The sequence below is a fragment of the Barbus barbus genome, assembly GCF_936440315.1.
Source record: "Barbus barbus genome assembly, chromosome: 15".
In the NCBI taxonomy this organism is placed as follows: Eukaryota; Metazoa; Chordata; class Actinopteri; order Cypriniformes; family Cyprinidae; genus Barbus; species Barbus barbus.
The window spans coordinates 19,480,534-19,624,712 of record NC_136743.1 but is presented as its reverse complement, the minus strand read 5'-3'; the positions used below and the strand labels follow the sequence as shown (position 1 = coordinate 19,624,712).

At 37.5% G+C, this 144,179-nt stretch overlaps 8 protein-coding genes across 32 annotated transcripts; 5 read left to right on the top strand and 3 right to left on the bottom strand.

Annotated features, from left to right (window-relative positions):
- Positions 1-13,889: 13,889 nt before the first annotated feature.
- Positions 13,890-19,466, top strand: LOC306881027 (paired mesoderm homeobox protein 1-like). The gene is made up of 4 exons (XM_079434868.1): positions 13,890-14,541; positions 16,815-16,990; positions 17,148-17,329; positions 18,368-19,466. Exons 1-4 carry the CDS (start codon positions 14,295-14,297, stop codon positions 18,498-18,500), a joined length of 738 nt encoding a protein of 245 aa, XP_079290994.1. The 5' UTR covers positions 13,890-14,294; the 3' UTR covers positions 18,501-19,466.
- Positions 19,467-44,216: 24,750 nt separating this feature from the next.
- LOC306881935 (major facilitator superfamily domain-containing protein 12-like) lies at positions 44,217-53,251 on the bottom strand. Of its 4 annotated transcripts, XM_079436309.1 has the most exons (11): positions 51,537-53,251; positions 50,502-50,712; positions 50,244-50,376; positions 48,935-49,141; positions 48,645-48,737; positions 48,435-48,527; positions 47,115-47,285; positions 46,747-46,841; positions 46,453-46,583; positions 46,271-46,321; positions 44,217-45,443 (listed from the first exon to the last, which is right to left on the bottom strand). In XM_079436309.1, exons 1-11 carry the CDS (start codon positions 51,805-51,807, stop codon positions 45,367-45,369), a joined length of 1,533 nt encoding a protein of 510 aa, XP_079292435.1. In that variant the 5' UTR covers positions 51,808-53,251; the 3' UTR covers positions 44,217-45,366. The 4 variants fall into 4 exon arrangements, with proteins under 4 accessions (XP_079292435.1, XP_079292436.1, XP_079292437.1 ...); XM_079436310.1 differs by lacking the exon at positions 46,271-46,321; XM_079436308.1 differs by lacking the exon at positions 44,217-45,443 and having other exon boundaries at positions 46,001-46,321.
- LOC306881936 (casein kinase I-like) lies at positions 52,910-72,622 on the bottom strand. 15 transcript variants are annotated; one of them, XR_013785193.1, is made up of 13 exons: positions 72,303-72,594; positions 69,246-69,986; positions 66,949-67,018; positions 63,353-63,501; positions 63,026-63,260; positions 62,602-62,687; positions 60,335-60,419; positions 60,105-60,253; positions 59,933-60,016; positions 58,725-58,826; positions 57,972-58,078; positions 54,826-55,467; positions 53,556-54,211 (listed from the first exon to the last, which is right to left on the bottom strand). XR_013785193.1 is itself a non-coding variant. In XM_079436315.1 (12 exons), the coding sequence occupies exons 2-12, from the start codon at positions 69,486-69,488 to the stop codon at positions 55,413-55,415; spliced, it is 1,365 nt and encodes a 454-aa protein (XP_079292441.1). In that variant the 5' UTR covers positions 69,489-69,986; positions 72,303-72,619; the 3' UTR covers positions 53,556-55,412. The 15 variants fall into 15 exon arrangements, 7 of the variants coding, with proteins under 7 accessions (XP_079292443.1, XP_079292444.1, XP_079292441.1 ...); XR_013785195.1 differs by having other exon boundaries at positions 72,464-72,579; XR_013785197.1 differs by having other exon boundaries at positions 53,825-54,211; positions 60,105-60,250; positions 72,464-72,579.
- A 1,399-nt stretch (positions 72,623-74,021) lies between these two features.
- On the top strand, positions 74,022-77,728 carry LOC306881220 (uncharacterized protein). 3 transcript variants are annotated; one of them, XM_079435204.1, is made up of 6 exons: positions 74,022-74,068; positions 75,094-75,194; positions 75,277-75,537; positions 75,682-75,783; positions 76,368-76,418; positions 77,043-77,728. In XM_079435204.1, exons 2-6 carry the CDS (start codon positions 75,143-75,145, stop codon positions 77,144-77,146), a joined length of 570 nt encoding a protein of 189 aa, XP_079291330.1. In that variant the 5' UTR covers positions 74,022-74,068; positions 75,094-75,142; the 3' UTR covers positions 77,147-77,728. The 3 variants fall into 3 exon arrangements, 2 of the variants coding, with proteins under 2 accessions (XP_079291330.1, XP_079291329.1); XM_079435203.1 differs by having other exon boundaries at positions 74,039-74,673; positions 77,043-77,208; XR_013785134.1 differs by lacking the exon at positions 76,368-76,418 and having other exon boundaries at positions 74,032-74,673; positions 77,043-77,722.
- Positions 77,729-80,698: 2,970 nt separating this feature from the next.
- Positions 80,699-95,537, bottom strand: LOC306881554 (MAP kinase-interacting serine/threonine-protein kinase 2-like). Its single transcript, XM_079435738.1, has 14 exons — positions 95,448-95,537; positions 94,920-95,081; positions 94,747-94,834; positions 94,456-94,557; positions 94,264-94,361; positions 91,131-91,210; positions 90,611-90,684; positions 89,733-89,837; positions 89,588-89,643; positions 89,267-89,362; positions 84,410-84,604; positions 83,930-84,094; positions 83,770-83,810; positions 80,699-82,868 (listed from the first exon to the last, which is right to left on the bottom strand). Exons 2-14 carry the CDS (start codon positions 94,968-94,970, stop codon positions 82,583-82,585), a joined length of 1,437 nt encoding a protein of 478 aa, XP_079291864.1. The 5' UTR covers positions 94,971-95,081; positions 95,448-95,537; the 3' UTR covers positions 80,699-82,582.
- A 1,587-nt stretch (positions 95,538-97,124) lies between these two features.
- On the top strand, positions 97,125-103,195 carry LOC306881962 (zinc finger protein 414-like). Of its 2 annotated transcripts, XR_013785201.1 has the most exons (8): positions 97,125-97,252; positions 97,606-97,662; positions 97,764-97,874; positions 98,035-98,140; positions 98,645-99,186; positions 100,194-100,264; positions 100,876-101,028; positions 102,276-103,195. XR_013785201.1 is itself a non-coding variant. In XM_079436359.1 (7 exons), the coding sequence occupies exons 2-7, from the start codon at positions 97,656-97,658 to the stop codon at positions 102,350-102,352; spliced, it is 996 nt and encodes a 331-aa protein (XP_079292485.1). In that variant the 5' UTR covers positions 97,125-97,252; positions 97,606-97,655; the 3' UTR covers positions 102,353-103,195. The 2 variants fall into 2 exon arrangements, 1 of the variants encoding a protein (XP_079292485.1); XM_079436359.1 differs by lacking the exon at positions 100,194-100,264.
- A 1,167-nt stretch (positions 103,196-104,362) lies between these two features.
- Positions 104,363-114,927, top strand: LOC306881078 (protein ENL-like). 5 transcript variants are annotated; one of them, XM_079434981.1, is made up of 12 exons: positions 104,363-104,472; positions 105,970-106,150; positions 107,548-107,630; positions 108,230-108,373; positions 108,477-108,602; positions 109,912-110,511; positions 110,597-110,672; positions 110,753-110,861; positions 111,037-111,136; positions 111,928-111,993; positions 112,099-112,170; positions 112,882-114,927. In XM_079434981.1, exons 1-12 carry the CDS (start codon positions 104,461-104,463, stop codon positions 113,008-113,010), a joined length of 1,698 nt encoding a protein of 565 aa, XP_079291107.1. In that variant the 5' UTR covers positions 104,363-104,460; the 3' UTR covers positions 113,011-114,927. The 5 variants fall into 5 exon arrangements, with proteins under 5 accessions (XP_079291107.1, XP_079291105.1, XP_079291106.1 ...); XM_079434979.1 differs by having other exon boundaries at positions 111,928-112,002; positions 112,882-114,725; XM_079434980.1 differs by having other exon boundaries at positions 104,380-104,472; positions 110,594-110,672; positions 112,882-114,775.
- A 257-nt stretch (positions 114,928-115,184) lies between these two features.
- On the top strand, positions 115,185-143,599 carry LOC306881230 (histone deacetylase complex subunit SAP130-like). The gene is made up of 21 exons (XM_079435224.1): positions 115,185-115,256; positions 116,024-116,152; positions 116,850-117,115; positions 117,250-117,411; positions 118,484-118,607; positions 118,690-118,811; positions 118,899-119,023; positions 119,967-120,111; positions 120,190-120,280; positions 120,392-120,496; positions 122,198-122,339; positions 122,429-122,547; positions 122,860-123,132; positions 123,268-123,442; positions 127,189-127,293; positions 127,395-127,756; positions 127,987-128,208; positions 140,903-141,028; positions 141,124-141,227; positions 141,315-141,428; positions 142,218-143,599. The coding sequence occupies exons 2-21, from the start codon at positions 116,047-116,049 to the stop codon at positions 142,374-142,376; spliced, it is 3,147 nt and encodes a 1,048-aa protein (XP_079291350.1). The 5' UTR covers positions 115,185-115,256; positions 116,024-116,046; the 3' UTR covers positions 142,377-143,599.
- The last annotated feature ends 580 nt before the right edge of the window (positions 143,600-144,179 follow it).

Here is a 144,179-nt window from a genome sequence, read left to right as displayed (position 1 = left end):
CTTCTGGTCTTCCCTGCCACTCCAACTCTACGGCATGACTTCACGATTCAGTTCGGCTCATCAATGATTACCCCATCAACTTCGGTCAGAAATCTTGGTGTAATCTTTGATGACCAGCTGACCTTCAAAGAGCACATTGCAAAGACTGCTCGTTCCTGCAGGTTTGCACTACACAACATCAGAAAGATCAGGCCCTTTCTGACAGAGCATGCTGCGCAACTTCTTGTCCAGGCCCTTGTTGTTTCTAGACTGGACTACTGCAATGCTCTTCTGGCTGGTCTGCCATCAAACGCAATCAAACCTCTACAAATGATTCAGAATGCAGCGGCACGACTGATCTTCAACGAGCCCAAAAGAGCGCATGTTACACCTCTCTTCATCTCCTTGCACTGGTTACCAGTGGCAGCTCGCATCCAGTTCAAGTCACTGATGTTTGCGTACAGATCTACCACAGGCTCTGCAGCCTCCTACTTCCACTCACTATTACGAACCTACATCCCCTCCAGAAGTTTGAGATCTGCTAGTGAGCGACGCCTTGTGGTACCATCACAGAGAGGCTCAAAATCACTCTCCAGAACATTCTCGTTCACCATTCCTGGCTGGTGGAATAATCTTCCCACCCCTATCCGGAACGCCGGATCCCTGGCAACCTTCAAGCAACAACTGAAAACTCATCTCTTTCGGCAGTACTTGACTTCATCCTAAGCTCAAAAAAAAAAAAAAAAAATACTTTCCCTCTATCTTTCTCTCCACCTACTAGCTTGTGCTTATTTGAACAATGACTGAGACTTGGTGTTACGAACACTTCCTATGTCTGACTGTCTCTTCAAGATGAATCGCTTTTTGTATTCCCCAATTGTAAGTCGCTTTGGATAAAAGCGTCTGCCAAATGACTAAATGTAAATGTAAATGTAAATGTAAATAAATGAGTGTTTTACTGGCTCTGGGCGAAATGTTACTTAATATTTAATATGAAGGTTGAATTTTTAAAATAGCAAGTCATAATGTTGTTCACAATGGTTCTTAAAACCAAAAGCTGCATGGAATACGACTAAGAGGAATTAACAAAAATTAAAAGTATAATATACACATCAGAATAACTAACTTCTGTCTCTTCAATATGACAGATGCATCAGTCAGTAGTCTTAGCAGGTGTAAAGCACCTGATACCAAAGTGCACATCTTGTTGCACACTGTATCACTGCCCCTTGTGCCCTTCACTGAAGCCAATGATTAAAAAGAGAGTTCATTGCATTGTTGTCTCTTTTAGGTGCGTGTCTTGACAGATCTCAGACTGCCAGTCAGTGGTGCATAGAGAACTCTGGAGATCTTCTTGGATCAGTTCAGCTTCCTCGTATACTGTGCATGGAGAATGAAGAAGCTGCTGAGGCCTTGGAACGGTTCTTCTGTACAGAATCCATCAAGGACGATCTTGTAGAGCCACTGATATTTGTTTTTAAATTTATGCAAGACATGCATACATTTTTAGAGAATGTGGTGGATAACATGCATCTGAGAATCTTTTGTCGAACACTAAATTGAAAAATGTTGTAAAAAAATTTATTTTAGTTTTTATGTAATGATTTTATATTTTAATGGTATAGTCAGTAATATTTCATATATGTATTACAAGTGTTCAACAGCAACTGTACATAACCCACAGTTACAGCAACTGTAAATAACCCGGTCACAATGGCATGTTTTTGTTTTATTATATACTAAAGTCAACAATCACCAACTGCTGTGTGTTGAATTATTTTCTGGTTACTAGCAGGTTTTGACTTGGTAGATTATTTAATAATTCATTATGGAATGTTAAATACATTTATCATTCTACTATGAAGGAATATAAACAGGTGTTTGTTGATGTAATTCATTACTAAGTTGTACATTTATATGTGTGTGTATAATATATATGTACACACATACAGTCTTTTCTACATTGAAGAAACTTTTTTTCCGATTTAATTACTATATAACTGACTTGAGGTCACATATTTTTAGGCAGAAAGAATGTGTACAATTTTTAATGTATTAACATTATTTAGTAATGTACATATGCGAAGTAATCGGACATTGTGTAGATGTTCAACAATGTCTTTGAGCTGTAATTTTACTACTAGGCTTTATGGTACTATTAAAAAGCAGTACTCTCCACCCTTTGAAAATAGGATTTCACCTATGTTCATATGTATTTTCAGGCGGAGTTAACATAATTTCTTTCTTTATCTTTTATGTCGTGCCTTTAGTTTGTATTTTGACGTATTTCCTCCTTCGACCCACTGCAAAATACGTGCGGCTGAGAGTGCACGTCTGCAGCCAGACCCTATTGGCGTGCCCTGTTTAAAGCAAATGAGTTTGTAAATATGAGTGATCTTCGAAAGAAAAACTGCAGAAAAGACTCAATAATGATAATATTGTGCAATATTCTTTACTATTTTACTTTGTAAATATGAGCGATTATACTACCCCAAATTTTCACTGTTTATATCATTCCACTTATCTATGTCTGTGTCTTTCAGACAGATTGTCAGTCTGTGTATCAGTGGTGGGGATATTTCTGTGACTTTTTCTGCTGGATATGTTTATGCACCAGGGGGGGCTTATTGTATATTTATGAATACAGATTAAAATGTTAAGTGTGATTATTCACAAATAATAACAGAAACCTATGCATTTAATAAGTTACTTTTTCAATCACTTCATGGCCCTAATAAATATACAAAATACAAAAAATACTACTATTATTAGTACTGGTTAGTACTAATTATATAATTATTAGTACTATTATTAGTATTGGTTGTTTATTGATATTTATGCATGTTATTACAATTGTGTTCCATATGTTTTAACCCAGGAACTGATTAACAAATTTACATTGTACTAAAACATCCCAAAGCAAACTAACCACCATTGAACTAAACATTTATTTTACTTAAAAAAAAAAAAAAAAATTATTAAAATAATAATGCAACTCTGTACATTACAACCCGAATTCTGGAAATGTTGGGAGGTTTTTTAAATTTGAATAAAATGAAAACTAAAAGACTTTCAAATCACATGAGCCAATATTTTAGTCACAATAGAACAAAGATAACATAAATGTTTAAACTGAGAAATTTAAAAATTTTATGCACAAAATGAGCTCATTTCAAATTTGATGCCTGCTACAGGTCTCAAAATAGTTGGGACGGGGGCATGTTTACCATGGTGTAGCATCTCCTCTTCTTTTCAAAACAGTTTGAAGACGTCTGGGCATCGAGGTTATGAGGTTCTGGAGTATTGGTGTTGGAATTTGGTCCTATTCTTGCCCGATATAGGTTTTCAGCTGCTGAAGAGTTCGTGATTGTCTTTGACGTATTTTTTGTTTAATAATGCGTCAAATGTTCTCTATAGGTGAAAGATCTGGACTGCAGGCAGGCCAATTCAGCACCCGGACTCTTCTACTACGCAGCCATGCTGCTGTAATAGTTGCAGTATGTGGTTTTGCATTGTCCTGCTGAAAAACACGTCATCTGGAGGGGAGCATATGTTACTCTAAAACATTTATACCTTTCAGCATTCATAGTGCCATTCAAAACATGCACGCTGCCCATACCGTATGCACTTATGCACCCCCATACAATCAGAGATGCTGGCTTTTGAACTGAACGCTGATGACACGCTGGAAGGTCTCCCTCCTCTTTAGCCCGGAGGACACAACGTCCGTGATTTCAACAAGAATGTCAAATTTGGACTCGTCTGACCATAGAACACTTTTCCACTTTGAAACAGTCCATTTTAAATGAGCCTTGGCCCACAGGACATGACGGCGCTTCTGGACCATGTTCACATATGGCTTCCTTTTTGCATGATAGAGCTTTAGTTGGCATCTGTTGATGGCACGGCAGACTGTGTTTACTGACAGTGGTTTCTGGAAGTGTTCCTGGGCCAATTTAGTAATGTCAATGACAGAATCATGCCGATGAGTGATGCAATATCATCTGAGGGCCCGAAGACCACAGGCATCCTACAAAGGTCTTTGGCTTTATGCACAGAGATTTCTCCAGTTTCTCTGAAACTTTAGATGATGTTATGCACTGTAGATGATGAGATTTGCAAACGCCTTTGCAATTTGACGTTGAGGAACGTTGTTTTTAAAGTATTCCACAATCTTTTTATGCACTCTTTCACAGATTGGAAAGCCTCTGCCCATCTTTACTTCTGAGAGACTCTACCTCTCTAAGACATCCCTTTCATGTTACAGACCTGATGTCAATTAATTAGTTAAACTTAATTAGTTACTAGATGTTCTCCCAGCTGAATCTTTTCAAAATGTCTTGCTTTTTCAGCCCTTTGTTGCCCCCGTGCCAACTTTTTTGATACCTGTAGCAGGCATCAAATTTGACATGAGCTCATTTAGTGGATAAAAGTGTAAAATATATCTGTTTAAACATTTGTTATGTTATCTATGTTCTATTGTGATTAAAATATTGGCTCATGTGATTTGAAAGTCTTTGAAAAAATTGCTACTATAGTTATTAACATTGCCAACACTGATAACCAACAATATTGGGTCATTTTGAAGATCTCAGTTGACAAGCTTTGAGTTAAGGTTGGCCGACCCTTCTGCAAGTCCTCTGAGTGGCCTTCTTACATACAATGTACAGTATGTCTGGCTAATTTCATCACCTCCCTCAACCACCTGTCAAGCCTGTCTTCACCCTGGTCACTCTGATATATATAAAATACATATATTACTCAGATACACACTTTAGATTGGACAGGCTGAATATTATTATGCATTCTGTTGAGATCGCTACTGTTTGAAATGCAATATTTGGGTATTCTGGCTGAACTGTGCTTGAATGTTTTCTGTTGGGAAAGGGGTTTCTGTGACTTCAGGTCAGTGGCAACGAGATATTGATTGGGGCACTGGGGTTTTGACAATCCCTGAAGCTAAAGTCATGGGACTTTAGTTTGATTATGTATGAGTAAGTACATTTGGGGCAAGATCCTATTGCTCCTAATGGAAATGGAAAACATGAGGGAAGTCTCTGATGGTAACACACTCCCAGAAGAGTGTTCAACTTCCACTAACTAGTGTGCTCAATTCATTCTCGAATGACAGTTCTAATGCTAAACACTAAAAATCTCATGAAAACCTTGTGTTTAAATGAGTTTATACAACAGTTAGTTCTGGTCCTCAAATTTGATTAGTCGAGTGGCGTTCCAATAGCGCTGACATAGAGTGCTGGAGTGATGACTTATTTTTGTAGGCCAGCCCGGAAGTTAACACCACCCTGTTTCCCATGACAAAAACCTAATAGGGTTTTCCCAATGCTTTTGGGTTATTGCAGAAATTCAACTCAGTGACCAACAAAAGTTTAAAATCAGCAGAAGTAAAAAGCTAAATGTAGGCTATAAATGAACTACATCATGGTCGCATGACTTCAGAATCACAATACTAAGCTTCTGACAACATGCTTTACTTAAAATATATTGTGTATATATATATATATATATATATATATAGGTGTGTGTGTGTGTATATATTATTATTTTACTTTCTTTGAAATACAAGGTTGTATAAGCAGACTAGAGAGTAGATTTCAGTCCAGCATGATGACCTTTAATATCCCCAACAACCTCTGTGGTCCCATTTAGCCACTTGTCAGCAACCACCCTTTTAAGACATGTAAAAACTCAAATGAACCAAACACCCATTACACTGACTTCAGGACACTGGAACAAGGAGGAGTGTAATGCTAACTTGTTTCCAGGTTTAACCTTAAAAAATAATCACTGTCAGTCTGTGTATTAGTGGTGGGGATTTTTCTCGACAAGAGAAGTTTGAATTATTCAGTCAAACAGTTTATTCGAATTGATTCAGAAACAGATCTATTTTCAGAGAGTCATTGAATCATTCACTCAACCAATTTGTTCAAAAACACTGATTCATTCCGGAGCAAAACACCACTATGACAGTTCATAAAATGTATTGCAGATATCATTAAAGTTCAATCATTTAATGTAACATTTAAGAAATTAGTATGATTCAAAGGAAAATCAGAAGGCTGAATCTTGACTGACGGAGGAGGAGTTGGGATGGAGGAGGGTAATTAGCTATTGAGCAATGCGAAGCTGGTGATAATACTGATGGACCTTATATACGAGTCCTGTGATAGGTGTTGCATCTCTATAGGTAGATGTGGATCAGCTGAGAGTCAGCTGATGCAAGCTTGACTAACGTGACCTGCCAGAACAACGCTGACGCTAGATTGAACCATTATATAGCCATTATATCATGAAATTATAGAGCCCTGGACATTAAAAAAATAGATATTATGGATTAAGATAGTTCCCAAGATTAATTTGTTACCAACGTTTATATATTTTCATTGCTTTTTAGTTCAATCCATACCATGTTTTTTTAATTCATTCCTTCATTTTGATTTCATTAAATCGTATGCATTTTCATATCATGGTGTTGAGCTTATATATTCTTAGAAAGCTCTCTTGGGTGATATTGCTTAATTGTTTCTTTAATTTTTCATTACTTAAGTCTACAAAAATCACACATAATTCATAAAACCTTCTGTCTTTCATGCTCAGTGATCAAGCCCCAGCCAGGAGCTGGAAAGAGTGCCCTGCACCCTGCTCTGGGTCTCAGCATCCCAAACTCACTTCAGATGTGGAGAGCTGCAAGGTCACAACTGGAAATTAAAGAACAAATTCAGAACAGGAATAAGGGAGCCCATTGGTGGTTAAGAAGAGGGACACATCCTCCAAAGTAAGGTCAGGGTTGTCCAGAGAGCATGTGGCCTCTTTAAACACAGTGATTAGTGAAGCCTGCCAATCAGAGATTTGGAGTGTAACACATATGAGGGACATATGCAAGCACATCCATACACTTTGGCTTTGGCTTTTTGCCCTCCTTGAAGCCTTTGTTTATCTAACCTTTTCTCTTGACAGAGCAGTGCAAGATCTTTTTATATGTCAGCGCTGAAGGCTAAAAGGACCTCTGAACTTGGGCTGCTGTGTTCATAGAGCTGGCTTGATATTCTTTAACTTCTTGTCTCAGAGAATATCTGACTGGCAATTTCCTGTCCATAAATCATGTCGTTTTTTTCATGCTCAGGTTTAGATGAATTTTATAACTATAACTACTTAGGAGAAAAAGCATCAAAGAATGTGTGTGAAAGCATGATTTGTAATGCAATTCACAGTGCATATCATTTGTTTTTATACTACAGCATGTTGTTGATGCTGTAAAATTAATCTATTTCGCAATTTTTCAGTTTTAGAACTGAAAGTTACTCGGATCTCAATTATTGAATTATCAATTATTTCCTTTTACAGACAATTTGAAAATAATACAAAACAACGAAACAACATTTTTTATAATTATAGATAATATATTAATTATAGATTAAAAACAGTCATAATACTTGCGTTCGTCTGCAGGAGACTATTCCATTAATATTTTAGTGTCATCTGTAACAATCATTTTGTTATTTTCAATACTTTACTATCAACAGGTTTTCCCAAGGCTACTATGCAACACTGAGCTTCCAGTCTATGCTCTCCACTGTGAATGACTGCAAATCTAAAATATTTTGAAACCTAATTTCCTGTTTCCTGCTTGAATCCTTTATGCTGCCATGGCTACATTCGCCTCGGGCTCCCCAGGATTTACATCTCATCATATGGATGGAAAAGTTGGCTGCCAATTTGTGTGAGTTAATGTGTGATAGTTGATGAAAATGCTCTCTGAAGTTCTGCTAGCGCTGAAGGAGGAATGACAAGCTGCCTTGGTGTCTGAGAGTTTAGAAACTTCAGTGACACTCGCTGCATCCAGCGCATTGATTTATTTCTTATTTGTGTATTTTAGGTTTAGTTAACCCAGTATAAATAAACCTAAAGAGTGAAATGGTGGAATACACATATCCTGTTCATAAACAAAGCTTATTTTTGATTAAGTGATCTCAAATGTTCATTAGATGTGATTCAATGGTTCAGTCAGAGGGGTTATGGCGTTTTGAAATTAGGTGGCTCACTATATATCAATCTTAGCCCCAAACATGATGAACAAACTAAATTCTGTTTGTTGATAACAATGCATTTTTCTCTTTTTATGTACTGCTTAAAGACCAAAAACAAATAAGATCCGCATACGAAAAATAGGCCAAAGCGCTCATATGAATTTATTATCCAGAGGCCACAAATAAGTGCAAAGTACAAAGTGTGCAAACCGTTTTCGGCTTAACCCTTCATCGGTGCCAATGTTGTGATGCTGTGATGGCACTGATGAAGGGTTAAGCCTGAAAACATTTAGCACACTTTGCATTTTTGCAAATTATTTGTAGCCTATAGATAATAAATTCATATGTTTTGGCCTATTTTTTGTTTTTGATCTTATTTGTTTTTGATCTTTCAGCTATTTTTGGGTCTACGCACCTCCAGAAATGTATGCACTTTATTGGAGTTGGACTTGTGTCTGGTGCTACGCTTTTCCAGTCTCTTCATATGTACAATGTTTAGGATCAATAAGGTAACTTTTACTACTTTTACCACTTGAAAGATTTTATTCAACAAGGATTAATTAAACTGATCAAAAGCGACAGTAAAGACGTTTATCATGTAACAATTTATATTTCAAATAAATACTGTTCTTTTGAACTTTCTATTGATCAAAGAATGCTGAAAGAAATACTGTACATATTAAGGTTTGCCCAAAAATATTAAGCAGCACAACTGTTTTCAACATTGATAATAATACGAAAGTACTGTATAAGAAACTTAATGCCAACCACAAACTTTTGAAAGGCAGTGAGTCTTTTCCAGCCAGTATTATTAACACTTCTACAAAGCTGATGCTAAATAAAATCAAATAAAGTAGTTTTTCGCAGTTTTCAATTTTTCAATCTCGTCAATCCCAAATAATGAAATAATACAGTCTTTCTTCACTAATATCCTATATTTGCTTCTTCTCAATGTGCCGTTACAAATTGATTTGACATATGTCCTCAGGCATCGTTTTGGAAAGAAAAATGACTTTATGGATTTGGCCTGAATTTGTCTTTTGTCTTGAGATACTAGTAATGTATTCAGTCTTAGAAACACAATTATCATATTTTCATTGATGGGCCCCTCCATCATTTGCAGCCCATGTGTTTTCTATCAGAGCCCCTTTTTGTGCCAGCACAGTCTGGCACAGAGGAATTCCTTATATTGTGACTAATGGCCGTTTCGTTTTCAGGAAACTTTATTAGGTATTAATAGGCAGCTCTGTGAAGCTGGACCTTGGGTGTCAACGGACTGTTTTAAAGTTCCAACTCAAGCGTTCTCTTTCCCAAATACACACATCCACATCAATTGTCTCACATCTCTGCTTGTTTTAGAGGGAAGTCGTGGCCTAATGGTTAGAGAGTCGGCCTCGTAATCCAAAGGTTGTGGGTTCGAGTCTCGGGCCAGCAGGGATTGTAGGTGGGGGAAGTGAATGTCCAGCGCTCTCTCCACCCTCAATACCACGACTGAGGTGCCCTTGAGCACCCAACTGCTCCCCGGGCGCCGCAGCGTAAATGGCTGCCCACTGCTCCGGGTGTGTGTTCACGGTGTGTGTGTGCGTTCACTGCTGTGCGTGTGCACTTTGGATGGGTTAAATGCAGAGCACGAATTCCGAGTATGGGTCACCATACTTGGCAGTATGTCACTTCCCTTCACTTGTTTTACATGGTTTCCTCCTGAAACCATAACCATCCAAATGCCAAAAGAGGAAAGCAGGCCCTGATTTCAGAACTAGGCCTGCTGATAAAATCAGAATTTAATAGACAAATGAGTGAAAATTGGATTAGTGTTGCAATCTGCACAGTCAACTTACATTTGCGTTTTGGGAAAAGCTGAAGCAGACCAACACTACTGCTATCGCTGTATATGATAGCAGAGGACCTGCAATAAGAGCCTGCCATTGACTCATCACTCAATAACCGGGCTAATGGCCTAACACTTCCCATTAATAAATGACTACTTCTCCTGGCCTCTCACTCCTTCAGAGGTGGTATTCATCACTGCTCTTAATTTTGTTTATCTTTTCATGCTCTTTCCCCTCAGCGATGGCCATCAATTAGCCACTCTGGCCTTCCTCTTCACAGCCTCAGCCCGTCGGCCGGCAGGGTCAAAGTGTTAATATAAGAATGAGCCTAATTTCCAAACAGCTTTGAGTCCTTTGAGGTTTCTGGAATGTGAAGAGGTGGTGCTTAAATGCTGCTGTCCAGGCCAAGACGATCAATATATTATGAACTAAGACAACCGAGGGGATAATTTGAAGGAAATGACCATTGTTGTATGTGTTTCAGTCAGAGATGTTGGCCCAATCGCTCTGCATTGCAGTGAGGTCAGAGAACAGGAAAACACAAGTGAGACTGATCTCTTTATGGGATATGTTTTTTTTTTTTTTTGGTTTGTTTTTGGATTTGATCAGGCATTTTCTTGGTAAAATATATTTAAAAATATTTTGAGTGGTTACTGGCCAGTAGGAACATTTTAGACACAGCCCTCTATCATCAGTGTTCAGCTTTTTTTAATTGCTTTTTAACATTTATTATCTTTTAATATTTAAATTAAATATTTTTTTCAATTAAATATATATATATTTTTTTTTTTATCTATTTTTAGTCTCCTTAATCGAATTTTCCGGAAAAAGATTTGCTGTTTGCCAATGCAATATAGTAAATAAATTAGTCAGAAGATTATACATGAAATATATTCTATTTCTATCCTCATAAATTTGCTTTTTCAGTTAAAGACAAAATGATTCCAAGGCAGGTGCATTACTTGTTTCCCTGTATAATATACTTTTTAAAGGAGGATTAAGCAGAATCATTTCAGATATCATCCTCATAAAAAGGCGAGTTTTAGATGTGTAAATGAAACTACATGCCTGTTTATGCAGTAGTTCATCTTCATAGAGCAGCATTCCTCTGGATCTGCTTTTAATTTAGTGGGGTTCCTCTCCAGACAACTTGGAAAAGTAATATGAGACGTAAAAAGATTGTGAGATAAATACAGAGCACTAACGCCGCTGGCCACGCATTAGTTATAGATTGTAGCTTTTGACACAGTATGTAAACGAAATGGATTAAAATAATTGGATTACAATAAATCATTAATAACTACTGGACATGTTTTTTTCGCGCGGTATAAGGGAAGGTTAGACATATATCTTGTATATTAGGTTAAGATTTAAAGTCAGGACAGCTGCAGAATTTAAAATGCAAGTCATTTATGACATTTAATTGCGGTTTATAAAATGTGTATATTTTAACGGTAGGCCTATGTCTAAAAAAACGAAACAAAATAGTGTTAAAAGTTCATATTTAAGGGAGACTATAAAACTTTGAATTCCAAATTAAGTGATTTTATAGAGACGTAAAGTGTGTTTTTTTCTTCAATGTGAGGCACATTCCGATAATTTAATGTGCATCTGTCCTATGATAAACCTTAACTGTTCGTTCTCAGGCCCTTTCTTTCTTTGCTGTGCTCGTTAGACAAACATGTTATTATGAGTAACGTGATATGTTATGAGAAGATGTCCCGATGCTGAAAACAAATGTTGTGGAAGGTGTGCACATGTAACCTATGTTTGTAATGCACACTGAGGTCCACTGAGGCAGTATTATGAAGGGTTCGGCACGAGCCCCAATTACAAGAGGATCCTCCAGTCTGTTCATAATAATTATCCTAATGATCCGCCAATTGATGCCTTTAATGGACATGTGATTTGATCTATGTGAGAAATGATCCGTGCAAAGCTGCAACAAAAACATGCTGACACGAAACTTGCTCCGTGTTGTTCACAGTACACTGGGGGAAGAAAGAACAATTAAAAGTTACAAAACGATTTCTAAATACTGTGTTGATTTAGCCTACTTGCATACTTTACTTGCGCATTATAATTGATTAAATAACTATGTAGGATATATATATATATATATATATATATATATATATATATTTAAATATATATATATATATATATATATATATATATATATATATATATATATATATATATATATATATATATATATCCAAATGTTTAAGTAGGGTTATTCCTAATTGCTAACTTTATCTTAATTAGGCTATCATGTATTGGATGTAATTCTGGAATGCATGTTGCATGTTTTATTAATAGCCTATATTCTTGAGGCAATAATAATTTAGTTCCATTATTTACTTTACAACGTCTGTTATTGTCTATAAACCAAACTGCACTAATAGCTATATCACGTCTATTGATTTTTTATTTATTATTATCTTTATGTTTATCCTATTATAAAAATATATCGTTAATTGTGTTAATGGTGGTTGTTTGTAATATGCGATTTTCATTTAATTCAGCTGTAAATCCCCCCCCCCCCCCAGTTATTCTGGGTTATGACGACATACTCAAACATGGCAAATTACAGATATATTTGTTTTGCGTTGTTTTTCGTTTAATGCGGATGAAAAGAGATCGTCTCAGTTTATAGTCAAATCTTTTGTGTTGCTGTCAGTGCGGTCATCCCCGCATGACCTTTCCTGCACCTTCCCAATAATCAAAGCAAGGCAACTGATGTCCTCAAAATAAAACCAACATTTTATTACAGTTCATTTATGACTAACTAACCGTTGTCATTTTTTCCCCCAATGCAAACATTTAATGTTTTAATATCGTTCCAGGGTAGATTAGCCCATTATTTTTCCTTTATCCCGTTTTTAACAATTTTACATTTTACAATTTAACTTTTTTATTGCCTAGGCTACTTTTCAGGGAAAATATGGAGGTTGCTGTAGACTTTTTATTACTGTAATTTTGTTTTAGAGCATAAATGTATTTTTTTCTTATATTCAGATTAGCCTGCTCTTAAACCTTGCTCATAAAGAAAATTACGGAGGCTGATAAAAAAAATCATCCTGCTATAGGCTAGGGGCCTCGTTTTGCGTTCCTTAAAGAGGCAAGAACTTTCATTCTTCACAAAGATTCAAGGTTTCGATATGTGGCAGATTTATGGGTAGAGTAAAATAATAATAATAAAAGCAAAGCTGCGCGCTGGCACAGGGCAGCGAGCTGGGCTTCGAGTGAGAAATGCATGGGATCTTGGTGGAAAACTAATGATGATGAAAGATCTCCTCAATCCAGGCTCCTTAATTAAATGCACAGAAAGAACGAGAGAGGCACTGCACATCTGGATTCAATCTGCGCCCCTTTGATGGCATCAAGTGTTCTTTTCCCAGACCTAGGAGCAGCTTGGAGCCTGAACTCATGTCATTGCGACACATGCAGAGCTCGAGAGAGTCTTTAAAAGCGCACGCAATGCTTCGACATTGCTTCAATCTGTAAACCGATTCAAAAAGAACAACATTTTAGTGTCACATCATCAATATTATTCAATATTATATTCGATATTATATATATAAAAACCAATATTATTATTAATATTATTTAAAAAATCATGAGGTCTTTGTTTTTTTGTCACATGACAATATTAATATAATATAATAATAATAATAATAATCATGGCAAATATGCCAAATTTTCATTAGACGTAACCTATTTAAATTAAAGCCCCCCAAAAATGTTTTGTTAGGAAATTGCTACAAATTTGTTTTTGTTATTATTATTATTATTATTTCTGAATAATTGAATAGATCAGGACAAAAAAATAAAACTATCATCACCACGTTTACCCATTATTGAGTATTTCAGTGGGATGTTGGGGGGATGGAGACAGAGATATGACTTCCTTAAACGCTGAAACGCCGACAAAAAACATTGCCACGTAATTAGGGCTTCTTGTATGTCTATCATCCCTCCCCAGGGCTTCAAATGCTCGTGTATTTTGCTCTCAGGCTCCCCCCTCAGCGCCAGTGTGTGCCGTTTGAAGTACCGGAGAAAGAAGCGGAGAGAAGCTCGTCTGACCTCCTACTATTGGGCGTAATCGTTCATCTGTGCCATCAAACCTTTCACGCCAGCTTACTCATTCCCTCACTCTCGGAACGAGAGGGGAACGTCTCTGTTACAGAAACTAAGAGGGAGTCATCGTGTGAAAGGCGAAGACTTTGGAGTTCTTGGATGTTTCGGTGATGCCTTTTTTCCATAAAGTCCAGTAAAATAGCTGTAGGCTAATTGTTTGGATCCACATGAAACTGTCTGAACTACGGATGAAGAAATCAAAATCGATCTATTTGTCGAGCAAAGAGTGATTGTTTGTGGTCAAGACTTAACCCATGTTGGTTATAGGTAAAGGATATCTTGGGTTTCAGTTTGCGTCATGACTTCCAGTTATGCTCATGTAATGGACAGACAAGCCACGCTACCTAACCGACTGGAGAGTCCGATCACCGCAAATCAGGATCATTTACAGGCGAAGAAGAACTTTTCCGTGAGCCACCTGTTGGATCTGGAGGAGGCGCGGGAGATGGTGGGAGCTCAAGCGGAGGAGAGCGCAGGAGAGGCGGGCAGGAGTATGCTGGAGTCTCCGGGGCTGACCAGCGGCAGCGACACGACGCAGCAGGAGAGTAAGTCCATCAGCAAAACATGATCCTCATGCCCCATGGCGCAAAACATTCGTAGCATTTAAGTATCAGGATGATAATGATTTTTCCTAATTTAGTAAGAAACTAGGCTATTTCAACTCGTGGGGGTGTCTTCCTCTGTTTAGGGTCTTCCCAATTACAAAAAAATCAGTAGGCTAATTGATCTTTAATTGGCAGGCCTATATACATACTCTGGTATGAACACAAACACATGAATGTGTTTAGCACCTTACAATCCAGAAAGCTGTCATGTTAGCGGATGTGTGACAATGACAGACCCCAGTAAAGTGTTGAAGGCTGCGGATCATGCACACAGGCTATATAGGCGCTGTAAGAGGACACGATTGCGTTTTGCATCATTTACTCCATATGCGTTTAATTAGCGATTAATTAATTAGACTGTTTAGTCATGCCGAGCTCCATTTGTTTAAACAACACGTTTAGTTTTAATATTCTAGGTTTATTTAAAGCTTTAAAGACGTAGTCCAAAGTTGCATTGAATTAATTATTTTATAAATGAGTCACTAAAATGATTATTTGCCCATTTTAAGTCGTAAATTAAACAGATATAAATTTAGACCGTATTTCCAAGACTGAATGTAGCCTATAATTTATTAGAATGAACTTTGTATATTGTTAGGCATCATATCCGAAAATGACTGTAAACACAAGCCTCTTAATTACAGTCTTGTTTTGCGAAAACTAGGCTTTTTGTCTACATGATAGACTTTATTTTTTCACATGCATATTTTTTTCATTAACCTAGCCACTAAGATTAAAACAAAATTTATTTTAATAGGCTTAAGTAACTAAATAAAAAGTTAATAGGTTGTGGCGTGTTTTCCGTACCTCGGAAAAAAAATAAAATAGGCTAGGTCTAGCAACACGATTTAAGGCTCGTGTGAGGGCTTGTTGGCCAATGTAAACATTTTTATTATTATTTTGTGAACAATTTAGTCAACATTTCAGATGTGACTTCAAATGTATTATTTTAAGCTAAAAGACTTCTGAATAACCATAAGCGAAGTGAAGATGAATCGTGAAGTTAATAAAAGACGATAAAATTGAGATGATTTTCGCTGTCACTAAAGCACACTGTGACATGTAGAGCTGTTCGTGCTCACGGCTCGGCATTGATGGCCTCTTCTTTCAACTTTGTTTTGACTTTACGGCCTTGGAGGAATTGGGGCGAATCAATTCGCCACTGGGGTATTTTCTCCCTCTCTGGGAAGTTTTATGGAGCGATTTAAGAACTGATTGATGTATCCAAAGAGGAGTGAGTCTGCAACGATCTGCTTTCCCCCGGACCAAAACAGGCCCAGACATTATAATTGGCATTCTACTACTAGAAGAAGCCAGAATAATTTTAGAAAGAATGTAGAAGACATTTTTAAGTTGAAAACTGATAAATGTTGTATTATTTTACAGTACATTTTGGCTGATGAGCTATCATTAAAACCTAATGATTGCATATTATTTCATAGTTTTACTATGTATTCCATGTCGGTCTGTGTGATATAATTTAGATAATATTATGCTAAGACTGGCAGACATTAAAGTATTAGACTACAAGATGTATCAATAACTTTATTTGATAACATTTTCCTTTAACTTACATTGTCAAAAATGTTTCGTGGTGCTTATAAAAAGCATCAGAATCATCAACTTAAAAATTCTAAAAAGATTTTACATGATAATGAGGAAAAGTTGTGAAATATCAGTATAAAAAGTAATAAAAGTAATGAAAAATCACTTGTATTTATTTATTTTCTATATATTTACCCCCCCCCCCCCCCCCACACACACACACACACACACACAAAAACTGACCTCAAACTGAATATTATGGCAGGCTGGGTTATTCACCTAACACTTGTGTGTTGATGATGTCTAAAGCTGAAGATTTTTTAATAAATAAGGATCAGTTGTCCTGCTTACACACTCTTTAAGCTTTGATTAGGATCCTGTTTTAGGAAGGTTCATGACTGAAGTATAATCAAACTAGAAAATCTGTATTAACTCTCTGCATCTCTTTGAACCGATTGTCAATTAAACAGTTATACACATCCATCTCTTTCTAAAAATAAAAATATTTATTGAATTTCCATAACAAACACTATTTCACTAGTTTGACTTAACCGTAGCCATATGAATGTAATAGCCTATCCTTTTTCCAGGCTGAGTACAGACCTACTATAATGGGGATATTCATGTCATCCTTATGCCTGTGTGTGTGCTTGTGTTTGTCCCCCTAGATGAGCAACTGAACTCAGAGGAGAAGAAAAAGCGTAAACAGAGGCGGAATAGGACCACGTTCAACAGCAGCCAACTGCAGGCCTTAGAGAGAGTGTTTGAGAGGACACACTACCCCGACGCTTTTGTCAGGGAGGACTTAGCACGCCGGGTCAACCTCACTGAAGCTCGAGTGCAGGTTAGCTATTTTATCATTTTATCCTGAAATGGTCTATTCATGTGGATGGAGCAGTGGCACATAACTATACTTCACCTTCTCATAATGCTCCATTCTGATGGTAAGGCTGTTCTACACACTGTTTATGCCAAACTGAGCACCTTTCATGATTTTCTAGGTGTGGTTTCAAAATCGGCGGGCTAAGTTTCGGCGAAATGAACGTGCAATGCTGGCCAGCAAAAATGCTTCGTTGCTCAAGTCTTTCTCAGGAGAAGTAACAGCCATAGAACAGCCCATTGTCCCACGACCCGCTCCCAGACCCAATGACTACCTGTCCTGGGGCAGCTCACCATCATACAGGTTAGATCTCATCTCATTTTTATGCCTCTGCATGCATTACCATTACCAATGCTGTGGTTTCTGTTGGTGTGGACATTATTGTGCAGAAGTTATAAGAGTATTCTGGGTTACTGACAATGGATAGTGTGTGCGGCATGAATATAATGTTGTCATCCCTCATTTAACTAAAAATGTAAATGAAAGTATTTTACTTATGAATTAATGTTTAAAATATTCAACTATTGCACAATTTCAAAAGTATAATCATGTGATTTGAATATTAAACGTGTTGAGATCAAGGGTTCAGTTTCCAGGGAATGCATGTTTTAGATAAAATCTGTACAATAATCTATACAAAAACACTTTACAATAAAGTTCCATTTATTAACATTAGTTAACAAGAACAAGCAATGAAAAATACTTAGTGCATAATTAATGTTAGTTAATTTAATCTTTTAATAATATCAAAAGTTGTATCTGTTACTTTTATTTAATTAACATGCACAAACTAATGAACAGTTGAACTAACGTTAACAAAAATGTATAAATACTGTAACAAATGTATTGCATATTTTAGTTTATACATTAACAAATGTTAACTAATGGGACGTTATTGCAAAGTGCTGCCCAAATATTTGCAATGCAAGTAGCATTGGATAAAATTGTAGATATAAATCTAACTATCCATAAAACACTATTTAACTTAATTGTGCAAACTCCACCTGCAGAAATTATATCAGTGATACATAACAATAAATTTAAAAAGAGTTTGTATGATTTAGACAACTTTAGGTAAAATGCCTTCATACATTTTGATATTTTTGTTACTATAAACTTTTTTCAAAATTATTAAAAGGATTAAATAATTATTTTCTTGAAATCAGAAATTTGGTGCCACAAATGCTGTCCATCCGCATGAAGTTGTATTTTAGATTAGTATGCATTTTCATCACAAACATAAATAAAATGAATAGACACTGAGCATGCATTTCAATGAATTATATGTTATTAAGGAAAAGTGTGAAATCTCATTCTGACAAATTAACCCTTTCCCTACAGCGCCATGGCAACTTATTCTCCATCATGTGCTGCCAACAACACAGCCCAGGGCATGAATATGGCCAACAGTATCGCCAACCTGAGACTGAAGGCCAAAGAATACAGCCTGAACCAGGTACCCACCGTCAACTGAAGCGGACAGCAGGGCTGTCAGAGACTCATGCCAGAGAACAATCCCGATGTCCTAACAAAACCGGCCCCGTACTATTGACATAACTGTTGTTTTCTGTCCTCTTATATGTGTTTTACTCTTATCCATCAAGAAAAAGAAGCAAAGGAGAATTTCTTCAAGGTACAGAGCTTTCCTAAACCAATGATTTACATAAGGCTGTCATGTTCTTGGCATATGGGAAAATGACATGTGGGAAAATTCAGTTTTGGAAAGCACAAAATGGAAGCTTTCTCTGTTCACACTCACTGTGGCAGCATGAATGTGGTCATCCCATTTGAAGACCGTGGCTTACTATACATTGCTTTCTCGAGACCGTTGCTGACCACAGGGATTTGATGACCTCTGTGGAATCCATATACTACAATCTTGTGGACATCTGGGAAGTTTTTAGGATTTCCCCTTGATTTCTCCTTGGAACTCATAAATATGCACTGAGGCCACAAATTGGGATTTGGATATTTTGATTATTTGGAACCGGGTGAAATTTGGCTTCCTTGTTACCGTACTCTATAATCACTCCTCAGTTTTCAGTTTAAAACATGCCGGGGTTATTTCTTCATTTTGGCATATACAGAACTCTAGCCATGTATCTAAGCAATGCATTTGGAGTCTAGTTGATTTTACCCTTTTATATTGTCTAAATATATCTAAACATGTAATATTCCTTTGCAATAAAGATGTCCAAGCAGTGTAACAGCATTGCGTTTCAGGGTTAGAGTGTCCTCGAACGTCTTTATGGCCTGCCAGAGAGTATTGCAGCAATTTGACCATGTTTTTACCACAACTGTGCTCATTATTGAACACATAGTCTGCTCTTATTGTCTGGTTTGTTCTGTTGCTGGCAACAGTTCCGCATATCAGATATTACATCCCATTACATTATGTACTTATAGCCTTGGAGGAAGTGTTTTAGAATAAAACTAGATGAAAAAATGTACTCCCACTATTAACCCATTTAATTTACACCATTACGCAATAGAAAGCAGGTGAAATCATTCAGAAACCCGAGAGTAGTGAGAGTTAGAGATGCGAGCGCAAATGTTACATGTGCTTTTCCAAAGCTACACTTCTTAAAGTGTGTTTGTAGGCTCCCATAGATGGTTGTTACTCTTTCCTCCTCTCTGTGTGAACATTTACCTTTAAACTGTAAAATAACTCTTCGTCAGGGCTCCTGGGGGCTTCGTGAGAAACAGCAGATGCTTTGCAAAAATTATTTTCCTCTCCACCCGTTTTCCACTCCACTTCGGCCTTTTCTAAGGTATACAGGGCAAAGTAAGGAAATGACCAAATTAAGCTAATCAAACTGGTCATTTACAATGAGATCCAAACACTTCTAGTGCTGTTGTTCTTCCCCTGCCAGCTATCGTTCCATTAAAGTGCTTGTGTATTTGCTTTGGATTTGAAAAGGTTTTAAAGTTCGAAGAGAAAAATCAGCTGCCAGGAGCGTTTTGTGCGTTTTACTACCTGATGATGGAGTTTTTGGTGTCGCGTGGTGAACTTTGATTCCTTTAAGCAGTCTTCAGGCCTGGCGCTGTTAAATTTTTGTTGAACAGGAATGTTTACTTTCAAAACAGTCTGTTTATGGCACAGGAAGCGATCGTTTGAGTTTAAGTGGCCGCGGGCTGTTTTTGAACGGCTGACACTGGCTTGTTTATGTACCTGATGGCTCCCTTGGTCTGCTGATTACATGTGACCTCGAGTGACCCCAGAGACAGTCAATTGGAGGAAGGGGGTGAGCCGGTGAGTTGTTTTTCTTTTCATCTGTCTTTCAGCTCCGTGAAAGAAATCTGTCGGCTGTCATCACTTTAATGCAACTCTTTAAATATGGCCCAACAATGTGTTGACATCATGTTTCGTGGGATAAAACAAGATTCTCACACAGCATTGATGAAATTATTAGATATTATTGCACTGGGAAACTAGCTTTTGACATGATTAATATTTGTTTTTAAATTGTAAAAAAAATTAGGGAAGCACTGTATCAGTACCGTATTGGTCATGGACTAATATTACAGTTTTTGTATTTAACTCATTGGTCAATATTATTGTGCATGCTCATTTTTTACATTTAGACTATTACCTTTGCTGTCATCTAACGGTCATTTCGATTTAATCTGTACTACTGTTCAAAAGTTTAGGGTCAGTAAGATTTTATTTATTAAGAAATCAATACCTTTATTCAGCAAGGACACAATAAATTGACCAAAAGTGACAGTGAAGATATTTATAATGCTACAAAATATTTATATGTCTTCTTTTGAACTTTAGATTAATCAAAAAGTTATTTTAAAATGTAGTAATATTTCTCAGTATTAATGTTTTTTATTGTTTTTGATTAAATAAATGCAGCCTTGACGAGCAGAAGACAAAAGAAAATCTAACAGACCCTAAACCTTTGAAAGTATATAAGTATATAAATACACATAATAATTTGACAAACTGTAATCTTTAGTTAATCTTAATATAAATATTATATATATAATATACTGTATATAACATTTATATATAATAAATATTGTAATGTTGTGATGCCTAAATTCACTTGTAGTATTAAAACTATTTTTTTATTGTTTTTTTTATTATTATTTATTTAGACAATAAATAATTAAGGTCCCCAAATGAACCTCTGCAGGCAGTAGAACAGCTTCAGTCAGATGAGTTTTACTTAAATAAATTGTCACTTATTTGTTATTTAATGTTATGTTGCTTTCCAAAAACAGCTGACAGCAGCCTCTTTGCATTCAATAAGTCCAGATGAGGTCTGTGTATGTTCCTGATTGGTTGACCTCTCCCAAGTTGACAATGATGGACAAGAAGTGTGTTTCTCAATGATCCCAGTTTGAGCTTTTTCTTAAATGATGCATCTATATTAAAATTCCACTCATTATTACAATTGTGAGTCCTTTCATGTGGCTTCTCCCCACAATCTGGGCTCGTTCCATTCAATTTACAGTGGAATCTTCATGCTCCAAGCAGTTCATGAGTCAAACCCTTTCCAAATACAGCCATCCTCTGAGGGCCTGCAACATATGGGATGTTCACTTTGGAGAGAGAGCCATTTCCTATTATTTCGACAGTTTGACACAACCCTCTTTGAACAATTTATATCAAGTTCAATGGGCCTTGAAGGTTTCTTAACAAAGTGAGTCTCTGGTTGGAGGATTTTTAACGACACATGCAGAAAGCTGGACGGAATCTCTACTGTCCTTATGCCAACATCAACCAAACACCTCAGAATGAATTTACGACTCTAAAACGAGCGTAAGTTTTATCCCGTAATGTTCTCAGGTGGGCTACTATGCTTATATATGTTTGTTCACACGTTCGATTCTATAAATAATGAACAAGCTTTGCTCGTGTCCCTAGGAGAGTTGTTTGAGGAAGCCAGTAGAAGAGAAAGAAAAAAACAACTTTCATGTTGTCTCCTCTGTCCCCCCGCCTGGGCATCCATCTTACCTTTCACAGCCTGGGCTCGCTGACCCCAAGTGCTTCCAGATGTCGTCTAACTCTGACCTGAGCCCCAGCGGCCCTGATCATACGTCCACCCCACCCCCACATCCCACTGCACCCTGCAGCCCACTGACAGAGCCTCCCCACGGACGGACTGCTCACCCCCATCAACCTCCACATCTGGAGCCCATTAAGAAGGAGACAGTCAGGGAGAGAGAATTGGGTGGGGGTTCAGTTAAACTAGAGTTGACTGGAATTACGGTTTGATCTCTCCTCCAGCCGTTACCTTTGAAAAAGACACTTTTCTTATGTATAGCTGCTCCTTATAGTAATAATTATTTTGCTTTCTGAAGCTCTTGTGTTGTTAATCTCAGAGGGAAATGAATGCAGTTACCATGTAAAAATAAAAAGAGTTATTATAATGATGGCCACATGGGTTATGGTCTCATGTTTAGACTTGTACAGATAACATACCATTTTTAATGGAATAATAATTATAAAACATTTACGATGGATATGAAAAGGTATAGAGGTCTTGCCATAACAATGAATTGTAATCATGGGCTGTCAAACAAAAAAGATCATAGAGGCACCACAGTGCAAAAAAAAAAAAAAAAAAAGACTTCTAAATGACTTTTTTTTTAAACTTGTCCAAAAAAATGTCTAAAAATCGTTAAAAACAAAAAGACTAAATCTTTACTGTCCTCACGCCAACATCAAACAAACATCTAAGAATGAATTTATGACTCTAAAACTTAATATATTGTGCAATATTGCTTATCAATTAAATGTATATTGTTTCAAAGATTTTGATTAAAAATATATATATTTTTTAAATAATGAAATATTAAAATAAATTTCAGTTGTTTTTTAAACATTCAAATGAATAATGAAATATTAAAATACATTTCTGTTGTTTTTCTAATGGATTTTTAGATATTTTAAAAAGGAAAGGGAAAATAAAACATGCTCATAAATATTCATTAAAAAATGTTTGTAGTTCATGAAATTATCATTGTAGTCCTAATGTAATCTAGTCCAAGTCTTTCGATGCTAAGTTTCTTTATTAATGAAATCATTATTCACTCATAATTTTCACCCCCACCAAAGATTTCGTTGACATCAACGTCCAGATTTAAAATGTAAATATCACTGACTCAAAAACAGTAACAAACTGTAGTGTAGTCTTAGTTAACCCAAACACAATACTGAATTCTGGACATGAACACGGTTTAGATGCAATTTAAAATAACAACATGTGGATTTGGAATGACATCCAAAAGAAATAAAATAAATTTAAATAAAATTTAAAAACATAAAATATGCTTTTCAAATGAATTATATATCAGGATATAGAAAAACATAGCTTGTTCCTTGAAGATGGCTTTCCAGATTGTGGAAGTTATGAGTCTATGAACGTTGTTCTGAATTTTTAGAGATCATGAATGCTGGACATGAAACAGGCCGAAACACTAGTGATCTTTTTTCATACGAACATGCATCAGCCCTGAAAATGACCATGATGATCCTTAAGCATTGAAAAATATGCTCTGAGAGCCCCAAAAGAAGACACTCCTGACCTCATGAGATACACTCTGATCAATAAGTTGTAGTTTACAGAATATTAAAATTAATTTCAACTGTTTTTCTAATGGTCTGTCCTCAAATAACCTCTGCTTTCCTTGATGCCTTTTGGAGAGGTTGATAATGCCTACTGGAGCAGTTCAGACCCAGAAATCATCAAAGCAAACAATCCCAGCATTCTCTGGCCACTCAGTCTCTGTCCCGGAGGAGGAAACCACCCTGCACAGACCTGTCTGACTCTCATTTCCTCGCCATGAGTCAACAGTGATGTTGCTCTTTGTCACAGTTCATTACTGATCACTCTCAGGTACACAGACGCTCAGGGCCAGAGAAGGTTTGGAGGAAATGTATCAGTAATGATTTCATAGTTGTAAGGAGCACAAATTAACTAAAACATTTCAATCTCTCTCAATTTTTGATCTTGTATATCTGAAGTAGCTGGATTAAAGAGTAATTTTGAGAATAAACAGGTCGGTCAATTTTCTTTTTTTAGAATAACATTCAGAGGCATCAGACATGAGATTCCATTCCAGTGGATGTCATGGCACTCTATAATTTGGCGGGTCAAAGATTTTATTATAGATCTATATATTATAGACCATATTATTAGTAATAGTAGTATTGACCAAATGTATCATTATAATTTACATATTATTATCATATTATACATATTAAAATTTAGAGAACATGATATTATTATTAATAATAATACAAATTGTAATATTATAGATCTTATAGATCTTTTATAGCATTATTAGCTGTTGTTGTTGTGTTTATTATTGTTATTATTATAGCATAAATATTATACCATTTATGTATCATTATAATTTACATATTATTATTATTTACATGATACATGATATTATTATTAATAATAATAATGATAGATATAGATATACACTCTTAATAAATCTGTAAATATAGGGCACAAGATGCTTTATAAATGATGCTCTATAGGCCAGTAAAACATAAACCAAAAATACTGAGTGCACCAAACGAACTTCGCCTTTCCTTTTCTTCTCTGTTGCTTTAATGGCAACTCCCTCTTTCCCTGAGTGAAGGAAACAACACTACACTAAAACTCCAGGAGAAGGAAAACAGGTTGGGACGGAAGACGGCATGAGAGAGTTTTTCTAACAAAGTAGCCACACCATAAATCTGCAGCACAGGCTTATGGAAGGAAGTAGTGATATTATACATCTGTCCCAGAGGCTTTGCACCTTCCTCCCCAGGCTGATTAAGTGGACTCATTCATAAAGACCAGAAACAGGCCTGCTATTGTGCTGCCTTATCATAAATCATCTGTATATTCAATACAATCAGCCCCCTGCTGTAGGTAAAAAATTTCCACTGATTTACACGCTTAATTACGGACCCAATTGGACCAAAGAACCTCGCTGTTACTAAAGGGACTTTAAACTAGCATATTATCACTTTGTTGAGTTTCTTTTTAAAAAATGCATTGACAGCAAATGATCATATTATGGAAAGTTCTAATAGATTCAATTTAGTTTTCATTTTCATTGCTTTTAGTATTTTGTATATTACATGTTTGATCTTGTTTTGCACCAGATACAGTATCTCACAGAAGTGACACTGAAGAAATGACACTTTGCTACAATGTAAAGTAGTGAGTGTACAGCTTGTATAACAGTGTAAATTTGCTGTCCCCTCAAACTAACTCAACACACAGCCATTAATGTCTAAACTGCTGGCCACTAAAGCGAGTACACCCCTAAGTGAAAATGTCCAAATTCGGCCCAAAGTGTCAATATTTTTTGTGGCCACCATTATTTTCCAGCACTGCCTTAACCCTCTTGGGCATGGAGTTCACCAGAGCTTCACAGGTTGCCACTGGAGTTCTCTTCCACTCCTCCATGACGACATCACGGAGCTGGTGGATGCTAGAGACCTTGCACTCCTCCACCTTCCATTTGAGGATGCCCCACAGATGCTCAATAGTGTTTAGGTCTGGAGACATGCTTGGCCAGTCCATCACCTTTACCCTCAGCTTCTTTAGCAAGGCAGTGGTCGTCTTGAGCCCCTTTCACACTGCACGTTGGTCCCGGAAAATTGCCGGAGTGCCTTCTGTGTGAACGCAGCCGGGCGACTCTTTTACCGGGTGTTTTGAAGGCACATCAAAGTTCACACAACGAAAAATGTGTAAACTGGAATGAAGCAGTGATCGGAGCTCCTCACTATCCGCGCTGAAGCTGAAATCGTTCGCCAGTTTAGTGAAATGGTGCGCGGCGCATTATACACGTCACATGAAATGTCATGTGTCTTTATGGGATCTTTATGGGTTGTGTGTGAGCGCACGCACAGATTCCGGAAAATCACTGGCAGTGTGAATGAACCAAAATCTAACGATCCGAGAACAATTGCCGGAACACATTACCCGTGTATTTTCCGGAATCTCTGTGTGAAAGGGGCTTTGGAGGTGTGTTTGGGGTCGCTATCATGTTGGAATACTGCCCTGCGGCCCAGTCTCTGCTTCAGTATGTCACAGTACATGTCGGCATTCTTGGTTCCCTCAATGAACTGTAGCTCCCCGGTGCCGGCAGCACTCATGCTTTAATAAAGACTTTAATAATGATGCTGAAAATTTATTACATGACATTTAAAAAATATTCAAACAGAAAACAGTTATTTTAAACTGTAATAATATTTCACAATATTACTGATTTTACTGTATTTTTGATCAAATAAATGAAGCCCGTACCGTGTGCATATAAAAGACTTCTTTCAAAAACATTAAGAAAAAAATTGACAAACCGCAAGCTTTTAAACAATATAATTTGCCCCCTTAAGTTAATATTAAGAGCATTCTTTAACTGCAAGAGCAACTGTTGAGCAACTTTAATTCATCAGTACTTTGACAAACTACAATTTAAAAGTAGCTTCCTGGATATGAAATCCATTTTAGGTTTCAGTCATACTAATGAGATATTTAATTAAATAACATCTCGTGCATATGAGTGTTCTCTCCAAACAGGGTCTGGTCAGGAGGCCGTGGAAAATCTGCCTTCAATTTCATGTCTGGCAGCAAACTGACAGCACGTGGAAGTGAACCCTGGAGTTTAGTTTTCCAATTACCAATTATGACTAATTGACAGTGTGGCGAGAAGATCTCCACGATACTAAATGCTATTATCAAACACTTTAGATCTGATAGTAGTGAATGAGTCAGAGCTGATTTGCATCTTCTACTGTTTGGTTTGCAGCAGTTTCCCTTTATTCAGCAAGTTTGATATAGTGATTTTCCTATATTAAAATTACAGTTTTTTTATGTTAAAAAATCTTCTAAGAGACTTCCTGAAGATCAAAAGAATTTAAAAAAAAACAAAGGTTCCTAAATTAGTATTCATGCACACTTCATTATGTCATATGTTGACATACAGACTCAGTGTTGCATCATAGTAACAGTATCATTGATGACTTACAGTTTTCATTCACTTTTATCATAATCAGACAGGAAGCAGTTAGAAAGCCTGTGTAAACAAAAAAATAATGTGTAGAAATTAATCTGGTTGATCTGGTAAGACAAAAAACATGCTTAAGTCATCTGTTTTAAATCTGCTGGTAATTGCGTTGGATAGTATTTTAATGATGTTCACTTTTTCTTTCTCTTCTTGTTTTTTCTCACTTTCCATCTCTCTCTCTCTCTCTCATTTGGTTTTGATTAGGGTTGATCAGGATCTCTGGCAGAGTGTTTCACAAACACACTGGTGGGCAACCGCGGCAAGCCCTGCAACTGGATTCCAATGTGTGTTTTATTTACATGCTAGATTTACAAGATTCCCTAATTCATTTTCCAGTCCTCCCTAATTAGGGATAAAACTTTGGGTTCTCAAGCCCTTGATGGGGATATCAGTGTCAGATTGAATACTTTTTATGAAGGGTAGAATTATATAATGCTGCACAAAAAAAAAAAAATGTTCTGAAGTGTAACACTATTTTTGCATAGGTGTATCTGAAATACACTTAACCAGGGTTCTATTTGAGCGGACAGTCATTATTACTGGTGTCCGAAACCATAGTGGGCGTTTTTTAGAGCACTCATTCAAGATTTTCTCAGATTTCATCAAAATATCTTAATTTGTGTTCCAAAGATGAACAAAGATCTTACAGGTTTGGAATGACATGAGGGCGAGTAATTATTGACAGAATTTTCATTTTTGGTTGAACTATTCCTTTAAGTATTATACACGCTAGTTTCCATGACAGCATTCAATATAAATCTGTTAGTTATTACCGAAGCTGCCAGTTTCACGTGATTATTAACCAGCAAGCAATTCACTCACTAGTTTTCCTTCACTCCTTCAACTGCACTACTGTATATTAGTGGACTAATATAGGAAATAGTGAATGAGGGTATAAAGGGCGATTTTGAACACAGATATTGTTTCCCAACCCTGTTTCATTTTTGAATGCTTCCAGATTCAACTCATCAGCATTTTAGTAGAGAATCCAAGACCTGAAGTATATGGTCAGGTGAGGGAGACATCCAAAATGTGTAGGCCTACTATTGGTGCACCACCAGGAACAAGGTTGGGACTTGCATTATATGAACTCAAAGAGGTTCAATACTTGTTTGTATTCATCTAAACAAAGAAGGTCATATACATCTGGGACGACACAAGGGCTAATAAATTATAACATAATTTTCATTTTTGGGAATAGTTTCCCTTTAAGAAAACACACACTCTCCGCACAAACGCCGCCCCTTTCCAACTCCTACCTAAGGCAATTGTCAAAATAAATTGCTAAGAAACTTGTACTGACTCTTGACTCAGAGTGGAAAGAATTCCCTCCTTAAATCTGGAAACTCTGACTACAATATCAAGGGGAATAGCCGAAAGACCACTTCAAGGGTGGAGAGTGAAGGCGTGGGTTTTTGTTTTCCATCATTGTGCTAGTCCACAGAATGACTAAAGAGTGGGATCGGTTGTCTTCGCTGCCACTGCACAGAGGAGGTGGTGTGAGGGAACTATTTATCCCACACTACAAATGTTAACAAACACTCTTCTACGCCTTTAGTCTTTAACAAACCAACTTGATATGTGCCACATGGTTTCTGACACATTAAAACACAGCACACAAATGTGTACACATACAAAAGCAGGACACTTCAGATGTGTGGGCGCTTTGAACAGAACTGGGCTAAATATAATTTAGACAAAATCATTTGCTTAAACCATCATTCTGAAGCCCGTATTCCTACTTTGAAGTTCGTATAAATACAATTAACTCTGCATAGCAGTTTTAAAGCTAAACTGAAATTAAGAAAAATTATGTTAGTGCTAGAGAGTGATTCTGAATCGTTCTTTCGTGCCGTGCTGTTTGAATCTGGCCATTATAGCCGTGCCGTGCACTGTACATCAGTACTATCGGTTTTCATCCAGTCCTCAGTAGGGATCGTTGAGGAATGCTGTGCATTTCCTCTCTCCAAGCCCAGCCTGGCTTCAGCCTCGTGTCACATGATCAGCTTCTCATCAGCCTCACAAACTCCAGCCAATGACAAATTATCTAAAATGAGGCAAATATTAACACACCGGAGTGAGCTGCTGGGTGACTCCTGAGAATACATTGGTTTTCTGTGCTCTGCGGAATGATCAGAAAGTACACACACACACACACACACACACACAATTACTACTTATTATACTCTACTGTACAGCACCATCTAGAATGCACTACTACTATAATTGGGCAGCAAGTGACCGATGTTTTAAATATGCAGTAATGAATGCTAAATACTATTCGTTTGTCTGACAGGAATTGCATGTCATTTTAAAATAATTCATACTCCTCTTTTCACTTGATGCTCAAATATAATAAACATATTTGTTAGTGGAGGTCAAATATTTCAACATTGAAATGTGGTTTTAATTCCTTTCTCCAAAATAGCATTTTTACTATTAATAAACTTAATATTATGCTGTAAGTGCAGCCAGTAGGTTAAAGACCTTTTCCCCCAAAGTCCTGACTTTTGTTCACACGTAATTAAGTTGATTTTTATAATTACATAACTCAAATAAATTTATCTTTTTTTGTCTCTCGTCTCTTTTACAGTCCAGTTTGAGCACAGGAAAAACTTCAACATACACAGTATGTTCACATCCACTATGTTATCAACATCGTCCTTTTTTAATACAAAAATTAAGTTCTGGTCCTAAAATCTGATTAGCAGAGCTGTGTTTTGAGTCCAACAGCACTAAGACTTTTAATTATTTATATCGCTTGTCGCTTGTCTGTGTTTGCGTGTTCCATACAGACTGTGACTAAGTATTGTGAATTTTACAGTGAACATTTTGGATTCCACTGTGTTGTTTTTCCACAGTTCCTATCGAACGGTATCTCCTGTTGCGTCGCTACCGCTATGGGAAAACTCCTGTTTTACTCTGGTTCTGAAGCCTGATTTGTTCATGTTTATGTACATGCACAAACCAATGGCGCTTTTCAGAACGGCCGGCTCAGAGTGCCATTTCTTTAGAATCTTCTCCTTCAGCGATGAGACCATCTCTTCACTGACTCTGCGACGAAGCCGAAGCAAGCAAGCTAGAAAGAAGGAAGACGCTCACCTGCTCATCGCCGTTGAAGAGCTCCGGCAGCGAAAGTGATTCGCCTTTCCTCTGCGACCATCCGGCTTTCTCTATCAGAGCAAATCGAGCAATTTCCTAAAGAGCAATCCGTAACATTGTTTCAAATGTTACACCGCTAGTGCAACAAGTCTCGGATGGGCACAGTGAGTCCGTCGCTTGTCTGGGCAGTGCCCACGCAGAGACTGCGCTCTCTGTCAGCTCATGTTCTCATTGCGAGAACATGAGTCTCGCCTGTCTTCGCTTGCGGATCGCCTTTTTCCACAAAGGCAGTCCTCCCCGCCCTGCTCTCCCGTTTCCTTTCTCCCCTAAGAGAAACAGCAGAGCAGCGGTTCTCATCCATCGGGCTCGGGTGTACTCACGTCGTGCTTCGCTCTCCCCGCAATGCCTCGTCTCGCCATTGTGCTTCACACAGGAGGAACAGCGCCCCTTGTCAGCTGCGAGTGGCCTGATTTCTTTTGGCGTGGCTGAGAATGAGATTGCAGTCAATGGCGTCTGATTCTGAGGAGTTGGTGTGTTCCGGAGAGGAGCCTGAAGCCCTCTCTCCGTCTCCGTCTCAATTTGCACGTCCAAGTGTGGCCTCGGAGCTGATCCGGGTTCTGACAAGGGCTATGGAGGAACTCGGCCTGGAATGGATGGCCCTGGAAGAGCCCGCCCCCAGCCTCCTCAATGAGTGGTTCTTCCATCAGCCATTCTCTCGCCAGCGGCCAGCTCCTTTTATGCCTCCGATCCATGACAAGCTCACCAAGACATGGTGAGCCCTCTACTCAGCGTGTGTTAAGCCTTCCACTGCAGCTGCTCTTACCACTTGTTGACGCCGCTGAAGAGAAGGGGTACACCTAGCTCCCAGGCCGGCTCAGCCCTGCATACGATGTCGGTGCTTCAGGTGTTTCAGGCCAAACTTCTCCAGGACATGGACGAGTCTGGGCAGGATCCTAACACCTTCACTGAGCTGTGCACAGCAATGAACTTGGCCCTGCGTGCTACCAAGGCAACTGCTCAAGCAATCGGCAAGACCATGGCCAATCAGGTGGTGTTGAAGTGCCACCTATGGCTCAATTGGATGGAGATCAGGGACGCCGAGAAAATGGCTTTCCTCGACTCCCAGTCTCGCCCAAGGGACTGTTCAGGCCTGCCGTGGACAGATTCATGGAGCGTTTCACTGAGGCTCAAAAGATGTTGCAAGCACTGCATCATTTTCTGCCCAAGTGCCCCAGCTCTGCAGCTGTTGCAAATCGCCCCAAGACTGCGTCCACTCAGCAATCTACCAAGTCGGTGACGCCTCAGCCCCCACCAAAGCCAGAGCCTGGGCTTCAACAGCGCCCCTGGGCGGCCAGGAAGTATTCCTTCCCGAAGCGCCAAGGTCCTCGCCCTCGTATAGTGCTGGACCCAGAGCCTCAGAAGCCATCCTGATCAGAGAGTTCAAATGATTTGGTCTGTCTTCGGTGAGGCAGAGGTGGACCTCTTTGCCTCAGAAGACAACTATCACTGCCCAATTTATTTCTCAAAACAATATGCTCTGGCCCACGACTGGCCCAACACACGTTTATATGCTTTCCCTCCGATCGCCATGCTACTCCAGGTTATCAGGTGAGTCAGGGAGACAGAATGCGCTCTCCTCCTTGTGGCCCCACTCTGGAGAACTCGGACATGGTTTCCGGAGTTGATTTAGCTGCTGTCTGCTGCCCCATGGCCCATTCCACAGAGGAGAGACCTTCTCTCGCAAGTGAGGGGCACGATGGGGCACTGTGGAACCTTCATGTTTGGTCCCTCGATGGGAGTCTAGCCAACTAATGCAGTCACTAACAGGGGTGCCGCAATGGTTTCCAGGCGCCCTGAACATCATTGACTCGGGCCCCCCAGCGATTGCGTTCCCTCTCGGTAAAAAATGTGTCCTGCGTTCCCTCTCCCTCGCCGGGCCCTTGGAATCGTCCTAACCTTCTCCCACGTTATGGCGCCCCTGGTCACTAATACCATTTTAGAGGCTAGAGCTCTATCTAGGGGATATCTTTACTCTTTTAAATTGGCAGTCAAAGACTGGACCCGATTCCTTGTGAAATGTCCTACGTGCTAACCTTCCTTCAGAAGTGGTTGGATGTTCCCCCTCCACACTCAAAGTTTATATGGTAGCTATCACAGCAAATCATTCTTTCGAGGCTGGCCAATTGATTGGTAGAAATTACCTGGTCATTAAGTTCTTAAAGAGACTGTACCGACAAGGGACTTATCTATTGACTTATGTGCTCTAAAGGTCCCTCCTTTCGAGCCACTGCACAAACGGCTGACTTGGGGCCCATGTCACTAAAAACCTCTCTACAGTTGGCCCTGGCCTTGGTCAAGCGGGTTAGTGAATTGCAAGCAAGGGCGTAGGTTTGCTTTTTACTTTGGGGGGACATAAACCCAAGTACCCCCAAGCACCAGCATCATTTATGCATTTTTGATAGACCTTTGACCACAGTTTCATGTCACCTAAAGTCAGACAATAATTACACAATTTTTATTTTGTGAACCAACAACATCAGCTTCAGAGTGCTGGGTGTCTTTATCACGCATCACTTTATTTTAATATTAATCAAATTGGACCCAGGATGATTCTGAAAGAATACTCCGCTGTTGCAGTAGTAACGAACACAACTTTCATGCGCATCTGATTGACAGATAAACCGCATGCTATTTCAGAGTTGTTTTCTATTTTGTGGTGGATATTTCTAACAGCTAACAGTTTGATTTGTACATTCAGTTGAACAACATTAATTTAAAGTTAAAGACTGTCCGCGGCGACTCAGGATGCTGTTCCAAATCCTGCTGCACCACAGAGTGCCACTTACATATTTTTTTACCATAAAATCACTGATCATACCTACTGCTGTATCAGTGCCCTTGCGCATCTTTTATTTGAAGAAGACATGATATGGATGTGTGCGTATACACTGTTTCGGTTCATGTTTGGAGCACGGAAGAATATGAAATGTTCACATAAACTCGAAACACGCTTGCTCCAGTCGGGATATGAACTATGGTCCGCGCAGCGATTGTTGTTAAACTCATCAAGGTGTTCCACGCAGAAACCACTCTCTCATGCGTGCTCCACGTGTTGCTACATACTGTTACGGTCACGTTTACAGAGGTGAACTGACAGCACGAAAGCTCTTTCATGAGATTTTGAATTCTCTGCTGTAAGATGACCTCATGCATAATACAGCACAGTGATTAGCCTTTTTCCCACTTCCGCGTTTCTGGCTTCTGGATTGGCGCTTGCAGGGTAAAAGTTTTTCCTGTGACAACAGCGGTCGTACTGAACAAGAATGAAGGTCGTACTGAATTCGAGAATCACAGTCTTTTTTTACAAATTAGATCCTATGAAATTGCTTGAACTGCCGGTACTGTACTCTACAAAGCGCAAACATTTCACAATTAACTGTTTGGTCAGCTTGGATCATCACAAATACAAGTTTGTTTAATTCTAAACGGTGGCAGTTATAGCCTAATTCAGTTCACGTTTGCTTTGCCATTTTGTCCGTTTGGTGCTGGCTGTGCATTATGACTCTCCACGTGATTTTTCCCCCGCTATTATTATTATTATTATTAAAGTAATGTTGTATTTTCTACTTGCTCTCCTTTGCATTAATGTGATGGGGTAAATGTACGTTGTATAATGTGCTCTGGGAAATACATATTAAACAAGAGATGATTCATGGCTTTGTTCCTATTCTATCTGGATTACGTTGTTGTGTTGAGTTTAATGCTTCAACCGGACTGAGATTTGTTTAATTTTCTTGGAAAAATGTGCATCTGGTCATAAATGTTGTCATTTTGAAGTAATTTACCATGAAGTGGTGATTTGAGGGAAATGACTGAGTAAATTGAGATAATATGCTCAAATGTACCAGAGATCAAAGACTATTTAAAAAAGGGACTTTGCCGGAGATGGAGAAGACAAACCATCCAGGGCTATGTTAAGTGCATTATCTCACGAGTCAGCGGTCTGAGTGGCCATATAAGTTACAAACAAATAAAATGTTATTTCTTTATAGATTATATAACAACAACTTGGAAAACAGAAAAGGTAAGAAGCATTATTTGAGAAAAGGGCACAGTGATAATAATAGGCGCAGACCCGTAACGAAACTAATTATACCCTGCGCTGACGTAATTTCCGATTCTTGTGAAAAAGGCAAATTGAATACTGAGTAAAGCTCAGAAAACTGATGAGGTAGACGCGTACTCTCCAGCCACGGCAGCCAATCACTACTGCAAATTAATGTATGTATGTTACTTTTCGTGACGTTGGTTCAATTTTGCTTTTTGAACCGGAGGAACATAATTGCTCCAAAAAATGAAAAAATAACCACTTTTCGCTTAATAATAGACATAATGAGGTATATTATTGTTTTCACTTATGTGCAATCTGTATGTTAACATCTCAAAAAAGTGTTTTAGGGTTAAAAAAAAAAAGTGTTTTAGGGTTTTAAAGTTTCAGACAAGTGATTTTTATGAAATTGCGCTCTGAGCCAGCTGAGCTCATATAGCTCCTCCCATTCTGGCAGGCTAAAGCGCCATTGTGCAGCTACACAAATATGAGAAAATCAGGCTTAAGTACCTGAGTAAAACAGGAGTTTTCCCATAGCTTCAGCGACGCAACGCTCCTTCCCTTATCTCAGGATGTTACATTAGTAACCGGAGCATTTTTCTATGTAAAGATGCGTGACCTAGACAGATGTCTTTGACTTTTGCACACAAATCTTTTGCAGAACTTTCAAGTTCAAGTCCATCAAATCATCCTTTATTTTAAATGTAGCTGTTGTAATTTCATTTAAATGTTGTTGTTCGCTACAGGTGTGGATTTTAATCCAGTAAATTTGTGAAATGTATGCCTCGTATTGTTACAGATATTGATATTTTTGATGCAGTTTATTTTTAAACAGAATATAGATAATAATTTTACCTTCACTAGGATATGATTTGTACATTTATGGTAGTGCACAATGCTAATGAAAACAACAGTTAATAGCCTAAGCTGTCATTTTATGCAAAGAGACAAATCTACTTGTTTTTTATACACCCAGGCAAGGACAGGGGGGGGGGGGCGCGAGGGTCTGTGAAGATTTTACTAAGTATTTTGGGGAGGGGCCCTTACACTTTTGAATTTTGGGAAGCTCTGTGGGCAATTTTGAACATACTATGCTTTGAGACACTTATTCTAATCTCACATACAATTTACAATGGATAGTATGCACATAGGTGCATTGAATCATTTACTGTTTCATTCAGAAACACTTCATTCAGTAATAAAACACACCACCGTTGTGTGTTGCATGTGACCGCTGCTTCTGCTGCTGTTCCTTCGTTCGGAAATATTTTGGCAGAGAAAAAAATGACGTTTAAAACGTAAGCTACTTATCAGCTACATGTTTATCGAACTGTTGTGTAAAAGCAACTTCACACTTGAAAGAATGCTGACAGTTTGAACATCAGTACTAAAAAAACCTACACACCTAGAGAGGTGTCAAACCAATCCAGTGAGGTATGTTTACATGTCAGAGCATAATATAGTACTATACTTTGAAGAGACAATTATTATTCTGTAAGTGCTCTACAGAGATCTCTATAAGCTTCAACTCCATAATAGAAATGATTTACGGCTATATGGAGTGCATGTTTCTTGTCCACAGGCAGGTCATTTGAACAGCAGCTGTCTAAACACAACACACGTGGTGGGTGTGACGATACAGTGGAAGCATGCTCTCTTCCTCTCTCCTCCATCTCCTCTTTTCTCTGTCTCTCACTCATTTTTATTCACCCGCCACAGCAACAGTGAATAAAACATGTAGGTTCCAACCAGCACTGATACTAAATCACATCAACAGAGACGTCAGATGACACAGATATGCGTAACCAAATCCAAACCTCTCTTCTTCAAACTCTACAGAGTTAGATAAATATTCAAAACGTATTTCATGTCTAGTAATACATTTGTCTAGTTATTCATGGACAAAATCCAGTTAATTTCCCAGTGTTTTGGTTTGTAGCATATTTTAGCACTGAATGTTGAATTCTGGCTTCAGTTTGTAACATATGGCACCAACATGTTCCAAAGAGATTCTCCACAATCAGCCAATGGAAATATGACCATGTTAGTCATTGATAATCAGGCCTTGGGGCCTGAATCATGTTAAAGAAGGAGAATGAATACATGTCATTCTTGGAAAGCACTACTAAGTTCATGTTTTTCCCAGGCCCTGGTGGTTAGAGGTCCAGTATGCTGAGATATCTAGAGGAGAGAGCTGCCTCCTTCCATAACAACTGATGTGGCATTGACAGCTTGTTTTCTACAGGGGTCTGTTACTGCCAATCACTCTCTCATCCCATTTTGCCAAAAAAGTGCAAATTTACACACACACACGTTGGTTTTTGTGGTTTATGGGGACTCTCCATAGGCGTAATGGTTTTTATACTGAACAAACTGTGTGTGCTACACCAACCCTACACCTAAACTTAGCCCTCACAGGAGACTTTGTGCATTTTTAGGTTTTCCAAAAAAAAAAAAAAAAAAAAAAACATTTAGTATGTTTTTTAAGCCTTTTGAATTATGGGGACATAGGCAGTGTCCTCATAAACCACCTTCATATTGTAATACCTCTGTCATACCCATGTCATTATACAAATTTGTGTCCTCAAACCACATAAACATGCGCACACACACTGGCCACTTTATTAGTTACACCTGTTGAATTGCTTGGTAATGCAAATTGCTAATCAGCCAATCACATGGCAGCAACTCAATGCATTTATTGATCTAGATGTGGTGAAGACGATTTGCTGAAGTTCAAACCGAGCATCAGAATGGGGAAGAAAGGGGATTTAAGTGACTTTGAACGTGGAATGGTTGTTGGTGCCAGACGGGCTGGTCTGAGTATTTAAAAAACTGCTGATCTACTGGGATTTTCATGCACAACCATCTCTAGGGTTTTACAGAGAATGGTCCGAAAAAGAGAAAATATCCAGTGTTGAGGTCAGAGGAGAATGGGCAGACTGGTTAGAGATGATAGAAAGGCAACAGTAACTCAAAAAAAACACTCGTTACAACCAAGGTATGCAGAATACCATTTCTGAACGCACAACACGTCGAACCCTGAAGCAGATGGTCTACAGCAGCAGAAGACCACACCAGGGTGCTGCTCCTGTCAGCTAAGAACAGGAAACGGAGGCCACAATTCACACAGGCTCACCAAAATTGGACAATAGAAGATTGGAAAAACGTTGCCTGGTCTGATGAGTCTCGATTTCTGCTGCGACATTCACATGGTAGGGTCAGAATTTGACGAAAGAACATGAAAGCATGGATCCATCCTGCCTTGTCTCAACGGTTCAGCCTAATGGTGGTGGTGTAATGGTGTGGAGGATTTTTTCTTGGCACACTTTGGGCCCCTTAGTACCAATTGAGCATCGTTTAAACGCCTCAGCCTACCTGAGTATTGTTGCTGACCATGTCCATCCCTTTATGACTACTTTACTTTAGTCATTTAGCAGACACTTTTATCCAAAGCGACTTACAAATAAGAGAGTAACTAAAACTAAAAGTTAAAACTCTAAATACTATACACACACACACACACACACACACACACACTTAAGAAAATAAAGAAATTAAATAAAATTGACAAATGCATACAACATTTCAGTACTAAACATTTAAATGAAAAAAATTAAATAAGCTAAAATGTGTACTAAATGTGCAAAAGTGACTACAGTGTACCCATCTTCTGACGGCTACTTCCAGCAGGATAATGCACCATGTCACAAAGCTCAAATCATCTCAGACTGGTTTCTTGAACATGACAATGAGTTCACTTTACTCAAATGGCCTCCACAGTCACCAGATCTCAATCCAATAGAGCAACTTTGGGATGTGATGGAACGGGAGATTCGCATCATGGATGTGCAGCTGACAAATCTGCAGCAACTGCGTGATGCTATCATGTCAGTATGGACCAAAATCTCTGAGGAATGTTTCCAACACCTTGTTGAATCTATGCCACGAAGAATTAAGGCAGTTCTGAAGGCAAAAGGGGGTCCAACCCGGTACTAGCCAGGTGTACCTAATAAAGTGGCCAGCGAGAGTGAGAGAGAGAGTGTGTGTGAGTGTGTATAAATAAATATTATATATATATATATATATATATATATATATATATATATATATACGCATACATATACACACATATATATAATTTAATTACACTAATTTTAATTGTACATTTTTTTAAAAATCTATATAATTTACAAAAAGCTACTGGCATCCCAAATCGGTGCTGTTTTAACACACTGGGACACTGAAATGTGCACTTGCACAGTGAATTTTGGAAAATGACCCATGGTGTTCCTCCTGGATATGTACTTAATCCACTCTGATTATTTTTGGATGGAAAAATAAACATTTATAGCCCTGGACAAATTAGCTTGAGGGATAATAAACAGGCATATTTCTAAAGTGCCAGATGATGCAATATGATGAAAAATGAATATAGCCATATTTTAAATAGTAATAAAACATTGAAAGCACTGAGCAAATCAACCAATACACCAGAGAGAACAATAAATCAAGATGATTAAATTTATTGCTGATGATGTTTTATGACTCTACTCACCTCTCTAACTCATTACATGACTTTAAGTACACGGCAAAATGCGAAGCCAAAGTTGAGTCCTTCTATATTTGCAGAGCTGAATCTATGAAACATTCCGATTATTTCAACTTTGAAACATTCTATTTATTTGAACTCCAAACTATGAAGCATTCTATTTATGTAGTGACTAGTGAGTGACTGTAACTTTGTTTCTAAAAAGACAAACAAGTAATAAAGCAGAGGTGTTATGCACTAAATGCTTTATCAGAAGAAACTGCTGCATTATTTCAAAAATGAATAGAACAGAGAAAAGAAACTACAAAGTTTCCAGCTGTTTTAGGCTGATTATTTTAATTAATTTAGGCCTTTTGTTGTAAAACTCCCAGTCAACTTTATTCATTTCAATTTCATTGTCAGATTGATCATGTTTTGTTCTTTAACAGGTTTTTTTTTTTTTTTTACTGCACCAACAGTTTCTATTTCCTGTTGTTGTTTTCAATTAGGCTGTGAAGTCTTTAAATGTCCCTCACCATTTAAACCTGTCTGATCCGCTCTTCATGATGTTTTTAATCATCTTTAATGAGTGTGTGCAGTAAATGTTTAGGACCTGCTACATGTTTGATTGCTGCCAATATGGATGTGATTGTGTCCTCTGGGATTCCCCTAAATAAAAACCACACCAATGTTATTATCTCTCTGAGGTTTCACCTCCTGGATTTTTCCCTTCCCTTAACCAACAGGGCACTGCTTGCCATCTGACTAAAATGTTTTAAAGTGTTGTGTTTTAACAGGGGAGTGAAAAACAGGCCCTTTCTTGTCAGTTGTGAAAATATGCCGAAGGTTAAATGCTTGGATTCTAATAACATGAGATCAAGAAAATACCATTAACCAAGGTGTGTGAGCCTATATCACAAAGATTGAGAATATATACACCTCATGATCCAACCAACTCACTATAAAGACATCTTTGTAGACTTAAGATGCACGCAAACCTGTATTAATTTAGTATAATATTTAGTATAATTAGTAGACATATATGTTTTAGTAATTCGCAAATAAAGTTGATTTATTTCAAGTAATGTATGGTTTTAGTTGACTATAATCCCCCTGACGCAAACCCCATCTAATTTGGCTTTATAAATATAGTGTGTATTCAAAATATGGTCCAATTGTCCTGAATTCACTCATATTTGCAGTGCACCTGGACAATGCACTCATGTAACGGTATGAAAATTTCTTATCACGATTATAGTGACCAAAATTATCACGGTTATCAGTATTATCACGCTTTTTGTTTGCATAATCACTAAAACAATAACATGACCAATGATGTTCGGATTTTAAATGACAATTTGACTGACAACAGTTTAATAGCATGTTCAAATATCTAATGTAAATGTTCAAAAAAAAGCTTTGAAAAAGTTTCATGAAAATGAAAACCTCACATTTCAGCCTTTAAATAAAGAAAAGGATTAAGTCAAAATGATAATTGATTAATAAATGATTGTTATGTATTTTATCTGCTCCATAAATAATTCTATATAGCTTATCTGAATTGTTTAAATGTGTAGAATCCACATAAGCTTGTTTTTTATCAACCGGTCAATATTTACAGCAGGGCAAGCAGGTCCATTTTTGGCCAGACAGAAACTGAACACAGGCTGAATGTAAATGCAAGTCTCTGTAAATCCACATTCTGACACTAGGTGGCGCTTATGGACAAGCTGAATACAGCTGATCTCCGTGAACAAAGCAGTATCGTGTTTAAGAACACTTCCTTTAGGTATTACATGGAGCGAAGATGAAAAAATGCCATCGAATAGTTTCTGAAGACAGTCAGAACCTTCAGAGGCACATTCATATAATTAATTAATTCATAAATTCATTTGTATAATTCCCTTAGCATTACTTTGCTGCTGTGCGCACTTGAGGCTGTTACTAATGCTGGACAGCATTCATTTATCACGAGTTGTTCAAATCGTGGTAATTGAATACGGTTTTAATGATAATTCAAAAATGAAACGGTAAAACTAACCGTGGGGAATTTTATCATGATTTATCGTCAAACCGGTTATCGTTACATCCCTACATTTTAATCATGTTCTCATATTTGCACAGTTGAAATCACCATATGGCGACCTTCATAAACAAGCAGTTCTGACACCACCCGATGGCCATAAAGAGAAAATTCATCCATCCCTTTTACAGACACTGAGGGCAGAAGAAAATAAATGCTGGAGAAAGACAGAAAAACTACTTGACCGTATATCATACATCTGCAAGCTTAAGTGTAAACTCAAATCAGAGTATTGCTTCCACTTCCAAAATAATAATACATTAAATGTTCAATAAACTTGGCTAAATTTAATAAAACCTCTACATTTGCCATTAAATGACAGAATGTCTTGAAAAGCAGGCTGAAAGAAAGCAAGCAGTGATTAATAGCATCATTAGTAGTTTACTTTAGAGAGGGAGCAGTCTAGTATTATTTCACAAAGCATATTAGAAATATACTGGCTGACCTGCACGGTAATATGCGAATAAAGCAAATGAAACGAATGGCTTGCCTGTAGATTTTAGTCTTCATTGCAAACAGATTTGAGCCTAATTAGGAGCAGATTATGGCATGATTCTGGTCTAAATTAAACAGCAGGCGGTAAGGGCTGCAGGAGGCACAAACTACAACCCCAAATCAGAAAAAGTTGGGACAATATGAAAAACGCAAATAAAAAAAAAGTAGTGATTTCTAAATTTACTTTGACTTGTATTTCATTGCAGACAATATGAACACAAAATATTTCATGTTGTGTCTGGTCAACTTCATTTCATTTGTAAATATACATCCTTTCCTGTCATTCAGACCTGCAACACATTCCAAAAAAGGTTGGGACAGGAGCAATTTAGGGCTAGTAATCAGGTAAATTGGTTAAATTATGTGATTTGAAACAGGTGATGTCAACAGGTGATTGTAATTATGATTTGGTACAAAAGCAGCATCCAAGAAAGGTCTAGTCCTTTAGGAGCAAAGATGGGCCGAGGATCGCCAGTTTGCCAACAAATACGTGAGAAAATGATTGAAATGTTTAAAAACAATGTTCCTCAAAGAAAGATAGATTTGGATATTTCACCTTCAACAGTGCATAACATAATTAAAAGATTCACGGAATCTGGAGGAATTTCAGTGCGTAAAGGACAAGGGCGCAAGCCTAAGCTGAACAACCGTGATCTCCGATCCCTCAGGCGACACTGCATCAAGAATCGTCATTCATCTATAAGCGATATCACCACATGGGCTCAGGACTACTTTGGCAAACCTTTGACAAGTACCACAATACGTAGTTACATCCACAAATGCCAGTTAAAACTGTACTGTGCCAAAAGGAAGGCCTATGTTAACAGTGTCCAGAAGCGCCGTCGACTTCTCTGGGCTCGCAGGCATCTGGGATGGACCATCACACAGTGGAAACGTGTACTGTGGTCAGATGAATCAGTATTTCAGTTATTTTTTGGGAGAAATGGACGCCGTGTGATCCGGCTCACACAGCTCACAGAAAATAAAAAAACATGGCTGGAAATGTATTAATCCTCAAGCCATTCAAGATGTGGAGTCTTCATCTGAACAGATTTGGCATTACATCACTTGCTCACCAATGAATCCTCTGCAGTGAATGGGTGCCATCAAAATGAGTGTCTAAGCACCTGATAAAAACAATCCACAAGTAAACCAACTCCAGTCCATCATTTAACTTGTGAAGCAAAGTTGTAATAAACAAATCCATCATTAAGGCATTTTAACTTTAAACTGACGCTTCTGGCCACAAATACCAGTCCATAATAGCGATTTCTCCCCTGTTGTCCTCTCACATTAAAATCCACCAACATATTTGTTTAAAACTGTTTTAGCTTGTGAACGGTTTGATCTGTGCATATTTCTCTGCTGATTGAGATGAGATGACTTTTTCACTGAAGAAAGCGATATTATAAATAATAAAGGACTCGTTTTAAAAAAATTTTTAAAGCTCAAAGATTAATTTATTACATATGTAGCTTTTCAGTTACTGTATCAAGATGTTAATTGATGGACTGGAGTTATGTGAATTAAATTTTAAAAAGGAAATTGTGATGTTTTTATTAGCTGTTTGAACTCTCATTCTGACGGCACCCATTCACTGCAGAGGATCCACTGGTGAACAAGTGAAGTAATGCTAAATTTCTCCAAATCTGTTCTGATGAAGAAACAAACTTGTCTCGGAAAGCCCGAGGGTAAGTACATTTATTTTTGGGAGAACAACTTCATAATGCAATGGGAAAGCTATACGTTTTCACAAATGATCCACAGATCAGAGATCAGTCCAAAAATACAGACGGTTTCTTTGGAAGTACTAATAAAATGCTTGAAAAGGCAGAAAATAGGCTACATCTGTACTGACATGTAACTTCTACACAACACTGTTATTGTTTAAAGCTCAAAGAGAAGAAAAGTCATCGCTTGTGTGCTGTGCCGTACAGCGTCTCTGAAACAATCTATTGTTACATAATAACATAATGGATAATTCACAGTGGTTTCTATGAATGCTGTTCCAATTAGTGATAATTGCCCCCTTAATAGGATACAGCTGAACACATGGTTTTGATTTAATTCCTACGCTTCAAAACAAAGATGTTATTAATAAATATTTGGTGGGATTTTCCTGTGGGCAATTTTGAGTGGTGTTGTACATGACAGGAGAGGAATAGATCAGAGGTGTAACTGAAATGCTTTTCACATTAAATTAACTCCAGTTTTGGATAAATAACCAAAAAAAATAAAAACAATCACATGCCCATTACCTCTTGTTTTTTGAAACCATACACACTACCCACACTGTTTTATTAAGAGAAATGACATCATATTAAGCTAATGTATTTAAGCTAAATACTTGTGTAATACTCATTTAAGTAATAAATAAAATGTGATATGTGAAATTGTTTGCAGCATCCAGAAATGAATGCAGTCACATAGACAGCACACAACAGGTAAGCATTATTTAGCATTTAAACATCAGATCCTGTATCGACCTCTTGGACTCTTTTGCCACCTTGTGGACAAAAACTACATAACAGGTACATACAGGTTGTCTCGTTGTCTCACCTTATTTGATCAAAATGCATTAAAAACAGTAATATTGGGAAATATTACAATTTAAAATAACTATTTTCTATTTCAATATATTTTAAAATGTTTTTTTTTTTTCTGGTGATAGCAAAGCTGAATTTTCAGTATCATTACTCCAGTTTTCAGTGTCACATGACCCTTCAGAAATCATTCTAATATGTTGATTTTTTTTATTATTATTACTTATGTTGAAAACAGTTTTACTGTGTAAGGTTTGTGTGGAAACAGTATTTTTGAAGAATGAAAAGAACATTTATTTGAAAGAGAAACCTTTACTGTAATGTTTGATCAATTTAATGATTCCCTGCTGAATAAATAAATATGTTTATAACATATATAATATAAATGTTTAATTAAAACAGTGTGATAAAAAAAAACACTTGACAAAAACATATGTATTGAACAAGACATCAAATATAATAAAATACAATTGTCTGTTACAAACATTTTGTTGATTGATTCCACTACAATTTACTATATAATTGATTCCAGTTACATTTGAGCGTCAGTTTTACAATTTATTTTAAGTGTTAAGTCTTGAGCATCACGTTAGATCAGCTGATCAGATGTTAAAACTACTGACACTGCATTCCTGCTAATCAGTAACAAGTTACAGAAATGTCAGTTCATAAAGAACATTTACTCTGTTCAGTAAACTATACGAACAGAAAACTTGTCAGACAATTGTCTTGCATATGAAAACAATTATGCATATATAAAAATATGAAAAAACAAAAAGCTAGTGGTTACAGGGGGGGAAAGCTCATCATTGACTCTCTGGTCCCTAACAGTGATCTCACACCTGAAAATATGTCTTGAAATGACAACACATGGCTTCATGTCCCCTTATTTAAAATAGCAATTCTTCCCTTTTCTTGAATTCCCTTATGGAGCAGTTAGATGGATTTATTAATATAACCTGAAATGATGCATCAATCATAACATGTGCATCTTGCATTAACTTCATAATAACATCAATAGCTTTGCAGAGTCCATATATAAATAAATTCCCTTGTTTTTATAGATTTGATTGAAAGAACTGATCTGAATTTATAAAATCACAAATAACAACAAATTTTAAATTATAAACATGAAAAAATGTGCATATTAAAGCTAATTCACAGTCTGTCTGTTTATGGAGACTGCTGGATTAAGTGAGAACTGTGAAATGAAAAGCCACAATACAGGACACATGAGTAATATCAACTAATCACCTCTAAAAATTCACCACACATTTGGCTCTCAGTGAAATTCTCTCATGTGTCAAGATGTGGCCACCATATAGACTATATTAGCAAACACTGGCCTGTGTGAAAGATCATTCTAAACCAAAACCTGATTTCTAACCTTCACCACTGTGATGTAAGTGTCAACCAAAAGCTCTCTGCATCACAGCTGAAGATGCATGTTCAGTCGACTGATGGCTGTTCAGAGCTCTCCGAGTCCTCTTTATCACTCCCCATAAGGCCAGTCACCTCAGGCAGATCTACAAAAACAATACAAACATCAGATATTACATGTACAAATCCATGTGCAGTATACCACCGTTCAAAGGTTTGGGTCAGTATGATTTTTTTGAAAGAAACTGATCATTCAGGCACACTGAACTGATAGAAAAGATATTCATAATGTAACAAAAGATTTTAGTTTTTTTAAATGCTGTTGTTTTGAACTTTCTATTCATTAATGAATATTGTTGCAAAAAAAGTAGTAATAGTACAGTTGTTTGCAGCACTGACATAAGATGATTTCTGAAGGATCATTTGACACTGATGGCTGGAGTAATGATGCTGAAAATTCAGCTTTGCCATCACAGGAATAACTATCATCTTAAAATATTAAAATACAAAACAGTCATTTTAAAATTGTAATATTTCACAATAAATATGACCGACCCTAAACATTTGAATGGCAGTTTAAACCTATGGAATCATCCTTTTATTATCTGAAAAAAAATTCACTTATATTGTCATAATCCAGTTAATCATGAACATTTTCCACCTTCACCTTCAAAAGCACAAGGTTTGGCAAACTTTCCCACATTTTATCATTAGTTATTCTGGGCTTTTTTAATAGGTGTGCTTAGAATAACTGCAAAGTATTTAGTTGTCACAGAAAAAAAATCAATCAATAGATAAATATGATGCAGCCTGGTTTCTTAAAATCTATCAAGATATTGAGGAAAATTTGCCTCATGATTTGACCCCTTTAAATTAGAGGTGGATGATTGAGGTTTCTGATTGTTTTTTGAGGAGATAATCATTTTGTTCAGTTTCCTGATTGTTATTTCAGATGCTGACATGTTGCCCTCACCCTTAAAGTCTTTGCTGTTTATTGAGCCATTCATATGATCTTGCATAGATACTGTAATACAAAACATCATGTCAGCCATGAGGTGAAGAGGTTATCGAGTAACACTATTAAACAGAGTCAAAGAGGAAGTACATGTTTAAAAGCGAGAAAGACATTAATGATAGTTTTGTCAAGTGTCTTACAGTGCACAATCTTTATAGGCCAGATAAGGATCGTGCAGAGGCTCAGCACTGCTAAAACGGCCATTCCACCAGTGACAATGACCATGATATAGTGGTAATACCACACACAGGCTGGACAGCATATCATTGTGCTATATGAGAGAAATCACACACGTAAATATAAATATTAAAAATAATTCATGCTCAAAATATTGTTTTATTTATTTTACTCTAAACATAAAATGAAACCATTAAAACAGTCTCTCACTCACTTCAAATTCTAGCATGCATCTATGCAGGGATATACACACTTACCGGCAGGGATGCAGCGTCTGAATAATCATAACCCCCAGACCATTAGCCACCTTATCTGTGAAGCTCATAGCTCCATAAACAAAAGCACAGCTTTGCTGTCAGGAGGAAAAGAAAAAAAGTCTCATCAGAAACTTGAACACTTCTTTAATAGCACAATTTTTGTTCCTTGTATCCATTTTTACACTTTTGAAACCAGTCTGAAGCATATGCCTTTCACTTCTGTAAACATCTGCAGATCGTACTGGTTCAGTCATGCGTTACTGCTGAAGTTTGTTCAGTGCTGAAGCGCTGAATACGCTCAAAACATTTGCTTCAAGCGGTTCCTGTTCATTTTCAGTTCTCCATTACTGACTGATATCAGCACTTACTGTTTGGTCTCCTATGAGTTCGGCTGTCATGGCAAGTGACATCACCAGGATGGTAGCGGACCCCACTCCGAGAAAGACCGCAGCTCCATACACCTTTTCTCCCATGTGTGCGTCCAGCAGCACCCAACAGGAGAACGCAAGAATCAGCAACAGTCCCAGAAAATAGGTCATCTGTCGATAAGAAAAAAAAGGAGTAGATGTACAGCGCTCTCTTCCACCTTGAAGAGCCATTTAGCAACCCCAAATTGCTCCCCGGGCGCTGATGCAAAATGGCTGCCAACTGCTCCAGGTGTGTGTTCACGGTGTGTGTTTACTACTCACTGCTGTGTGTGTGCACTTGGATGGGTAAAATGCAGAGCACAAATTCTGAATATGGTTTGCCATACTTGGCAACATGTCACGGCTTTCACTTTCAAAATGATTTAAAACAAGACAAAACAAGCTTTAAATAAGCTAAAACTACTACACAAGAAATTTCTTATTTTAATTCACCCACTCAATGGCTCTTTTCTTTTCTCTTTTTTTGGAAGAATCAGGGCTCCAGCTCTCTTGAAATATTTTTTAAATCCTTATTCAGTAAATCAAAAACAACTGAAAAATTCATGTAAAATCATTGGTTAAAAAGACTAGAACCCCTGAAGAACATTCAGCTCTTAAAACTTCTGAAATCCTGAAATGTAATTATATTAATTTTAATTATAATTATTTAAGTTACTTATAACTGGTTTCTGTACATAAAAAAACAACAATAGTTTTAAAAACAATCCTATCATTAGAGCAAGTCAGGAGTCAAAAAGGTTTAGAACGACTTGACAAAGAAGCCATCATGTTTTTAATAATCTAAATATCAGGGATATTGGAATGCATTTGTAATGCTTTCATACCAAATCCTATTTGGTAATTACAACAGCCATTAATTAAGAATAGAAGGGAAGTTTTGCAACGTGATTTAACAGTTATTTTGTTAAGAATAAAATTGACTTGATGGGCAATTTCCTATTTTGTTTTCTTTTTTACTTCCTGATGAAGACAAGATGATTTTTAGCACTAATTTAACAAGAATGCACAACGGGTGTTTTTAAAATCTATAACTGACAAACCTCCAACTTATAAAGCTTGGGCTCAAAGGAAATCCCACATTTCTCCACTGGTAATTACAAATTTATGGTGGCATTCGTGTGCGATCAACTCATAAATTTGATCACATGTATATGACGCAGCAAAACTGACTGGTATCTCTGGATTGTTAATCACTTCCAACAAGGGGAAGAGGTATATGCTTTATAATTCAAAATCACACGAATGCAAACTCATACTCACACATTTGCCTATTAGCTTGCTTAGAGGCTTCATGATAAATGAGGAAGCGAAACCACTCAGGAACATGACCAGAGGAATGGTGGCTATGTACTTCTGCAAAAGAGGATCAAACAGTGATCACTGCATTTTTCCTTTAATGCTTTTGTTGATGAACTGGGTGTAGTATTACTATAATATATACAAAGTGTAGTATTACTATAGCTGTCTTACCTTTGGAAGCAGTAGTGTGTAGGTGAGATACATGGATATGTATGTTTGCGATAGGTTCACTATCAGTCTGGTGGACATATAAAGCAAAGCCACCTGAATAACAGAGCAGGGTTTAGAGATTATATTGACTTATTACAGACAGTTACTAAATACTGTTTCCTGAACATTTTCACACCACTGTGATTAAGTGATAACATTGTGTTTCAAGCCACTATTCACTATTATGAATCACAAAAGCTGAGAACTAACTTACATGCCACTGAAAAGTAACATGGGTATCGCCTGCTAACCTGGTAGAATGATGGCTGTCTCAGCCAGTGCTTCCACTGCAGCAGACTGGTGGGAGGAGGCACAGTGGTGTTGGTAAGAAGAGGCTGGCGCTCCCCAGGACTAGAGCCCTCCTCCTCCTGACGGGGACGTGTCCCGTTCTCCCTTGTGCCCAGGTGAAAGAGCAGCGAGAAAAGAGCTCCAATGCCCACTACAGTAAGACTTAGACCCTGAGTGTGAACAGATATTACTGCATGAAGCTTGTCAGGGCTGTTTTGCCAGGCCTGGTAGGTTAACATCAACAGAAGCAAAGACTGAAAAGACTAGTCTACAAAAAAAAAAAATAAATCAGCTGAAAAACAAACTTGATTATATGCATTTAACCTATTTAACTACCCTAGTGAAAAATAAACATACTAAAATGTATGTAGAAGTATACTACAAATACATTTACATATTTTATACACTTAATAAAAACACTAAACTGGTATACTTTAAGTCTGCTAAATTGGAACAAATAATTGTGTACTTAATGCACTTTAATTGTGTGGAAGTATTGCTGAGGTCCAACTAAAGATTTACTGAAGTATATGTGATTGTGCTGAAGTGGAGCTATTGCAAGTATACTTCAGGTACACTTTAAATATCTTGCATTTAAAGACTGATATTATTCAAAGATCAAACAATCCTCATCAATAGTGACATTAAAACACATTATAGGCTTAATATTAAGAAATGTGCATTGTGCACAAGTAGCACTCCAAATAAAGTTTAATTATAATTTTTATATCAGTAAGCAATATGCCAGTAAATATTTTAACAGATTTGAACTACAGTTAGTATGAAAAAACATTTTTTTTTACTAGGGTACTCATTTAAAGAAACATCTGAGAGAAATTTGCTGGAATATCAAAATGTATACTGAAAAGAAATTGAAACTGATCTAAAATAAATAAATGTTCCCGTCTTACTGTTCAGACAGATGTTAAACAGTTGTGCTGTTAAATATTTTTGTGGAAAAGGTGACATTTCTTTCAGGATTTTTTTAATGAACAAAAAGTTCAGAAGAACAGCATTTATTTTAATCATTTTGTATTAGTTCTATCAGAACTTTTCTTTCTTTAAATTTTTCTTTAAAAAAAACTCCTAGCAGTGTGTGTAATATAGAGCATAATTTTAAATATATTTATTTGATCAAAGATAATTTAGGAGTACACTAGAACACACGGTCACAATTTTTTTTTAAATCCTAGGGTCTTTAAATTAAGTTATTTTATAATGCAGGATGAAATGACCAAGGGTTCAGTTCAGCACAAGAACATCAGCACTCACTCTGAAAACAGGGATGTCAACCGGACCAAGGTTTTCCGTAATGGCGGGATCATCTCCTTCCTGAGTCTGAAAATGAAACATCAGCCAGGCCACTGCGTACACTGTGATGTTAGCCATCACCGTAAAGGCATACCTAACGGATACAACCAAAACACAATAAAAAGCTAATACATCATCCCGGTCACTACAGACAAAGTCCTCCAAACAAGAATCACGAGAATGGTTGATCATTACATGCTCAGATCTGCACGAGTTTACCTGTACGCAGTGAGCTCCACTTTTTCATGCTCACAAGTCACCAGCTCGGGAATGAGGGAGAGATGGGAAATCTGGGTGGCCGCCCATCCAAACTGGAAGATGACAATGAAGGGGGTGAAGTAAGTGAGACTGACCCACTGTGGAGTGTTCAGATCACAGCCCAGGCACTGGTTAAATATAAAGGTGAATGACAGCAGGACACTAATAGTTCCTAGGTGGAGTAAAAAGAGTGTAAAAAGAAATGTGCCCCTGGAGCACAAAACCAGTCTTAAGTAGCACAGGTATACTTGTAGCAATAGCCAACAATACATTGTATGGGTCAAAATTATCAATTTTTCTTTTATGCCAAAAATCATTAGGATATTAAGTAAAGACTAAGTTCCATGAAGATATTTAGTAAAATGTCCTACTTTAATATTTAAAAACTTAATATTTGATTAGTAATATGCATTGCTAAGAACTTCATTTGGACAACTTTAAAGGTTATATTTTCAGTATTTAGATTTTTTTTTTTTTTGGAACCCTCAGATTGCAGATTTTCAAATAGTTGTATCTCAGCCAAATATTGTCCTATCCCAGGGCTGTCCAAACTGTGTCCTGCAGAGTTTAGCTCCAACTTGCCTCAACACACCTGCATGGAAGCTTCTAGTATAGTAAGAGCTTAATTAACTGCTTCAGGTGTTTAATTAGGGTTGGAGCTAAACTCTGCAGGACACCGACCCTCCAGGACCGAGTTTGGACAGCCCTGTCCTATGCTAACAAACCATACATTAAATGGAAAGCTTATTTATTCAGCTTCCAGATGAAAAAAATAATCACAAATGAGAATAATATATCATACATTAATATCCAAGAGATAAAGAGACAGATTACCCAAAAACAATTGTGTCAATTTACTAAGAACATAATATAAAAAATGAAAGTGAATGTTCATCCATGAAGTCTTATTTTGAAAGTCATACAGGTCTAGAAAAACATACAGGTGATGACACGCAATTTTGGCTGAACTGTCCCTTTAAGACCCTCGTCACTCACCGACTAAATGCCATGTTTTTCTCTTCCCATATGATCCACAGCCGGGTGTCTTATCAGACTCATAACCGATGAGCGGTGTACACACTCCATCCGCTATCTGTCCCACTAGCAGCAACACACCAGCATATGTGTTCTGAAAGCCCAGCACTGAGTGATAAAACACCAGCAGGTATGTGAACCACATAGAGGCGCAGAGGTCGTTGAGAAAATGCCCCACTGAGTAACTCAAGCGCCTGAAAGCGGGTAACGAGGCTTCTGAGGAGTCCGACATGATTCACGCGATACAGTCAACCCACAGTCGGCTAAAAACGCGTATTCCCTTTTATCCACCTGAGCATATTGTCCAGTCCAGCGCCGGTTACCTGACTGCAGGGAGGATGAGTCTGGTGTGAAGCTCAAAACTCTCGGTCCATCACTATAGTGAGTCTCGGTTCCTAAGGATTTGGTCAGCTGACTTCGTAAATGAGTCACGATGGAGGAGGTGCGAATTTAAATTGTAACATTCTCTTTCATATATAGTTTTAAATATCATGTTAGTAAATATTAATGCAGCATGTTTAATGGTGAATTTGTCTAGTGCGAAAAACGCTTTATAGCGTAGCGCCTGGTTATTTTCGATTCATGTTGTCATGACGTGTTTATTAAGCCACACCCTCTTTCATCTGTGTTGCCATATCCTCTTTAACACTAGCAACTATGGTGGTGTTGTTTTCAAAATATGAGGACGCATGAGCAGTCGTGGTTTTAATATCCACACATGCAGTTTTAAACTTATTTCCGCAATACAGTCGCGTATTTCTTTTGTCTGATAGTACTTGAGCCACACTTGGTGTCCAAGCAGCACCCTGTGTACCTCTCCTTGTGTGCGCTCAAGTTTTACGCAGTTCGCTAATTTTAGATTTTTATTTAGGGAAATCTGGCAACACTGCATCTATTCCCTTACGAAAGTTAACCAGGGGTTTACTACAAATAAAAATAAAACCAAAAAAACACAAATTGACCACTGATTTGCCACATTAACCATAGTTTAACCATGATGACATTTGTAGTAAAACTGTGGTTATACAAATGGTAGTTGACACGAAATTTACTTCTTGTCACACAGCAACACTAAATTCAATGCGTATTTAGGTCGCTTAAATTAACTGTCACAATGAAGTTTAACCCAGAAATAAAAATGTCATTTACTCACCTTCACGTTATTGCAAATCTGTATGATCTTGGTTCCTGTTCACTTCAATGGGTGTGTTAACCAAAACTGTTTGGTTACCAACATTCTTCAAAATATCTATTTTGTTTTCCTCAGAAGATAAGTCATACATGTCTGGGACGACATGAGGATGAGCAAAAAAATGACAGAATTTTCATTTTTTGGGTGAACTATCCCTTTAATTCATCTCCTCAATGACTTTCTTAAAAAAAAAAAAATCGCTGTTTTGAAACTCCTGGATATATGAGGTAGCCTGATTTTAAAAACGTGAATTCTAGACCCTTCCAGTCATGTAAATTAATACAATCACATAACTTAACATTTTTTATAAAGAATACATTTTTCTAGTTATTTCAAGCTCTAAAATATTTTATCAGTAAGAAACTGAGCAGAAACAGTCCATTCATGTTTCTTGACTTTATAAAAATGTTAATCATTGGGGAGAAAAAAAGAAAAGAAAAAAATCACAGGATGTCATAATTGGTTGGCTCTGCTGTACCTAAGAAATTAGAAAAAAGAAAAAAAAAACATTTGAAAATGACTTCGTGTAAAAATGTCCTGCTGTAGCACTGTACAGTAAACTACATTGGTGTGACTACTTCCATGTGCAATAAACATTAAGGCCCTTGCCCTGTAGCTCCAGATGTGTTCTATGGCACCGCATCCTGGTGATTTACTGCAACTGCCTCTGTATGATGACGTGATATTGACTACTGAAATAAATGATGCACTGAAATAACCGCAATAATTAGCCACAACCATAAACTCAAAACAGTGATTGTGCAGAGACGCAACATGTAACATCTTATGAGGCATAGAAGAAAAGCAACATTTAATAGGTATGTAAATCAATACACATCCTCATTCTGATAGCAACCTATGTTACTGCGTATAAACCCACAGACTCACGTCTTCATGGAGCTTTGCTATGACAGTGACACTTTACAACAGTCAAAAAGAAATCTGAGAAATGCCAACAGGCTCCATTAGATTGGCATGGAGCGCACGGCAGAGAACAAACAATCTGAGAGGGCCATGGACACCTCACCTGGATAGGAATCATAGAGAGGGACACATTAGTGTTAAATGTTTTACTTGGAAAGGCACAAACTATGATTTCCCAGGTAACTTAATCTAATGCGAAATACAAAAAAAGCACAATTTTGACTGAGAGAATCACTTTTGTCCCTTTGGAAGAGACCAGCCTGCTGTATAAATGATCCCACGTCTGCCTTTATTTCCAGCTTCCTATTCATTTCAATGCCAGAAATGTCAAACGGTTTGCTTTTTCCCCCCAAAAGTGCAATTCACAGAGGAGAGATCCAATGCATTTCTCTCCGTCTCCCACAGTACCTGAGACCAGCCACTGTGCTACAACATCATCATCATCCACATCAACACTGACAGGAAAAAAATAGTAAAAAAGCAAGAGAGAAAATAAAGAAACACTAAGGCCGTGTTCACACTTGGCGTCTTTTTCGAAGCTGCCGGCGTCTGTTTTACATTATAATCCTATGGAGTAAACCGTGTTTTCAAAAAAGTCCTGAGCGCTTTTTAAAACGCCACCGCCGGCGTCTTTTTCTGCAGCTCAGAGCGTTTTTTCCTACGTCAAGCGCCTTTTTGACAGCTGACCAATGACAAGCGAGTAGCGAGATCTGTCGTTTCCATAACAACAAGAAGAAAAATGGAGAAGGTGCCGGTAGATAGACTGCTCGTACTAGTTTCGGAGCACAAGGAGCTGTATGATATGAGCACAAAACTCTATCATAATATTGGTTCCTTCCCCGTATAATGTCGTGCACCCACAAACGTCGTTGTGAATCGACATTTTCTTTCCCGTTAACTTCAAAAGCCAACGCAAGAGCCAACTTTTTACTCTTTCTTGACATTTCTGCGGTACACAGCGCTAGGCTACTGTTGCAGCTGTTGCTATGACAACAAAAGACGCTCTCAGCTGCTATTTGTAACAGACGCTGCCAGCTTTGTTTTTCATTAAAAAAACGCTCTTGTCAACTTTTTCTAGTCAAAAAAGACGCCAAGTGTGAACACGGCCTAAGAGCGGTTAAAAAAAATGTTCACACATTCTACAATGAGTAAAACTGGGAGAGCAGATCTTCAAAACAACATTTTAAATTACAAAAACAAAAAGGAACGACAGAATTTACATAGGTTGTCTGAATCCGGTGTACTTTTCTCCATACATTAGTCAGCAGTCTCTCCCCACTTACTTTGATCCTATAAAAAACACCATGGAGCACATCACTCACTCATCCAGCCAGTGTGTCAAAGTGAACGGATGCCTGTGTGTAAGTGTGAGTCTGGTTGCCTTTTAGTTCTCAAATAATGCTTTCGCATGTCATCTAAAATACAAGTTTAAACAGTCCATCTGGGTTTAAGTCACATAACATATATCATCTTATTTCTGACCACTGAGGTCTCTTCTGGTGTCCTGCATTGTACAAATATATTTATTTGTTCCACTGAATTGTTTCCTTACAAAGAGTGTCAGAGCCCAGAGTACTGAGGTGTGTCCTCTGAGCAGATGCCAAAAGTGAGGCAGTGAGTTTCTGTTCTGAGGTGGAGCTCCATGTTTCAGCTCAAGTCCTTTGCTTTTATTTTTTACTTTAAACGCACCAGTGAACTTAACGTTTCAAAGATGTTCCTCCTCACTTGTGCCGCTGTAGCGCTTTCCTCTTCCTCCTCTTGAAAAAACAACAGCACCTGAAAAGAGTGAAGGAGTTGAAGACGGTTTTGCAATCTCCTCCCTTCATTCTCAAACTAGTCAAACACAGTCTAAGTTAGGCAGTTGAAAGCAAATTTAAAAAGCCCAGCAGGACGAAGAAAGGCCCAAATGTCTCCTAGCATGGGATTAGACTGCACAATTGTGCACAACTATATGTAACTGGTGCTTATGTAACCATTTAAGCCCATGGCAGCTACAGTTTCCACATGCTCCAGCATTCTTTCCTTATTTACCAATATATATATATATATATATATATATATATATATATATATATATATATATCTATATATCTATATATATATCATACAAGTGGAAACTATAGCTGGCATTCATGTACAAAACCTTAGGAAGTGCTTTTAACAGCTTGATTAACTTGCCATGTGGTATTGCATATATTATTTGAAAATACTAAAAAAATATTTTATTAATTATATCGGACTATTACACTATTTATTAATATTTAAAATTATTTAAAATAAGTTACTTATTTTTAGTTTTAATTTTAGTAATTTTGTGTGCTTATTTCTTTAGGTTTTTTTGGTAGCACTTTACAATGTGTCATTTGTTAACATTAGTTAATGTATAAATCTAAGGCTGGGCGATTTTTTTTTACGATTTTATCGATTAATTCGAATTTAAAGTTTTGCCATGATTTTTTTTATAAATCGAGGAATCACGATTTTGTATAAAATATTACCAAATGTTTGAACTAGACACTTTGACACTATGCCGATGACAACAGTAAAGAAAAAAGAATGATTCAACCGCATGTCGACGCACGTGATTAACTGCTCACGGGTGTGAAGGACCAGTAATTAGAATACATGGCTAGGTGCCATTCACACAGAATGTGCGTTTGTGTTGACAAAGATGCGTCACAGGCAGTCAAATAGTTGAACTTCTTTTAACTTGTGTTTTAGAATGCCGTTTCATGCATGAGACGTGAGCGCAACAGTCAAACACGTCCATGTTTACATAGAAAAAACAATAGAAAAGCAGCGCAATCAAAAAAAAAAAAAAAAAAAAACAGTAAAGAACTACTACTGTATGTCTGATATTTAATGTTTGTATTGTGGTGACAGGATGAAAGCTGCTGTTCATTGTTTTTACAGAACATTTATAGTTAATAACAGTCTACTGTTGTTATACCTTCAGAAGTCAGAAAGAGCTTTATTACCAAGTATGTTTACACACACAAGGAATTTGACTTGGCGACAGGAACGTCCAGTGCAGAAGAAAGTACGGACATAGTGCAAACATAAATGATACTGCAGAAATACATAGGAATAACACAGTAGAGATTAAATATATCACTAATATAAGAAAAACAGAAAATTAAATAATGCACTACATACAGAACTAGAAATATATTGAAAAAAACACAACTGTTTAAATGAATGTACAGATGTGTTATTTACAAGTGTTCAGTTTACAAATGTACAATTTTCAGATTCTATGTATAAAAATCAGTCATTTTGAATTACCTTGACTTTTGAGAATTTAAAGCATTTTCCTCGTAGCCTATTATTTCTGAACATATAACGTATAAGACAAGTTTGTACAATATGTAGTTGTAGTTCATGCATCTTTTCTGCATAGATATTTAACAAGTGATTTTGTTTAATCATGTTGACGACTTCATGTGTGGTGCACTTGGAATAGAATTTTCTTTAACTAGAGGGTTAATAAAGAAAAAAGTTATTTGAATCATGTTGTAGATACATTTTCAAGTTGACTAGTTAAAAAAAAAAAAAAAAAAAGAATCGGTCAAACGTTCCAAGAAAAAAGAAAAAATTTTTTTTTTGCTATATCGCCCAGCTCTAGTATTAACTAACATAAGCGCACAATGAACAAGCAATGTATACACTATTTATTAATCTTTGTTAATGAAAATAGTCATTCATTGTTGTTAGTTCACACTGTTAACAAACACAATTTGTGATTTTAATAATGCATTAGTAAATGCATTAAGATTAATAAATGCTGCATAAGTATTGTTCATTATTAGCTCATATTAACTAATGTAGTTAACTATTGTTAACTAATGAACCTCATTGTAAAGTCTTATCGTTTTTTAAATATATATATATATATATATATATATATATATATATAGTAATTTTACTAACGCTTATTAAACTTATTATAGTTTAGTTAGTTGCCAAGGAAACATTTTAAATTATTTCAACTTTTTAAAGTTTTTTTTTTAATCTAATATTTATATTTCAATTACAAAAAAATAGTTGCAGTTAACAAAAACACTGATTTAATATAAGAATGAATAAACTGATAATTGATTCCTAGCAATGAAAGCAAAAGCTATATTTTTCTTTGACTGTACACTGCAACATTAGTGGCTGGTGGTCAAATCTTTGCTGTTTCTTTATCTTTATTGAATACACAAAAATAGGCAAAGAAAACTGCACAGTATAGAATACCGTGCAAATAATTAAAAAGAAAATTTTTAAATTGTACTTACTTTGTATTATCAGCCACCTCTACCTCAGCAGGGGCAGTTATGGGAGCGTTGGAGTGTCCCGCCGTGGGATCGTCTGTATTCACTTCTCCATTGGTTGAGCTCATAACCTGAACATTAATTTAAAAAAGCAGGCAATGAATATTTTATACAGATTGGCAAAGACGAACAACAACACAAAACCACTGTACACACTGGAATTTATTTAATCGAACTCGCACTTCATATTTAACAGTTTACGTAACTGGGGTTGGGGCTTAGTAACCCATTAAGGACACTTTTTTTAAATAATTTAAATGTTCAAAAATCAGGTTGCTTAGCACCAACCAGAGAAGGTTAAGAAGTATGTAGGGAAATGGAAAATGAAAGAACAGCGCTTAGTTAGATAATGGAAATATGCTAACACACAAAATGAGTTTAGTTGGAAATCTTGGGACTAAATATTTCAAATGAAAATTTACACCCTGCATAACTAGAAGTACACAAACAAACATCCATTTTTCTTGCATGGCTACTTGTATACAATACAAGCAGTATTTTCATACTGAAGTCACCAGATCCCCAGCCTAACCATCAAGAGCGTGCAAGTGATGTGTGATAGACAAAGGCAACAGAGGAAAAGACCATTTAAGTGTTTACAGCTGGAAAATGGATAGAGGTGTCTTGAGTGAGAGGATGAAAAGAACAGAAAGACAAGAACAGAGAAAGGAAGAGATCGATACCAACGGCATGCAGTACTGCGCAAACACCCAGTACCTGGACAGAGCCCCCCAGCCTATCGGCCGTGAGGTGCGACCCCAGAAGCTCCCTGTTGGTCATGGGAGTGGGCTGGGATTCACTTCCTTTAGGTTCTGGAGACTGGCATGACAGCGATGGGGGGTGGGGGGTGGCAAAGGGCATAAGAGATGTTTTTGAAAAGAGATGAGGGTGTAAAGAAAAAAAAAAAAAACAGAACAGAACGAGTTTAAAAAGGAACGCCTTCCATGCACAAGCAGACTACTCTAGCTAACAGGACAGAGGTGGAAATAAAAGTGTGAGTGAAAAAACAAGAGAGCACGCGACATGCAGAGATGGAGAGGGAAGCTAAGCTCTTGTCTTTCACAAACAGCTCTAGCCAATCATATCAAACTTAGAATGTGTCGGACTTCATTTATCTAAGGGACTGTGACCAAGACATGGAAAAAGCACCATCTAAAAGAATGACAGCTTTTTAAGAAATGGCAGATCTTCAGACTAGCAAAAACTACTCTGGCTACAGGAAGTTGTCTTGGGATTATTGATGAGTAAAACAAAAATATACTGTTGGACATGGTACATGGTTTAGAGAATCATAAAACATTGAGATAACATTTAAAAAATTACATTGCATAAAGCAATGTTTCTCCAAAAATAACCAAAAGAAAAAAAAAGGGAAGCTGGTACTTAAAAGTAATAACTGTGGCCCATTCATCCTCTTTTACATCAACAAGGATTTGAATGTAAAACTGAAAGTGAAATGTCAAATATAATAAATATTATCATATAAAATAATCAATGATAAAATGTAAACAAAATATTTTGTCAAATTAACGAATAAATACATTATAGTTAATGTTTAAAAAAGTGAAATTAACAATACATAAATCATTTTTAAATGACTGAAGTAACGGAGTTTAAAAAATGCCAATGTGCAGTTCACACGTGATTAAATCATAAAATATAATTTATTCATTACAAAATGTAAATAATAGTTAAATTAACAGTTTTAAATATGGATAATAGTCAGTTTGAACAATGTTGTTTCATTCATTTAAAAAATAATAAATAATTATTAATTATTAAATAATTCCTTCATTTTATTTTCAAGTGGCACTCGTAAGCAATTGAACTACAACTTAACACTTGACCATATACTATGAACTTGCACAAAAAAGGAATGTGTGTAAATTTATAAAAGCATTAGAGTATAGTGTCTTCTATCCCACCTGGTTTTTGGTCTGTGGTTGTGCTTTATCTCTGCTGCTGGGCTGCAGAGGTGTGTCACTAGGCATGGGTCCTATTGGAGTCGGCTGTGTAGACACATAGGAAACTCAACATCCATGTACTTGGTTATAGCATATATAAGTGGTTTATGATATGACATCCAATTAGACTAACCAGCGGCTTGCCGACCCAGTCATATTCATAGTCAAAGACATAGCCATTTCTGTCAAAGAGGTCTGTAAAGAGTTTTCTCAAGTAGTCGTAATCCGGTTTTTCAAAGAAATCCAGTCTCCGCACATAGCGCAGGTAGGTGGCCATTTCTTCTGTGAAAGGATGTCAAAGTTAAGGCAATGCACTGGAGATGAGAACAAGATATGTGGCCATTTGAAAAAGATCGGGCTTACCAGGGAAACTCTCACAGAGCACTTCTATAGGGGTTGCCCTTTTGGTATCTCCAATTTTCTGATAGCGCTCCTTCAGCGTGTCAGCCTTAATGAATAACACAGGTCATTTGTTCAGTAAATTGCTCTCTTTTATACTATTAGCAATTTATTTCACAGTCCTTTTCGGTATGTACATACTATGTACTTACTATAGTTATTGCAATAACTGGATAATAAATAGGTACTACCCCTGAACCTAACATTAAACCCATGTAGTTACCATGTAGTACACTGAAAGTAGGGCTGCGCGATAAAACCAAAATTGCGACTTAATTTTCCTTGATGAAACGAAAACGAGTTCAATAAATGTTCGATATAATGTTTATGAGCCAAAAGTAGAATGAAACAGCGGTACTCATTTAAACCGCACCACACGGACCATTTATCTGCTCGGCTAAAAGTTCAAACGGCAGCGCAGCACAAGCTCACTAGAGCAGATGCGTTTACTCGCTGATACTGTAACTCTCAGTCACGTGACCTCTAAACAGCGCTGTGAGATCCAATGTGAAGTGCTTTAATTCAGCAAAGAACACAAATGACTCATTTATGATTTAATCCAGTTTAAAGCCGGATAAAACAACGCTGACAAACAGGAGAAACACTGTGCGCAACGATACAGTCAGAAGGGTTTTTAATCACCATTTACCATAGATTTACTGTTGTAACACTAACTGCACTACGGTATTGTTGCAGAAATGTGGGATATTCATATAAAATTGTATTATATTATTAATGTAAACATGTTTTAAAGGAGTAATAGAATATAATTACAGAATAAGCTACAGCGTTTGTGCATTTACTGTATACTAAATGTATTTAGATTACTGTTTTTCATACAAATATTTAGAAACCATATGTGACCCTGGACCACAAAACCAGTCTTAAGTCGCTGGGTAAATTTGTAGCAATAGCCAAAAATACATTGTATGGTTCAAAATTATCGATTTTACTTTTATGCCAAAAATCATTATGATATTAAGATATTTTGTAAATTTCTTACCATAAATATCAAAACTTAATTTGATTAGTAATATGCATTGCTAAGAACTTAATTTGGACAAATTTAAAGGCGATTTTCTCAATATTTAGATTTTTTTGCACCCTCAGATTCCAGGTTTACAAATTGTTGTATCTCGGCCAAATATTGTCCTATCCTTACAAACCATACAATGGAAAGCTTATTTATTCAGCTTTCAGATTATGTATAAATCTCAATTTTGAAAAATTGACACTTAAGACTGGTTTTGTGGTCCAGGGTCACATTTAGTTACATTTTTACCATGGTACTGAGGTGCTATGTGTGTGGTTTTAACTGGTTATCATGATCTGAACGTATGCTACTATGGAAGACCAATGGCTAATTTTAATAAAACTCAAACAGAATAATTACACAAGTTTGACACATGCGCAGAACTACCTAATAGTCTGTACTGTTGTACTGTGACACTTTTGATGATGAAAATTGCATAATGAAGAAAGCTTTCTTTGTGACGCAATTTTCGTCATCAAAAGTATACTTTGGGATTTAAATGGAACTCTTGGAACACTTCATTTAAAGTCCTTATCCTATTAAGACTGAGCTCAGAATTTCTAGCCAACAATATTGTAGAGCCGACACTCTCAATTTACTTTAGAATTAAAAAGATTACTTTTTCATTCATGATTCTTCCTTGATATTTCCATATTTTCCATTATAGTGGGAACCCTGTAATAAGCTGGATTATGATTAGTATGTGTCATTCAACAGGAAAGAAACAAGGATTTCAGTCTTTTTTCCTCCTATAAACCAGAAAAAGCTGATGTTTTTTAGTTTTCTAAATAGGTCAGCTTATCAAGGCTGTATAGCTATTTGGTTATTCTGCTGACTTTCCATAATATTGACAGATAGTGAGGCTCATCACGGTTTCAGACCTTAGCTGAGTGAGAGAAGACTCTAAAACCTGAAAGATAGCATCAAAACACAGCTAAGAGAATGAGATAATTGAATGGAGGGGAAACTCTAGCCATTGATTTTTATTTTACCTTATTTGGAGTCTCAATGATTATTTGTAGAACTGATACTCTCCCATATATACCATAAACTATGCTTTAAGATATTCAAAGAAATGTAACAGAATAAAACAAACAGCATTTTTCTAAAATGGTATCATTGTCACAGTTAATATTTGCTTTCGAAACAGACTCCTAAATCAAATTGCATGAAGGCAGCAAATCACCAACAATAATACCTTTAAACCTTGCCAGGGCAGACTGCCTCGTAGAAAGTACATAAACATATGACCCAGCGCCTCCAAGTCGTCCCGTCTGCTTTGCTCTGCAAGATAAAAAGACATGCAAAATTATGAAACCACTAGCTACACTAGAATCTGTCTTCAGTCAGTCACGAGTCTTATTTCACTGCACAAAATTATTTTATGCATTTAGCATAAAAACCAAAACCAGTGCAAAATCCTGAGCCAAAAAGAGCACCTGCATCTAACCAATGCATGATTAAATCTAAGTTCTGTGGCTGAGCATGTAGAGATCTGTGTCACTAACAGCTAAGCTAGGTTTTAAGGCGTACTTTAGTCTTTATCCCCCATGAAATTCTAATAAACCTTCCTAAGCCCTAACAGAGCGAATCTTTCCACACTTTCTGTGTGTGGCTCTTACCCTTCCCCAGGTGTGTGTTGATGCTCATGTAGCGAGCAGTCCCTGTTAAGCTCTTGTGCTCCCTGTAAGGGATGTGTTTTTTGGTCTCAGGGTCGATGTATTCTTTGGCAAGCCCAAAGTCGATGATGTGGATCGTATGTTGCCTCTTGGTCCCTGGCCGACCCACCAAAAAATTCTCGGGCTTAACGTCCCTGTAGATCAGACTTCTTGTGTGCACATACTCCATCCGTGTGATCTATGATAGATGTAGGCTATATGTTGGAACCAATATATATATATATTTTTTTTTTACGTCTTTTTCTCATATGAATGAGAGATCACACTGACCAGCTGAATTGCGATCATCAGGACGGTCTTGAGGGAAAAGGTCCTGTCGCAGAGGTCAAACAGGTCCTCCAGACTGGGGCCCAGCAGCTCCAGCACCATGGCATTGTATTTCCCACAAGGCCCAAAGTAATACACCTGAGGAACACCCTCTGAACACACGAATATATGCAGTTAGAAAACAGATCCACAGACTTCTGAAATTTAAGTACAAACTGGCAATTTAGCACAACATTAACTAAAATCAATTACATAATAAGATTACATAAAGACAAGGAACAATCATCTTGTGTTATGTGGTGTTCGGCATTCTTAGATGTTTTAGGAGTAATTATCAGGTCATATGAGGTAGACATGAATCTATTTTTAGACATCTTGATACACGCTACATTTTTGTGTATGATAGGTAATGGGCTGGGAAATCTATTAGGCACATATGAACATTGTGAATACTTTGTGTTTCTTGCACACTAGTTTCACGCACACTTTTTGTGCTTCATGACTACAGCATGACAGTGTTAAACAAAAGCTATTTAAATTAGAGGTTGAGCGGATCGCAGTTGATACGTGATCATTACGGACCAAGCCCCACAGTTCAGCACGCATGTGATCCGCAGATTAATTGCAAAATTTAACCATAATAGAATGAAAGTTTATCATTTGTACTTGTTTACACACACACACACAAGCGATTTTAAATCATTCTAGCGAAAGAAAAGGCAAAAGGGAACTTGTTTCGCTGCTTTCCATGCACACAGCATCGCACATGCAGAGAGGCGCGTTTTGGAGAAACTGAATTCTCTTTCAGATCTCCTTGCATTTGAACAGACACATAAGCCACGTTTACATGTACACTTGTTTGTCGTTCCAATTAAAATCAGTCCGATTGAAAGATTCGGTGGACTGTTTACTTGAGACGTTATCTAATCCGATTGACAACAAATAGCCTACAAATCACCAGAGGTAAAAAAAAAAAAAAAAAAATTAAAAAAAAAAACGCCCCCGTTTTTTGCATTCATTTTTTTAATAGCTGCTTGCGGTTGTTGAGAATAAACAGGCTAATATTTAAAACCCTTGCATTCATTTGGGCGCTCAGTCATGTGGCCAGAACACACAGGCCTAACGTAAGCATTCATATAAATTATGCGGCCATCTTCGATCGTACCACACACAGAACAAAATTGATTTCTCATTTGCAGTTTCTAATAACTAAGTTGCACATATATATCTATCAGATAAAATACTAAACAATATAGCCAGTTGATCAACACTCACCATATCGCCATAATTTCTTAAAGCATTGAGGGATATGAAATAACAGACCCTCTGTAATGCAGCTCTGAAATGAATTGTATTTTCATACTAAGAAGTTTTACTGTACTTAAATAGAACAAATAAACTATTTCTTACCAAGAGTTGCTGAACCTAAAGGAAAGTTGCTTTATGAACACGGAGAGCGATCGCAACGAGCTGTATCACAAATAACATTTCAAGCGTTTAATCGTACATTATTTATGGCATGAGCACTTATAAACTCAAGCAGATTGGAAATTATGAATCTGTAATAAATAAATAAATGACAAAAGCAAATTTTGGTCAAGTTGTTTATTTTCTTTGGGCTATACTGTCACCATTGTGTCGTTTCCAAGCTGAAAAGCTAAAAATTGCGCTTCATTTCAGATCCGTTTTCCACTCTGGTCATGAGAGCAGATATAGCAGTTCATTACACAGCAAGCGTTCTCCATTCAAATGTGTTTTTATCTGTATAATTAATTTTCCCTTCTACCACTATTTCCCAGTCTCTACTGTAGTGGCGGTGTCCCCAAATTCCAGAATGCCGCAAAGTAATTAGTTTAACGCGTTTACATGGCAGAATTTATTTTGTTCAGTTTATAGAAAGGTTTATCCCACCCCTCTCAAACCGATTATAATTTAATTCGCTTTAGCCATTTTTATTCCGATTGAGATGTTTACATGGAGCATTTTCATTCGGATTGGACTTTTAAACAGATTACAATTCTCCAGGTAAACACACCTACTGTTATACACATAAAATTGACAAAATACTGATCTCGACAATCATTCTGGTAAATGCAGTCAGTTACGTCTAAAGTGAACGAGAACAGCTGAGAAAGAAATCGGATGTGTATCATTAAATTGGATCCGTGTATCAAGTCTCAATGGGACAACAGCCTATAAATACCTGCTACTGTCATTAATGCTCATAAAACAACAAAACACAGATTTGACAAAGATTAATCTATATTTAATTTATACAGTGAACACTATGCAGTGTTATTTTACACTTTTTTAATTTCTTTACCTGAATGCAGACTTTATTTTATATGTAACATTGCTCTGTTGTATTTATCAATGCTTGTAATTTGTGTATTTGTTCTCATTTTTACTGGCTGTTCTCGTCTCTTCAATCACGTTTGAATTTTCTTAGTTAGGCTATTAGTTTTTGCTGTGGTATTGAAGAAATACTACTTAGCTTAATAATAAATGGAAAGCAACATTGAAATAATTTTTTTTTGCTGATCTGAAAAATGATCCAATCTGTGGCTCAAAACCCGTAATATGATCCAACCCATGAGATTTGTGATCCACTGAACCACTCATTTAAATATCTCTCATTTACCTCAGGAGCAAAAACAGAGTTGGGAAGTTGAAATTGTTTGGGCTAACCAGTTCTTCCAAACTGTCCATTTCAATTAATCAGTTGAACGCACAATTTGCATCAACAATCAATAATGATAGTAAATTCTATAGCATTAAACATTAAAAATTCATCTACTTTAAAATGAAATCTAGCTTACAATAATGGCTGTTTGGTAAAAACTATTGCTTCTTAAAAAAAAAAAAAAAAATAGAACTATATGTAAATGCTGAAAAATATCAAGACATGATTTTTATCAATATCTCCAAGCCCTAGTCTGTTTTAAGACTCCAGTCAATCTCACAGTACCTTCGACAACCACAAAAACACTACCTGAGAAACCACGAACACACACATTAATGGATTCACAATTCAACTTCAGCTCAGAAGAAAGAGTGAATATGACAGTGTACAGCGTCATGTTTTTCTAAAGCTCTCCTCATGAAAACTGCATAACAGAATAAAAAGGGTCTGAGGCCTTAATGCTGGGAACAGAGATGTCTGGCTCAACAGCAGTGAGCGATGAATGCTTCAACCAGCAACTGTAGACTTTATTTCATCTGAGCCTTAAAAGGCATTCTTTGATTGTTGAAATAAGCTTAACATTTCACATTTTTTTATACAAGTTAGCTTCTTCCTATCCTGCAAGTCTTATCAAAATGTGTCTGAAAAGAACAGAGCAAATAGAGCAATCGATGCACAGGAACCACAGCTTGTGCTGATTAAACTCGTCGTTTATGCTGAAAAGAGGATGTGGACAGGATGGGCTAAAAGCAACTCACAATTGTAAATAGGATGTGGACAGCATAAGCGCTACAACAAAGAAAATAGCCCCAAACTGTGACATGAATATGGGTGCAAAACAAAAAGTTTTAAAGTAATGTGTGGTAGATATTAGATAACATAAGAAAAATAGACAGAGGTACAGCATATTGCTTACCTGAGTTCCCCAACTGTTTATAAAACCTGTACTCGAGATGGAGCTGGGGTGCTCTGGATTTTATTGGCTCCTATGAAAAAGCAAAATTAACAATTAGTATTTGTAACCATCTTAAGTAGCAATAAAAAGCCAGTTATTAACGTTGCTTCAGCATTAAAGCAGTAAATTATAGATGGATACCTGACGTGGTACTAATTCTTTGTACATATATTGTTGTGAATCATTATATTAAGCAAATATTATTTTAAGAGAGTGGCAAAGACAACTAATATGTGATTTCTATCATTAGGATATTGCTAGGCATGGAAGACTCAGGTTATGCCATCACTAAGCGATCAATATGAGGTGGTCCATTTAGCTGAATTACATAAATAATGTAAGTGAGAGAATGTGTGCTTGTGTTCTGTTAAGTGCAGGATCCAGGGTTGAGTCATTTGTGGTACCAGCAACTCTGAACACGCGGAGGAAAGCGCTACTAAGCAGGAGGCAGAATGGAAGAGCCAAAAATATATAAATAAATAAAAACAAACAGATTGCATAAAGGCCACAGGATGTATTAAATACCCAGCAGTGGAGAGTGAGGAGTACAACAGGTTTACTCTTTTATACGGTGTGTTTCCAGCATGGGTTTTCACTAATAAATAGTCAAATCAGAGCAACATCAAGACACCCACTATTTAGTACCAGTAATTGGGTAATGCAGCCTTAATGCAGCTTCTTCAGAGAGGAAGGACATTTGTCTTGTTTAATAATCAACACCACTAGGCAGAAATGTACCTCGATCTTCACAACATAGCAGAATGAAGAGCTGAAATCAGTGTTGTAGCATCCCTATGAAGCTGTTTTCGACAGACCCATACATCACTTGCTTCACTCTTATCACCAAATGTAAGTGTGATTAAGGATCTTATTTAAGAATTAAATTAAGGATTTGTAAAGGTGAGAGCAAGGAGCTAAACAACATAAAAGTGACAAATTTCTTTCAAAGCAGAACAGCTGGTAACATGGTAAAAGTAATAATGAGAAAAGTGAATTTGAGACTTCTGTAATGTGGTGAGACTCTAGAGAATTCTTACACACTGAAAATTGATGCCGGCGTTGCTCACGAACAATGTGGGTGGCTACTAAAATGTCCCTAGATAATATTCTAATCACCAACTCATCTTTCCCTGTGTATTTTGGATATGCAGGCTTGAAACCAAATCCAATTAAAATATTGATATGGAGGAAGAGTTTTTTTAATTGTTTTTGCATGGCCTGCACAGCAACTAACCATAAAAAAAACTGGACATTTTTCCAACCGAGAGGGTAAGACACCATTTCCACACTACGACATTGACCAATCAAAAAACACATATATGTACACTAGCATTCAAAAGGTTGGGATCTGTAAGATTTTGTAAGGTTTAAAAAAAAAAAAATCTCATACACTTGCCAAGGCTACATTTATTTGATCTAAAAAAAGTTAAAACCTAATATTGTGAAATGACAACTTAAAATAATTTTTATTTTAACAATTTATATATTTTTTTATAAAGTATTCATAACCCCAACGTTTTAAATGGTTGTTTTATATGTAAAATATATATTTCTATAAATTAAAAAAACAAATCTATTTTTAGCGTTTATTAAATCTAATTTGGTATAGAATTTAATCTACCAATAGGAATGTAGTACTCATTCATGGCATACAGTACACATTTTACTACATTTAAGTTCATTCCACAAATTTTCCCCAAAAATAACTGCAGAAAATATATTTGGGCCTACAAATCACTGATCAGACATGTGATTATGCAAGGAGAAATACATCTTGCAGCATAAAAGTATGTTATAAAAGTAAATGTAGGTAAAGTCATAGGATTCCTGTTCAGCACATTGTTTTTACATGCATATTGCATGTTCATACACTTGTAAGATAAACTGCTTTAGCATGGAAATATGCATATTATCTCAAAAAGTCAATATTTGGTTCATTAAGAGTACATTCCTCACCACAGGTTAGGAAAGAATTGTGTGTTGTGAAGAAAATATATTTTCAGCATATAGGTTTTACAGGTTATATCTGTGGTAGGATAAAAAGTAAAGTACAGCAATTACATGGAGATATGCAGTGTAAAAAGGAACTGGATGAACAAAAGAGAACACCAGCACTGCATATTAGTTTAGATGTTATGAATTACTGTGTGTTTATGTTCTTATGCAACTGTTTAACAGCACACACACACACTATAAGTAGCAGCTGAAGTTCAGTGACCATTAACTGCTAATATCAACTGGTTTTGTGAGGAACTTACCAGTTTGATGGCCACATATTCATTGGTGTAAAGATTTTTCCCGAGTCGAAGCTCGCCGAAGTTCCCGCAGCCAATCTTCTTTCCCACTCGGAAGTTAGGGCCAACCATAAGCACCCCAGAGGTGGTCCCAGAGCCTCGGCCACCCCCATGCCCTGTCCTGCTCCCACCAGTCTTAGACATTCTCTTTCCTTCCTCCGCCTCTCCTTTTCCTCCTCCTCCTCCTCCTCTCTTATCAAAATCCATAAGCTTGTGATACCCCGGCCTCTCCACGATTACTCCACTGCCATAAAATCACAGAGCCACCAAAACAACTAACAACAGGGGCACGGGGAATGGGACGGAGGAGAGGAATTTAGAGAGAAAGAGAGTGGAGGGAATGGCTTATCCACAACACAGCTCTACACATGTAGATTAAACTAGACATTAACTGCTTTTATAGATGGGGAAGGTATAGCAGACAATCCAAGGGCGATATGATTCAGTGCAAAGACATCATATGGAATATTCCTTAAATCCAACCATAGAGAAGAACGTTCCTTGGGAGAAGGACAGATGCACACGACCCTAGCTGGTAAAAGTGAGGCGGTGTCTGGCATTGGTTTCCATCCTTTGCATCCCCTCCAGGTGGTTTTGCAGAGATGTGTAAGGCATTCCTTGAGTCCAAGTATGAACGCAGAGCACATCAAAGTTTTTGTCGAGAAGAAACTGGTGGAACATCAGCAGCTTAACACTTTTGAATATCTGGGGCAAAGAAAAGGCACAATTAGCACTAAACAGGCTGCTTACAAGTACACACAGGACTGAACCTGGCACATGTTCCACTATGGGGGAAAGAAATACACATTGCACTACTGATTTAAAGGGATTTTTCAGTCAAAAATTAAAATTCTCTCATTATTTAGTCACCCTCATGTTGTTCCAAACCTGTATGACCTTAGTTCTTCTGCAGAACATAAATAAAGATATTCTGATTATTTTGCTGGTTGACTTTCATTTAATGGACAAAAATAGATCATTTCTCAAAGTATCTAATTTTATGTTGCACAGAAAAAGGTCAGTCATACAGGTAGGGTTGCAAAGGGATGGAAAATGTCCAGAAAAATTTCGGCAACTTTCCTAAAGTTTCTGAAATATTCCAAAAAATCCCGGAAAGGTTCAGATATTTTCCGCCTTTTTGCAACCCTACATACAGGTTTGGAAAACATATTATTCCCAGGTGAACTATTCCATGAATATATTAATGATTTAAAAGACAGTTTAACAATTCTTAAACAAAAATATATTGAAAGAAACCCCCAAAATAACCTAAAATGATTGTTGTTGTTTTTTTTTTCTCTCAGGGCTAAAGAATAAAACTTTCTTGTGTTACCAATTACAACTTTATAAATCTATTACAGTTACTAGCACATCAGCTTTTAACACTTTGTGGTAAGACAATGGATTACAACTTTTACACATAAAAGACTTACATAAACACAACTTGCTTTGATTTAAAGCCTCAATCTCTTGTAAGACCTTAAATAACACAGAACACATACAATAAAAATTGTTGCAAGAAAAGATCAGCATTGCACCATCACCGTCTCTATGAAACACACAATTAAGAGTCTAACCGTTTGAGGGACACAAAACCAGAGACCATCTACCTACAGGAAATGTTATCTAGCGTTTCTGACTTCCAGCTCTAAAAATACATCCCTCAGGAGCTCGAGCAGGAGGCCTGAGGTCGTGTGAAGATGATCAGGAGTCATCTTGGATCGAGTGTCTCGGTTATGTTGTTAGCAGAGAGAGGCACCTCGCCAGATGTTACAGATGACGCCATGCATGGTTTTATTTTTCCTAGCAACACAAAACTAGCCACATAACCTGCATTATCTTATAACTATATACTACTGCCATATGACTATTACGCTGACACACTCATCTCTGACCAATACCAGATTATATCCTGATTGTACCACTGAAAACCATTAACACGCATTAACACGCTTTCAGCGAAGCTGCTTTGAAAGAATGTGCATTGTGAAATGCACTATACAAATAAAATTGAATTGAATTTAACAACAGAGAATGTCCCTTAAAATCAAACTTGAAAGAATTCATGCCAAGTAAGCTTATTCTTAATATTAAAATAGAACAATCGATAGATAGATAGATAGATAGATAGATAGATAGATAGATAGATAGATAGATAGATAGATAATTGACATGTTACAACTTGTGACAAAAAAAAGAAGAAAACTGGTGTCTTTACATCAAGCCATTTTGTTATGATGGACAAATTTTGATATCAGTCTATAAAAAAACAATGTCTTTATTTTCTGCCTGTGGATTTGTAGCATTCATTGCCTTTTCAATAACAAGGTATCAGTATCAGAAACTATGATTAAATGCCATCAGATCTATAAAGTTAACCATGCAGCTAAAACTATAATCCATCGTTTCATATTGGATCAGGCCTGATCTACATGCATCGACTACAAAACTGTTTTACAATGCCAACAATTGTGATATCAGGCCTGCACACTGGCCCTCCCTCTAGATTCAGCAGCCTGTCTTATGAAAATAAATGAAAAATTGCTCGACACATGAAAACGCGCTACACTGTCAAATATTTATTTCGAAAAGACATCTAAAGGGCTAACTTTCGGGAAATAAACTAGACGAATGTGCCTGCTTGCCTAATTCAGCTCGCCACCAAAGTATGAGGAAGAAACTTGAGTTAACAGTTAAGTTACCAAGATAAACTCCGAACATATTTTGGTACATCATGTTCTCTTTGTAAAAGTACATTATATGAACGTAAAGACAGCAAAAAAGGGACGTTCTTGTGAATCCTCGAGTGCTGAAGAGCTAATGTTGTCAGTTAGCCACTGAGTTGCCAACTAAGCAGCAGAAATGAGTGAACACAGGCTAACATGCTAACTAGCCCAAACAAGCTAACGATATGTGGCCTGCGCTTCAGCGAGCTCACGAGAGTTACTAAAATCAACAACACCAGCGGGTTATGGAAAAACAAAGACAGCTTGTTATTGTCTACAAACATATTATACATACGTCAAAGCAATATTTGTTGACAAGCACACAGATTTCGTTGCCAGCCATTAACCGGGCAACTCCTTAATCCCGAGCAGTCGAAATTGGTCTAAATTACGCAGACGGCATATTCCGTCCATCGTTCGAGGAGGAAGACGTATCAACAGACTAGACACTTTTACCTAGATCTCTGTATTATAAATCGATGATAGTTCCCATTTTGTCGGTTTTAATGCTCATTCCCTGAAGCCATTATCATTTTTTCTCCCTCTTCGCTGATGTCTCTTTAAGCCTCTCCGTACAGCTGGCGCGTTTCCTCCGCTGTCGTCCATCACATTACTAGCGCTAAGTTACAAATCTTGCGTAGTTGTGTTTGGAGAATACCAGGTCATACAATTCCGCGCTCTTCGGAAAAAATAATGCTCAGCTTCATTCAACGAAAAACTACGTGAGAAACTGAACCGGATGACCTAAAAACTGGTGTCGACCGCTTTTACAAAACTGATAATGTATTGTCTATTATTCATCACATTTTCATGTCCCCAACATTTTGTCTTAGTATACTAGATAAAATACTGAACACACTTAAATTATGTAAGTTTGGAGAAGGGTTTTAATATTATTTATTTGTGACTTTACTACCTTTAGGTGTAATCATTTATTCAGAATACATCAAATTTATTAAAAGTGACAGTAAAGTCCTTAATTAATTAAACAAAGGTGTTTAATTTTAATATTTTTGGTTGTTATTTAATATACTAAACATGAAATCTGGCTATACCTTTTTAGAAATACTTCCTTACAACACAAGGATATTAATTTAAAAAAATTAGAAAGCATAAAATGTAATGTATAACAGGGATGACCCAAGGCTATATAAGCCGAGATTCTATGATAAATAAAAAGTTAAAAAAGAACAGTCAGTGGTTCTTTGAAGAACCTTTAAAAGGGTTCTTTGTAGTAGGGGTGGGCGATATGGGAAAAATATCATATCACGATTTTTTATAGAAATATCACGATTCACGATTTTTATCACGATTCTTTGTTAGTTTTACTATTTTGGTTTTACAAGTTGTCTGAGCATTACAGCCAAACTAGAAAGACAAAGATGCATGGCAGATATTTAGGCCAAAGTGGGCGAAGATAAAAAAAATCTTTGTCATTATTTTATTTTTCTTATTAAAAAATAAGAACAAAGATACACATTACAAATACACATAATATACAAATAAAACAAACAGTGCTTTATTTCCAGGTACAATAGGTGTATTTAGCAGAGCATTCAATGAAATTGAATGAACAAATATAAAAATAAAACACTAGATAGACTGATTCCTAAAGCAACTGTATTAAAGTTTTTCAGTCAAGAATAATGAGTGATTTTTCTATTTTGCGTTTTGTTGTTTTGTTAATGTTAAATGAATAGTTCCCCCAAAAATAAATATTCTGTCATCTGTCTGTCAATTCTGTCATAATGTTGTATTTTTATATCATCATTTACTCAAAAGTTGTTTTAAACCGGAATGAGTTTCTTTCTTGTGCTGAACATTTATAAATGCTATTTTGAAGAAGGTGGAAAACCAAACAGTTGCTGGTCCTCAGTGACTTCCATAGGATTTTTCTTTCCTACTATCAAAGTCAATGTGGACCAGCAACTGTTTGGTTTTCCACTGAGTAAATAATGACAGAAATTAAATTTTAGGGTGAACTATCCCTTTAATGACAGTCGACAGCACGTTTAGTGTCCTGTCCCTTTAAGAGCTGCACGCATCTAATATACAGTACAGGCACGCATCCGTTTCTCTCTTAACTATTTACTTTCATTTTAGAGATAACCAACTCAGTCTGTATGTAAACCTTGTGTGTTTTGACAGTATTAGCGCAAAATATAACTTAGTTGAGTAATCAGGCGCTGTTAGACAGGCGTTTTAGTGCGCGTGCTTCAGGTGTATGTGCTCAGAACAAGCGCACGTCAGACCAGCGCGCGAATTAAACATTTAACCAGCAAGGCTTGTATGCAAATAATGTACTTTTGCGATCGCGAATAAGTGCAGTGTCCTGTCAGAGTAACTCTACTGCTGTATGTCGTGTTGTACAGTATATAGAGACGGCGGCGCCAGAACTGTATTTGACAATGTGCGCGGTAGCGCGATACTACGATATTTCTTAAAAAGCAGATCGTGGAGACATTTTTATCGTCCACGATCAAAAATCGTCATATCGCACACCCCTACTTTGTAGTACAGAAAAAGTTCTTTAGGGCACCAAGAAGAACACCGGTTCTTTAAAGAACCTTTCTCAAAATGGTTCTTCAGGGAACCAAAAATGGTTCCTCTATGGCATCGCCACGAAACCCCCTTTTTGGTTCTTCCTGGCACCTTTTTTTAAGAGTGTAAGAACTTCTTAAAAATCATTAAAAAATGTAACTGATCCCAAACTTTTGAAAGGCATGCGTAAGCATGGCGTATATTGTATGTCTGCATAACAATAATTAGTCATTAGTAGACTAAATTTTGTCCTCGCAGTTGGTAGGTGACAAGATGTTTTGATTTAATTGTGTGAATTGAAGTCTGTTCGAATTCTTATACCTGCTGTAATAATAATAAAAAAATAAAAATAAAAAAGCAAACTACACAAAAATCATTTAAATGCTTGTTTGATGTGTGAGATAGATGACCTTTTCATTAATACCTGCAAAATATTTTTGATTGGAGGGATTTTTATTGCATAGCCTTATCTTATTGCTCATCAACTGAAAAAGCCACAGCTTGGGTATTTTGTTCATGACTTGTGAGTTCCTGTCTGTCTGCAGAGTCTATTCCTACTCAAACCTCAATGGTTGGTCACATTTCAGTTCAAACATGCGCTTTCTGAAATTCGTTTTGCTGCTGCTCATTTCATCACATATAAGTGGTAAGTTTCAAAAAAGGTACGTAGTAACTTTTTTACTCAGACATATTTCAAGAGCTATTATGTTTATTATTATTTCTTTTAGGTGGCTGTCAGCCCAGTATCAGTGTGACAGGAGGACCAAGTGTTTGCTCCGGTCAGGACTTTACCATCACATGTCAGTTAGATTGTGATGGACCATCAAGCCATGTAAAACTGGTGAAAGAAGAACAAATTCAGCATAGTCTTGAGTCTTCGAATAACAATCTCTCCATACACGTTCACAGTGCAAATGAGAATCATTCAGGAATATATAGCTGCCAAACAGAGAATGGTTCAAAAAGCATGGTTTATGTAACCGTGAAAGGTAAGTGTGAAATCCTCTTGGCTCTTTAAATATATTCCATTTTGAAAACTTCATAACTTAATAACGTGTGTGTGTGTGTGTGTGTGTGTGTGTGTGTGCATGTGTGTGTGTGTGTGTGTGTGTGTGTGTGTGTGTGTGATTCAGACTGTAGTTTTTCTTCAACTTACAAATCAGAATACTTACCCACTGTAAATACAACATCATCCTCTCTGACTAATACCACATACCAAGGTCACACACCATCAAGTAAGTTTCTCCATTAACTTTTTAATTTCTGAGACTTAATCCATCAGTATTCAGAACCTAGATTATTGAAATAAATAAAGTAGCATTTATGTTAAAGGAAAAGTTCACACAAAAATTAAAATTAGCTGAAAATTGACTCACTCTCAGGCCATCTAAAATATAGATGAGTTTGTTTCTTCATCAGAACAGAGATTTGGAGAAATTTAGCATTACGTCACTTGCTCGCCAGTTGATCCTCTGCAGTGAATGGGTGCCGTCAGAATGAGAGTCCAAACAGTTGATAAAAACATCACAAATAATCCACAAGGAATCCACGTGACTCCAGTGAAAAGCTTGTTTGTAAGAAACAAATCCATCATTAAGGCATTTTAACTTTAAACTGTTGCTTCTGGGCAAAATATGATAAGTTTTCACTGAAGAAAGCAATATTATAGAAAGAGAGCTCGTTTGAATGGATCGTTTGTCTTAATGACGGATTTGTGTTTTACAAACACACAGCTTTTCACTTCGCAAGATGTTAACTGGACTGGAGTTGTGTGGATAATTTGTGGATTATTATGATTTTTGTGATTATTGTGTTTCAGCTGTTTGGACTTTCATTCTGACGGCACCCATTCACTGCAGAAGATCCATTGGTGAGCAAGTGATGTAATGCAAAATGTATCCAATTCTGATCCGGTAAAGCTGGTTTGTCAATAAACACACTCATCTACATCTTGAATGGCCTGAGGGTGAATAATTTTTCTACAGATTTTAATTTTTGGGTGAACTATTCCTTTAAAGTTGGTTGATTGGCTTCGTCCAGGAATGCAATGGTACAACATTTACAGGACGAGTAAAATATAACTTTTGTTGATAATTGTAATGCAATATCATTTAACTCTTCTGTTGTCCTGTTAAGAAATTGCTCTGACCTATGAAACATAACAAGCATCAGAATAATATTGTGAATTACACTACAACATATTAAACGTTTTTATATGGTCCTAAAGTGAATTACAATTGAAAAAATACATTTAATTGAATATTGATAGCACAATTTACACAAAGAAAAGTTAAAAGGTTCTGCAACAGTTGTCCCTTTTCCTTGATAACTTCAATCTCAATTTCATAATTTCAATTTCATAATATTTCACGTAGTTTATAAAAACTTTTGTATTATTTTGCTAGTAAATGAATGAATCTTAGAGCTACAAATTTAGTTCTAGTGCATTTCATGTAACTGAATGTGTGTGTGTGTGTTTCTCTGTCTCCGTAAGGGGTCTTGGAGCCATTGCTGATATGGTACATGCTGTTCAAGACAGGGGTTTTACTCATCATATCAATAACTGCAGCACTAATAATTGTGTGCCAGAAGCACTGAAAAATGACTTGAATTGTTGTCATGTAAATGAAAAACTATGCTTCTAATAAATCATGTTCTCCATATCTTCTCTTGCATGATGTTATACGGAATTCAATATTCTTCTTAGGCTGAATCTGTAAATGTCATATGCTCTGTATTGTTCATAAGTCTAATGTCCGATGCTCTTGTGGATCCTGACCTTCTTTCTGCACTAGTTCTTGATTTCTGAACAGTTACAGAAGATGATTGTGATGTAAATGAACACTTTTTTCACAGATAAAGCTTTGTATTTGATAATGTCCTCTCAGCATTTTTACTAACAAATAACTAACTAGCTAAATGAAGCCGTTTATAAATTTTCACAAGTCTCATCTCAAGGAAAGTCTTTCAAATTGATCAATTAGCCTCTATGCTCTCCATGATTCTTTTCAACAACTTAAAAAGAGTTTGTATAAGAAAATATTTATCTCCTTTGCTATTTGTGTCTTAAATAAGAAGATGTGTTATACATGTAAAATATATTTGTTTTGTATAAGGATCTGTCAAAGACAATTGTCCAGCAGTTTAAAAGACAATAAAGCTTTTTTAAATTTGAATTTTGAATTGAACATAAATGACCGCATCTCATTTTCAGGGGGAAAAAAACTGTAAAATGATGTTGTTTATGATGCTGTAAATTAGCAGTGAAATTAGCTGTGTTGACAAAATAATGACGGGATTTCAACACTTGGGGGAGCTCGTGTTTATTTTCAACCCTGCCGTTTCCCAATACAGATAAACTTCACCTAGAGCTGTTTATTCCTGCTCAAGAGTCAAAACCTCCCGGTTTGACAGATAAGTTTTAGTCCTAGACTAAAATCTATAAATTTCAACTGAAATTAACTTGCACTGATTGATCTTAAAATATATCAGTGCCTTTGTTTTGTCCCAAGATGTTCACCAGTAGACTGTTTTTCTAAGCACGTTTATAAAAATTGCTTAAATGTCCTAATTGAACTATCTAATCCTGGCTTAGTCTAAACCCAGTCTGTGAAACCGGGCCAAAGGCTTTTTTGGTAACACTTTACAATAAGGTTCATTAACAGTTAACAACATTAGTAAACATGAAATAAGAATGAACAATACTTCTACAGCATTTGTTAATCTTAGTTCATGTTAATTTCAGCATTTAAGAATGCATTATTATCGCAAGTTGTGTTCGTTAACGTTAATGCACTGTGAACTAACATGAATAAATAACAACTGTATTTTCATTAACAAAGATTAATAGTGTAATAAATGCATTTTTCATTGTTCATGTTAATGCATTAACTAATAACAAATGACACCTTATTGTAAAGGGTTACCGCTTTTTTTATTTTTTTTATTGTCAGCCATATTTATCATATTATCCCTTTTTTAGATCTCCGATCAGCAGGAGGACATAATACAGGTCCTTTTAAAAAAATTAGCATATTGTGATAAAGTTCATTATTTTCTGTAATGTACTGATAAACATTAGACTTTCATATATTTTAGATTCATTACAACACAACTGAAGTAGTTCAAGCCTTTTATTGTTTTAATATTGATGATTTTGGCATACAGCTCATGAAAACCCAAAATTCCTATCTCAAAAAATTAGCATATTTCATCCGACCAATAAAAGAAAAGTGTTTTTAATACAAAAAAAAAAAGTCAACCTTCAAATAATTATGTTCAGTTATGCACTCAATACTTGGTCGGGAATCCTTTTGCAGAAATGACTGCTTCAATGCGGCGTGGCATGGAGGCAATCAGCCTGTGGCACTGCTGAGGTGTTATGGAGGTCCAGGATGCTTCGATAGCGGCCTTAAGCTCATCCAGAGTGTTGGGTCTTGCGTCTCTCAACTTTCTCTTCACAATATCCCACAGATTCTCTATGGGGTTCAGGTCAGGAGAGTTGGCAGGCCAATTGAGCACAGTAATACCATGGTCAGTAAACCATTTACCAGTGGTTTTGGCACTGTGAGCAGGTGCCAGGTCGTGCTGAAAAATGAAATCTTCATCTCCATAAAGCTTTTCAGCAGATGGAAGCATGAAGTGCTCCAAAATCTCCTGATAGCTAGCTGCATTGACCCTGCCCTTGATAAAACACAGTGGACCAACACCAGCAGCTGACATGGCACCCCAGACCATCACTGACTGTGGGTACTTGACACTGGACTTCAGGCATTTTGGCATTTCCCTCTCCCCAGTCTTCCTCCAGACTCTGGCACCTTGATTTCCGAATGACATGCAAAATTTGCTTTCATCCGAAAAAAGTACTTTGGACCACTGAGCAACAGTCCAGTGCTGCTTCTCTGTAGCCCAGGTCAGGCACTTCTGCCGCTGTTTCTGGTTCAAAAGTGGCTTGACCTGGGGAATGCGGCACCTGTAGCCCATTTCCTGCACACGCCTGTACACGGTGGCTCTGGATGTTTCTACTCCAGACTCAGTCCACTGCTTCCGCAGGTCCCCCAAGGTCTGGAATCGGTCCTTCTCCACAATCTTCCTCAGGGTCCGGTCACCTCTTCTCGTTGTGCTGCGTTTTCTGCCACGCTTTTTCCTTCCCACAGACTTCCCACTGAGGTGCCTTGATACAGCACTCTGGGAACAGCCTATTCGTTCAGAAATTTCTTTCTGTGTCTTACCCTCTTGCTTGAGGGTGTCAATGATGGCCTTCTGGACAGCAGTCAGGTCGGCAGTCTTACCCATGATTGCGGTTTTGAGTAACGAACCAGGCTGGGAGTTTTTAAAAGCCTCAGGAATCTTTTGCAGGTGTTTAGAGTTAATTAGTTGATTCAGATGATTAGGTTAATAGCTCGTTTAGAGAACCTTTTCATGATATGCTAATTTTTTGAGATTTTGGTTTTTTTTGGGTTTTCATGAGCTGTATGCCAAAATCATCAATATTAAAACAATAAAAGGCTTGAACTACTTCAGTTGTGTTGTAATGAATCTAAAATATATGAAAGTCTAATGTTTATCAGTACATTACAGAAAATAATGAACTTTATCACAATATGCTAATTTTTTGAAAAGGACCTGTATTAGCTATTCTGACACACAAGTTGCTCTTCCTGACGAAATGTGCCTACATGTGAAAGTATGTGACCTGCATGTTCTTAATGCATGTGAACTACATGTTATGGGATAATGAAACGTTTACCAAATCTGTGACATGAGTATCTTATCCACACAGACACATCCGAGAGCGTTTATGAAGGACAGAAGTTCAGTGATCGAGACAAATGAGCACAAGCAATTTGTGTTTTTTTTTTTTTGTTTTTTTACATTTGAGGGAAAATAATTAAATGCATTAAAAAAAAAAAAAAAAAAAAAAGAGGTAAAAGAAAAATAAGCACCTTTCTCTAAATCTCTCTCTATTTATGTTTATATGAAACGTGGAAAAAGCTGATCATTAAAGCATCTTTAAAGATGCAGATGTTCTCTTTTAATACAAATTAACTGAACTTTGGTGACCGGCTGTTTGTCATAATATTAATAATAATCCCCTGATTTAAGGTATATAGTCAATTATGAGAGTTTTTACAAGAAAACTATAACCATTGTAGTTGAACAATTCTCCATGTTCTTTATTTTGGCCCCCCTGGGTCAGATAAGAAAAAAAAAAAAAAAAAATTTGTACAACCACATGAAAATACACGATAAACATGAATGCTACACCACTGGTCCCTAAAATAAGTGTAGACTAGTAATTTTCATGTACAGGGGAGGGGGGTTCAAAAATTCATTGAAAATGCAATGGCAAGTAAAAAATTAAAACAAAAACAATGAGGCCGTTCTCAGAAAGAAAGACTTAACTCAGCATATTCCAAGGTGGTTTCCATCAGAAAAAGGAAATCAACCGTGTATGCATTTCAAGAACAAAATGCTTACAAAAAAAAAATAAAGATAAATAAATAAAAGTTTTGCTTCACTCAGAGAGAGTAGGAGCACTTGGTTTTGTTCCTGGTTGATCTACATATTTGCTGATGACACCGTTCAAGCAAAACTTTGATCAAATATTAAAGTGATCAAACCGTAAAGTTGCAGAACAGTAACAAGTAGCATTTAAGAACTTGAGCTGGTCCATGCTTCACTGAGGGCAAAAAAAGGGGGGGGGGGGATCCACACACTTTCTCTTGTACAAGTTCAACATCCTTATTTTTAAAAACAAAACTGACACAAAAAATAAAAATCTCCCTTTCCAACACAAACAATAAAGGTCAAAGTAATATTGCAGCATGGCACATTGGTATGTCTGTGGGTTTCTTGCATATCTGAGCTTCACCTTTTCTTTAGATATCAGTCTACAAGTACAAAATGAAGGCTAACAGAGGACTTAAGGTCTTTTCATGGAATAATCACCTTTATTCAAACAGTGAATTGAGTCATTGACAGAGCCTGTGTGTTCATGAAATGTTCAATGACTAACTGAATGAATGGTGAAAATGGGAGTTGGAAATGAAAATGGTAGATAATTTCTCCAAATTCGCTACAGAACCTTGAAATGGACCTCTGGCAGTTCCTTATATTGCAGGTCAAAAGGGGATGAAACATGAGGAAATGAAAAGGGGGAGGAAATGATTATGCAACTAATTCCTGTTTTCCTGAGAGGCCCAGTCCAAAAGTTGCGCTGCACTGCTCAGTCTCCCTGAAAAAGGCTAAACTTTCCAGTGCGAGGACAAAACAGAAGTGTAAAACACCAATGAACTGACATAGAATGAGTCTTTCTGCTTTAAAATATGCTTTGGTTTCTCATTCGGAGAGAGATCCTGAGGTTTCTGCTGAAAACACTGCTGAGATTTGCGTTTGGCAGAAAATAAGTGTTACACAGTGGAGTGAAATTGGTAAACGAGGTCCTTGATAAATAAATTCAGACCAGAGAAACCCCACACAACATGGCTGCCATTTCTGCCCTGGATAACTTTAATAAATCATTTGCCACCTGAGTCCCAGCAACACTTACATAGTCTCAGTCTGCCATCAATATCAATTTGGGAGTGAGAACTAAGTCTCAAATATGGCATAAGCACAAATCGAATGATTAGGTCGCTGTGGGTCCCATGTGAGCTCAAAGGCAAAGAGCACAATGTTTTTCCTGATGCTTAGAAATTTAATGGCTTAGGTGGGGTACAGCTTTAGATGAATGAAAGCAACTTGAGTCCTTTGGTTCCCAAGGTTTTTCGTAAACATTGTTATATTGACAGATTCCTGGGACTCAGACGTCAACAAGTTTTTTTTCCTGGCCACAACAAGCTTTTTACCCAATCAAAACTGTGCAGGGGCATTTGAGGTGCTTTAAGTGCTACAAACATGAGAGTCCTTCTCACAAGAGCTTAGAGCCCACAAAGTAAGTGGGCAGAGAGGTAAAGATGTCAACGCACTGCCTAGTTGAAGATTCCAATAGGGTCGTCAGTCGAGAGTGGAGGCTGGAAAACACGGTAGAGATCAGGCACAGTCACCGACGATCACAAGCGGGATGAGGAGCTGGCGTAGTTCAGCAGCACACACCGGCCCTCGGTGCTGGCTACCTGCGGTCTTCCTGCGGAGGGCCAGCTTGGACCTGGAGGAAGGAGACAGCAGCATGGAGCCAGAGCAGGAGGAGAGGATAAGCGGGGAGGAAAGCTCCTTCCCTAACTGCTGCTGTTCCTCGCTCTCTTCCTTCTCAGCCAGTTGCCGGTTCATGGCTACGGCCTGCCCCGCAAAGAATGTCAGGTCCTGAGCGCTACCACCCCTGGAAAAAGAACACAATGTAATAATGGCATGATTAAAGGTCTGCTATTCTCAGTCAAAACTATTGCTGCTGGAATTTATAAATGCATCACTAAGCCCCCAATATACTTCAAGCAAAATTGAAAAACAAACTGGCATGACGTCATTTCCAACAACATTAAGGTAAAACAAGCAAACTTTCTGAAAAGTTTGTTCTGGCTGGTAAACAACTTTAAACTGCAGTTCCATTACTCTGTGGCAATTACTTAAAGGGACAGTTCACCCAAAACATGAAATCTGTCATTAATTACTCACCCTCATGTCTTCACAAACCCATAAGACCGTCGCTCATCTTTAGAACACAAATGAAGTTATTTTTGATGAAATCCAAGAGTTTTCTGACCCTGCATAGACAGCAATGTAACTGAAATTTTCCCAGGCCCAGAAACGTTGTAAGGACATCTTTAAAATAGTCCATGATATCAGCGTTGTGGTACTCTTGTGAATGGCAGTGGACAGTGATGCAGAGGAGAAGAATTGTTGAATAAAGTTGCTATTTTTGTTTTCTTTGCACACAAAAAAAAAACACTTTTTTTACAGTTGAACCACTGATGTCACATGGACTATTTTAACGATGTCCTTGCTACCTTTCTGGGCCTTGAATGTGGTAGTTGCGTTGCGGCCTATGCAGGGTCAGAAAACTCTTGGATTTCATCAAAAATAACTTAATTTGTGTTCCAAAGATGAATGAAGGTCTTACAGGTTTTGAAGGACATGAGTGCAAGTAATTAAATGACAGAATTTTCATTTTTTGGGTGAAATAACCCTTTAATCGGTAGGTGTGCTCAGGTATTCTCCAAGTGAAGAATGAAAAATAACTTTGCTGCGAGTATATCAGGACATTTAGTATGCAATATACTCACCTCTGATGTAATATGGAGGCAGACACAGTGTTGGGTGCACACTAAGGTGAAGAACAAAAGAAATGGGTCACAAAACATGATTTCCGGCCCAAGAAGCAAATAATTAATTTGTGTTAAATAGAGTCCCCGGAATCCTAGAGATGGAAGGGAATGGACATACCCCCTTGACCCAAGGGTGCTGCAGAACCTGGGCAGCACTTAGACGGTCTTTAGCGTCCTGCACCAACAGCTTGGTGATGAGGTCTTTGGCTGCAGGAGAAATGTGTGCCCAGTCCTTCTCTGGAAACTCATACTTGCCTTCCTGAATACTCTCAAACAGCATGCTCTGTGGACGTATTGTGAGGAAAGGTATTAAACATCTATTTGCAGAAGCACTATCACTATTCAGACTCAACCCTAAGGTTTTTTTTCCACTTTTTTTTTTTTTTTTTTAAATGGGCAAATGCATGTAAATAAACTTGTGACAACACAGCCCAATAGGGCTAATGACGATTTAGTCGGGCAGTCATTGTCAAACGCTGACTATGAAACCAGGTGGCTAGACCTGCTACGATTCCATGGAAAGTTTTGAACTTTCACTGCTTTCGATACTGAACGCTTTCCCAGAAAACCATGTATCTTGCCCAAGTATGAGGTGTACCTGGCAGGCTTGGCAGGGCTCTCCCCAGTCCCAACCACAGTCTGTTCCACAGCGACCCACAAAGGGCGGGTATCCACTCAGCATGATGTAGAGGATGACGCCAAGGCTCCACAGGTCACAGCGCTTGTCGTAGATGCTAGCTTCCTCATTAAAGGCCTCCACCACCTCAGGGGCCATGTATTCAGCTGAGCCACACTGTAGTAATAAAATAAACTTTTTAGTACGTACTATAAAAAAAGTCCTCATACACAAGGAAAAGTCCACAAATTTCCCACGTGGGTTTTAAAGGCCACAAGAACTCAGTGAGTAGAGCAGAGAGGAACAATCCTGGTTTCACATCATGTTGTCCAACCAAGTGACATACTGATGGGACAATAATAGTAAACAAGTTCAAAAGTACGATAAATTACAATGTGCGCTATCTAGAGCTACAACATTTATCAGATCTACCAGCACTCCCTCGGCTTGGCCTCTCCTGTTTGTTTTCACCTGCAGGGCATTATCAAGTTCATTGTTCCGAGTTAAGCTGGGGTGGCCTGATCCGATTCAAACCTGGACGCGTCAGCGGACAACTGTTCCAGCAGGGCCCACAGGCTGCTGCTGCTGTCTGAGTCATGTGGAAACTAGGCCAAAAGGTTGCTGCTCGGGGAAAAAAATAAATAAATAAATAAATAAATAAATAGGATTTAAGCCGCTCTACACCGGCTGGGGATAAACAAGTCCCAACCCTGCTCGAGTGTTACATAACACACATAAAAATGGACATTCTGAATGGTGCACTAATACAGAATGCAACGAACAGAGACACACAGGGGGAGCGATCTGAGGAGGTTAGCAGTTTAGCGGTACATGAGCAAATTTGTTTATTTTTATGTAAGTGCAGCTGTCTGGTAAAAGATTGTTACACAACTACTGTATGAGTCACTGATGCAAACAGAGGAAGCTGAAGACGTTATGCTGATGTTCCTGTGCAGGCCGAGGGGGAGGAAACTACATGTCCTCAGAGGACACTCCAAAAAAATAAAAAGATAAATTTTTTTTTAAAAAAGCCAGGACTGCCATCTCTCTGACCCTGACAAATCTATACCTAAGCCTCAGCAACCTCACATGCACACGCCACGTTCCTTCAAACCATCTGAGCTCAGTAAACGTGTCTGGGGCATCACTTTCAAGGAAACCCGATAGCCGACAAAAATAAAGTGCGCCACGATAAAATGCGACTTACAGAAAGAGGCCCTTGTAATCTGAAGTAAGAGCTCTTAGCTAACCAATCTAAGTTAATAAAAGATCACCTAATTGTGGGAGAACAATCAGAACGAAGTACTTGTCCCACATCAGGAATAGAAGTACAGGTGCTGGTCATAAAATTAGAATATCATGAAAAAGTTCATTTATTTTAGTAATACCATTCAAAAAGTGAAACTTGTATATTAGATTCATTCATTACACACAGACTGATAGATTTCAAATGTTTATTTACTTTAATTTTGATGATTATAACTGACAACTAATTAAAGTCCCAAATTCAGTATCTCAGAAAATTAGAATATCAATTAAGACCAATGCAAAAGAATAAAAAAAAAAAAAAAAAAGATTTTTAGAAATGTTGGCCAACTGAAAAGTATGAACATGAAAAGTATGAGAATGTACAGCACTCAATATTTAGTTGGGGCTCCTTTGATCTGGATTACTGCAGCAATGCGGCGTGGCATGGAGTCGATCAGTCTGTGGCACTGCTCAGGTGTTATGAGAGCCCATGTTGCTCTGATAGTGGCCTTCAGCTCTTCTGAATTGTTGGGTCTGGCGTATTGCATCTTCCTCTTCACAATACCCCATAGGTTTTCTATGGGGTTAAGGTCAGGCGAGTTTGCTGGCCAATCAAGAACAGGGATACCATGGTCCTTAAACCAGGTACTGGTAGCTTTGGCAGTGTGTGCAGGTACCAAGTCCTGTTGGAAAATTAAATCTGCATCTCCATAAAGTTGGTCAGCAGCAGGAAGCATGAAGTGCTCTAAAACTTCCTGGTAGACAGTTGCGTTGACCTTGGACCTCAGAAAACACAATGGACCAACACCAGCAGATGACATGGCACCCCAAACCATCAATGACCGTGGAAACTTTACACTGGACCTCAAGCAACGTGGATTATGTGCCTCTCCTCTCTTCCTCCAGACTCTGGGACCTTGATTTCCAAAGGAAATGCAAAATGTACTTTCATCAGAGAACATAACTTTGGACCAGTCAGCAGCAGTCCAGTCCTTTTTGTCTTTAGCCCAGTCAAGACGCTTCTGACGCGGTCTCTTGTTCAAGAGTGGCTTGACACAAGGAATGCGACAGCTGAAACCCATGTCTTGCATACGCCTGTGCGTGGTGGTTCTTGAAGCACTGACTCCAGCTGCAGTCCACTCTTTGTGAATCTCCCCCACATTTTTGAATGGGTTTTGTTTCACAATCCTCTCCAGGGTGCAGTTATCCCTATTGCTTGTACACTTTTTCTACCACATCTTGTCCTTCCCTTCGCCTCTCTATTAATGCGCTTGGACACAGCTCTGTGAACAGCCAGCCTCTTTAGCAATGACCTTTTGTGTGTTGCTCTCCTTGTGCAAGGTGTCAATGGTCGTCTTTTGGACAACTGTCAAGTCAGCAGTCTTCCCCATGATTGTGTAGCCTACAGAACTAGACTGAGAGACCATTTAAAGGCTTTTGCAGGTGTTTTGAGTTCATTAGCTGATTAGAGTGTGGCACGAGGTGTCTTCAATATTGAACGTTTTTACAATATTCTAATTTGAGATACTGAATTTGGGACTTTCATTAGTTGTCAGTTATAATCATCAAAATTAAAGGAAATAAACGTTTGAAATATATCAGTCTGTGTGTAATGAATGAATCTAATATACAAGTTTCACTTTTTGAATGGTATTACTGAAATAAAATCAACTTTTTCATGATATTCTAATTTTATGACCAGCACCTGTATATTGGGATTTAACAAAATCACAGATGGTCCAGCAATGATCCCCAATTGGCAGTGTATTGCCCGGCTGGTTTTGCTTTCAGCATTACTGGGCTCTTACATAACGCTCCTCTGTGCACAAGGAATCTTAGGATTTGCTGTCGCTTAGGAGCAGCCCCACCCGCTTTCTCTCAATATAAAAAAAAAAACAAAAAAAACAAACTTTTTTTCCATGTACATTACAGAGTAAGGATTTGCATATAGTTTGCTGGGTACAAGAGTATAACGGTGCACAGAGCAAAAGAGAGCAAGCCTGAATGTACACCGAGATGATAAGTCATCTTATGTCGGTGACCTCAGCCACTGAAAGTTACCAGTGGCATTGCGTCAGTCTCAGCAACTGTATGTTCTCGGATGTTTATGAAGAGAATGTTATCATGGCAAGACAGGACCTTAGCTCTGGCAAAACCAGGGAGTTTCCCCGTTCACTATTCTAGCAAGCAAAACCACAGTTGTGGGTGAAAAATGCAACTGTGTTTAAAGTGATCGCTCACCAAATGAAAACTGTATCATCTGTTATTCAATGTTCAAAACCCACAAGATTTATCAAGCACTTTTGAGCTTCCATTTACCATATTTGATGTGTTGATAAATTTTTAAATAGGAATAAACGGCTAAATTAAATAAATTCAAAGTGAGTGCACGTCTTCCCAAGGCTTGGATTAAACTTCTCAGTTCATTTAGATTACTTTAAAGATGTCTTCATAAACTTCGGTTTTAGTGGTAATAGCTTAAATGAAAACAGAGATTGTTTCTCCATTTAAAAAAAAAAAAAACCTTTGCATGTTTTGAAGATGACTGTTTTTGTTTTTTGGGTGAACTAAACCCATTATGCTACAGAGAGAAAAGTCAATGTTTGAAATGAGATGAAAATTAAAAGGTAAAACGCCATGTTGGACTGTGCCATGGATTTGTTCTTGAACATCCTGATGCCGTTATGCTCAAAACAAAAAGGTAAATGGAGAGGGTTCACCATCCAAGTTCTGACTCTCCTTCTGGGTGCAGAGGAAACTCTTCAAAAAGGAAAAACTTGGAAAGAACAGACCATACAAAACCACAAGCCACTATTAACCCAGTCTGAACACTTCAAAAGCATCTGAAAACCCCAGGGTGTGGTGAGAAGATTGAGGTATGGGTGAAAGGAATTCCATGAGGAATTTTGTTTATGCTCTCTGTACATGAAGACATTCACATTAAGACTTTGCCTGTTCCCTTCAGTCTCAGAGAGCTAATAAACCTCTGTTAGTCTACGGTGTTCCTTGATCTGTAACCTTGACAATTCTGTGACCCAAGGTAACGCACCACATCAAAACAGATGTTCAACCCTCACAAAACTCGATTACTGGAGGTGATCACTTGGAGGTTTATTGGCTGTGGCTTTATATCAATAACCTTTATCTCTGCTCTTCTTATTTTGATATCTAGAAGACCAATGCAGTGAAGCGGCAATAAAAATGGCATTTAAAACACTGACGAGATTTAGTGGCTTGATTTATGTAACCCCAAATTAAGTGTAAGTGACAATGTCAAAGTTAACATACTTGTGAATAAATCTTAAAAAAATCTTTAATCAAAATGCAAAAAAACTTCCCCTCACTTTTTCCTTCTCCTACAATCACCTATCCTACAGGTCTGCTATTCATGTTTTTTTAATTTTTATTAATGAAAAAAAAAAAAACTATCATTTCATAGATGTTTAAATAAATACAATTTCATTGCAGCATGTGTTCTTTACCATTTATTCTAATTTAATGTGATATCATTTATGTCATTGGCCACCCTACTGTCTAAGATATCAGCAATCAAAAAGTCCAGTCAACCATTAATATACGTGTTAAACTCACCGGAGTCAAGAGCTCAGGGGTGGAGATGGGTGAGCGGTCACTATTCAGTTTGATCCCACTACCCAAATCAAAATCGCAGATCTTCACAGGAGAGATCTACAGAAAAGAAAAAGTCCATAAATTCCACTGTGAAATTAGTTACGAGTGGCCACTGAATATTCCTAAACAAATAACCGGGTCAATTCATGTTTTCGTTCAAGAGCACAAACACATAAAATGTTACTGTACCCAACAGATTTGTCAAAAATCTGGTCAGAAATGCAGTGCATGTGTGTTCTCCTCAGATGTCTCATGTCTCCTCATGTACAGAGAGAGACTCACCCTGTCACTATGTTCACAGAGGATGTTCTCTGGTTTTAGGTCTCGATGTGCCATCCCTATAAGACATAACATGAATAATTATCTATATTGATAATACATGGAATGCATGATAACAACATGTTGCATCAACACTAAAGATCCCAACCTTTGTTGTGTAGGAAGTCCAGAGCACTGGCGATGTCCTGCACCACTATGCTGGCTTCCTGCTCATTGAAGTGTTGTCTTCTGTGTATGTGAGTCAAGATAGAACCTGGGAATATAAACGAATGGATGAAGATTTAGGACTATAGATTCTTTACAAAAAGGTTTAAAGGCAGGCAAGTGGTTTTTTTAATGTTTCTCTGGTGCCTTATGCTCACTAAGGCTGCATTTATTTTATGAAAAATACACAAAAAAAAAAAAGCTATATTGAGAATTACTAAAACTACTATTTAAAATAAAGGAACAGTTCACCCCAAAAAAGGAAAATGTCATTTACTCACCCTCATGTCTTTCCAAACCTGTAAAAGTTTCTCTTCTATTGAACACAAATGAACATAATTGATGTTGAAAAAGAAAGAACTGAAGAATTTTGAACCAAACACAGTTGTTGGTACCCATTGACTTCCATAGTGGTGATGGCGCAGTGGATAAGACACATGCCTTTGGTGTGAGAGACCCGGGTTCGAATCCACTGTGAGACACCAATGTGTCCCAGCAAGACACTTAACCCCTAGTTGCTCCAGAGGCGTGCGACCTCTGACATATAGCAATTGTAAGTCGCTTTGGATAAAAGCGTCAGCTAAATGAATAAATGTAAATGTAAAAATGTATATAGTAGGGAAAGCTATATGGAAGTCAATGGGGACCATCAACTGTTTATTTACCAGAATTCGCCAAAATCTCTTTTTTTTTTTCGTTCAACATAAGCTCATACAGGTTTGTCACAACATGAGGGTGAGAAAGAAGATGACAATTTTCATTTTTGGGTGAACTACACCTATGACGTAAATACAATATCAGTAGTAGTCACACACAACTTACCGCCTCTCAGTTTCTCAAAGACTAAATAAAATTTGTCCTCTTCCTCAAAGTATTCAACCAGTTCCAAAATGTTTCTGTGGTGAGAAAAGACAATAACATTAGCCATTAATTATACACACGGTAAGGAAGCTTAAAGGAATCTTTTTTCAATTAGTCTTCATGAGCTTCTCAAGCCTTGTTCCAAAACTTTGTCTTGCAGTCTCTGTAGGCAGCAGTCTAAGGCTGCATCCTGACAATCATTAGACTCAACCACAATTGATTTCGATACAGCTTTCATTTAGCTAAACTATACATGATACTTCAAACAAAAGATGCATAAATAATCACTAATTACACCAGTAATCAGCATTACATCATTACTAAGTACATAAGCAATTTTTAAATCAGTACTTTAGTTTGGAGTATTAAATAAAATTTCTCCCCACTTAACCATCATATTGGATTTATCTCCCCCCCCCCCCCCCATCATCTTCCCTTAGAGGTTTCGAACAAATCAGTAGTGTCACACAGCGTCCCGTACCTGTGGCCCTGGCACTGGTAGAGCATTTCCACCTCCCTGAAAACACGGCTCCGACTGTGGCCTGGCCTCTTCTCAATTATCTGTATAACAGAGACATCATTAGTGACCTAATACACACCCTAGGAAGGACACATTGTGTTCCGACCTTGAATTACAGAACTCAGAGTCCGTTTTGACGGGCTCTTCTGCTACCTGGACACAGAACATAAAGCACACATTTGTTTTTAAGTTGAAAACCCCTCAGACATGTCCACGTCACCTCAGTATCGAGCTTGAGTCGACAGATCTGCGTGTCCCTTTGTGGATCACCCTCACTCGGCGTGTGTGGGAGATTAGCAAGCACACAGATGACACGCCACAGCCTGCCTTCAAAAGAACATCTCAGACCACTGATTCAGCAGGTCACCACATGGTCATCAGGCTTTACAAGCTGGCGGACTAGACAGATGATCAGGTTTCACAACATACAGGGCATCCAGACCATGTGTGCAGTACAGACGTTAAAGTGAACTCACACCAAAAGAACTGTTGACTAAATGACAATTAAAATCTCCAATAGAACCAACAATGCCACTAATTTTCTAGCTTCATTTACTGGGTGCACAGCCATTGAAAGGCCATCAACAGCTGGGAATGTTGTAATAAGTAGTGTATAGCAGTGAACTTAATGGAATACAAAAAGCAGAACTGGTCTACTGAATTTTACACTGCTGTTTTGCGTTTGCCTGTTTTTGAAAGTAATCTCTTATGCTCACTGTGCCTGCATTTATTTGATCAACAGTATAAACAGTAATATTTTACAATATTATAATAAATGTTTTCCCTTTTATCATTTTAAAATGTGATTTATTTCTGTGATTGCAAAGCTGAAACTGCAGTAGCCATTACCCCATTCTCACGATCCTTCAGAAATCTTTTTAATAGGCTGAATTGCTGCCAAGAAATATTTTTCATCAATGTTGAAAATAGTTGTGCTCCTTAATATTTGGGAGGAAACCAAATTTAATTAATAGAAATAACAGCATGTTTAACGTCTAAAGTCTTTTGTTAACAATATAAAAGGGTTTTAAAATCACTTTTAATCAATTTAATGCAACCTTGCTTAGTAAAAGTATTACTTTTTCAAAACAAAAATCCTTACAGTCCCCAAACTTTTGAACAGTAATGCATGTTTCTAAAGGACTCGGGCTTAAAAAAAAAAAAAAAGTTGCCCCTCTTAATTCGATCCATGAGCTGGTTTATCTGCCATCTGTCCCTTTGACTGTACCTAATAAAATTCATTTACATAGGCGTAAGACTATTATTCCATGTAATTCATTCAGTGTCTATTCATTTTAATGTGTAGATGAGCATTGCTACAGTATCCCAAAAGGTTGAGCATTAGCTAAACATTTCGCCCTAATTATACAGTTCAAAGCAAATGGGATGCAAATTACAAAATTCATCTTTCTCCAGTTTCCATAAGAGCACCAGCTCATAAGACTCTTGGAATCTGACAATATTCCATGACATCAGCAATGTGGAGAACCTGCTGTTTTCAATTTTGTATTCCCTTTGGCAAGTTACAGAACATTTGCAATGAAATGCCACATGAACATCCCGCACACGCTTCCTTTATAGATTACCATTCCATCTACTAGGTCAAACCAACATAGCGAGAGACACAACACTGCTTTTTCAAAGATTACATGTCCTGCTACACAACAGAAGAGAGGAAGTTTCTCTGCTGAGCAGGCACTGTGGTCATTTATATTTTTGTTCCACAGCTGCAGCAGCAGCACAGTAGCTGGAAGGCCATTGTTCCAGAGAGTAGTACACAACACCACATAACAGATAAAATGGACACAGCTCAAATGACCATGAATGAAAGCTAGAGTCCTGTATTCCCTGAAGAGGGCTGAAACACTGATACAGAGCCATCTGTCCCAGCATAACCCCCCTTTTATTCTTATGTAACTCTACATTGAAGGCAGGTCACATAACTAAGAGCCAAAGTTTGCTTCCCTCAATTCATATTCCTAGTGTCAAACACTTGAAGTGTTCACTAATAAACATTATTGAAGCTCTGAAATGAAGTAGTTTAAGAGAACATACTAACAATGTCCTCCTGCTACTCAAAGTTAGATTTAGAGTTTTGCAGAAGAATCCACTCTTTAAGTTTGTTCCCCTTCTGCTGTTCAGATTGCACAATTATTTATATTAATCAGTCACATTTTTGTTGTAGCAGAAATAGCTACTATTATTTCCATTAAAGGGATAGTTCATCCAAAAATTAAAACTGTCATCACTGACTCACTCTCATGTCATTACAAACCTGTATGAGGTTCTCTCTTATGTTGAACATAAAAAAAAGGATGATATTATGAAGAATGCAGTAATCAAACAGTTGATGGTCCCCAATGACTTCCAAAGTATTTATTTCCCTGCTATGAAAGTCAACTGGGACCAATAACTGCTTGGTTCTTCAAAATATCTTCTTTTGTGGTCAACATAAGAAAGAAACTTGTACAGATTTGGAACAACATGATGGTGAGTTAACGACAATTTTCATTTAATGGGGAACTCTATAAATAAAAATATTATAATAATATTAAAAATACATAATTTTGCATGACATTTCAGTATATTTTCTAATATACTCAATTTTCCCTATATTGCAGAATGTTTGTTTTTGTTTTTTTACCCCGCTTCCAAGGTTTCAACACATTCGTAACTTTTTGTAATAAAAATCAAACAATTTTAAATACTTCTTAATTTGCTACCTCCTTTAAGCCTTTTATTTTCTCATTGGTTGAAGCACATTATCCATGTATCACTCATTTTACAAAATGCTATAATATAGAACTTGCTTGAAAACTGTGTAATGAGTGACATCACAAGATCAGCTCAAATCACACTACTAACCGCTTATGAGCACACAATTACAGCAAGCTCCAATTACAGTCTGGGACTCCGTGACAGCAAAATCAGAGCAAGCATAAGGAGAGTATGGCCTAAGAGGGTAGTTTGCTATTGCAACTGGAGTTTAACCTGAACATAGATTAGACACTGATTATTTGATAGTTGAATGAGCACAGACAACAGTTTGTTTGGCAATATGCTGCTTTAAATAAAAGAGGGTGCGGACACTTGCCTTTACTGCATATTCTTTATTGGTGATCAGATTGATGCAGGTCTGAACAACAGCATAAGCCCCTTCCCCAAGAATCTCATTTTGTAGTTTGTAAACATCTGCAAAGGAAAAAAACTGAATATTTACCCTCTACAGAGAGCAAAGCTCTCCTCCAGGTCGAGCATTTACAAAAGACAAAGAAAAAGGGCTTGCCTTCAAAACGTCCGGAGAAACTGTCAGTGGCTCTGCATCGTTTTTTCTTTTTATTTCTCTTCTTGGCATCAGGGATATCGATGGGCTGGCTGGATGGCATGTCTTTAAAAAAAAATACACAGTTAAGATGAACAATGTGTGCCAAGTCCATCACTCAAATCTGTTATGAACTTTTCCTAACATAGCATGAGAGATAAGCAATATCTCCTCAATAAGTATCTCACCAGGGTTTACGTCAAAGACTGATAATGATAATCAATATTAATGAAAATGTAGGCAAAATAGCTGTACCAGGCCTTGGCAAGCGGTCTAACTTTAAGGATGAGTCAACATGGGGTTCAGAATCTATGAATTCATCAGTGTTGAAAGGGTTTTGCCCCTGGGAACAGGAGAAAAAGCGTCACAAATTAAAGTCTACCATTTCACATAAAACACTTTCTGGTAAATCACAAGTCGTTACCAACCTTGAAGGAGCGATGGAATCCTGTGACCTCCATGATTTTGTTTTGCACCATGTTTTCAAATGGACAGATAATGGTATGCAGCTTGGTGTCTTAAATCACAGTGCAGTGGCTCCTTTCAATCAAATACTGATCACCTCAAGGTGGTCGTGCAACAGATGACTCCTGCTTACATAGACAGACAGAAATAGCATCAATATGGCCCTGAACAGATGCTCTTGCTCGACTAAGGGGAAAGCTCATATACAGACTTCATTTTTTTTTACATTGCAAGAGGCAAAAAACAAACAAATGAATTAACTTGCTATTAAAATTGAGAAATATATCAACTGGCAAGTCTTATGTAAGGAGTTAACAATCTATTAAACCTTAGTTTACAAGCTGTCAGTAGCTATTAATCATGATGACCGAGCAACCTATCTCTGGGCTGCATGCGGTTGCAGCAGAAAGACTGGAGCTTGTTTTTTTTCTTAAAAAGAGTTCCAAGAATCACTTTTATAGGTAAGTATTGTAAAGAGAGTCATCTCTTACCCCGTTACTAGCCGTGAGACGCCAGCGTTCACGCCGTTGCTCAACCCACCGTGTAAATGGTTACTACTCCGTGTTTGTCAATTGTAAATTAAAGTTGAGAGCTTTACGCATATATAAGGTCGTATCTTGGACTCCGCCCACACTGCATTCCATATCCAATCAAAATGATTGCTTTGAGAGTCAGAATTAAAACTCAGAACACTATTGGACATTTCAGCTACAGGGGCGGACCATCCCGATCCTAACGTCATCTATTTAGTTACACTGGACTTGTTTATTGCCCCATCTACTGGGCAGTGGAAAAATTAGTACAGTTTTAAAATGAACACAAGTCAGGAAACATGTATTTTTTTTTTCACACTTATTTACAAAACACAATTTACTAAATCTCTCGTTGGGAGACTTATAAGCAGAATATAAGTAAACACAATTAAATGGAACAAATTTCAATAAAGAAAATAAATACAAATAAATGTAAAATAAAACAAATTAAGCAAAGGCACTTCAGTCCATACGGTATGTCAAAGTTATTCACATATATATATTGACCACAGTCTTCATATATTCTTAAAATAAAGTTACATGGAAGCTTTACAAGTTACAATGACAAATATTTTTAGACATCTTCACATAGAGAGTAATAGAGAGTGTTGTCACTGGAGGAAACATCTTCACATAGAGAGTGTTGTCACTGGAGGAAACATGCATTTAATATATACAAATATTATATATACATATATATTAATTATTGTTTACTGTCATATAAATATATGCATAAGTTGATTGTTGGGAACAGCCAGGGGTTTCAAACCTCATAAGTCATAAGTTAAACATCTAAGTATCTAAACGTAATCGTTCAGTTTTTAGTTTTTTCTTTGTAGCATTTTTTTATTGTTAGATTATTTTAAAATAACTCAATTTAAGTTAAATTCATGTTTAGAACAGGTCTGTAGTGAGCATGCAGGATGTGTGGTCTTCTGGTCTTTATCTTCTCTATGAAATTCCAAACGAAATGCATATGCATTATTAATTAGTTAGTGTAATACCCATATTGTGTACAGTATCCATTTCTGCTACCTGGTGGCACACTCTCACGCATTCTCTCTTTCTAGACTACATATAATCCATTTAGATTCTGCATCCTGTTCATGCAGCAAAGGTTTGGGAGAGACATTTAAATCCCTCATAATCACTCATATACATGCGGGATAACAGCAGCAATGAACAGGAGAAAATATAACTGATCAAACCAGATGTGCAATAAGCATGTAAATGAAGACTAGACCACTAATAGAAACGTTTGTTCATATTCTTATCAAGACATTTTTAAACATAAGTTTATTATAATAACAGTGTCATGACGTTACTGTCCAAACATGTAGGTATAGCTGAGATAAATTTCAGTTTTTAAAATTAATTTCAGTAATTAATTTGATCACAAGCACAAGGTTAAACAACATAAAAACTTAAAAGATGTACAGCAATCGTCGTGTACTTGTCTCATTTATGTGCCTTGTCTACATGCCGTGTGGATAACAAATGACCAAAAATAAAATCAAAAGATTTCCTAATCAGCAACTGTGTGCTGCGTGGAATATTGATTAATGCAAATGCAATCATCGTCTATGTTGTCATCAGTGAACAAGACGAACTGAAAACGGGAACTTAAGTTCTCGCGATATTTAATGATGAACGTAACGCACGTAGACAGGGTGGAAATACGGTGTAGCTAGATAACCGCTTTCATTTGAATTAATGTCTGGTTTTAAAAAGAAGCTTTGAAAACGTTGAGAAATCCATTCAAAGTAAGTGTCATAGTAAGTGCACTATAAATAATTGCTCATGAACACAAGTATTCTAAACAGATAGTGCGATGTTTTGTTGTCTGCTAACGTCACTGATTGTTTACGCTTGGTGAGATGATCTGTTAGTTTTATCAGTAAAGTCGATGGATTGCTTATTGTTTAAACAAACTCTATTGATCATGTGCATATTATTCTACTAATTGTTTACGTCTTGCATGTTCCTTTTTACACACGCACGTTAGAATTTACTAGGTGCCATTCACCCTGAAGTGTGTAAGAGCAATACTGAACTATATCATATTTTATCACATTTATTTAGTCTAAATCAGGGCAATTTTTATCCTTGGGTGCAGGTCTGGTTGGGAGAGGAACCACTCCATTACCTCAACTACAAGCAATCACCATGGAGGGTAACATATGCCTTTATCAGTACTATGCTTTAATTTCTGTTTCAATGTTCATGCATATTAAAGCCCAGTATAAGTAGAACTAGTATGCAATGTTCCACCAGGCTGTCAAATGTCCTGCTCGTTTTTTGGGTGCAAGAGGACCTACAATAGCCCAGAAGCACTGAATAGTCATCTTCAGGACCATCAAAAGAACACAGCCCAGTCTCTTCCAGGTATAACATCAACATGCTGGGTTATTTTTTTTTTATTTTTGTTTGTTAGTTGTGCACTTGGTGAATGAAATGATGTTTGCAAACATTTAATCGATTAATTTATCATCAGAAATGGTGTCATGTCAGAAATTTCGTATCTAATGCTCTGTCCTTTATTTAGGGAAAACCTTCCTATGCTCTCATATAGGATGTGATGGTTCATTCAACAACATGCAGCAGCTAATGGAACATATGAGGCACCACCATAAACCAAATTTTTTCTTCCTGTGAGTTCTTATAGATTTGCTTTTAGGTTTCTTTCTTAATAAGGTTATTTCATTTTTTTTTTTTTTTTTTTTTGCCAGTCCATAATTTCTCATAGAGGCTCTCTGATTTGGAAACATATTCATTGAATATCTCAATGAAAAGATGGGGGGCATACGCCACCAAAGAAAAGTCTGTTGTCACAGGACGATCAAGTTCTGATGTTTTTTGTGGGGGGTTTTTTATATACAAAAATTGAGATAAACAAAAAACTAAAAAAAAGATGCAATGACATAGTTAAAACATTCTGTAGTGTGAGTTTTTGTAAATACTACCATGTATTGTGCACGTTTTTTGACAGACAAAATGTTACATTCAGTTGTTGCTGAATAATTTTTTTCTTTAATTTGAAGGTAAAGTTTTTTATTTTTTTTTTTTTTTTTATAACTTTTCTAGCACTTATGTTCTGGTCTAATGTTTGTTTCAGCTTTATGATTCTTCATTATCATAATTTTTATGTCCTTCAGGTGCGAGAGCTGTAGGGCCAAACTGCGTTCTTACGGCTCTCTTCTCAAACACCTGCAGACCTGTGCTAAAGTTGCTAAGAACAAGGCTGCAAAAATAGAGGCTGGAACGGCACCTGATGCAGATCCCACCAATGTTCCACCCACTTCCACTGACATGGAATCATCTGGACCCCTCTTAGCCCCAAATGCACCTGAGGAGATGGAGTCTATGCCCTCTTTGCCCTCAAATCCAACACTGGCAAGCATGCCAGTAACCCAGCGGCCCCCAGAAAACAACGCATTCACTAACCCCATACCTGCAGGGCCTGTAACTGTGCCCCTTGCCACTCTAAATCCTGCTTCGATCCAAAATCTTCCTTGCCAACCAGAATCTCCCTACAGCTCCTTTCCACCTACTCTGTCTCCTGTTAACCCAGCCTTCCAGGCAGATCTGGGCCTACAGCAGCAGCAGAGGTCTCCCAGGTCTGGTCCTCCCAGTCTGCCCACTTCACCGCCCCTGCCGTCACCACCAGGATCAAACGCAGTCTGGAGGAAGAACCAAGGTGAATGGATCTCATAAAGCTTTCCTCTGTGAGTGAGGAAAGCCAACTTAAAACAAGTGTCAATGCTCACAATGGGCCTCATTCACTAACTGTGTGTACTCATGAATTTGTGCATGAAATCTGATCATGATTCATACAATAAAGTATTAAAACATTCTAAATTAATGGAAAAATGTCAGTATAAAAATTCTGAACATGTTAATATGACATAGATGCACTATTGGTCAAACGTTTGGAATAATAAAAAAGAAAAATAAGAACTTTGGATTTTTTTAATGTTCTCCAAGGCTGCTTTTATTTGATCTAAAATACAGTATCATAAAATACAATAAAACTTTGAACTATTTTTTTTATAATTTTTTTACGTTCATAATAATAAATGTTGCAAATCAGCATATTAGAAGGATTTCTGAAGTATCACATGACTCTAAAGACTGGAGTAATGGCTGCTGAAAATTCAGCTTTACCATCATAGGAATAAATTACATTTTAAAATATATTCAAATAGAAAATATGTATTTTAAATTGTAATTATATTTCAAAATATTACTGTTTTTACTCTATTTTTGATTTCAAAATGCAGTCTTGGTGAGCATTTTTAATAAACAATTATTATTCCAAACTTAATTTTGCCTAATGACTTCAGGCATGTTTTCAGTCATTTAGAATAATCCAAATTCACTCAACAAGATTAAGAACAAATTCATGTGCGTATGCACTTGTTGTGAACTAGGCAGACATTTTTCATGAGAAGTTCTCCTGTCTGCATAAATACAAATCCACACAATTATTATTGAATGAGACCCACTGTTTCTTAAATCATCCTACATTTTAGACCCTGTTCACCTGTGTATTTTCCAGTTTGCTCAACTGATCTCACCTGCTTATCAACAGGTGTGAGTCCTAATGAAAGGGAATTTGTAAGTCACTTGGGGGGGAAATGCTTAAGCCTTGGCCATGGCCGCTTTGAGTGAACTGTGTTTTGTCATGTTGCACTGTCCTGCCAGACCCGCCCGGGCCCCTTTTGCACAGATGGAACTCTCCGAGCAGTCAGAGTTTAAATAGAGATGAAGTCCAGGTGAGGCACAGAGACTCCACACACACATTGCTTGAGGGAACAATCAGATCTTCCCTCAAATGATGCTTTAGATGCTAATCCTCCTCCCCTTCCCCTGCTCTAACCGGGCTCAGTGTTTCCCTGGGTGTGCCATCTAGCTGTACGACTCAGTCCACTCCCATCCGATCCTAAACGCATATGTCCAGGTGCTTCACTAACATGCAATAAAACATCAGAGAGTGTGCTTTCAGGGCCGGTGTTCCTTTACTTCACTTCTTCCCCTTCCCATTAGCATTTTGTAAAAATCAGGTAGTAATTTCTGGCAAGAGATGGTGCTTTATCATAATAATTAACCATGTGTGGAGAAGTTGACAGTGCTTGCTAATTCCAACACCTTTGTGCCCATGTTCATCTGTCTAAACTGGGCTTAATGATGGTTTTAATTGTGTTGCTCTTGTATATATGAGCCAATGCCATTGATCACTGGGTTCTTTTTCCAGCTCAATCTGATACTTGTACTGGTGAAGGTTTTTCTGTCTGTCTACAAACATTCTCAGCGCACGTATAACCATGAGTATAATAGTCTGAGTTAATTTTGACTTTAATGATTCCCCATTGATTAAATCTGTCAGGTCAGTCCTTCAACTGCCGCATCCTGTGGGAACACACAAGAGGTCGGTACAGTTGCCTACAGTGCGGCCACTGCACCCCAGACCGGGGGGAGATGACCGCTCACATTGAGGGCCAACACAAGAACCCGGGGGGCAAAGTGAACACTGATCATGGTATGACTTCCGTACTTCATTGTTTAATTGAATAAAGTGCACTTTTTATTTTATTTCATTGGGTTACAGGGATAGCCCAAAAATGAACATTCTCTCATCATTTACTCAAAACCTGCTGTGATTGCTCCAAACCTGTATGAATTTCAGTCGATGGGTACCGTCAACTGTTTGGTTGAATTTTCATTTTTGGGTGAACTATCCATTTTAAGACTGGAATACACTACATGACTTTTGCATAGATTTTTGCCCCATTTTCCAGTCTATATGAGTCAGTGTTAGTTGCCAGAAGTCAAGAGCTCATCTGCAGGTTTTGGTTTGTCAGAGTTCACAGAAAACACCTAGTGTATGATGACTGTTTTTTTTAGTTTCAGATTATGAACCTATCCAGCCAGTGGATATCAAATGTATTTTCAACCAAGTTTAGAACACATATGGTTTTCATTTGTCATGGGTCTAGGGTTAGGGGCAAATGATACTACATGGGTTTGAATATTGAATATCCTCAGTTGTTTAGTGTAAAATGTCCTGTTTTTCGCTGTAACCATTTACAAAGTTTGCCTAGTGTTTTAAAATATGTTCCAATATTAGAAATTGTGTAGTGCATTTCAGTCTTGAAGGAATGGGGATTGTGCACATGACAAAATTCTAAAGGCTGGAATACATTGTAAAAAAAAATTTGGTCTGATATTTTGAGCCAACTTTAGAACAAATCGTATTCATATTGTGTCTCCTAATAACAAGGCGCATGTTCCTGTGTGAGTTTGTTGTATTTGGAGCAGCTTTTATGTCTAGAGGTGTGTGTGTGGTCTTTAGTCGTTTAGTGTATGGTGCTCAGTTTTTCTCTGTAACCATTTACAAATTCAGCAAGTGTATGATGCGTAGTGTTTTAAAAGCTCTTTAGATTAGAAAAGTCCTGTAGTGCACTGTATTCTACGGAAGCGTATTGCATTCACTTGAGGAAAAAAAATCTACTCTGTTTTTCTGAATTAACGAGTTAATTATCTCAGAATTACGAGAATGTTTAATGAAAAAAAAAGTTTTTGCTCTGTTTTTCTGAATTAATGACTTAATTATCTCGTAATTCTGAGATAATTAACTCGTTAATTCAGAAAAACAGAGTAGATTTTTTTTTTTCCTCAAGTGAATGCAATACGCTTCCGTAGTATTCCAGCCTTTAGCCTTTTGAAATGAAGTACACAATATAGGGATGTTATCTCACCTGACTGAACCTTCTGTGTATTTTACAGATACAGAGATTGGCACCGCATCTTTACTGGCTAAGACTTCACTAAACTCTGAGAACTCCACTTATACACAGCTCTAACATGAGATGCTAAACCTGCTGATTGACAAATAATTTTTGTGGTAGCATTTTATACCGAGGGAAATACTCAGTTTTCATTTCACCGACAGTGTGGACATCAAGCATCTGTGATCTGGATCTGTCAATAGGCTTGTTTGAGATGAGCAAAATCTGCGCAGAACCGATCACCGGTGATCAGCGCGAGATGCATGCCGGTTAGAAATGTGTCCGAGTGCGGTCCGCCTTGCTCTGATGTCATGCTGACGTATGTCAAAAATCTCTCGCGAGCGCAAGGCGCACGTGTCGGATTCTGCAGTCGAGCGCAGTTGCTCTCCACCAACTGCGCTGATCAAAAGCATCATGGGAAACGACTTGCTGACGACACAGCTTAATGCTCATTGGCTGCGAATGTCATCTGATATTTTTCCCCTTAATCCTAAATCCATTAGCTATAGCCTAATACTATTTACTTTTTCTATAGTGCTTTATTTATTTACCCTTTTTTATTTTCTTGGTTTGAAGTCCTGTTTGTTGTAATTTTCTCTTTATGTATTGTATGCTGGTGTTAATTTTGTACATTTACATTTTTGTACAACATTATTCCATTAAATAAATTAGTCAATCCATCAATACATGCATGCATAGGCTACATCTAATGTGACGGTTTTGCAATTAGGCCTCATGTTTGTGTGTTTTTATCTGAGATCTTTATCTGGGTATGTCTTATTTCAGGAGTGCAGTAAACAAAGCCCACACATGCATGCTAATTTCTTAATTTAAAATGTGTTTTTGTTTCATATTAATTTTGAATAATAATTTGCTGTACGCACTTTTCCTAATCATTAAACATGAAATTCAAATTTACATTAAGGTGACAAACAATTGTGTAATATATTTATATGGAATATGTTTCATGTAAAAAAGGGATAGTAGAGACTCGAACCCGCAACCTTCGGATTACAAGTCCGACTCTCTAACCATTTGCCTTCTCTCACAAAACTTTTGCGTTCCATCGCAAAACCAGTTGAGTTTATTTTACAGCTTGCAGTGGTTACAGCTCCTTATGTTCACAATGGAGCGGTTCATACAGTTTTATTTTGAACTTGGACTCAAGTATAAAGAAATACTGTAAGTGCTTAGTTCAAGGCACGGTTTTGGGTCATTCTATACGCTTAATGCATTAAAACAGTGACATTAGAGGACAAAATTTCATAAAACCTGATGATTTTTTTTTTGGCTAATATTAATAACCTTATTAGTATTATTACTAAGCAGAATAGCCCAGAGGTAGGTAGGCTAATGAATGAAAACGGTGATTTAAAAACAGCAAATCCGTTGCATTCATATTCTGGGCTATTCTACTTTATTAATAGTATTATTAATAAGGTTATTAATATTAGCCTAATAATTTTATTAGTATTTATTATTATCGAATTTGGTCCTCCAATGTCACTGTTTTAATGCATTAAGCGTAGAATGACCCAAACCGTGCCTTGAACTAAGCACTTACTGTATTTCTTTATACTTGAGTCCAAGTTCAAAATAAAACTCTATGAACCGCTCCATTGTGAACATAAGGAGCTGTATGAACCACTGCAAGCTGTAAAGTAAACAGGAAGAGTTTCTCGGGGGAATGCAAAAGTTTGAAAAATATTTTTTCCTCCCACCATCATGTCCCATAAAGGGCTCCGTAGAAAATCTACATGAATTTCCGTGGAGGAATTTGTGTTTTTAAGTATTTAATAATAGTCTATGTAATGTTAATAAATAGTATAGTTGCATTTCATTATATATATATATATAGTAATTAATAGATATAAATTGAAAGAAATACTTTAAGAAATGCACGAAAGAAAGTGACTGAAAAACTTCCGTAAAATACAGTAATAGGTGGAGTAACTTTAAGTATTTGCATAGTGTATAAACAAATAAAAACAGTGTCTGAAAGATGTGAAAGAGACACACTGGGAGATAAGAGCCATTCTGCTTTTATTTTAAAAACTGTCAGTGTCGCGGCCATTTGTTCAAGCTGTTCAGTTTCTCGCTTCACACTCCATCAGATGTGTAACAGCGAGGATGTACATTCAACGCTTTTGTAAATAGACTAAACAACCGGAACATAGGCAACAATGGAGAACATGGTAATAAGACTTTACTGACAATGCCAGACAGCCAATAGTGAGGAAAATACATGGTTTTATCACTAAACATTTATACTGAAAGACGAGGCCAACGTTTCTGTGAAGATGGTTAGGATGCTAATTTAGCCAGCTGATTCTTCTTACGAGGCTTAAAGCAGGAAACCCGCGGAATTACATTAGTGTTTTATGTAAATTTATGTCGCGACGAAGATATTCTTGTAGAAACCAATATGTCCTTTTCTAAACCTCAGCATTTGGCTTATAGGACAGATGGACTCTTGAGTTCCAGCACTCACTAGCTGTCCAGCTAGCCCGGACCTGTCTCAAAACCTACTGAATTGCCTACTTAGACAGCATTTGGGGCGCCCTAGGAGCGCGCGAACATTCGAACGCTTCCTCGATCAAACATGCTGTCTAGATAGGGTGCTCACTTAGGATTTGAGACAGTCATCAGGAGAAAATTCTTCCATTTCAAGGTTGGACGCATGAGTAATGTTGGCTTGTATATTAAAAGCAAAGCTTAGATTATAAATATTGAGTGATGGAATATTACATCTGCTGTGTGCATCTTTAAATGATTAAACAACAAAAAAAAAGACCTCTTTTTTTCACATGGAACTAGAAGTGTGAAATGAAATTCTGCCATGTCTTTGAAGTTTAAGTAACTACATGGGTATAAATAATCACAATTAATTAATTAAACAACATCTGACAAATTTCAATAGAAATACAAACCTGAGAGGTCTGGTCAGTACTGAATAACAGTTCATTATCTTTGCAAAATTCCAGAGCTCTTATTGACTTGATTTAGCTAATCAAGTGTTATACCCTGTAGACTGTTTGAATTCAATCCAATTTCATTAGACATTATTGTTCGATTTAAAAAATAGAAATAATCAAAATATAGTATATGTGACATATAATAATATACTAGGATGCTGATATCTATCAATATGTCAGTCTGTCTGATAGACTTTGAAACATCAAGCTTTTAAATCTACTTGCCAGGCTTTCTCAAGCCAACATCAATTATGAATTGACAAACTTTTTATCTAGTTATTTTTGACTGCTTGTGTAGTTTTGTGTTATGCAGTAAAAATGTTTTAGGCACAGATATGATGCAAACTCAGTCAACTCTGGCAAGGAATTTATTAACCATTGAGCTAAAGCATACAAGCCTATCAGTCATTTTGTTTCCATACCAAGAAAAGCTGTAAACAGTAAACCATCACGTGCATGTAGAATGTCACAGAACTGTGAATTTCCGTCTCTAGATGTCAGAGAGCAAAAGCTGGTTGATTTCTCACAGATATAAACAGTAGATATAACAGTGGTGTCGAGAAGTTGGCCAAGAGCTTATTTTAGTCTCACTCTGAGTTATACATGTCTCTCATTGATGAAGTATTGCAGTATTTTTTTGCATTTCAACAGTACTACTGTTGTAGGACTCAGAATAGAGAAGACTTACAGATGACTACTGCTTTCCTCTTATTTCAGTGCACTGTGCAGGTGAAACTGGAGCTGGGACACAGAGCCCAGTTAAGGAAGAAAGTCACAACCGAGGGCTTCACACATGACTGGATGGTGTTTGTTCGAGGCCCAGAGGCATGTGACATCCAGCACTTTGTGGAGAGAGTTGTCTTCCACCTTCATGACAGCTTCCCAAAACCCAAGAGAGGCAGGTTTTAATTTGAGTCAACGTCGTTACACTGTAGCTTTATACAGTACTCGCAGCCATGTAGGTTAAAGTCCCTTTCAATCAGGATTAATTCAAGAATCCATTTGTGTGTATGCCCATTTTCTTCTGTTGAGTTATCATGATTAATCCTGCCCCTTTAGCCCATGCTGTTGCCCAAACTAATATACTTTGTGTAGTTCCAGCATATGACTAAATTACAGTTTTAACATAGGTTTCATACTTAAATTAAACAGGTACGATTTCTATTCGTTTTTAATTAACTATTTGCATATATTTTATTTAAATAATCATATTTAAAAAATATATATATTCAAATTGCTTAGAATTAGAATAAATCTGTGAATTGTGAAAACAATTACTATTATTGAGTTAAAAAGTATGAATGTGGTTCAAATGTGGCTGGCTGTGGAACAATCAATATTTAGCTAAACTGTATGAGATTTGGATTGATTGATGATATTGTTCTGGGTATTGTGTTTTTAATACACATTCAGTTTAATAGTATTATATATTAGATCTCATACCTGTTTCATTTTTGTAAGACAGACAACTATATCTCAAAAAATTCTGTCATCATTTATTCAACCTCATGTGATTTTAAACCCAGAGTTTGGTTAATAATTAAGATATTTTTAATGCAACCTGAGAGGTTTCTGTCCCTCTATTGAAAGTCCAGGTAACCAAAATTAAAAGATCAAAAAAGGTTATAAAGGTATAATAAAATGAATACAAATTAATTGAGTCATTTAATTCAAGTCTTGTAAAGAGATATGATTGTTTTATATGATAAACAGAATGAATGTAGGCTTTTATTTACATCTAAACAATGTTGAACTATCCCTTCAATTTCTTTTAGGAATGTTTCACAAATAAATGTTCAGCTTTTTGTGATTTGTTTATTTTCCACAAAGTAAAAAAGCTGGACAAACATCTTTTAAGTATGATTTCGTGATTTTTTCCAGGTGTTGTATTTGAAGGTGAAGTGTGTCATTTTTTAATGTTACTTTCTCCTATCCCAGTTAAATGTGCAGAGACAACCATAAGTAAGCCATTTGTAGTTTGACTTCCCAAAACGTGTAAACACTGTGTCTCTGGAGTGCTTTCAGAGTATCTCCCTGTTTGTTTGAGTGGTCTGATATGTTCAACTCTGGCTAAACCAATGGTGTGATTTGGGGGAGTGTTGCGGAAACCTGTTTGGAAAAAATGGTTATTTTTGCAATTCCATTGTGTCAGTAGTGGCAAAGAAATAGCACACTTCACCATATTGTAATATGTGTGAACATGTACATAGTGCATTCTAGTTTCATATTTCTGTTTCATTTTGAACTGTTAATGTTTAGCAATACATTTTTCACAATATTTTTCTTATTTCACAGTTTGTAAAGAACCCCCGTATAAAGTGGAAGAGTCAGGCTATGCTGGTTTTCTCATGCCTATAGAGGTCTATTTCAAAAACAAGGTGAGCACATCCCATATCTACAGCAATATCTGCATTTCTTTTGTCTTCTTTATGAATAATCGTTATGTAAGAAAAGTTCAGCACAGTGTTACGCTCAGTCTTTTTAGATGCGTGTTATTTTGCCAGTATTGGAAAAATGTTGTGATGAGGAGTTTTGCAATTCAGTAAAGGTAAAGGTCACACAACTAGATAAACTCACACTAGTATTTGCACTGGGAGCTTACAGACACGCTAACAGAGAATTGACATGAAGCTATTGAACTACAGAGAACTTGGAGGAGTGTAAATGGTAAGAATATGTGAATTTGTATTTCGCTTTAAGACTTACTTCCGTTTCATATCATTAGCATTTTGCATATTTACTTTTCCAGAATACGTAGTGGAATATTTATGGGGTTTTTCCATTTTCTCTGTTGTTCCTTGAAATGTTATCTACCAAAGATTTTACTTTGACCTTACTTAACTGTAAATGTTTCACACACTGCTAGTCTGAGGTTCAAGGTTTGATACGGACGTTTATACTTTTATCAACTCATTTTCTTTATTAAATATTTGTTTTTATCTATAAAGCCTGAACATGCTTGCCTCTTCTGTCACAGGAGGAGCCTAAAAAGGTGTGCTTTAATTATGACCTTTTCTTGAACCTTGAGGGCAACCCACCTGTCAACCACCTGCGCTGTGAGAAGCTCACATTTAACAACCCCACACACGAGTTCCGACGCAAGCTGGTCAAGGCCGGTGGGGTGAGTGGGACTGTTTGTCTTTGCTTTTTCTCTACCTCTATAGTCAGCTCTTTTCAACGGATTCTCACTCTCTCTTACTGTTGGGATGTTATTCGTGTCCCAGGCTGTAGTTATTCCTGAGGGAGCGGAGATGATGCCAAGGCCCAGTCCAGATTATCCAATGCTGCCTACTATTCCACTCTCTGCCTTCTCAGACCCCAAGAAGATCAAGTCCTCTCATGCAGTAAAGGTTAGTAATAAAGTCCTTCTTTGGTCAGTAAGTTATTTAAATTATTCAAAATATTTATTTAAATTATTTTCTAAATATATTTAAAGTGTTTAAGATATTCAATATCTTATATCTGTTTGCTTAAACGGGAAAAAAATGAAAATTCTATCATTTACTTGTTTATGTTGTTCCAAAGCTATATGAATTTCCCTTTATATTTGAAACGCAAATGAAGATATTTTTTAAGAGATATATGACCTTCCATTGAAAGGCCATTCCAAAGAAACTTTCAAAAACGTTAATGAAGAGATCATTAAACTAATGATCAGTTTAATGATAGTCTTCTGTAGAGATACAATCGCTTTATATGATGATCAGATTTAATTAGGCTTTTAATTGCATAAACATTGATCAGCGCATGTATATAGAGCACATCAAATATGCTTGCTTGACATGTAAAACCAAAGAGGTTAATCGGAGTGTAACGCAAACACATTTGAACTAGAGATTTCAATTTTTCAGTCCTGCTCCTGCAACATTCTGACTCGCTTCTGCTAAAAATATGTAATATTTCTTCCCACTTCCTCTTTTATGTTTAGTCCCACTCGTGCCTTCAAAATCCCGTAATTAGATTTTACGTTATGCAGATTTTTCAGCCCTGTTCCAATATGATTCTGTTCCACTCCCGTGTCGTAGGCTATATTTTCAAATTTCCACACATGACACAGAAGAAAAAAAGAAAGGTGCTTTCCCTGGCTGTCACATACAAATGAAAAACAGAGAGAATATCCAAGCCTGTGGCAGAATACAGTTTTTTTTTTAGCACAGTAGACGAATAACATTCTGTACCTTAAAACATGAAATAAATTTGAGTAACCTTTCATTTCTTTTTTGGATAGTTATATTTTGCGGGAGTCCTAAGAGTCATTTTCTGTCTCCTACTTCCCGCACACAAATACACAAATCGATATCTTCCCTCCTGCACCCATACTCGGCAATCGGATCAGACTTCTAATTTGAGCATCAGTCAACCATATCTTATAATTGAACCGTTAAATTCATATGTATTACTTTTTGAAGCGTCAAAGTTTTGGTGGGACTTTCAATGGAGGGACATAAATCACTCACATTTTGTTAAAAATATCTTCATTTGTGTTTCGGAAATGAACAAAAGTTTAATGGGATTGGAAAGATATGAAAGTGAGTAAATGGTGACAGAAATTTCATTTTTGGGTGAACTATCACATTAAGTTTAATTTTTTCTGGGTGGATATGTGGTTGCTTCTGAGTATGTACTGAATGATTAGTCATTTCAAAATTTTTATTGTAGGAGTCAAGTAAAGATGGAGGAAGTGGGAGCAGCAAAGCCCATAAGGCAACCAAAGAGCACCGAGAGCGCACACGAAAGGATTCAGAGAGCAAGGCCACATCCAGAGAGAGCGACCGCGAGAGTAGCAAGTCCTCACGAGACCAATTGTCATCCTCTTTTTCAAAGAAAGCCCCAGACGGCAGAGGAAAAGATGAGGGGAAAACTGTGCCCAAACAAGCCTTCAAAGAGCCCAAACTCACAGTTAGAGAGTCCAAGATGGATGGCATGTCTCCAAAAGGTGGAGGAGCGGTGACGGGCGGAGGGGGACAGCTGGATGCTCGTGCTCCGAGCAAGAGGCCCTCGTCCGCCTCCGAGTCTCCAAAGCTGAGTACCAAGAAACAGAAGAGGATGGGCTCTGAGGGCATGAAGGGGCCTGTGAGCGGAAGCTACAGCAGCAACTCTCCCCGCATTACCTCAACAACACCCTCCTCATTCCCCGAGAAGAAAACCCCTAAAGATAAAGGCCACTGGGCAAAGATGAAACCAGAGGTGCAGGAAGTGAAAAGGCAGCCAGAATCCGACGAATCCAACTCTGAGGATGAAGCCTCTTCCAAATCAGAGGTATGTTTTGCTTTTCCCATCAGCAGAACATGGATTTGAATGTATTTGAATTTAGTGAAGCTCAAGGATGTTGTTTATTTAGCAGTCGGCTCCATCCAGTCCATCTAGTTCCAGCTCCAGCTCTGATTCTGACTTTGAGCCGTCGCAGAAGCAAGGCCAAGGTACGGAGTTTAATCATGAATTCTACGATCAGGAGTGTGTCACCTCATTGAGTTTGGTTGAACGTGATGATTGTGTGCAGGGCCGCTCCGTTCTATGGTAGAGGATATGCGCTCTGAAGGCTCTGATGATGACAGCAGCTCTGAGGTCGAGACGCCCATGAAGACGACTCCACCTAACCAGGACTCTCGGTCTGTGCCAAGGACTTTGTATTTGATCTAATTTGGTCTTTTGATTTTCAGTTCAATTTTATTTAAAAAGGAAACATAAATGAAAGCAAATGCCCACACATTAATGTTACCATAGTCATGTTGCACACTGAATTTAATTTATATTCCTTTCACAAGTTCATTTTTCTGTTTTCAGTTTAAGCATGGACAGTGAGAGTGATGGTAATGAGGAGTCCCGTCCTCCCAGCCAGGAAGCCCCCTCACCTCTACCCAAACTCAGCTCAGCAAACCTGAAGGTAAGATTGGCATTGCATTGCAAGGAAACTTTGGACTGGTTTATGCACTGAACATTAATTGGTGCAGGATTTCACTCAGAAATTGCTAGTAAATTTCACAAATAATTACAAAGAATTGCCAAGTAATGTACCTAATTGAACATGAAATGTAAAGACTGAAATAGTATTTTTGTGTAAAATATGCTCTAATAATCTGTTTTATTTACAACCTTTTTACAGTGAATCAGGTTTACAGTCAAACCAAAATTTATTCAGACACCTTCAACATTTCTTACATTATCTCAGTTTATTTGCTATAGTTTAGAAAATGGTAATAAAATATGGCAAGAACTCAGAATTAAACTGTGTCAGAACAAATCTTGATAATGTCAGATAACTTTGATAGAAAGGTATGTAATGAATTAGGTTGAATAGCTGTCAGCTGACTTAAATTTAAGTACACAATTAGATAATACCAATTTAGGTCAACCTTTAGGTCAACCAACTACCAAGTAATGCTTAATTTTGTTCAGTCTGTGGTGTAAAAAGGGTCGCATTAGTAATTAAAGAAAAACACTTGGTCAGGTTTTGTCCTGAGTTTTTATCCATTTTACTAGTAGTCCACTGTATGAAGTAGTTTTGGGTATAATATGTAACGGTTTACTTAATTTGCTATCCTCACTTACATAAATGAAATATAGTGTCCTGCACCCACTAGTAAAAAGATATCAAAAACTATATCTGGTGTCTGAATAATTTTTGGTTTGACTGTATATTTGAATTTGATTTTAAATCGTTTTGTCCTTTGTCAGATGTTAGGAAAAAAGAGCCCAGATTCTTGCACCCGCGAGAAAGTGCTCAAGAGGGGATACGACAAGGTAGGAAGGGTAAATAACTCATCATCATACTCATCAGTGACTGAAATACAGATTTTTATTGCACATAAAACTACAATGAAACTTAAATGATTGATCTGATTACAGGCTTATACAGAGGAGCTTGTGGACCTCCATCGTAGGCTGATGGCTTTGAGAGAGAGGAACATTTTACAGCAGGTAACAATAACGTTTTTCTTTATTTGGGTGTATTTTATGTGATCCTTGAGTTAGGGGAAGTGTCTAGCATGTTTTTTTTAAATGTTCAAACGTTACTCATTTAATAAGTTTGTCAAAAGTATTCTTTAATTAATAAATTTAATAAATAAAGTGTCCTTTAATAAATTTGTATAAAAACAAAAATGCCAATATCATCATGCATTATACCAAAATTCCCTTTGAATATTGATTAATGCATTAAAAAGTGTTGCCATACACTACAGTTCAAAGGTTTTTTATGTTTTTGAAAGGATTATCTTATGTTCACCAAGGCTGCATTTATGTTTTCTATTTTAATATATTTTATTTTCTCAGTTTCTATTTTAATATATTTTCTTTCAATGGCAAAGCAAAAGGATCACATGATCCTTCTGAAATCATTATTTGTGTAATATTTGAATGGAAACTGTAATTTATATTTTTTTTCAGGATTCACTAATGAATTAGAAAGTTTAAAATAAAAGCAATTATTTGAAATAGAAATCGTTTGAAACAATGTAAATGTCTTTACTGTTACTTTCAATTGAATGCATCCTTGATTAACATTTCTGGTAGTGTCTCTCGTTGTAGAACAGCTGATTTATGTGTGGTTCATGACACTTTTGTCACCTTTCAGGAGTGATGTTTGCTGCTTTTTGGTTGCCTTATGACGTATGCATTTGTGTCTTTTAGATTGTGAACCTCATAGAAAAGACTGGCCATTTCAACATCACCAATACAACCTTTGACTTTGACCTGTTCTCCTTGGATGAGTCGACTGTGCGTAAACTCCAGAGCTACCTGGAAGCCACATCCACATGACACAAGGAAGCTGCTCGGCCGTGATTTTTATGTGAGAGAGGCCTCTTAACTGACTTGGGGCAGAGGGAAAGGTATTGAAAGCAACATATAAATGCACAGGAACAAACAAAAACTAAATGAGCAAACAAAAAAAACTTTATACTGTAATAGAAATAAGCAAACAAAAGGACCAGGGGCATAAAGGGGCGGTATTCAGGGTTTATCTAATAACAGCACTGCGCATTGCACTAAGAATCAAACTGTTGGCACAATACTGTCCAAAATGGACAAGATCTCGCATAGGCACCGCGGATGAGATACCGTATTACAAGTAGGTACATTTCAAGACTGGTTTTGCACCAAAGCTATAACACTGGTGGAAAGGATCCTTTGCTCGGGCCTTGATGCAGGGGCGATGACTGAAAGACTGTGTCCCCTCTCTACCCCTTCACTCTGCTGCTCCGCGTACGTCAACCACTCAGCACAGCGTGGTGGCGTGGAAAGAGCCCAACTAGATCAAACCTTATCGGCATACTGTTTGTGTCTGCATAGCTTTGTAGCCCCATGTGTTGGATAAAGTACATACTCTCAAGTTTTGGTGATAGATGCTCCCTAGGATCAGCTAAAGGGGAAAAACTATCTGCCTTTGTAGTGCCTTTTTAAAAATATCATGTTTTTAATTATAATTGTTTGTGAGTCTCTCATTGGTCTTTGGATGACCAAAAATGATCTGTCAACATTAAAATGCCTGAAATTGACATTCAAAGCCCTTTTAAACACGGTTTAATACCTGTCTGGAGAGAACACGTTATGAGAGAAGCGTTCTGCATGTGTGATCTGAGAAGATCTTGTGCGTTATTCTATGTTTCTTGATGGTCAGCGACATGAAGTCAATTTGTTACGCATTTGAGGTTCTTTTGTAGTTTATTTAAGTAACTGTGCACTTTTTCTGGTCACTTCAGTGCTTTGTAATTATCTGATAACTATATTTATGATTATTTTCGTTTTTTTTTTACACATAATATTGACTTGCAAAAATGTACAGATTTTTGTCAATGTTTTTAAATGCATCTATTGAAGTCATATTATTGGTTATTCAATCACTTGAGAATATGCACACAGATTGAAAGGGGGACGTTTTGTCTGTATTCCAATGTTGCGATTGGAAAAAGAGTCTTCTGTTCACCTGAAGTATTATACAACTGAAAATGTATTTGTGTCAGATACGTATTGTCTGATGACATTGCTTTTTAAAAAGCATACCTGCTTGACATGTTATTCTTCATTGTCGATTGCCAGTTACCCTTTTTGATTCTCAATAATGTATGGTTATAAAGTAAACAATGTTTTCAGTGAAACGTTTGTGGCAGATGTATGTTACATCATGGGAAAGTTGCAGTGATCTGTGTCTGTGCATGATTGACACGTGAATAATCACTTGCAGGAATATGCATACAACATTCACAACCCTATACATGTATCAGCTATCCTCAGGACTATTGCAAATACAATAGATGCTCATAATAAATCCAAAAACATATAAGCGTTTGCTTCTCTACCATAAGAAGTAGCATATCAAGGGGAATGGGATCATTTACAGTATTTATGTAAATATGTAACAATGTGCATTAAAAAAGCTATCATATATTGAAAGCTGAAATTGTGGAACCATTAAAGCTCATTGTCCACGTTTAGTTTATATCAGTATGTGTGTTTATAAATTTACATTTTATATGATCTTTTTGTGTTGTGCCTACAAAATGAATACACCTCATAGCAATATTTTAAACATGACTGACTCATTGTCCAGCCTGTTATGAACTTATAATGGCCAAAGAGACTTTAAGTATTAGAAACGTGAATTTGTACTTTGTAATTAATAGATAGTGTGCCCCTTTGATTGTGTCCAGCCAATTAAAATTGCAATGGTTCAAATTTAACAATATAAATGTCATAACTTTTACTTCTGATTTGAAAGGCACCAAATTTGATATTTGAAGGACCTACATGTATACTTATACAAACCAATAACATCTAAACTTATGCCGTAAACTGGAGAAGTGTGATGCGATGAAGGTCGTGTGGATTGTTCTCAGAACATGAGAACTCTGTCAGGTTCGCGGACGCCAATAAAGTGGAATCCGAATTCGACTTTTATTTTGAAATTCAAGACCGGAAGTGGCTTACTGCAGCTTGATTCCCATTGATGCCAATGGTCGATTTGCCGGGATACGAAACGGATGGAGAGTGCAGGCGTCGTGTTTACGGTAAATCTGCGATTTTTCATTTGTAAACACAACAGTGCTGCTAGGGTAATGTTTTCGTGGCGTTCACATTCACACAGTTGCAGAATTACGACCATTAATGTGTATCTGAGAGAAATGATAATGTTTGTTGAAATGACTCATAAGATCTTTGGGCGACTGTTTTGATTTCTAAAACCCATTCTTTGTTATTTAAAAGGCGGAGTATATGGATATGAACTGATCTGTATTTTAAATTAGACGACATATGTGTTTTAAAACACGAGATGAATGGTAACCTCACGAGCCCATCCAGGAACAAAAGCTGCCCGTTTTGGTGTCCTGACATTCACCAGCGTTCAGAAATAATAATACAGCCAGATTAAATGCGTTTACTTTGCTATCAGGTGCTGTTGATTTCACATTTGTCGTGAAATTGAAGGTTGTCTAACCCTAGTAAGCGTATTTCACTGACATGACACTTGCGAAAAGGCCATTGCTACTTGATATTGGAGAAATATACCTTCACTTGGGGATGTTTTGTCTTTTATTCAACTTAATAGTTCTTGTTTTTGTGGTTATAACATACTACATAAAAGAGAACCATCTGAACACAAGATATTAACTGGTTTGGTTCAGCATATGGGTATGGTATACCAGGTCTCTAATGTGAGCTTCCCAGATATCTAGTAATAACCTGCAGACAGTGTGATGATGTCCTTTGTTTGAATTAAACACATATTTTTCTATTGCATGCTGCATTGTGTCCTTTGTATCCTCTGATTCTTTAGGAAGAACGTGAGAGGTCGTGAAGATGAGTTCTCAGCAGTATCCACGTCCAGGACTGCCATCTGGCCTGGGACAAGGACAAACACCAGGCAGTAACACTACAGGACATCCAGGAAGTCAGAAGAACACAGGTTTAAGACACATTGACTATTACAGACTAAAATAAAGAATTAGACCTTTACTATTACGCCTCTGTAATGTTAGTGGATGCTTAATAGATCAAAAGTAAATGTTTAGTTATATACACTATTATTCAAAAGTTTGGAGTCGGTAGGATTAAAAAAAAAAAAAGAGTTTTTTTTTAAGAAGTCTCTTATGTTCACCAATGCTGCATTTATTTGTTCAAAAATACAGTTACAAAATTGAAAAATTATTCATTTATAACCATGGTTGTCTATATTTTAAAATGTAATTTATTCGTGCTCTGGCAAAGCTGTCTTCATTGTCACACGATGCTTCAGAAATCATTCTAATATGCTGATTTGGTGCTCAAGAAACACTTCTTATTACTATCAAATGCCGAAAACAGTTGAGCTGCTTCATGTTTTTGTGGAATCTAGAATACTTTGATGAATAGAAATCTTTTGTAGCGTTATAAATGTTTTAGCTGTCACTTTTGATCATTTTAATCCATTATTGCTGAATAAAAGTATTAATAAAAAAAAACATACAGACCCAAACTTTTGAACGGTGGTGTAGTTGGAAATAGACAACTGGTTGAAAACCCTGCATATCAAATGCGAATGACAACAAACTTGGAAGATGTTGTACTCATTGTGATCAGTCTTGAATGTACACCATCAATTGACTTAATGTGGTTTCTTTAAGGAGGACATGAAGACTCTAATCATGCTCCACGTGAGCTGATGTCCAGCGGGGCTACAGTGTTCAGAGATGACAAGCAGGAGACGGTAGTGGTGCGACCCTACCCCCAACCCCAGACTCAACCCCCGCCCCACGGAACAGCTCAGTCTCTGCCCCCTCCTCTCCCTCAGCACCTCCCCATTCAACCAGGCATGCCTGTCTCTGTGTCGGCACCACCATCCCACCTCCCTCAGGGTCTTTCCCTAGCCTTCACTGAGGGTCCTCTGAAGGTATACCGGTATATTTACAAGTACCTTCAGTTTATAAAACTGATCCCTCTTGTCATCTACCTGAAAAGTCAAAAGAAAGCAAATGTAAAAAAGTATGTCCATGTTTGCTTACATCTCTCTTCTCTTTACTCCAGTCTGCTCTGAAGACGCCCATGCCAAGCCGTGTAATAGCTCCTGCACCTGTGTCAACACCGGGCCACCTCACTCTTCCCCCTAAGGTGTCTGGTCATATCACCGCTACCATGGAGTCTACACAGTCCTCTGGTATTCCTGTGGCGACCATCAGTGGTCAGCAGGTTAGTAATACTTTTTATTTTACTTTTAAGTTATTTGGCTTAGCTATAAGGGCTTTTTTTAATCAGGTGCACAGTTTTCTGTAATAGTGATTTATCTCACATTACATAAAATTTGAAATCATTACTATATGTTCACATTGAATCTCCAAATTAATTTCAGAAATAAACATGCTGCTAATTATATATGTGACCCTGGTCCCACAAAACCAGTCACAAGGGTCATTTTTTTAAAACTGAGGTTTATACAACACATGAAAGCTTTCAATTGATGTATGGTTTGTTATGATAGGACAATATTTGGCCGAGATACAACTATTTGAAAATCTGGAATCTGAGGGTGCAACAAAAATCTAAATATTGAGAAAATCGCCTTTAAAGTTGTCCAAATGAAGTTCTTAGCAATGCATTGAATTTACTAATCAAAAATTAAATTTTGATATCATTACAGTAGGAAATTTACAAAATATCTTCATGTAACATGATCTTTACATAATATATCTTAATGAATTTTGGCATAAAAGAAAAATCGATAATTTTGACCCATACAATGTATTTCTGGCTATTGCTTCAAGTATACTCATGCTACTTATGACTGGCTTTGTGCTCCAGGGTCACATTCTATTTGCTATTTTATTTTGTACTTTATTTATTTATTTTTTATTAGCAACAAGTCAAAATAGGAGCCTTTGGATAAGATGCACTGTGGGAGAAGGCCCAGAGTGGCATGTTGTTGCTGGTGTTTTTATTTTTAATATTTTTTTTTAATTATTAAAATTGATGGAATTGCTGAGTCCTGTCATTATTATTCCTTCATAATTATTTAACTAAATAAAAATGACTACATTTACACTAAATTTGTATTCTAGTATTTAGCACAGTAATAATGTACATTTTTCAAAAAATAAATGGTTAAAAATAATATAAAAGATATTTTATGTATTCTTAAATTATGTGAAAGGATTCACCCCTTGAGCTTCTTACCTCACAGGTAGGGGGTCATTTTCCTCATTAATAATAGGTCTTGCTGAGTGTCTGGTTTGGTTTTAATTGTTGTTGTTTTTGGCACAATAAGGGTCACACTGGTAACCTGCATCATCTAATGACCAACGTGCAGATCATCCGCAGCGGGGCCCCTGCGCTGCAGATCGGCTCCACTGCTGCCCCTCAGCATCCATTCACCTCCCATTTACCCAGAGGCAGGTTACAGATTTCAACCAGGTTTCTATTTCAACCAGTTGTAATGTTGGCGCACTGACTGATTTTGTTCTGTTGTCACAGGAGCGGCTGCTGCGGCTGTGATGTCAAGTTCCAAAGGAACCACAGTGCTGAGACCAGCAGCCTGTCCGAGCTCCGCCATGGGGCAGCCTACAGTCCAGCACATTATCCACCAACCGATTCAGGTTCATACACATGTAAACACATGTTGTCAGTTCTATTGAACACAGATTCATCCTGATGCATTTCATACATATCTGTTTGTATTACAGTCTAGGCCTATAGTCACTACCTCTACAGCAGTGCTGCCTACAATAGTGGCTCCAGTGAATGCAACCAGACCTCAGTCTCCGGTTATCACTACAGTGGCTGCCCACTCTGGAGACATGGTACACGGGTAAGACCCACCGTAATGAAACATTTTTAGAGGGCTGAAATGATAACGTTTAATTAGTGCTTCTTTGATTGTGCGTTTTTACTGTGTCAGCATCTGTTTCGTGGATAAGTTACAACAGGTAAACATGTCAGTTGTGTGGACACTCGTGCTTGGTTTCCAATATCGATTTCTCAGTTTTAATCAGTTTTCATTTTGATTAACCTTTTAGTCTTTACCATTTTCAGGTGGTACATGAACAAAACTCACTGTAGCTCACTGTAGTAACATTTGTAGCTCACCTATAATCAGAATACAGTTTTCATCATATAATCTCAAGTCTGGTGTAATTTTGATGCTCTTTAATGTGGCAAGACCGACTGTATCTGCCTCATATCAGGTGGCAGCGCAGATCACACATGAACTAAACATCTCTTTCTCTGTACTAGTTATAGCAAGAAATAAATATGAATAAACATAAGAAGATATGTTGAAAGATATAGAACAACTTACTGTATCATCATGTAAACGCTTAATCAGTGTTTCAACCGAAGACATCAATAAATCAGCTTACGTTTACATAAGCCATTTATTGTCTATTGTTTATTTATCAGCTAAAATTAATAACCTTAGTGAGGAACGTTTTATGCACATTATTGCATGTAAAGTATATTGTTACTTGGTTTCATGACATTTATTCAAACATACATTATGTAATGAATGGAATGGTTTGTCACAACCTCTGTTTAGATGTTTATATTAGTCAAAAAAATGAATTGGAGTAGAAAAATCATTATATCATTAAAAAGTTGATACAGAATTTATGCCTTGTGTGCAATGTAAATGTTTACAATTCAGTTTTATTTAAGTGTTATTAAATAAATGTTCAGTTTCTGTGCATCTCTATATTTATAGTAGTTGAATTGTGGAAAATATTAAACTGTAAATTTGTTTTTCTGGATTCCAGTCGCTCAGCAATGACGATCCACCCACCCCAAGCCACCTTGAGTATCCAGCGCCCTCCGCCCTCACGGGACATGCCCACACGGATCACCCTGCCCTCTCACCCTGCCATTGCTGCTCAGAAAGCCCTTTCTCACTCTGTTGCACAGGTTGAAATCATTCTGCCTCATCCTTTTGGAAATATAAAAAAAAGCAGGAAGTTATACCTCTCTTTTGCTCTGTCGTAGAAGACCATTTTCAGCACTGTGACACCTGTTGCTGCTGCAACAGTGGCTCCTATTCAGGCCACCCATACTGCACCGTCACCCACTACAACAGGTGGGTACACCAGTGATTCAGAGACATCCATGTAAATTGCATAGACTATTATGTTTGCATATGTATTACAGTACTAAAGACCTGCTGTGTCATTTTAACACATTTTTAAAGGCTGTACTCCACACACTCAAATATCCAGTAGCAGTATTGTCACTATGACGGTGGCCTCCCATTCCTCTCATGCCACAGCAGTGACCACATCCACCATCCCTGTGGGTAAGTTACCTTTAGCTCATCTGCTCTAGAATTGTTTTTATATCTAGTAGCACAGACGTAAATAGGTTTTATATTGTAGGTATAGTCTAATATTGTAAATATTTCAAGTAATGCTAGAGATTCAATTCAAGTTTATTTGTATATCGCTTTTCACGAAACAAATCATTGCAAAGCAGCTTTACAGAAAATTTTAAGTTTCTACATTATATTTAGGAGTAGGTTATTAGTGGTGACTATGGCAGAAAAAAATAGTGGGCAGTAAAAATCAGAGATAAGAGATTTTGTACTTATTAGTCAGATTTGTCAATCTTTGTGACATTCAGTGTAGTATGATGTAGAATACAAAATGATTACCTTATTTAACTTTAAGACTTTATAGTAACAGTGTGAGCAGATTATTATTTATTTATTGATTTAAACTATGAAATCTTAATGGTGAAATGTGATCAATAATATTTCCTACGGGTAAAATCAGAGACTGTGTAAGGCAGAGACAGTCCAATCATACACAAGTCGCAATTTCGCACAGCCGATTGGCTGTTCGTTTACTCTTGATCACATAAATCACTGTGCTAAAGTATGCCGTCAGAATTAAAAGATTAATACTTTTATTTAGCAAGGAATAAACATTGTTATAAATAACTTATTTCAAATAGACACTGTTCTTTTGAACTTTCTATTTATCCAAAAGTCCTGAAAAATACTGTATTACGGTTTCCACAAAAATATTACGCTGCACAACTGTTTTCAACATTTATAATGGTTTCTTGGGCACCAAATCAGCATACTAGAAGGATCGTGACACTGAAAACTGGACATTACACTTAAAAATATAAAAATCAAAAAGTCCCTTTTTCAGATTACTGTATTTTTAATAGTAACAATTTTGTAATTGGAAAGAGTTTAAACAATGTTTTTCATGTTTGTTTAATGAACCATAAACTATTATTGCAACTGTGGAACAGTCCTCAAGACACTTTATTATTTCCTTTTATTTTACCAGGATAGTCCCATTGAGATATAAAATCTCTTCTTCCAGGCAGTCCTGCCCAAAATGGCATCACAAAAAAGTTTCACACAAAACAGTTTACATATACATTAAAACTCGTACACACACAAAAAACGAATTTCTTAAAACATTTACACGTTTCCTTACAGTTAGACCATAAAACATTTTTAAAGGTATTCAGCGAAGGAAGTTTTTCCAACATTAAAATACTCTGTGTCTCATTCCATAAGAAAGGAGCATAAAAAGAGAAAGCAGTTTTGCCAAACTCTGTGTAAACTCTAGGAACATGTAAAAGTCAGTCGATCTTGTACTATAATGACAAGTGTAATAAGATAGAAGACTTATGCTGGGAAAACAGTAGCCAGATCACTGTTGTCATTTTATTCTTGCTTTGAAATATTCAATTGTGATTTATATAGTTATCATTCTTTCTGCATTCAAACAGATAGAAGCTGTACTTGCATGGCTGGAAATAGATGCCTGGAGGCATGACGACTGTATTTGCAGACTGAACAGACTTGCTCTTTGTGCATGTATTCATTTAACAGTCTAACTAAACTGGGAATGCACCTTTACAAAGTTGCAACAGAGCTGTTGTTTTACAAGCAGATTTTCCAGGAAGATTTTGCTTGTAAAATAGTAAAAGCTTTAACTGATGGCATTAACTGTTGATTTTGCCCCGTCTGTTTTAGCTAAAGTGGTCCCACAGCCCATCACACACACGTCACCACGTATCCAGTCTGAGTACACTGGAGAAAGGGGCAACCTCATCCCTATTTCTGGTCACCGCTCTTCTCCCAACCCCATCACCATGGAGAACCGCGCTGACAACAGGTATTTTCCCACCTACTTCACATCCGGTGTAGGATAACCATATGTCTGTTTGCCCTGCTTTTAATGGGATGTTTTATGGCTCTCCACAGACAATCTGTTCCAGTGCAGTTTCAGTACTTCCTGCCCACTTACCCATCAGCACCGTACCCGCTGACCCACACATACACCCCCATCACCAGCTCTGTGTCGTCCATACGCCCTTATCCAGGTACCGTGGTGCTACAGCAAATTAGATAAATGATTTCCTTCATCACAAACTTGATTGACATTGGTGGGTACTAGGAGTGTAACGGTACATGTATTCGTACCGGAAATTTTCGGTCTTTCGGTTAAGTACGCATGTGTACCGAACAAATCGTTATTTTGTTTTTCAGCAAATTTAGACAATAAATGCCGTTTTAATAAAAGTCAAAACTGAGGTACGTAATGAACCGTCATGTTTGTGTACCGTTACATCCCTAGTGGCTACTAATAAATGTTGGCATTGGATTATTAACAGTTGTTTGTCATGTGGACACAGTAACTGCTCAGGCGCCCAGTGGAGCCATGCCCACTCAAGCCAGTGTAGGAGTTGCGTCTGCAGTTCATCTGAACTCCATGCAGCTGATGACGGTGGACCGCATTACTCAGATCAACACTCAGAACATCCAACCGGCTGCCATGGCAGCGCAGGGCATCCAACCCACGCCCATCCCAGCCCAGGGCCTTCATACGTCTGCCCAGATCACCACCCCGAGCATTCAGCCTACACCAGTCAACCAACAACAGCCCCCAACAGAGTCTAAAGCTTCAGGTGAGGCGCCTCAGATCAGCTGTGAATCTTAAGGTCCACCGTCAGTTCTCCATATGTGTTCATACCAAGCACTCAATCATTGAAGTTACAAAAAATAGTAAAGATGAGTGTGTTTCTGTGTTGTTGATTTTTCAGTTGTTCTGGCTGATGGTTCCACACTGGTGGCTAACTCTATTAGCAATGCATTCAACAACAGTCAGCCTGCCACCACTGTGGCCCAGATGCACAATCAGAGTGCCAACGCTGGAACCCCCTCACTTGTGACGTCTCCTCGACCCAGCATTTTGCGCAAGAAACCTGCCAATGAGGGGTGAGCATGATAAACCCACTATTGACATGTTCTCCATAGTTGTTCAAGAGTAAATCTCATTATGATATGTCCAAGTCATATTTTACCAGCACAAAAAATACAAAACAGTCCTACACCAATTTATATATTGACAAATATTTAATATGTGTAGATTAAATTTGCACAGTAGAAAACAAAAGGGAACACGGATTCCTGTTTCACCCCAAAATGACAAACAAAAAAACTAAATTATATTTTGGAAATTAAGAATATCAAAACTGTTTTTAGGAGTGCTACTTTCTATTTTCCTCCCAAATATGTCTTCTAATATAAAGTATAATATCTTCTAATTCAAGAAAATATTGTCATTACTGTAATGAAAATCATTTTCTCCAGAAAAAGTAATTTAAAAATACATTAATGACTACCACAATGATTCTTCCATTACTACATAACAATTTAAACAAATATTTTCTGAATATTTTTTTAATTTTTTTAACTAAGTCTGTTGCTAATTGCTAATTAGTTAATTATCATCAAAACAGTGTCATATTGCTATATATTTCACAAAATGTTTCTTTACTTGAAATATAATTTAATTTTTTCCTTCTGAATTTATATAATTCAGAATGGTTTGTATAAATATGACCAACAATTTTAAATATATGACCAACACTTTTCTTTTCATGAGAATCATTTTGTTTAAAGATTATAGTATTTATCAATGTTTTAAATTAGCTTTTTTTATTTTGTTAATTTTCATTTTAAATGTAGTTTTTTTCATTAATTGTGCTTTTGCCGTATTTATTATATTTTTATTAGTTTGTATTATTTTTATTATGGTTTTAGTAATTTCAGTACTTCAACAAACATTTACATTAGTTAGTTGCCTAATGATTGTGTTTTATTTTATTTCAGCTTTATTTGAAATACTGAAATCACAAAAAGCTAACCTTTCATTGGATAAGAATTTAAAATGGGGGGGGGGTATCATTATGAAATAAATGTTTTTCTCTAATACACATTGGCCACATTTAACGGCACACTTTTATTCAATACTTTTTGAAACCTCCATTTTCCAGTTTAACAGCTCTAAATTTTCTCCTATAATGCCTGATGAGGTTAGAGAACACCTGACAAGAGATCAGACACCATTCCTTCATCCAGAATCTCTCCAGATCCTTCAGATTCACAGCTCCATGATGGTGCTTCTCTTCAGTTCACCCCACTCATTTTCTATAGGGTTCAGGTCAGAGGACTGGAATGGCCATAGCAGAAGCATGGTTTTGTGCTCAGTGACCCATTTTTGTGTTGTTTTTGAGGATTGTGTTTGGACTATTGTACAGTTGGAAGATCCTAACATGGCCCATTATAAGATTTCAGTCAGTCACTTATTGATTTTTTTTATCTGTTGGTATTTGATAGAATCCATAATGCCATGTGCCCTCCCAAACAACATGTGGTGATGTAGGTGCTGTTTGAAATTTTTTTTTTAAGGTTTTCTGACCTTGAGACTCAACTATTTTCTGCAATTCTGCAGCTGTGGTCCTTAGAGAGTCTTTAGCCACTCAAGCTCTCCTTCTCACCATGCATTAGGACGATATAGACACGTCCTCTTCCAGGCAGATTCATAAAATTTTCTATTGATTGGAAATTCTTAATTATTACCCTGATGGTGGAAATTGGAATTTTCACTGCTGTAGCTCTTTTCTTAAAGCCACTTCACTAATTTGTGAAGCTTAATTATCTTTTGCTGTTCATCAGAAATATATTCTTTGTTTTTTCTCATTGTGATGGATGATTAAGAGAATTTGGGCGTTGTTTTCCCTCCTATTTATATTTCTGTGAAACAGGAAGCCATGGCTGGATAATTTCATGTTCATAATCCCCCTGGAGTGCTCAAAATTGTGAATATGAATGGGAATATACTTCAGAGATACAGTTGGGCAAAAAAAATTTAGTCAGCCTCCAATTGTGCAAGTTCTCCCACTTAAAAAGATGAGAGAGGCCTGTCATTTTCATCATACAGTCAGGTCCATAAATATTGGGACATCGACACAATTCTAACATTTTTGGCTCTATACACCACCACAATGGATTTCAAATGAAACGAACAAGATGTGCTTTAACTGCAGACTGTCAGCTTTAATTTGAGGGTATTTCCATCCAAATCAGGTGAACGGTGTAGGAATTACAACAGTTTGCATATGTGCCTCCCACTTGTTAAGGGACCAAAAGTAATGGGACAATTGGCTTCTCAGCTGTTCCATGGCCAGGTGTGTGTTATTCCCTCATTATCCCAATTACAACGAGCAGATAAAAGGTCCAGAGTTCATTTCAAGTGTGCTATTTGCATTTGGAATCTGTTGCTGTCAACTGTCAAGATGAGATCCAAAGAGCTGTCACTATCAGTGAAGCAAGCCATCATTAGGCTGAAAAAACAAAACAAACCCATCAGAGAGATAGCAAAAACGTTAGGTGTGGCCAAAACAGCTGTTTGGAACATTCTTAAAAAGAAGGAATCTCTGAAGTGAGCTCAGCAGCACCAAAAGACCCGGAAGACCACGGAAAACAACTGTGGTAGGTATGGTGTTCTTTGGATGCAACTCGGCATTCTTTCTCCTCCAAACACGACGAGTTGAGTTTTTACCAAAAAGTTCTATTTTGGTTTCATCTGACCATATGACATTCTTCTAATCCTCTTTTGGATCATCCAAATGCTCTCTAGCAAACTTCAGATGGGCCCGGACATGCACTGGCTTAAGCAGGAAAACATGTCTGGCACTGCAGGATTTGAGTCCCTGGCGGCGTAGTGTGTTACTGATGGTAGCCTTTGTTACTTTGGTCCCAGCTCTCTGCAGGTCATTCACTAGGTCCTCCCGTGTGGTTCTGGGATTTTTGCTCACCGTTCTTGTGATCATTTTGACCCCACGGGGTGAGATCTTGCGTGGAGCCCCAGATCGAGGGAGATTATCAGTGGTCTTGTATGTCTTCCATTTTCTAATAATTGCTCCCACAGTTGATTTCTTCACACCAAGCTGCTTGCCTATTGCAGATTCAGTCTTCCCAGCCTGGTGCAGGTCTACAATTTTGTTTCTGGTGTCCTTCGACAGCTCTTTGGTCTTGGCCATAGTGGAGTTTGGAGTGTGACTGTTTGAGGTTGTGGACAGGTGTCTTTTATACTGATAACGAGCTCAAACAGGTGCCATTAATACAGGTAACGAGTGAAGGACAGAGGAGCCTCTTAAAGAAGTTACAGGTCTGTGAGAGCCAGAAATCTTGCTTGTTTGTAGGTGACCAAATACTTATTTTACAGTGGAATTTACCAATTAATTCATTAAAAATCCTACAATGTGATTTCCCCATTCTGTCTCTCATAGTTGAAGTGTACCTATGATGACAATTACAGGCCTCTCTCATCTTTTTAAGTGGGAGAACTTGCACAATTGGTGGCCGACTAAATACTTTTTTGCCCAACTGTATTTTTCTCATAATTTCTAGGGGTTCCAATAATTGTGTCCAATGTGTATTTGAGAAAAACATTTATTTCATAATGATATTTCCCCCCCATTTTAAATTCTTATTATCCAATGAAAGGTTAGATTTTTGTGAATTTTTTTTGATAAAAGATCAAAAGGATTAACAATGCAGATTCATTTTCACAGCCTTCTTTGATCATATTTACCAAGGGGGCTGATATTTTTGGCCATGACTGTATATATCTTTTCAAAATTGTCATTTAATCTGTCTCTGTTGATTTATTAAAGTGCTGCTGTTAGAAAGAACCTGATCCCAAGTCAGCTCAGTGACTCCACAACCCCCAGAAATGATGGACACATCAGAAGTGCATCAGGTTCACCTCGTCCTGCAGGGTATGAAGTATTGACGTTGATCTTATTGATTTTTGAAGTATTTCTTGGTCTTTTATCACCACTCAGCTTTGTAAACACTTAATCTCCAAACTCTTTGGCAGAGTGAAGCCTAAACCTGATATCCACATGAGTCTCGCTCCATCAGTAGCCTCAGCAATAGATTCTATTCCTAGCCAGGGAACTGAACAGCAACCTCAACATGTGGGACCACCTCCCTCCCAGCTGGCTTCTCAACCTCTCCCCTCCCTCCTTACGTCAGCAGCGCTCCCCTCTCAACCCACTCCTGCTCTTTCAGCCATACCTGCTGCCATGGCAGTCACCCCGCCAATCCCCTCCATGGCCAATGTAGTGACCCCGCCCACTCAGCCAGCTGCCAGCACTAATTCAGCATGTGCCATCAGCTCCACCTTCCCAGAGATGAATATTAAGCAGGAGACGGACCCTATGGATAGTACAAAACCAGGTGGGATCTTTATGCAAACAAGATTTTTTACACTAATAGCCAACCTATATATCAGCCTAAAATCCTTTTGTATTTGACATTGAGATTAATTCATTCAACCAATATTTTACATATTTAAGACAATGAAAAGATTATGTAGAATGATGTTATACTTCAGAGAAATGCATATCAGAAGGCAAAAATGTCAGTCAGTTCATGGTTTAACTAATAAAGTGGTTTCTTTCCCTCAGTGGCATCAGGGCCAAACAGTGGTGCACAGATGTTGGCAGTCCCTGCTACAGACATCACCTCTGGAGCCTCACCCAGAAAGAAGCCCCGCAAGCAACAGCACGTCATCTCCACTGAGGAGAGCGAGATGATGGAGACCAACAGCACAGACGAGGAGAAGTTCCCACCCGAACCCCTCAGCCAACGTGCAGAGAAACGCAAGTCCCCTCCTAAAGAATACATTGGTAAGCTCCAGAAAGGTCCTTGACCATTTGACTTTATAATCTGAGAGTCTTCACTTTGTAGGACAATGGTGTTTTCATTATTTTTTTGTTTGTTTTATTAGAATAGGATTTTAAAACTATTAGAATTTTATTTTTATTTTTTACTGTATAATAGGGCTGTAACAAACGATTATTTCGATAATCGATTAATCTAATGATTATTAGAATGATTAATCGACTAATCGTTGATTATTTCACTGATTAATCAGTAGAATTTTATTATTCAGCTGCAATTAGTTAAAATATTAAGTTATACATATTCTAACATAAAGGTCATATAGGAGCCATGTAAACATTTATGTGTGATGTCATTTGATCATGGGAAAATTTGGGAGTGCCACTAATTATGTGAGAATTAAAGCACCTGTTGTGAGGAGAGGAAGGAAGGAAGGGGGTGGGAGTGTGGGAGCACACATTTTTTGTTGAACGTAAATTCATCAAACTTCCTTGATTCAAAAATGATCTTCAAATGCCTCAAGAAGTCTTTCATTGTAAATTTTTGGTGGATCAAAATAAACCTCAAGATGCAATGGGAAAAGATGATTGACGCGTCACAAGTCATTCTGCACTCAGCTCCTGCGGCTTTGGTTGGCTTTTAGGCTGCTATAGTTTAGTCAACAAAAGGCGCACATGTGGTAATAATGAGTGAACGTGAATCCAGTGAGAATGCTGTACCTGAACAGGACGAAGGTAAAAGAAAGGTTCAGCTTACCGCAAAGGCTTTGGCTAATAAAATTGAACAACTACAGCAAGAACGAAAATGAAATGTGAATGTGATCAAAGGTTCTATACAGGCCATCAAGGAGCTCATGCAACGAAATGACAACGTTTCAGCTGTTCGGATTGAACTTGAAAGCTTAGTGCAAGTTTTTGAATAGGCAATCAAACTTCATGATTCTGTGATCCCATTATTACCCAGTGACGAGCAAACTAAACAGAATGATTGGTTCTCAAGTGTATATAAACGCAGTGACGCTTTCATAAAGGACACAAAACAGTGGATAAGGAGAATTGAGAGCTCAAGTGATTAAAGCCCAAGATCAACCACTGGAATCAGCCGAGTGTCCTCTAGATTCAAGAGAACAGAATATGTCCAAAATTTCCAGTGATGACGCATCATTCTGATGGAATGAATTCTTATGTTGATAAAGGACAACAAACCACCCAAACACTTAATACTGATGCCAAATCATTTATTCCAACTCATCAAATGGTTTCTTCAGGTGCAAATCCAAACAAGAGGAACATTTCTCAAATCATTTACCCCCAGACAATTCCAAACTCAAGTCAGCGTGGTAATGTGAATGTAAGTGCACAGTATGGAAGCAGTTTCAGGAAATACTGATCAAATTTTCCATATTATGGATAAACAAAATGAAATTACATCTTTGCTGGTTCAACAACAGTGTCTGTCATCTTTGCCTAAAAGGGAAATTCAGGTGTTTGATGGCAACCCTTTGCAATATCACTCCTTTATGAAATCCTAAGAAAAGTGGTGTGGAGAGAAAAAAAAAAGCCCTAGTGATCGCTTATACTTTCTTGAACAGTACACCAGGGGTCATCCAAGAGAGATTATAAAAGGTTGCCAGCTTATGCCTGTAGATCATGGGTATTTAAGGGCCAAAGCTTTACTACAAGAGCGTTTTGGTGATCAGTACAAAATTGCATCTGCCTGTATGGAAAAGGCTCTCTCTGTTATGCGTATGGTGTTGTAGGAATGAGCGCACGATGGAGTAAACGAAAAGGAGTATTCTTTATTAAATAGCATCAACACACTTTACTTTAACTCAACTTAAGATCAGACAAAAGACAAGGGGAGAACTCAGGACTTATAAAGGGACAACCAAACGAGGAAACAAGATAATTAACTCAAGACAGGTGAACAGGATGAACGATGATTAACTAATGACAGGAAAAACCAAATAAGGGCAAAAGGGAAACTAAACAGAAACCAAACCGTGACAGATATCACCCCGCTCTGGAGGAGCGGGCTCTGTGGGGCGCTCTGGAGGAGCGGGCACTTAAGGGCGCTCTTGAAGCGCGGAGCTGGACGGGAGCTGGACGGAACCAGCGGGGACGCAGGAGAGCTGGACGGGACCAGCGGAGACGCAGGAGAGCTGGACGGGACCAGCAGAGACGCAGGACAGCTGGACGGGACCAGCGGAGACGCAGGAGAGCTCTTGTGAGGAGCAGGCACTGGAGGGCACTTGCGAGGAGCAGGCACTGGAGGGCACTTGCGAGGAGCAGGCACTGGAGGACACTTGCGAGGAGCAGGCACTGGAGGGCACTTGCGAGGAGCAGGCACTTAGTTGAGGGCGCTTGTGAAGCGCTATTTCCTGGGGGTGCTCTGTTAGCATAAACACAGGAGGGACTGGCCCTGGAGAATCGGGCACTGGAGAGACTGGCCCTGGAGAAGCGTGCACTGGAGGGACTGGCTCTGGAGAAACGAGCACTGGGGAATGCTTATTAAGAGCAGGCACAGGAGGGCGCTGTCGAGGAACGGGCGCTGGGGAGAGGACAGGAGCCGAGAATTCAGGGGGTATCGCCAAATCCAGGAGCTCCAGGGCAAGAACCGGCAGGCTTGCCATATTCTCAGGCAGCGGGCTTGCCACATTCTCAGGAGGCGGGCTAGGGTTGGCCGCGAACGGCGGCGGGCTTATCGCGGGCGGCGGAATCATCATCGCCGCGGGCGGAACCATCTTCGCCTCGGACGGCGGAACTTTCTTTGCCGCGGGCAGCAGCATCATCATCGCGGGCAGCTGCATCATCATCGCTGTGGGCGGAGGAAGCGGGCTGAAGATCCCAGGATATCCCTTGTGGGGAACCAGAACCAGCCGCCTCCTCATCTTGTTTGGTCTGATCTTCTGTTATTTGTATGGTGTTGTAGGAATGAGTGCACGATGGAGTAAACGAAAAGGAGTATTCTTTATTAAATAGCATCAACACACTTTACATTACTTTAACTCAACTTAAGATCAGACGAAAGGGGAGAGCTCAAGACTTATAAAGGGACAACCAAACGAGGAAACAAGATAATTAACTCAAGACAGGTGAACAGGATGAACGATGATTAACTAATGATAGGAAAAACCAAATAAGGGCAAAAGGGAAACTAAACAGAAACCAAACCGTGACACTCTCATGGGCAAACATCAAAAGTGAAGATCTCAGAGCTTTACAAGATTATAGTTTATTCTTAAGAAGCTGTTGTAACTCCATGGAAAACATTCAGTATTTGTGTGAGATGGATACGCCCTCAAATATGTTCACTGTAGTGAAAAAATTGCCATACAAATTAAGGGAGAAATGGAGATCAGAGGTTTGTGAACTACAGGAAACTGTCAATCAAAGAGCTACCTTCAGCGACATTGTTAACTTTGTTGAAAGACAAGTAAAAATAATGACTGATCCAGTTTTTGGAAACATACAGGATGTCCCAACTTTAATAGGAAGTAAAGCAGTGAACAAAGGCAAGTCTCAGTCTTATCTTAAAACTAAAAGAAGCAGCTTTGCTACTACTGTTACAGCAATGGAAAGGAAAGCAGAAATTGGAACTAATAGAAAGGAAACGGTTTCACTCAGCAACAAGAGTTGTTTGTTTTGCAAATGTGAACACACTTTGGAATTGTGCCCTCTATTGGAAAAGAGGAGTCATGGTGAAAAGATTTCATTCTTAAAAGAGAATGACATTTGTTTTGGCTGTATGTGTTCAGGGCACATCAGTAAATATTGTAGAAATCGCCTTTCATGCAAAGTGTGTAATCTTAAACACCCTAGTATACTTCACATCTATCCAAGAGAAAATGTGACTGATTCAAAGCAAGTGAGGAAACAAATGGACACTGTAATGGGCAGTGCTCCCGGATTTGTCGAGTCCAGTGGCTATATTGGGGCTGGTGAATATGAATGTAAACTTTCTATTTTTCCTGTACAAGTGAAATCTAAAAAAGGAAACAAGACTGTGATTTACTTATGCTTTTCTGGACCAAGGTAGCACAGCAGTATTTTGTACATCTAGATTGATGAATAGACTTGGTCTTCCGGGTAAAAGGACTAATATTCTCTTGCGTACTATGGGTCAGGAGAAAGTTACAACTACCCATGTTGTTTCTGGGTTAGAAGTAGCTGGTTTGAATGATGAAGACTTTTGGGAGTTACCCCTGACGCCAATACACAAGAGACCATGCCTGTGCATAGAGGAAACATCCCAAAGCAAAAGGATTTGCAGGGATGGCCATATTTGAAACATGTGAATTTGCCTGATATTGACTCTGATATTGAACTACTTTATAGGAATAAATGCCCCAAGGGTTATGGAGCCGATTCAAGTGATCCGCAGTGTTGATAACGGACCCTATGCAATTAAAACTAGGTTGGGATGGACAGTAAATGGTCCACTAATAGGAGATGGAGGCAGTCAGTCTACTTCTAAGTACCCTGATGTTACAATTAACAGGATTTCTGTTTCAAACTTGGGAGAACTTTGGCAACAGCAAATTGAAGTTGATTTTCCTGAATGTAGCACAAATGAACAAGTTGGGTTTTCAAGAGAAGATCAAAGGTCCATTGAGATAGTATCAGACTCATTAAAGTTGGAAGGGGGTCATTATTCCATTGGCTTACCTTTTGAGGAATAAAGATGTCCGTATGCCAGACAACAAGATAATTGCAGAACAGCGTGCTCTGAACCTAAAGAAAAGATTGAAAAAGGATGTTTCACTTCATTCTGAATATTCTGTTTTCATGAAAGATCTTATTTCTAAAGGTTATGTGGAGAGAGTGCCAGCTGAAGACTTGGGACATAGTGATGGTAAAGTATGGTATATACCCCATCACTGTGTTTATCACCCCCGAAAAGGAAAGCTCCGTGTTGTCTTTGTTTGCGGAGCTACATTCCAAGGGATGTCTTTGAATACCCAGCTATTACAGGGTCCAGACCTCACCAGTTCACTGATTGGGGTGATAACTAGATTTAGGAAAGAGCGAGTTGTGATCATGGCAGATATTGAAGCCATGTTTCATCAAGTGCGGGTACCGAAAGATGATGCAGACTTGCTGAGATTTTTTTGGTGGCAAGACGGTGATCTTACTCAAGATATGGTAGAATATTGTATGGTTGTGCACCTCTTTGGAACCACTTTGTCACCTAGTTGTGCAAATTTTGCCCTCAGAAGGTGTGCAAAAGATAACAAAGACTTCAGCAATGAAGTCATTGATATAATCTTGCATTGCTTTTATGTAGACGACTGTCTTGTCTCTGTACATTCAGAGGATGAAGCGGTTTCTCTGTATCACAACCTCGTAGCTATTTGTGCAAAGGGGGGTTTTACATTGACGAAATGGATAAGTAACAGTCGAGATGTGCTGGTAAGAATCCCAGAGGAATTCAGAGCAAAAAATGTGAAGGTTTTGGATTTGGGCCAAGACTTACTTCCCGTAGAAAAAGTGCTAGGTGTACAATGGTGTATACAATCTGATGCCTTCAAGTTCAAAATCATGTTGCAGCAGAGGCCTTCAACCAGAAGGGGGATCCTTGCTACTGTGAGTTCTGTTTATGATCCCTTAGAAATTCTGTCTCCAGTGACCTTGTGTGCAAAAAAAATCTTACAAGATTTGTGCAGGAAGAAACTTGGCTGGGATGATATGATTCCTGCTTCAAATGCTCAGGAGTGGATCAAACTGGTTGGATGGATTGCGTGAGTTTGAAAGCTTTAAGATTGATAGATGCTTTAAACCTGTGGGCTTCGAAGAGGTGAACACAGCACAGTTGCACCACTTTTCTGACACAAGCGAAGATGTTTACGGAGTAGTTACTTATCTGCTTTTGCATGATATTAACTCACAAGTGCAATGTTTCTTTTGTAATGGGGAAAGCTAGAGTAGCTCCTTTGAAGCCAGTGTCTATCCCTTGAATGGAACTTACTGCTGCAACGTTAGCAAGTCGAATGGATTCGTTGTGGAGAAGAGAACTGTGTATGTGCCTCCAAGACTCTGGACGGACAGTACCTCTGTACAGAAATATATCAGAAACTAAGTTTCTAGGTATCTAACTTTTTTGTGGCTAACAGAGTTTCTGAAATTCTTAAGGTGTCTCGATCATCACAATGGAGGTACGTGAGCACAGCAGTAAATCCAGCAGATATAGCTTCCAGAGGGTTTAGAGTGAAATTATTTCTGGAGAACAGAAGTTGGGTGTTCGGACCACAGTTTCTTCTTTTGCCTGAAAAGGAATGGCCTGTTGATCCTACTGACCTGGGAGAATGCTCACTAGAGGATCCAGAGGTGAAAAGAAGTGTCACTGTCAATACTGTACAATTAGACAAGGATGTTATGACACACTTTATCCAATACTTCTCCTCTTGGAACCGTTGGCTTGGATTCTCAGATTTAAGCAGTTACTCCTAAATCTAAGTCAGAAGAGGAAATCATTGAAAATGGCTTTAACACAATCTGGAATAGATGAAAATCAACAAAGAGAACAATTGAAAGATGAAATGGAGAAGACAAAGGTTCAATGTGACAAAAGGGAGCTTTCTGTGGAGGAGCTGAAGAAAGCTGAATTGGATATTATTCGTTACTGCCAAAGACAGAGATACCCTGATGAATTCCCAATTTTGCAAAAAGGAGAACAAGTGAAAAGGAACAGTCACATTTATAAACTGAATCCAGTCCTTGAAGATGGTGTTTTAACAGTAGGGGGACGGTTGAGTAGGGCAGCTATGCCTAAAGAGGCAAAACATCCCGCTATACTTGCAAAGGACTCTTACATCTCAAGCATCATTCTTAAACATATACATGAAGAAGTGGGTCATGGTGGCCGAAACTATATGCTATCAAGGTTGCGTCAAAAGTATTGGATACCTGGTGCTAGCGTTGCCATAAGGAAGATATTATATTATTATATAAGTGTGTGATCTGCAAACGTTTGCAGGCAGCGCCAGGGCATCAGCTGATGGCAGACCTACCTCTAGATGGAGTTCCTCCAGATAAACCTCCATTCACTTATGTTGACTGTTTTGGACCCTACGAAATTAAGAGCAGGAGAAGTATCGTGAAGAGATATGGCGTTATCTTCACGTGTCTAGCAATTCGTGCTATTCATATAAAGTGGTGCCATCACTGGAAACAGATTCCTTTATAAATGCATTGCGACGATTCATCGCAAGATGTGGACAAGTCGTAGAAATACGATCTGATAATGGTACAAATTTTCTTGGAGCGGAACGTAAGTTGAGACAAGCTATTGAAGATTGGAACCAATCTCAGATTAATAGCATGCTTCTGCAGAAAGGAATCAAGTGGATTTTTAATCCTCCAATTGGATCACATCACGGAGGCACATGGGAAAGATTAATTAGGTCTGTAAGGAAGGCTCTTAATGCCACCTTAAGAACACAAACCCTTGATGAAGATTGTCTTCATACAGTTCTATGCGAAGCAGAATGGACGTCCCATTACTAAGGAATCTACTGATCCCAACAATTTGGAAGCACTGACACCTAATCATTTGTTGCTTTTAAAAACTGCACCATCATTACCACCGGGAATCTTTCAAAAAGAGGATATATATGCTCGTCGATGATGGAAACAAGTGCAGTATATATCGGATCTGTTCTGTAAACGATGGACAAAGGAGTATTTACCTCAATTGCAAGAGCGACAGAAGTGGTCCACTGCAACCCGCAACTTCATTCCAGGAGATACTGTGCTTTTGGTGGATGATTCAGCACTCTGTATTTCATGGATAATTGGGAAAGTGATCCAAACCTTTCCCAGAAAAATTGTGTTTTGTTCCTCAGGTGCGACTCAAGACTAAGACCAATTTTTTGAATAGACCAGTCACGGAAATCTGCCTTCTGCTGGAAGCAGATATTTGACACTTCCCTTGGAAAATATTTTTTTTGTTTTTTGGACTGGTCAATATAGATGTTGACTTTACACATTGAATTACACATTTGAGTTAAAATCACTCATTGACACTAAAGCATTAAGGACTTTACATGGACTGCATCGAATACACAGACATTGATTGATGTATGAAAAAAAAAAAAAGTTGTATGTCTGTCTCCTATGTGTATTTATTGGATATAATTATTATTAAGATTATAATAATTAGGGGCTGGAATATAGGAGCCATGTAAACATTTATGTGTGATGTCATGTGATCATGGGAAAATGTGGGAGTGCCACTAATTATGTGAGAATTAAAGCACCTGTTGTGAGGAGAGGAAGGAAGGAAGGGGGTGAGTGTGGGAGCACACATTTTTTGTTGAACGTAAATTCATCAAACTTCCTTGATTCAAAAATTATCTTCAAATGCCTCAAGAAGTCTTTCATTGTAAATTTTTGGTGGATCAAAATAAACCTCAAGATGCAATGGGAAAAGATGATTGACGCGTCACAAGTCATTCCGCACTCAGCTCCTGCGGCTTTGGTTGGCTTTTAGGTCGCTATAGGTCACTTCAGCTTTAGAAAAGCATATTATGTAATTACAATTGTTAAACAATTAATTGGTAACACTTTACAATAAGGTTCATTAGTTAACATGAACTGAGAATGAGCAATACTTCTACAGCATTTATTAATCTTAGTTCATGTTAATTTCAGCATTTACTAATGCATTTATAAAAATCACAAGTGTTTTTTTAACATTGGTAAATGCACTGTGAACATGAACAATGAACTATTTTTATTAATCAACATGAACAAAGATTAATACATAAATGTAATAAATGCACTGTTCATTCATGTTAATTAATACATTAACTAATGTTAACAAAAGATACCTTATTGTAAAGTGTTACCAATTCCTTATACAAATAGATGTATTTGGCACACAAAATGAGATGACAGGCAGAGACACTCTCTCACCATTTAATTACATGAAAAAGTAACTGAATGACACATCATTCTGGCTAACATCTCCTTTTGTAAGTCATACAGATAATAAAAAAATTAAGGTAAGTGATATGACGCTTTGGATAAACTTCACAACATAATGTCTTAAAATACCTTATAGGGTTATGATAACCAAAACAGTCCTGAGCTAGATCAAGCTTTGATCTCTGTAAACCAAACTGCCACTTTAATAAAAATATTTTATCAATGGCTAGCTCCACACTGGAGAGCTGCATTATAACTGAAAATCAAGTTGTAATTCTAACTGTAAGCGACACTGACTCTGGTTTTTCGTGTTTAATACCGTAAAGCTGCTTGAATTAAGGCTATCTATTGCAAAAGTACTGGTATATAAATAAACATGATGTGTATTTACTCTGAAGCGCTGTGTGTGTCGTCTTCTCTTGAATTGCATCCAGGAGGGCTGAACTACAGTCTTGCGCTACAGCGCCACACTGGTCAAACTGCAGTATTGCATGCTCTTACATTAGGTCATATGAGATCAAACGACTACTCGACAACAAAAATATTTGTTGACAATTTTTTATTGTCGACTAATCGTTGTAGCCCTACTGTATAATGTGAAATGTTAATCAAAAGTAGGTCAGTACACTTAAATCAAAACGCAATATGAAATAGTATCTGAATATGGGAATATTAAGCCACAAAAATACTATTCAAATATGAATCCTGCATGTTCTGTGTCTCTGTGTGAATGAATGGCGCAGATGCACAGTTTTGTTTACACATATACCGAAGCATGTGTGACGCTCACAGTGTTTTCAGCCTCAGCCATCTCAATATATGATTACATAAAACCATGAACATAATCTCTAGAACTGCTCTGAGGGTCACTTTATGAACATTTTACAATTTCTTTTGAGTACAACTATCGTCATATCTAGGGTGGCCATATGTGCCGTTCATACAGGACATCTACAGAGAACGTTCAAAGCGATGCAAATATGCGCACTTGTTTGTTCGTTTGTTTGTTTTGAAGCGTTGCTGCTCACCGATCAAAAGAGACACCATGGTAGGCGTGAGAGCGATTCGAAAGCATAAGGAGCCGTCTGCTCTGCTATCTATAGCTCTCATGAATGTCACACAACAATCGACCTGCACTGTTCAAACAGACAAAACCTAGATATTTTAGGCAATACAGAAATCATGACAAGGACGCGTCCTGTAAAAATGGCCAGTATGGTCACCCTAGTCATATCATATACAAACACAAACACTCTTCACAGCAACCCATCAAAATACAAGTTCTATTTAATTGAAGAAACTGTGACAGAAACATTAATGTGATGATAGTACTATTACTACTAATAAAATTAAAACTTTATTTTTAAGGAATTTTTATCAGAAGAAAATATTTACCAGAATGTATTTACCAGTATTTATGACAAAAAAAAAAAAAAAAAAAATATATATATATATATATATATATATATTTTTTTTTTTTTTTTTTTTTTTACATAAAATCAGTTACTTAGTGATGCTTTTGATTTTTAAAATTTAATGAAACTATTAAAATGGAATCCAGAAATTTTATGGAAAACAGAATTTGGTAAAAAAAAAAAAAAAAAAAAAGAATTTGTGGGGAAAGAATATATTTTAAAAATGTATTTTTTTTTTTTTTACTTTTAATAAATTGCTGTTAAATTATGCAAGTAAAATCATCATCACATTATAATTTAATTAAAAACCAGTACAACAAACACTACAGTGATACAAGTATTTGATTGTTGTCTCTCCTATGTCTGAAAAAAACTTGGAATATCTTAAGACCCCTTACTGCCTACTACCTGTGAAAGTCAGCCAACCTTTGTTCTAAATAGTACATTATGAAATGGCAACAGTGACAATGTCGTAACATAACAGAACAGAGGCCAAACTTGATAACAATGCTGGATTAAGATAAACCAACATAGAGATAAAGATCAGAAACATCTTTGTAAGCGGTCATGGAAATGACTAGCAACTACATTTGCACTGATTGTTGCACCAATTGTGGGACTACAGTATCTCACAGAAGTGAGTACACCACTCACATTTTTGTAAATATTTTATTATATCTTTTCATGTGACAACACTGAAGAAATTACACTTTGCTACAATGTAAAGTAGTGAGTGTACAGCTTGTATTACAGTGTAAATTTGCTGTCCCCTCAAAATAACTCAACACACAGCCGTTAAGGTCTAAACCGCTGGCCACAAAAGTGAGTACACCCGTAAGTGAAAATGTCCAAATTGGGCCCAAAGTGTCAATATTTTTTGTGTCCTCCATTATTTTCCAGCATTGCCTTAACCCTCTTGGGCATGGAGTTCACCAGAGCTTCACAGGTTGCCACTGTAGTCCTCTTCCACCCCTCCGTGACAACATCACGGAGCTGGTGGATGTTAGAGACCTTGCGCTCCTCCACCTTCCATTTGAGGATGCCCCACAGATGCTCAATAGGGTTTAGGTCTGGAGACATGCTTGGCCAGTCCATCACCTTTACCCTCAGCTTTTTTAGCAAGGCAGTGGTCGTCTTGTAGGTGTGTTTGGGGTTATTATCATGTTGGAATACTGCCCTGCAGCCCAGTCTCTGCTTCAGTATGTCACAGTACATGTTGGCATTCATGGTTCCCTCAATGAACTGTAGCTCCCCAGTGCCAGCAGCTCTCATGCAGCCCCAGATCATGACACTCCCACCACCATGCTTGACTGTAGGCAGGACACACTTGTCTTTGTACTCCTCACCTATTTACCTGTTGCTGCCACACACGCTTGACACCATCTGAACCAAATAAGTTTATCTTGGTCTCATCAGACCACAGGACATGGTTCCAGTAATCCATGTCCTTAGTCTGCTTGTCTTCAGCAAACTGTTTGCGGGCTTTCTTGTACATCGTCTTTAGAAGAGGCTTCCTTCTGGGACGACAGCCATGAAGACCACAATTTGATGCAGTGTGCGGCATATGGTCTGAGCACTGACAGGCTGACCCCCCCCAACCCCTTCAACCTCTGCAACAATGCTGGCAGCACTCATACGTCTACTTCCCAAACACAACCTCTGGATATGACGCTGAGCACGTGCACTCAGCTTCTTTGGTCGACCATGGTGAGGCCTGTTCTGAATGGAACCTGTCCTGTTAAACCGCTGTATGGTCTTGGCCACCGTGCTGCATTATAGCCTACGCCATCTTTATGTAGAGCAGCAATTCTTTTTTTCAGATCCTCAGAGAGTTCTTTGCCCTGAGGTGCCATGTTGAACTTCCAGTGACCAGTATGAGAAGGTGAGAGCGATAACACACCTGCTCCCCATTCACACCTGAGACCTTGTAACATTAATGAGTCATATGACACCGGGGAGAGAAAATGGCTAATTGGGCCCAATTTGGACATTTTCACTTAGAGGTGTACTCACTTTTGTGGCCAGCGGTTTAGACATTAATGGTTGTGTGTTGAGTTATTTTGAGGGGACTGCAAATTTACAGTGTTATACAAGCTGTACACTCACTACTTTACATTGTAGCAAAGTGTCATTTCTTAAGTGTTGTCAAATGAAAAGATATAATAACATATTTACAAAAATATGAGGGGTGTACTCACTTCTGTGAGATACTGTATCTGTACAATTTTGACTGATCACAAGTTATGAAATATGATTTGATTATTGAAGTTTTCACTTTAGGAAACCCAGTTACATTACTAAAACATTGTAGCCTCTAATGCCTATATTAAGTGTATCTGTTTCTTAACTGTTTGCAGATGAAGAGGGAGTTCGGTATGTTCCTACCCGAGTTCGGCCTCCAATCACTCTACTGCGCCACTACCGCAACCCCTGGAAGGCGGCATACCACCATTTTCAGAGATACAGCGACATCCGTGTCAAGGGTCTGTCTAGGCTCATCACACAGTATCTTATTTGCATTAATACAATTATATAGTCTTTCATCATTCATTAATACCAGCTTGTGTTGTCCAATCAGAGGACAAGAAAGGCACCTTACAGGATGTGGCCAATCAGAAAGGAGTGGTGTGCAGAGCCCAGGGCTGGAAAATTCACCTCTGTGCAGCTCAGCTCATGCAGCTGGTGAGACTTTCTCTTTAATTCATTACCAGACAGTGGTGATGTCAAGCTTATGTCAGGATGAGTGTGTTTTTTGTCACCTGTCTGCAGACAAATCTGGAACGTGATGTTTACAGTCGGCTGACGACTTTCCAGGAAGGCCTCATCCCGAAGAAGAAGGCTGGAGCCAATGATGACCTTCATCGTATAAATGAGCTCATTCAGGTTAGAGCCACTGATCACTTTTACCCACACACCTTTATACAGGTTATCATGTGTTTTTTTTAATTTATTGGTTACAATCAATGTTTATATTTGATTACCTTTGCATCATTGCAGTACTCATTTAAATAAATTTTCTTTTATTTTTTTTAAATTAACACTCCAATAAATGATTTTATTAAATTCTTTAATAATGATGATTTAGTGTAATAACCCTGTTAAATGTAATCTTTAACAGATCTCAGAATAAATATACATTTTTCATACTATACATTATTATGTTGTGATGCCTATATTTATTTTATCCGTGCATCTTTACTATAGTAAAAAAAGTTTGAGGTCAATAAATGTTTTTGAAAGACGTCTCTTATGCTCACCAAAGCTGCATTTATTTGATCAAAAATACAGTAGAAATAGGAATAGTGTGAAATATTACAATTTTAAAAAAGTTTTCTATTTTAATGTTTCAGTATGTCATTTCTTCCTGTGATGCAATCATTACTCCAGTCTTCAGTGTCCCATGATCCTTCAGAAATAATTAGCTGCTCAATATTTTTGTGGAAACTGATCAGTTTTATTCAGCATTCTTTGCCGTATGGAATGCTTTACATTTATTCAAAATAGAAATCTTATGCCACGTTATAAATGTTTTACTGTCACTTTTGATCAACTTTTGTGCCCTTTCTGAATAAAAGTATTTTCTTCACCCAAAAAAAAAACACCTTACTGACCCAAAAATTGTACACAATTGATGTTAATTGATCTTAATCATGATACTGGTTCTCTGTATAGGGCAATATGCAGCGCTGCAAGCTGGTTATGGACCAGATCACAGAAGCCCGTGACTCCATGTTGAAGGTGCTGGATCACAAGGAGCGTGTGATGAAGCTGCTCAACAAGAACAGCAGCACAAAGAAGCTCAATAAGCTGAAGCGTAAGGACAGAGCATGAGACAAACTGACCAGATATGGGACAGAGTTCAGCACGACCACAGACCCTTCTGCACCTTGACCCCTAGCATGCAGGCACACTGCCCTGCCTCACCCTATCTCTACCAGAAGACAGTCCTGACCTGTCGGCAAGATGTTTTCTGGCACACCCTTCCTTTCCCAGAATCTGTAGGGAACAGCAATGTTAAATTAACCACAACATGCATCCTTAACTGTATCTTCACTGAAATATGAATGTCTAAATGGGTTTTCAGTCACAAAGAGAGTAGTTGTTGGATGTTTAAAATTACATTTTATTCCAAGTTATACGTAATCATCCATGGATGAACCACAGATATCCGTAAAAGCAATGCTGTACATCTTCAAGTCTATATATTCACCACTTTTTCATTTGGGTGCCTTGAATGATGACCTGGAATCGACAGTCTGTACTGTATCAAACACCAAATGGCAGTATTACACAATGGCTGCTCTTCATACTGAAAGGTTTCCGTTTTGTATTGTAGCGTTCGAAACAATAAGAATTGAGAAGCCATAACAACACCATCCTCTCTGTCCTAGGTGAACAAAGACTGAAGTATTTTACCACACGTGTACTGTGGGAAACGTTAAAGGTGCTTTGGTGAAATGGAGTATTGTGCCTTTCCGTGTGCCTCATTGGATGGGTTTGGTGAAGGTTTAATGGAGTCTAAATGTCTGTGTCATTTTACGTTCTCACGTCACTGCCTGTTGATTTGTGAGGAATGTTTTATGTGTCATCACTGCTCCAGCTATGGCTTTCTGGATTGGCTCTTTATTTGGGGGGGATTTCATTCAAGCATTAATGGTGTGAAAATCATGTTCAGATATGACATGTCAATCACAATTTAGAGGAGAGATTTAATTGTGTGTATGCACACAGTTGTGTATCTAAGTTAAACTTATGTAAAAAAAATAAAAATAAACCCTCTTCCATTTTTGTTTCTTCATAAATGAACAATATTATGTTTATTGTTTCAGATAAGTTGCTTTAAGCAGTGTAATTTGTGGCAGAGATAAAGCCTTGTATACTGTTTGATCATTCAGTTTCATTTTGAATGACATTTCATGTTGCACTCCGCTGCTGAAGTAAAGACACTTTGTACATGAATCTGTGGATGCCTTTTAGTTTTTTTACAAAGTCTAATTTAATACAAATGTTGATATTGGTGTATTCCTCTGATAAAAGAAACAAAATAATCGCTCACTACTGTACTTACACTACCTATTTTTAAAATAATAATAATAATACTTTTATTCAACAAGGACACATTAAATTGGTCAAAAGAACAGTAAAAAATATGTGGAAAATATATATCAGTTTCCACAAAATTATTAAACAGGCTAACTGTTTTCAACATTGATAAATTAAAATTATTTTCTCATCGAATCAGCATACTTAACAATATATTAATTGTTGGCGCTGATAGACTTGTGGGCAGCATGCCAACAAACAGTGCTGGTGCGCTACAGGCGTAAAGAGTACGGATCCCGATTTCAGGACCTTTCCTGACCCAACCCCACCCCCCATCTTTATCACACTTTGCTTCCTGTCATTTGTGATCTGTCCTATAAAGGCAAAAATGCCCAGAATAAATATATTTAAAAAACATATTAATTTCAAGGGGTCATGAAGTGAGAAACCAAAATTCCCTTGATCTTTTGACAAATAAGAAGCCATTGTACTATAAAAGTTTTAGAACTCAAATCTTTCTTAGTAAAAACAGCTAAATATTCAATCCAGTCTGCTAAATTGACAGTTTGTGAAATATACCACTCTATGACG

Excerpts from the sequence above, each read along its gene's own strand:
- LOC306881962 (XM_079436359.1), top strand. Across the intron at positions 99,187-100,875 it reads AGTCTGGAGGAAGAACCAAG|GTCAGTCCTTCAACTGCCGC; the intron begins GTGAATGGATCT and ends TAAATCTGTCAG. Across the intron at positions 101,029-102,275 it reads CAAAGTGAACACTGATCATG|ATACAGAGATTGGCACCGCA; the intron begins GTATGACTTCCG and ends TGTATTTTACAG.
- LOC306881936 (XM_079436315.1), bottom strand. The coding sequence starts at position 69,488 with ATGGATTTTGATAAGAGAGGAGGAGGAGGAGGAGGAAAAGGAGAGGCG. Across the intron at positions 67,019-69,245 it reads AATATGTGGCCATCAAACTG|GAGCCAATAAAATCCAGAGC; the intron begins GTAAGTTCCTCA and ends GCTTTTTCATAG. Across the intron at positions 55,468-57,971 it reads GAGGTGGCTGATAATACAAA|GTGCTGTTGTTTTTTCAAGA; the intron begins GTAAGTACAATT and ends CACTCTTTTCAG.
- LOC306881230 (XM_079435224.1), top strand. The coding sequence starts at position 116,047 with ATGAGTTCTCAGCAGTATCCACGTCCAGGACTGCCATCTGGCCTGGGA. Across the intron at positions 120,112-120,189 it reads TTTCTCACTCTGTTGCACAG|AAGACCATTTTCAGCACTGT; the intron begins GTTGAAATCATT and ends GCTCTGTCGTAG. Across the intron at positions 128,209-140,902 it reads CCCTCCTAAAGAATACATTG|ATGAAGAGGGAGTTCGGTAT; the intron begins GTAAGCTCCAGA and ends AACTGTTTGCAG.
- LOC306881220 (XM_079435203.1), top strand. The coding sequence starts at position 74,585 with ATGGTTCTTCAGGGAACCAAAAATGGTTCCTCTATGGCATCGCCACGA. Across the intron at positions 75,195-75,276 it reads CATTTCATCACATATAAGTG|GTGGCTGTCAGCCCAGTATC; the intron begins GTAAGTTTCAAA and ends TATTTCTTTTAG. Across the intron at positions 75,538-75,681 it reads GGTTTATGTAACCGTGAAAG|ACTGTAGTTTTTCTTCAACT; the intron begins GTAAGTGTGAAA and ends TGTGTGATTCAG.
- LOC306881027 (XM_079434868.1), top strand. The coding sequence starts at position 14,295 with ATGACTTCCAGTTATGCTCATGTAATGGACAGACAAGCCACGCTACCT. Across the intron at positions 14,542-16,814 it reads CGACACGACGCAGCAGGAGA|ATGAGCAACTGAACTCAGAG; the intron begins GTAAGTCCATCA and ends TTGTCCCCCTAG. Across the intron at positions 16,991-17,147 it reads TCACTGAAGCTCGAGTGCAG|GTGTGGTTTCAAAATCGGCG; the intron begins GTTAGCTATTTT and ends ATGATTTTCTAG.
- LOC306881554 (XM_079435738.1), bottom strand. The coding sequence starts at position 94,970 with ATGGTGCAAAACAAAATCATGGAGGTCACAGGATTCCATCGCTCCTTC. Across the intron at positions 94,835-94,919 it reads GATTCCATCGCTCCTTCAAG|GGGCAAAACCCTTTCAACAC; the intron begins GTTGGTAACGAC and ends TCCTGTTCCCAG. Across the intron at positions 91,211-94,263 it reads ATAAAGAATATGCAGTAAAG|ATAATTGAGAAGAGGCCAGG; the intron begins GCAAGTGTCCGC and ends TCTGTTATACAG.
- LOC306881078 (XM_079434978.1), top strand. Across the intron at positions 110,862-111,036 it reads CCACCTAACCAGGACTCTCG|TTTAAGCATGGACAGTGAGA; the intron begins GTCTGTGCCAAG and ends TTCTGTTTTCAG. Across the intron at positions 112,171-112,881 it reads AGAGGAACATTTTACAGCAG|ATTGTGAACCTCATAGAAAA; the intron begins GTAACAATAACG and ends TGTGTCTTTTAG.
- LOC306881935 (XM_079436308.1), bottom strand. The coding sequence starts at position 51,807 with ATGTCGGACTCCTCAGAAGCCTCGTTACCCGCTTTCAGGCGCTTGAGT. Across the intron at positions 47,286-48,434 it reads GCAAGCTAATAGGCAAATGT|ATGACCTATTTTCTGGGACT; the intron begins GTGAGTATGAGT and ends TCTTATCGACAG. Across the intron at positions 46,584-46,746 it reads CAGACGCTGCATCCCTGCCG|CACAATGATATGCTGTCCAG; the intron begins GTAAGTGTGTAT and ends TCTCTCATATAG.